The sequence below is a fragment of the Sorghum bicolor genome, chromosome 3 (assembly GCF_000003195.3).
Source record: "Sorghum bicolor cultivar BTx623 chromosome 3, Sorghum_bicolor_NCBIv3, whole genome shotgun sequence".
In the NCBI taxonomy this organism is placed as follows: Eukaryota; Viridiplantae; Streptophyta; class Magnoliopsida; order Poales; family Poaceae; genus Sorghum; species Sorghum bicolor.
Genome location: NC_012872.2, coordinates 67,348,152 through 67,458,065, shown reverse-complemented (window position 1 = coordinate 67,458,065; position 109,914 = coordinate 67,348,152). Strand labels below are relative to the sequence as shown.

Genomic DNA, 109,914 nt, shown 5'->3' with positions numbered 1-109,914 from the left:
ATTTTGAAAATTTTTGGAAACTAACAAGGCATAAGCAAAAGTCCTGGCGGGCGGGCTGCGCCTTGTTTAGATACGAAAAGTTTTTGGATTTCGCTAATGTAGCATTTTTGTTTGTTTGTGATAAAATTGTCCAATCGTAGACTAACTAGGGTTAAAAGATTCGTCTCGGGATATACAGTCAAACTATGTAATTAGTTTTTATTTATATTTAGTGCTTCATGTATGTGTCGTAAGATTCGATGTGATTGAAAATCTTGAAAACTTTTTGGATTTTGGTGGGTAAACAAGGCCCTGGTCTGTGCCGGTTTCAAATCAGGGGGTCACTCTAATGACATGGCCGCTGGAGCAAAGGCGTGATCTCATCACGGGGGACTTGTACTGCACGTCACCTACGTAGGCAATGGCATGCACACACACAGACTGTGCTGCGGCCAAGCAGGGCAATACCGCAGTAGACAGCACACGTTTCAGGCAGACGCCGGACGCGTACGTACGTGTGGCGTCCGATAGGGGATTGGACTCCAGGCTGTACTGTAGCTTGGATGCATGGGAATACGTACATGGACGGGACCGTCATTGGCCAACCACCTGAAAGACAGACAGAGAACCAAACAGTACAGTACATTGTCAGTTTGCTCGAAAATAGACAGGCGGGAAACCGCGGCTGCCGTTACGCTGGTGTGCATTGCATGATCTGCGGGTCGCATAGGTACGGTAGCGACTAGCCAGTGGCATTGGCCAAGCAAGCCGGCACCGGAACCGGTATCGGGTGCGTCGTGTGCCTCGCCGACTTCGGCGACGACGACAGGCTCCATGGTCCGTCCAGCCTTCCACGTCCACTGCCTCAGTGCATTGACGCCTCGCTCCAGTCCCCCCGCCAACTTCCCACACCGCAAGTCCGCAGGGCGGCCGTCTCCGAATCCAACCCGTAAGCCTTGCGCAACCACGGTTCCACACATCGAGGTCTCCACGTCTTGGTCCCGCATGCATGCTCGTTCATGGCTTGCGATGCCTCTGGCTCGCCGCCCGCCACTGCCCAGTCGTGCGGATGTCCTAGGCTAGACGGCTTTAGCAATAAATTCATCAAGAAATATTGGTCTCCCATCAAGCATGATTTTTATAATCTCTATTGGGACTTTCAGTCCTCCAACATCTCTCTCGAGAGTATCCTTCATCACCTTGTTACCTAAATCTTTGAAGCCTTCCACTGTTTCGGATTACAGGCCCATTTTCTTGCTCAATAGTTCCATGAAACTCGTTACTAAGTTGATGGCTAACAGGCTCCAAAAAGGTTATCATCCCCTTTGTTCACAAGAATCAAATATGGGTTTATCAAGCACAGAACTATTCAGGACTGTCTAGCCTGGTCGCTTGAATACCCTCACCTCTGCCACCACTCTAAAAAAGAAATTCTCTTACTCAAGCTTGACTTTGAAAAAGCCTTTGACAAATTTGAGCACAATGCTATTCTCAAAATCTTTGAGGCTAGGAGTTTTGGAACCTTATGGTATCATGGATAGAAATATTTTGTGCATTGGTACTTCTAAGGTGTTTCTCAATAGTAGCCCGAGTAAAACTATCCACTGCAAGAGAGGGGTTAGGTAGGGTGATACCCTCTCCCCTTTACTTTTTGTGTTGGCAGCCGATCTACTCCAATCTATCCTCAACAATGCCAAAGATTGGGGACTGGTCAACCTCCCATCCCGTTGAACTCTTGTACGGATTTCCCTGTAATTTAATATGCCGATGACACTCTGATTTTACTAGAAGGTGAGGCTAGGCGTCTCTTTTTCTTAAAATCCATTCTTCACTTCCCAGATTCAACTGGGCTCGAAGTGAATTTTATGAAATATTTCATAGTTACAATCAATATTGCTGAATCTAAGGTATCCCACCTGGTCAACACCTTTGGCTATGCCATTGAATCTCTACCCTTCACCTACCTATGACTTCCCCTTGGGATTATCGGGCTTAAAGTTGAAAACTATTTGCCACTGGTTAACAAATGTGGAAGCAAGTTGAGCATATTAGAGATCAAATAACCCAAACTTCTTTCATGATGGTGGTAATTTTGATGTGTTGGGTCATCTGGACAACAAGAAATGATCTAATCTTCAAAGGCATCCCTCTAGATCTCACAAGAGCAAAGGCAATTTTTGCTAAAGAGTTAAAGATCCTTTCCATGAGGGCTAAGGCGAACATGTTCATTGGTCAGAAAAGTCATGCCTGAAAATATTATTCGCTGATTTATTGTGAGAGAAAAAAACTATTGTCTGATAAAAAAAGTATGGCTTATAAGTCATGCTGCAACCTTTGATTTATGGATCCAAAATCTATTGTAATTTATCTTTCTTTCTTTCTTCATTTTCTTTTTTTCCCTTTTTTTTGCTGAACTAGTGTTCTTGCTTTTGTTTTGTGTTGTTGTAAGACTTTATTTCTATTCTAATAAGGTCTTGTTTAGTTTCCGAATTTTTTTGGTTTGAGATAATGTAGCATTTCCATTTTTATTTGGTAATTATTGTTTAATCATGGACTAACTATGTTCAAAATATTCATTTTGCAATTTACAGGTAAACCGTACAATTAATTTTTGTTTTTATTTATATTTAATACTCTATATATATGGCGTAAAATTCAATATGATGAAAAATCTTGAAAATTTTTTAGCTGATCTAAGGCCTCGTTTAGTTCCGAAAACTGAAAAGTTTTCGGAACTGTAGCACTTTCGTTTGTTTGTGGTAAATATTGTTCAATCATAGACTAACTAGAGTCAAAAGATTCGTCTCGTGATTTACAATCAAACTGTGTGATTAGTTTTTGTTTTCGTCTATATTTAATGCTTCATGCATGTGCCGCAAGATTCGATGTGACAGGGAATCTTGAAAACTTGATGTGACAGGGAATCTTGAAAACTTTTTGGATTTCGGAGTGAACTAAACAAGGCCTAAGCGCTCTCAAGCACTTTCCGTAAAAAAAAAACTAAAGCATAGTAGTCAACCGATACTACTACCACCTATCTTCAAATCATTGCAGCGTCCGGGCCTACGACTATGAGGTGGAAACATGGAGTAGCTAGCGCGCCCATACCGCGCAATGAAGCTGCCTTTCCGCTTGAGTGCTTGACATGCATGTAGTCATCTGTGTGCATGCACGCTCCATACAGTAGCGGGGGTCCCTTCTTCGCATAGCCCTGTAGCATGACTGTCCACGGTTCCTAGACCCACCCCGGCCCGGCCCCTCGTACGCATGTGCGACCTTGCCGTGCCGTGTGCCTGCATGATTGCAACGCAGGTGAAGGCTGAAGCCTGAAGCACCTGCCCAGCGCGCTTTCATGGCTATCGCACGGCGCCGTGGCGTGGCGGACGTGCGGTGCGGTGCGGTGTGTACTCGCGCCCGGGCGGCAGCTTGCTTTAGCCTTGTTTAGTTCGTAAAAATTTTCAAGATTCTCCGTCATATCGAATCTTTTATCACATGTATGGAGCATTAAATAAAGATAAAAATAAAAACTAATTACACAGTTTACCTGAAATTTGTGAGATGAATCTTTTGAGCCTAGTTACTTCGTGATTGGACAATGTTTGTCAAATAAAAACGAAAATGCTACAGTAGTCAAAAAACCAAAATTTTATCAACTAAACAAGACCATTGCGTACGGAAGCTGTAGGCGGCTAGCACGTGCTGCGAGCTGAACAGGAAACCGCGGCGCCCCGGCCCGCCACCGCCAGGGTTTGCTCGCACAGTGCCTCGCACGCACGGACACGGGCTGCCGGGCAGTGCCGTAGGGCGTGGCGAGGGGACCGCCGGAGCGGCCGCCCGGAGCCGGCGTGGCAAGGCGCGGCAGACGCGAGCACACAGCGTCGCCCATAGAGGAGACGGGAACACCTGATCGCTGGCGTCCGGATAAGACTCCGGCCGCAGGCAGCAATGCATGCTTTCCTCGAAGCTCGCGACGGCTTTGGCTCGCCAACGCTGGGGTGGCCGGCTGCAAGCAGCAAGCGATCCATGCACGACGCCGGGTGCACGACGCGGATGCGCGCTGGGCTGGCCGCCCTTTTCGCTTTCTCTCTCCGTGATCTCGGCCTGCGGCTCTCGGGCTCACGAAGCAAAAGATCACGTCGCAGGTCCGCGCAGGTCGCTAGCGTCCATGGAGATGTATCCCATGCATGCAGTGGGTGGCAGGCGTAAGACACGCATGTGTCCGTGCGAGAGCCTTTGCCCAGCGGTGTCAGGCGGAACAGGGTGGTGCCTGACGCGGCCTGTGCGCGGCCGCTGTGGCTTTCCCTTTCTCCTCCCATGTCCATGGCTCCGTCCGTCCGGTGCATCGCCCTCTGGACTTGTGGTGCTGTGCGGGGCAAGAAAACAAAGGGGAGGCCCGCGGCCCTGGCGCGCATCTGGTCAGCTGGCCGTGAATGACCACTGTGATATCGATCGGTGCGCTCAACAGCGGGGCGCTACAGAAGAGCAGCAGTGCATCCATGCATGCTCGGCGTCCCTCGCTCGCTCGCCCGTGAGCGGTTTCCGATGCACTGCACGCCGTGACGGCAAGCAAAAATACAGCAATGATATGATGGTGGCAACACCTGGCTGCAGGCTCGTGGTCCGGATATTTCTACCGCAGCAGCACCTGAAGACAGCCCGGACGGGTGCGTGCACATACGGATCGGGTGCCTGCACATACGGATGCCGCCACCCTGTACATACGACGCAACCCTCGATAGTTATACACTTTTCATAGTTGTACTGAGATGAGATGTGGAGTGTGCGTCCTATTAACTTTTCATGTATTTCTTCAACTTAGGGGTATTTAGTTTCCTTTTATTCGAAAAAAATAGATTTTATCTTATTTTGTATAATAAAATTAAACACCATACAAATGTTTTTGGTAAAAATGTTATTCTTCATTTAGATTTTAGCCACAAGAGGCAAAAAAGAAAAAAGTTAAAAGAGCCGCAAGAGACTCTCGTTAGGACAATAAATTCCGCATTTTAAATGAAACTAAACATAACTCTTAAAATTTTGGTATTTGTATTTCATAATTCCAAAGCAGTTAGCATTTTGTATTTTACATTTTATGGGGACTAAACACCCTATCAGTGTTACGACTAGCAAATGATCTACAGCAATGATATGATGGTAGCACGGGACCTAGTTTTTCATTACAACCATTAAAATCTTTTACTCCAAAGAAAAATACTTTAATTTGTTTGACTATAGTTGTTCTCTATAGATCTTTAACGATAACGATATTCATTTGCTTGAACTCTATAGAACTATCATCTACTACTTTTTTGTTAGTCTAAACAGTCTTTCTTCCTCCTTTCTATTCCACTCCTATCCCATGGTTATGCAGTTTTTACAGCAGCCTGGTCCGTCCAGGTAACCTTTCAATTTCCTTGATAAGCTCCAAAAAAACACTGTCGAAGTATTGCAAACTTAAAATTTCAATAATCTTACTCACGGATTTTCAATTGCCATTTTTTCATTGAAAGATCTTCGATTCATCACAGTGCTGCTCACGTTTATTGGAGCAACATTTGCCTCGAATTACTGTTGGCCGGCTTCATCGTAATACCATCAATTGGTGCACCAGGAAGTTACTGATTTATGGACAACAACTTATACAACTCTACCGAATTATAGGGAACAATGCAATGACCATAACCATTTCCAACTATGACCAAAGAGGATTGCTTTTCATAATTTTATCATAATATTCGCTAACTAAACTTGTTTTCCTTCTTAGTCATAGTCACCTTCATGAAATACATCGAATTCGAGCCGTGATTGTGTGTAACCGATACATTCTATTTATTGTCCCCTTTGTTAATTTCTATGGTGATAATAAAACCTTCCGAAGACGAGGACTCCGTCCGTATCCAGGTTAATTCAAACCTAAAATTATGGTTTTTTTTGGATGAAGGGAGTTCAGAAAAAGAGTGGGTTAACAATATTAAGGCTACAACAAAGATCAATAAGAGATGTGGATGCTTACAACCTGACTAGAAGGAGCAGCGCGGGACTCGATGTGCTTCAATGGTTTATATAGACAAGCGAAATAATTTAGTGGCTGGCTTGGACAGCTCAATGGTAGATGTTGCATGTAGTTTTCTTATATTCTACTACATCGAAAAAACAAGTTGAAATGCCTTTGAGTTTTATACCATCACCTCTTTTCATACTTGATTGATTATTATATATTGTTTGGTAGATTTAGAGTATTCCAATTTTAACCTATATATGATCAATATGGTATTTTTTAAGAGATGATAGTCGAAAACAACTTTTAACTTTAATTATAGCAATACACTGACTTGTTTTAGTTAAGTATCTTTTCCAACATATGAAAATCAGACTAGTATTTGTCAATTTTCAATAATAAATTCAGATACATCTAATTATTGTTTATATTGGATATTTATTAAGATATTTGTTCTCTCAAATTTATTTTGAAGCCAAACTACTATTGTTTTCATAGTCTTTTATTTCAAATTTCATCTTCACTATAATTGTATTTTACATGGACCCCAAAGTCGAAGAAACCAAATTGCAATTTTGAATTTATTATTCCAAATTTCTTATATACTAATTGTATTAGGTGAAGACTCTTTGATTTAGGGGGTGTTTGGTTGGAGGTGTTAAAGTTTAACATGTACTGTTGCCTTTTCGTTTTTATTGACAATTATTATCTAATCATAGATTAATTAGGCTTAAAAGCTTTGTCTCGTAATTATTCTGTAGCTGTGTTTTTAGTTTCATAAATAATTTATATTTGGTGCTTTATGCATGTGCCTAAACATTTGACGTGATGGAGAGCTAAAGTTTAACTCCCAAACTAAATGGAACGTCAATGTAATATGTTACATGATTATAAAATATAAGTATTTTTTATTACTCTCCTAATTGTATGAATATAGGACATACTTTTACTTTTATATAAATATATTATTTTTAAGTCTTGTTTGGATGTCGGTGGATATACATCAATCCACTCTGAAATATGTGAATATGTAAATCTTGATAAAACTATCCCTGATGTATTATTTTTCTGCGAAACTTTTTTATAATAAAATAATATTTTCTATCATAATAAATCAATATTGGTAATAACAATCCAAAATCAACGAACACGTCGCTAGGACGTGGTTTCACAGCAGATTTTATTGGCGGGGCAAGACGTACATTGTGCCAAAACCAAAAGAGCTCGAGTTTCACCTCGGCATGATGAGCTCGTTTCACCTCGGCATCTGAACTTTCACCTCGGTCGCGCTCGCTCCCCACGTGACAGCAGCGGCAGGCAGCGAAAACGTGCGAGTCTAGTAGTACGTACTGTTGCGGCAGTACGCCTTTACTTTTACCTGTGCATGTGCTCACACGAAAGATTGCACAGTGCCCTAAAGGGACACTGCCTGGCGGGGCCCCCCGCGCCAAAGGGCTCACTGTGCTTCTACTGTGCGCCCGGTGTTCCCACTTTCACCTGTTTATCACGCAGATGCTACAGCTATCCAGTCTAGTCTACCCCTGGCTCTACGAGGCCCCTACAGTAACAACAAAAGCATAATAACCCCCGGCCCGGCCCGGAGGAGTGGTTCCTTCAGTCCGTCATCAGTACCGGTCTTGCCCTCCCATCACCACCACCCTCTGGCCTGTGGGCCTGTGGTTAATGGGCAAGAGGAACAGCCACGTCATCAAATATTCCCACTATCCTAGCATAGCCCTGCCCTGACCCCCTGAGGCCTGCCGCACAGGCACAGCAGCGCATCACGCCCTCGTCACTGCTCCATTACGCAGCGGCGCTCTAATCACGCCGGATATTCCTATCCCGGACGGAGACGCGTCGCAGCCAGCTGACGTCGTCTACACGGTCTACCGCTGTCCGTGGCTGTGCCCTGTGGTGGATCGAGGAGGCCTGGAACGGCAGAGAGACCGTATCCCGGGACCGGTGGGCAGGGCCCCGCCGGTCGGTGTCTCTCGCCCTTTGTAGTTGTAGAAGAATAGGGAGGGGTAGCGGGGCGGGGGACGCGGAGGGAGGGCGACCGGACCGTGGGCCAGGAGGCAGTGCTATGTTCGGTCTTGTCTCGGGCGGGGCCCAGTGAGGGGTTGATTGCTTGTTCGCGGGCCCAATTATGAGTGACCCGTGGGCCCGGGCGCCCTCTGCCCAATGGGCGTGTTTGGTTTGGTTGGGAGGGCAGGCAGCGCATTGAAGCGCGCGTATGATTTGCTGCTTCCGTCCCTCTCCTCTCCTACCGCTGGCAGCAGCGGATGCTACAGTGCCCCCCCGCTCCTGCTGTTGCTCGCGTCAAGGGGGCGGAAGGCAAGGCAAGAACAAGAAAAGCTGGCTACGCACCGCAGCAGTGGCCGCTGGCTGGCTGGGGAAAGCGCACCCCGCCTGTACTACTCCCACGCAAGCAGCCAAAGGGAACAGTTTGGTTGATCCGCGCTTTGGTCTTGGTGAAAACTGATAGTCCTGCAAACCAACCATTCTATTTTTGAGAATTACTGTCCTGTTTACCACTACTGGAGTACTCACGCAAGCGATGTGGCGGGCGCACGGGCGCATTGATTTGAGCATTTAGGAGCACGCAGCAGAAGCGGTCGTGCAGCAGCAGTAGCTGGGGCTGCGAATGCCCACTGTGGAGGCCACTTCGTTCTAGTACATATTACATTTATTAAGCGACTTAATCGCGCTGCACATGGAATGTCTTCTACTCCTGCTCCCCGGAGTGGTCAGTCAAACCGAGTACCATCCCCAGCCAGGCACCGCGCACTAGCGCCCGCCTCCTCCAACCAACCAGGGCCGTCGCGGTAAAAACCGTCTCCCGCCCGCCCCGCAGGCCGCGCCAAGACACGGACCGAACTGGGGAGGACGGAGAGGGCCGCGGGCACGTACTGGCGCTGCCACGGGCGCCCACTTCCTGGACGCGACGCCAAGAGGCGGGCGGGCGCTGTCTATTTTTACCCGTGCCGCTCCACCCCTCCTGCCGTCGCGCTCGCCCTTCACCTGGTCTGGTCTCCCTGCCCTTTCTCCTTTCGCTTTCACGGCGGCTCCTCACCATCGCCCTACCCCTCCAGCGGGCACAGGCCGCAGCTAGCTAGCCAGAGCCTTCTTTTTCACCTCCGCCCGCGTCGTCTGCCTCTTCAGTCTTCACGGTCGATTTCAGTTCCCCGGTCTCGCCTTTGCCGAAAGAAAGGCACCCGGAACCCAACGACAGCGGCAGCGGCAGCAGCCAGCAGTCGATTCCGGGAGGGACGGGCCGGGGCAAAGCTGGGATGAGGGGATGAAAAGGGGGAGGAATAAAAAGGCCGGGGAGGAGGCGAGAAGGCTACAGCGGCGGCAGGGCAGGGGCAGCAGCAGAGCGCAGGCAGGACCGCCGCTCGGAAAGTGCGGAGCCGTTTCCCCTCTAGTAGCTGCTCTACTTGACTCCGTCCACTCACCCCACGTCCACGCTTCCTCGCGCTCTCTCCAGTTCAGGCTGCCAGGTGCTCCCGATCGCGTCGCTGCTAGCGCGCGCGATCCCCGAGGCGGGGGGAGAGGGGGTAGGAGGCCGCGCGCTCGCCATGTCGTCCGCCGCGGGCGGGTACGGCGGCGGTGCGGGGAGCGGCGCCGAGCCCCACTGCCACGGCCACGGCCACGGCGACTTCATGCTGCACCACCATGCACAGCATATCGCCGCCCAGCAGCTCTACCACGTGCCGCAGCACAGCCGTCGCGAGAAGCTACGGTTTCCGCCGGACGACTCGCCCCCACACGCCTCCGCTTCCGCCCCGCAGCAGCAGCACGCCGGGGTGGCCTGGCCGCCTCCGCCGCCGCCGCCGGCGTTCTACTCCTACGCGTCCTCCTCCACGTCGTCCTACTCCCCGCACAGCCCCACGCTGGCGCAGGCGCAGCTCGTCGTGGCGCACGGCCTCGCCCCGCCGCCGCTCTCGTCGCAGATCCCGACGCAGAACTTCGCGCTCTCGCTCTCGTCCTCGTCCTCGAACCCACCGCCCGCGCCGCCCCCGCAGCAGAGGAGGGCGCACGCCGCGCCCTCGGCGCCCTTCGGGCCCTTCACTGGCTACGCGGCCGTGCTCGGGCGCTCCCGTTTCCTCGGCCCTGCGGAGAAGCTGCTCGAGGAGATCTGCGATGTCGGGGGCGCCGCCTCGCACGTGGACCGGAGCGTCTCCGACGAGGGCGTGCTCGACGCTGATCCGATGGAAGCCATCGATCACGACATGGACGGCGCCGACCGCGCCGCCTCGGACGCTGGGCCAATCTCCGGCGCCGAGCAGCAGTGGAAGAAGACTAGGCTTATCTCCATGATGGAAGAGGTGAGCTCTGGCTACCTTGTTTACAGGAGTTTCTCGTGCTATCTATCCTCCATGGTGTATCCATCTTTCCTTCGCTTGTTTCGGAATTGCAATTATCGCTCTCTCTGGGTGGAGAAGAATCTTGCTTATACAGGTCACATCGCCACTGCAGTTGAGGCCTGCTTTTGTTCACTGTAGTTGCATGTGCTTTTGATTTGATGATGATTTCCTCTGCTGTTGATACTCGCGGTACATCTTTTCCCAGTTTTCTTTTCCTCTATGCTCACTTACGTGGTTGTGAGCTTTTACAGTTCGTACTGTTCATAGAACAGTCGTGTTCGTTCTAGAAATATTTTGATCGGTTGTCTAGCAGTAGAAAATGCTTCGGTGGTAATCTACATGAAATTATAGGAGTAAAAAGAGGTTGACTGCTTTCATCTCTCTTTCTAATGTCACGAGGCGAAAAAAATGGCGTCACCTGTTATGTCTTGTGATGATTCGTCGTGGCTTAGCTCTTCGTAGCCCCTGCGACCGCAAGCAGGCAGCAAGCTTCCACGTACAAATGTGTCTAGCTTCCATTTTCGGAACCCTGAATAGGCGATTGGTTTTTTGCAGAGTTCTTTAATGGCATCTCGCTTCCATAATTGGGAAGCAGGCCTGCTTGGTTGATGTCATGTCTTCATGCAAACAAAAGCGCCCGCTACTTTTCCTAACTTGAGTTTCTTCTTTGCTTAAGAGCTGTCTAATGTAGATGATTCCACCTCTCGAGTAAGTTGTGGTTCCAATGAGTAAGAATACTCTCTTTTTTCCCTAGGTTTGCAAGAGGTACCGGCTGTACTACCAGCAGGTCCAGACAGTGATCAACTCGTTCGAGACCGTGGCCGGGTTCAGCAACGCTGCCCCATTCGCGGCGATGGCGCTGAGAGCCATGGCGAAGCACTTCAAGTGCCTGAAGAGCATGATACTGAGCCAGCTGCGCAACACCAAGGTCGCTGCCGGCAAGGAGGGGCTCAGCAAGGACATCGTCATGTTCGGGCTCGCTGGCGGCAGCGCGGCTGCCCTCCAGAGAGCTAGCAGCATGGCCGCCTTCGGCCAGCCGCACAACATCTGGCGGCCACAGAGAGGGCTGCCGGAGCGCGCAGTGTCTGTCCTCCGCGCTTGGCTCTTCGAACACTTCCTGCACCCGTAAGTCGCCTTGCCCGTATTATGAACTGTTTGTTTAATCCAAATGCTATTACGTACTGTATCCTGCGCTTGTTTCAAGACATGATAGCTAAAAGGATGATTAGTGTTCCTTTGGCTAAAAGGGGTCTTCACATTGATGGTTGGGATTCGAGCTCAATATCAATATTAGATGGCTGATGGGGTATTGGAGACCTGTCAACTTGACCGTTCATGATGAGTTGCTGTTTGTTGAACATGGTGCCATGATGCATTCTAAAACGATGATTTGTGATTTGATACATGCATGGAGACTATGAGATTAGATGTTTTGGTGGCACCACAGCAAGCATTCCTGTATGTCCGAATCATTGTGTTGAACATGCGTGATAGAATGCATGGCTTCCAAATCATTACGATGGAGCTTGTAACATGATGGACCGTCAGGCTTTATACCTGTGCGCGAGCTGCATTTTTAGCTGTACACATCATAAATATGTTGGAACTACCAATTTAGTGGATCTAAGGCCACTGCTGCAATCTTTGTTAGATAGTACTCATGACTTCGAAGCATCCTAAGGCGTCCTGATCTTTAGTTTGGTAACAGACCCTATTTCTGATGGGTATGGTAGCACAATCATCCATAACTTGAAAGTGAGGGTTACTTGCAACCAAATTAATAGAGTACCAACCTACGGTAAACACTATGATTAATTAGTTTGATCTGCAGATTAAGGCTTGTTTTCATAGTACAATCGTTTCACATGATGTATGATCTAAAAGTTGAAATTATGTATCAACTGTTACATCAAATTGAATGGTACAACCTCTAGATGTTGAATGGCTGATAATTTGTCACTTTAGAGCCAGTATATCTGTAGTTCAGTCAGTTGTTTAATTATTGCTTCCAGTTTTTCCTGATCTATGGTCGAAAAAGGTTTCCCATCCATCGTTAGTCAATTTTGTCCTTTGTTTAGATACCATATCAATCAGTGGTACCTCTTGTCAGCTTCGACATATCACATTGCTCAATTGTGGAAATAACGTAGCAATGAGAAGCACTTGACCACAACGATTGTCTTAGATGTGCTGATCTAATCTTCGTTTTAGTTTCTTATACATTGTCAAATTGCGTGTTGTTTGTTTTTGTACACCTTTGTTGACTACTGATTTCTACTTTAACTTTTGACGAGCTTCAAAAATACTGTATCCGTCACATTTTGATTGTCCAATTATCCAGATATCCTACTGATGGAGACAAGCAAATGCTTGCTAAACAGACGGGTTTAACACGGAACCAGGTAAATAGCCATGGTACTTGTATTTTGGTATAGACAAGATGGTCATGTTTTATATTTGTTGCATTAATTGTTGTGTACTAGTTTCATCTAGGTTTGGTGGATCTTGTATTTTGTCTTTGAAACTTTCTGATAGCCTGTGGTAACACTCGTCCAGGTATCAAACTGGTTTATTAATGCAAGGGTTCGTCTTTGGAAGCCAATGGTGGAGGAAATCCACAACCTCGAGATGAGGCAGGTGCACAAACACCCTGTTCTCGACAAGGGACAGCACGTGTTGCATCACCAAACCCAGCATTCGTCTGAGAGCAGTGGAAAACCCTCTGATCCTTCCGACTCTCATCTCGGCCAAAGCAGCAGCCTCACTAGGAACCACAACATCCCTGCGTCCCAGGGTTTTGCAGATGAGCTCTCCGAGATGTCCCACTCTATTCAGCAGGGGCAGGTAACCTTTGCATACAATGGGCTGTCGACGGCACACCACAGCCTCGCTTCGTCGCAGCACCACCAGCAGGCAGGGCCAATGAGTGGCATTGGTGGTGCGGGGAACGGTGGCGTCTCCCTCACCCTTGGCCTCCACCAGAACAACAGAGTCTGTATTGCCGAGCCACTCCCGGAGTCCCTCCCTCCCAACCTCGCTCACCGTTTTGGGCTGGAGGAGGTCAGCGACCCCTACATGATGGGCTCTTTCGGAAACCAGGACCGGCATTTCGGCAAGGAGATGGGTGGCCATTTGGTGCATGACTTTGTTGGCTGACATGGCTGCGGCTGCTGCTGCTGCTGCCATTGTTGCTTATGGTCAGCTGAGCTGAGCTCAGCTTGCTAATGGTGCACAAGCATGTATTTGTACCACTACTAGTATGTTAGAATGGTATATAAGTGTATCACTTGGTGGCTTTGGCTTGATCAGTTTGAATCAATTTCTCGGAGAATGGTGAAAAAACATTGCTGAGTCGGCTAGTCCTTATTGGCCAAGGTGTGCTGTTCAAATGCTATTTGACTTCCTAGGCTAAGGCCTTGTTTAGTTCACTCTGAAAACTAAAACTTTTTCCAAGATTTCCTGTCACATCGAATCTTGTGACACATGCATGAAACATTAAATATAGACGAAAACAAAACTAATTTCACAGTTTAGCTGGAAATTACGAGACGAATCTTTTGATCCTAGTTAGTCCATGATTGGATAATATTTGTCACAAACAAACGAAAGTGCTACAGTACCGAAATCTTTTCACTTTTCGGAACTAAACAAGACCTAAAGATGAAGAGTTTACGTTCCCGAACACTTGTTTGGCCTGAATTGAGATTTAGGCCTTGTTTAGTTTGTAAAAATTTTCAAGATTTTTCCGTCACATCGAATCTTTGGGCGCATGCATGGAGCATTAAATATAGACGAAAATAAAAACAAACTGCACAGTTTATCTGTAATTTGTGAGATGAATCTTTTGAGCCTAGTTACTCCGTGATTGGACAGTGTTTGTCAAATAAAAACGAAATGCTACGGTAGCCAAAAACAAAAAATTTTCGAACTAAACAAGGCCTTAACTAAAGATGAATACATTGTCTCCTGAAGCCAAGTGAGCTTAACGTGTTGCTGAATACAGATATTCCCAAGCGGCAGGATTTTTTTAAAAACCTTGTTGCTCCTGTTTATGGTCAAAAGTGGGGATGATGCTACTGTAGTACAACTGTATATGCTTACTTGTCCCCGTACCCCGACGCCCCGTACCCGTAGAACAAGACCAACTGGTCTAGGTGTTTCAGCTTTGATTTGGTAGCCTTTTGTGTATATTAAACTAGTATAAGCATGCAGGCATTTGAGTGCATTTTGTATCCTTGTATGGGGTAGCCTCCTAAAGCTTGGACAAAAGTATGATTTGCCCACTTGTTAACGTTTACTAGCCCGGTTTGTGACGTTAACAAACTATGTTGGGTCTGTCAGCTGATGATTGGCTTGCCTCCTGATCTATGGGTTAAATTATTGCAACTAACAGCACCTCAAATGGCAAGATCTGATGGATCCTGCTTTGTCTTGGTCTTGGACAACGCAACCACGCTGCCTGTCATGTGTCATAGGAAGATTCCTATAAAAACCCTTGAATTTCATAGAAATCCTGTACTCCCTCAATCCCATAAGGCCATAAGGGCGTCCTCAACAGCTGATGAGCGTGCTACCTACCTAACCAATTAGAGAGAGAGAAGACCACAAAACTATTTCAGTCACTGACACATTTACTGCTATCCTACTTTTCATTATTTATTCTTCATTACGCCTTCATGTCAGCTACCAATTTGGACGCCCTAATATTTGATGTTTTATTTGGGCATGAGAATTGAGAAGTGAAAAGTATGATGCATAAAAAATAAGGAGAGAGACAGCAGTGTTTCTCCATTTACACTTTGCTCCCTCCTAGGAATTCAACAAAATCACTCCACTAGAAAAAGGAGCGGAAGAACCAGGAACTGTGCTCTTTCAAACAGAGCAAGATCTACGTGACACTTGTGATTTTGGGCCTTGTTTAGTTCCAAAAAATTTTACAAAATAGAAATAGTACCACTTTCGTTTGTATTTGACAAATATTATTCAATTATGTACTAACTAGACTCAAAAGATTCATCTCGTCAATTTCAACCAAACTGTGCAATTAGTTTTTATTTTTGCCTATATTTAATACTTCATACATGCGTCTAAAGATTTGATGTGTCGGAGAATCTGAAAAATTTTGCAAAATTTTTTGGAACTAAACAAGGCCTTGGCCACTATAGAATTGTCCGTGGAGCTAGACTTGTGTGGCTGGCTCCATGCACACGATGTTTTCTTGCTTGGAAGGAGTCCATGGACGTCAGGGACGGCTGCCAGGAGCCCAGGGCCCTCTCAAAGAAGGCCTTGTTTAGTTACCAAAAAATTTTGTAAAATTTTTTAGATTCTCTATCATATCGTTACCCAAGACATCATAAAGAGTGTTGTTATTGCAGCAACAGTGACGTTCGCTCCTTCCCGTACAAAGATACTCCAGAAAAAGAAAGGTTCACCGCATCAACTAGATTAGCACGAAACTGGAGTTGCGGCATGAGTTGATTGGTGGATTAGTGATTGGGTTATCTTATCTCCCAGCTCTCTCGCTCACCATTTGCTTCCTTGTCCAGGTACATGCCTCTCGAAAGCAGGCTTTGTTCTGTCCCCCAAAACCATAATTACCTTTTTTTTTTCTTTGCACGTAGGAGTATCTCCGACCGGGAGCCTCCAGCCAGACACCATCGGCAGCGTGGGCACGGCCAGCCCACATAAAGCACATGATAAAAAGCGAGAGCTCGCCCAAGTGGGGCTCTCTGTAATCCAATGGCCTGGCTGATTCTCGTTAAGCATATGCTGTTTCCAGTTTCCACGCTAAGATATGGGTGATCCGATCCCCCGTTGCGTTGCTTCTTGGATTTGGAATGGCTTTAAAAATGCCCGCTGGATTTGGTTCACCCAAAAAAAAAGTTTAAGATTCTCTGTTATCTCGAATTTTGTGGCACGTGTATAGAACATTAAATATATATAAAAATAAAAATTAATTATTTGTCTATAAATTATAGGACGAATTTTTTAAATCTAATACTTATGATTGTTAAATAAAATAAAAACTTTTTACATCTAGTTTGTCTGGCATGGCATCCCTCCATCCACCAGTGTCGGTCTCGGCCAATCCGGTCGCAAACAAGCCAGTGGTGGTGGGGCAGTGCAGCTGCCGATGCTCTCTGTGCCGCGGCCGCAGCTGCTACCACTACCCACCACTGGCACTGGCACTGGCACTGGCACATCACCTGCTTTTGTCTCGGAAATGACAGGCTCATACAGTACTGTTTTGCAGAATAATCGCCGCTCCAAATGGTCATGGGATGCGGCACCATCGCTTTCCCATCACGCACGCCCCTCGACTGGACTGCTAGGTGCGGACTGCCGCTGGCTGGGGACATCGGGCTTTTGTTGTGGCGTCGTGCTGCTCTTTTCAGGTGTCGACCAATGATGAGCTAATCCGGCTCTGTCATCGGCACATCGCCGGGTAGCCTCGTAGGAGTACTACCATCCTGCACTCGGCGCTTTCTAGGAGTGGTCGCTTGAATGCTTGATTGAATGTTCGAACGGGAATTTGACGGCCAGAATGAAGTTTTCAACTGGTAGGGACTCATCAACAGAACGAAGGCGCAGAAATTTGGGTCTTCCAAGGTATCAGAACTTGAGAAACGACACTAGTCGTCCTTTTTCCTCATTACTACTTGAGTCTTTTTAGCAACAAATAAGAAGCATCAGCATAAACCAAATTTCACTATTTCAGCGAAGCAAACATATAAAAAGTAGTGGGCAATTATACAAAGTCAATTTCGCTAAAAAATTAATAATGTATGAAGACATTCCACTTCCACCTCATGGGCAATGGACGCAATTTTCCATGCACAACAATGGGATTGCTTGGAGAAAGTTGTTAGCAATTGTTTTACCATATATTTAACACTTGATACTTAGAAGGTTGATAAGATGTTTGAGTTAGTACCGATATACTTAATCTATGTTAGTAAGGTGGTTGAGACGATTTAAGCACATCTTGGCATTGCAGAGACTAATTTCTATACTAATGTTTAGTGACATGACAACATTCTCTCTCCTTAGTCCTTAAGCATATAACCACCTTGCATTATACTGTTTTTTTTTTTGGTCTCAATGTCTCTTTCTTTCTGCTGGTTGGGATGCATTGGTAGTTTCAATCTAAAGAAAAGCAGTATCGTTTTGGGCTGTCCATCTACAACTGCAAAATGGGCAACCTATGTTGGCCCACTCACAAGCCCAACCAAGACGCCAGGCCGCTCCAGAAAACGGGCCTGCAACTCTGCCAAGCCACCCAAAATCCCGCAAAAAATCCGCAATCTTCTCCGTCTCCGCGCGGCGCTGCCCATTCAGTCCCGCCTCGCCGCTGCTTTCCACTTTTCCAACCTTCCAGCTGCCGTCCGAGCTCCGACGTCCGACCCAACCCAACCCAACCCAACCGAAATATCTCCCTCTCCCGCGCCGCCTCACGGCGACGCCCCTCCTCGCCTTCCGCCGCCTCCGCCTCCGCGTTCGCCCCCGCGCCGCCCCCATCCCCATGTCCGCCACTGCCTCCCCGCACACCTCCCTCCTCCACCTCCCCCACCGCCCGTTCGGGCCCAGGCGACCGAGGCTGACCCGCCTAAGGTGCCTCGCGTCGCTCGCGCCGGCGTCGTCGGGCGCTTCGCCGGAGAACGAGGACCACCTCATACAAACGCTCTGCGCCCACGGGCGCCTCGCCCGGGCCGCGGCGCTCTTGCAGGGGCTTCCCGCGCCAACGCAGCGCACCTACGAGTCGCTCCTGCTCGCGGCCGCGCGGGCGGGGGACACCGCGCTCGCCGCGGCCGTGCACCGCAGGCTCGAGGCGGACCCGGTGTTCCGCTCGGACCCCTTCCTGTCGACCCGCCTCATCGACGCCTATGCTGCGCTCAGAGCGCTCCCGGCCGCGCGCCAGGTGTTCGACGAGGCGCCTGTGAAGAACATCTTCGTGTGGAACGCGATGCTCAAGGCGCTCGCGCTCGCCGACCATGGAGAGGAGGCTCTCGCGTGCCTTTCTGACATGGGCCGGGTCGGTGTCCCCGTCGACAGCTACAGCTACGCGCATGGTCTTAAGGCCTGCATTGCAGCGTCAGCATCGCACGTGCCGGCCTCTGCCCGGGTACGGGAGATGCACGCTCATGCCATCCGTCGCGGCTATGGATCACACACGCATGTTGCCACCACTCTTATTGATTGCTACGCGAAGCTTGGGATGGTCAGCTATGCTGAGCGTGTGTTCGCTTCAATGCCTGATAGGAATCTTGTGTCATGGAGTGCCATGATTGGGTGCTATGCCAAGAATGAGCGTCCTGGTGATGCGATTCAGATCTTTCAGGAGATGATGGCTTCTGATGCAGACCTGGTACCAAACTCGATCACAATTGTTAGCGTCTTGCATGCCTGTGCTGGGGTAAATGCACTCGGTCAGGGCAAAGTACTTCATGCATATATCCTTCGGAGGGGTTTTGACTCACTTGTCTCAGTGCTGAATGCACTGATGGCAATGTACATGAAATGTGGGTGCCTTGAGATTGGGCGCTACATCTTCAATTGGATAGGACGCAGAAGGAATGTTGTGTCATGGAATTCACTTATATCTGGATATGGAATGCATGGCTTTGGTTCCGAGTCAATCCAGGTGTTTGAAGAGATGATTCAGGAAGGCATTTCGCCAAGTATCATCACATTTATCAGCGTACTTGGGGCTTGTAGCCATGCTGGACTTGTGGAGCAGGGAAAGAAGCTATTTGAATCAATGGTGGAGTACAATGTCACACCTCGTGCTGAGCACTATGCTTGCATGGTTGACCTTCTTGGTCGTGCTGGGCGTCTGGATGAAGCTGTGGAGCTGATACAGAGCATGCGCATTCAACCAAGCCCTCAAGTTTGGGGCTCACTTCTTGGAGCTTGCAGAATTCATGGCCATGTTGAGTATGCTGAGATGGCATGCTCTCATCTCTTTGATCTTGAGCCCCGAAATGCTGGAAACTATGTTCTCCTGGCAGATATTTATGCCCGAGCTAAGTTGCAGAACCAAGTTGATGTACTAAAGGAGTTACTTGAGGAGCATGCACTGGAGAAGGTGCCAGGCTGTAGCTGGATAGAGGTGAAGAAGAAGCTGTACTCATTTGCTTCAGTTGACAAGAACCCACAGGTGGAGGAGCTGCAAGCATTGATTGGTGAGTTTGTGACACAGATGAAAAACGAGGGCTATGTCCCTGACACAGGATCAGTTCTGTATGATATTGAAGAAGAGGAGAAGGAGAGGATTTTGCTTGGCCACAGTGAGAAGTTGGCTGTTGCTTTCGGGCTTATCAACACGGGCAGTGGAGAGGTTATCAGGATCACAAAGAACCTCAGGCTTTGTGAGGACTGTCATTCAGTCACCAAGTTCATCTCCAAATTCACAAATCGGGAGATTGTTGTGAGGGACGTGAATCGATTTCACCACTTCAGGGATGGAGTTTGCTCGTGCAGGGATTACTGGTGAAGATGCTGCAAACTCGTTTTAGTTACCTTTACTGATTATACTGGATGATAACTGAAGTAGGAGCTGTTGTTCCTTCAAACCATTATGTACAGCCTAACATATTTCATTAGACTAGGCGTGGTTATAGCTTTTCAGGAGGGGCCTCAATCGATTACCGAGTCTGGAGAAAAGTGGGAACTCATACCTGACAAACAATTTTGACACGCTTGTGATGATGCCCCATGTTTAAATGTAAAGAGATCGAACTCGAGACAAGAATGAGAATCAATGATTAATTGCTTTGTTGATTTTGTTTGATATTACATATTTATACATGGGAAGAGACGTGAGTGTAAACGATGACAATTTGGAGGCACCCCTATCGAATGGTCGTGTCTGTTCATGTGATGGTTGTGGCAATGGCAAAGCCCCCGTCATTGATCCGTGGACAAGCTGTAGGGGGTAGGATGAGACCACTGTTGATTTGGATAACACCGTCCATGTCACGCTTGCAAGTAAATCTGCAACAGTGCATGGATATCGCCGTTTTTTTTTTGTATGTGCCCTGTGCCTGTGATATAAAGGTGCAGATAATTTAGACAGTTCTTTTTTTACTGTCCATTGCGTAACCACTGATCCCTGCGTTTTGAAAGGCGCAGATCATTACACTTAGGTAGGGCCGTAGGGCTGATTCTCTGTAATATTTTGTGTTACTGACTGGTGATTTTTTAATGCAATTCTGATGTTTATATATGTCAGTTTTTGCGTCGAAGATCACCCAGGGCAGCAACCTCGTTTTGCAAGACGATTCCTTAGCCAATCCAATTCCCACACGAACCAACACCTCGTAGGCTCGTACTACCAAGCAGCAGATTTTTTTTCAACACGGGAACTACCCATTTCCATTACGAAGAACGGAAATACAAAGGAAGTAGCATAGTTTTACAGATAAGGCAGATAACCAGAAACCGAAGAAAAAAACCAGAACTAGACCGCTAACGAAAGTCACCCAAACAAAGAACATCGCCAGCCGTCTTAGTGGAGCCTACCAAAAGACCCCCCAAAAAAACTATTCCGGTTTTAAACGATCTTCACCAGATCACCTTGCAGCAAGACTAAAACAAGTCCAAAAGGACCCCCCTAGCTCAAAACCTACAAACGGGAAAACACAAGAACATTCCTCAGTCTTCCGTTTTTGCATCTTCACCATGGTCAGATCTTCCATCATCTTGTAACAGCAATTGATTCACCTGTCTTGCGGTTTGTGTAGCTAAGATTTCCTTGGCAACCCTGAGTAAAGTATTGGCTCCTTCCACCAGCTGTTCCTGTTCCAGTTCTGCAAATAATCCTGCCCAAAATTTCATCAAAGCACAAGCATGACATATGATCTCAAGAGGACTTTTGATTAATTTCTTGTCAAAAACAGCTCTATTCCTACACTTCCAAATTGCCCAACAAATGGCAGCTATTCCCCAGGCATGATACTTCTCACCAAAAAAGAACCATTTATCACACCACAACCAGCACTGTTGAAAATTTGTTGGAATATTTGATGCGTTCAAACACTTAGCTATAACTGACCAAATTATTTTAGCAACAGGGCATTGAAAAAACAAGTGAGAAATGGTCTCAACATTATTACAAAAAATACAAATGGGATACCCTGCCATTTTCTCTTCATTAGATTGTCTTTAGTCAGAATAGAATCATTAGCAATTAGCCATAGAAAAATCTTAATTTTCTCAGGTATTTTTCCCTTCCAAATCTTTTTATAGTATATCCCACTAGAAAAAATAGACAGAGCATTGTATATGGATTTAACATTAAAAGTCCCTCTTTTCCCTAAAGTCCAAATAACAGAATCATCAATAGAACTTAACCTGAAATTAGTAGCATCTCTCCAAATATTCTCCCAAGCCACTCTCAACTCCCCAAATAACCATCTTCTGAAAGAAATTTGGCCACCCCCCACAGCTTGTGCTACACTTATATTCTTGTTTTCACACAGCTCGAACAAGACAGGAGCAATCACAGCAATGGGTTCGTTATATAACCAGGGATCAAGCCAAAATCTAGTTAAGCATCCATTCTCAACTGATATACCCCTCCCCTGTAAATAAATGTTCTTTACTTTAAGCAAATCATTCCACATAGGAGAGTCATACAGCCTATGATTCACATCATGAATTGTTTGTTGTTTCATGTATTTTATTTTAACAATCTGCTGCCATAACCCATCTTCTTTTTCTAACTTCCACCACCATTTGCATAATAAACTTATATTCATGTTTCTCAAATCTTTAATTCCCAGCCCTCCATTCTTTTTACTCCTACAAATGATTTCCCATTTAACAAGATGATACTTCTTTTTTGTCCCACCTCCTTGCCAAAAGAACTTTCTTCTTATTTTATCTAGATTCTTCACAGTAGTTTTAGGTAGAAGGTAAACCGACATATGATACATGGGAGAATTATTCAGACTTGCTGTAATAAGCGTTGATCTGCCAGCAATCGACAGTGACCCTCCTTTCCAAACATCCAGCCTTTTACACCCTTTTTCAATTAAAGGTAACCAATCAATAACTTTCAATCTACTCGGGCTAACTGGCACCCCCAAGTATTTAATAGGAAACAGACCCATCTGACAGTTAAAAATCTCAGCATATCTTACTCCCAAATTTGCTTCATCATTGATCATATAAACTTCACTTTTATTAAAATTGATTTTCAAACCAGCCAGCATTTCAAACAGGTACAGCAACAATTTCATATTCATAGCTCCATTCAAGTCATGTTTTAATAACATAATAGTATCATCAGCATATTGCAAAATTGCCACCCCATTTGGAATGATATGATTAATGAGACCACACACTAAACCATTTTCTTGAGCTTGATGCACCATCCTGGTTAAACAGTCAGCGACAAAATTAAAAAGAATCGGTGATAACGGATCTCCTTGCCTGACCCCCTTGAAACTCTTTATATTGGGACCAATTTTATTATTCACTTTCACACTCACAGTCCCACCAGTTACCACCTGACTAATCTAGGAACACCACTTGTTATCAAAACCTCTTTTCTCAAAGCATTCAAGTAAAAGTTTCCAATTAACCTTGTCATAAGCCTTCTCAAAATCTAATTTCAACACAACACCAATCTCCTTTCTTCTTTTTGTTTCATGAATGATTTCATGTAAACACATGATCCCTGAAACAATATTTCTTTTTTTCATGAAGGCCGTCTGATTGCTATGTATTAGTCTATCAGCTACCAGCTCAAGTCTTAAAGTCAAAGTTTTAGTGATCAACTTGTACAAACAATTTAACAAACAAATAGGACGAAATTGCTGAATCTTATTAGCTTCTTTGATTTTTGGTAACAGAGTAATGATACCATAATTTATTCTACTAATATCCACTCTATGATTATAAAAATCATCAAAAAGTTGTATAATATCACCCTTGATAAAATTCCAACAACTTTGGTAGAATTCAATCGGGATTTTGTCTGGTCCAGCAGCTTTATTTTTTTTTCCATTTGATCCAAAGCATTTTTAATTTCTATTTCAGAAAAAGGTTTACATAACATCTCATTTTCATTTACAGAAACACTAGGTGCATTTTGCCAAATAGAAGGGTCCATCTGAACCACATATTCAATGGGTGGGCCAAACAGATCTGAGTAAAATTCAGTTGCATGCTCTAGTAAATTTTCATCCCCCTCTATTAATTGGCCATCTTTTTCTAAGGAAATAATATTGTTTTTCCTTCTTCTTCCATTTGCACATTTATGAAAATACCAAGCAGCAGATAAAATTACAGACCATTACAGATTTTTAGGATCTCATCACACATGCATTATAATTGCACGGGAACAGATTCGAGTTTCATCCAAAACCATCGCATTCAACCAGCTACTACGCCTCTAATACAGATGTCTCGGAAGTTCTAGAGCTTATACGACAATAACAGGACAAACACAGCTTACAAGCCTCGTACCAAAATGGTCTGAATACATCATTGTCTAATAAATAGGCACCGCAGAGAGAGTATCAGTTCCTTCTGCTTGTTACGACACCTGTCTTTGTTGCATGGAAAAAAGGAAAAGGGTACTTAAAGGGGAGTTCAGCCATTCGTTACGAGAGCAATTGTTCTACAACAGAGGTTCTTTGCCTGCAACAAAGACGTGAGAAGTCAGTAACCATGGTAGAGCATTCTTTTCAAACAGTGTGAAGTGTGAACCATTACTTGCCTCATTGCAAAGGAAGATCCTTGTGGGTGTAAACCACTCCCTTGTCACCATTCACCACTTGTCCACTACCGCGTAAAATGCTACATGTGGTGAAAAAGATCATAAGTATGACATGAACATAGCAAAAGTGGGATCTTCCCCACGGACAAATAAAGAATCAGAGCAGAGGGAATCCTTCATGAGGTGACAAAGAGGAAATGAGAAATACCAAACATGGAACACATTTTCAAGTGATAAAAAATGTACCAGCGAGTAGTTAGAAGTCCATCAACTCCAACAGGTCCGCGGGCATGTATGCGCCCTGTACTTATGCCAACCTTCGCAAACCATTCGAAAAGGTTCGATAAGAAGGTATTTAAAGTTAAGTGTCAATACCGAAACTGAAAACATTTTAGTATTGGGCAGCTTAAACTTTTAGATTACACCAATTTGACATCTATCTATTATAATATAAAATGACTATGAAGGCATTGTTGCCTGTAGAACAATGTATACCCAAGTAAATTTACATGCTGTAGTTTCCTGAACAGTCCAAGTAACACCAGTCCAAGGTTCAATTTGACCTCACTATTGTTCTCTCAGCAGTTTCATTTATACCTCACTATTCTTCTAGTAAAAGGTATATTTTGAACATTCAATAGACATAAACTACTAACACTTCACTGGTTTGATTGCTAAGGCTTTAAGCACAAAACATATTAACTTAATAAACGATTCACACCATCATCCGTCAAGACTTCAAGCAAATTAATGGTGGCTAGTGCAAGGAATTCAAATAAATGATCTTCACATCTAAAGCCAAATTGTTCATGATATAAAGTGACAAGAATAAAAAAAATGTACAGAAAACAGATGGCCAAAGGAAGTACCTCTGCACCTAGCCCAAAGCGTGTCCCATCACAAAACCTTGTGCTTGCATTATGAAACACAGCAGCACTGTTGTTCAACAAAAATGTCATGTCATTAGATCCAAAACCATCATAGACCAGTAGTATAATCAAACAAATCAGTAACAAATAACACTTCCATAACAAAGCTCAACCACAAGAATGGTGGAAAGAAGGTTCCAATACCTATCGACTTGCTGCAGAAAAGCCTCCGCAGCACTTTCATCAGTTGTGATGATGCAGTCTGTGTGTGCACTGAAAAGAAACCAAATTTTGGTTAAAAGTAGCCTATTGTAGTCATAATAGGCTTAAAAGAAAACTTCCTTACCTTCCATAACGATTTATGTGATCGATAGCTGACTGCACATCATCAACAAATTCGAGAGTGCATGCCATTGAGCTATACTCATGGCGAAATGAATCTACCTTTGGTACTTTCAATTTGTCATGTGCAACAGGCCCACCATAAATAACTACTCCTGCAATATGAAACTCAAAGTAAAGATGCAGCAATTGTAACTATTCAGTATTCACTAGTGTGCAAAAGTCAGTTTTTATCCACCAGTTACTAAACAAATGAAAGACTAAGAGATTTTGAGTTCTGACCTTCCTTTTCAAGTTCCACTAATAGATCATCAAGGCCCTCACTCTTGTTAAGATCTTTATGAACAAGTAGTGTTTCCTGCACAAAGAAATTACATGACCTGCATTAAATTCTAAAAAAAACTCTTTAAATTAATTATCATGATAATTCAACTTCATCATACATAACTTTAAGAGTTCATTTAGGTGGCTGCATGGTTTGCTGCATTTGAAGATATACAAATAACTTAAAAAAATAAATGTTTCAATAAATCAATAAATAACAATAAAAATGTTCTTTAGTAAATATGTTATAAGAAAAGGCCATAAAAAATCAAATATTATGATATGTTTCAAAGGGGGAAACTGTAAAAAGGAGTAGACCAAAATGTAGACAACTATGTAATAGCAAAGGCAGGGTTTCAACTCAACAAGAAAGATTATATTAGTGAGGCTGTAAACTATTTTCTCAGGAAAGCGACTATTGGAAAATAATAAATTTTTAAGTCTAGAAGGAGCATGGCCTTTGAAGATTTTGTGCTCACCAAAGTGTCCTAAATGAGACATGTATTGTGACATCAATTAGCTACTAAATTAGAGATATACCATTGCATTACATGCTGCTGGATAATCAACCTTGGCGTCCAATACTATCCGTTTTGCCATATCCATGTCGGCTGATTTGTCAATATAAACATGGCAGATACCATCTAAACAGAATTGGAAAACATAATTTAGTACTGCTAAAATCAGAAAGAATCACATGTACTAACTTAAGAATTAACATAACCATATTTTTTACTGAAACGGTTAAAAAAACAGCTTACCAGCATGACCTAAAACTGGAATCTTAGTTGTTGCTTTGATTTGGGAGACTAGATTCTTGCTGCCTCTAGGAATGACAAGATCAATCACATCATCAAGCTGCAAAGTTTTGGAGTTTAGACTTATTTATGCACTTAATTACCATTGAAAGAATAACATTACATACTTACCGCTAGCAAATCAGCAATTTCATCTTTGCTAGTCACATGGCCTATGAGCTTTTTACCAACAATATCTGGAATAACCCCAGTTATGACCTAAAGGGGAAAAACACAGCTCATGTAAGCAAAGAAACATATTGTTACATACTATTAGATCAGGAAAGCTAGTTCCATACTACCTTGTGTAATATTGCGTTTGATCGCATAGCTTCTTTTCCTCCTTTCAAAAGAAGACCATTACCACTTCGGATTGCCAGAGATGCAATCTGTACAATAATATATCAGCCACAAATGATTATTGATCTTGTAGATATTGTATATGTACTTCGCTTCTGAATCAAAGATTACCTGGACCAATGCATCAGGACGAGACTCAAAAATAATGAGCAGAACACCCAATGGGCAATATGCTTTCTCAAAAACCAGATCTTTAGCAACCTGCAAAAAGAATCCTTGATTGGTTAAAACTAGGAACTGCAGGAACTTACTATCTACAAGCTTAGTAAACCACATCACAGCATGTATCTCTTTCCCCTATGAGACATCAAAATAAGATCCATAGCAATCACCTCTGTTCTTTTCAATGTATGGGAAATAGGGTCCTCCATGTCAGCAATGGCACGAATGGATCTTGCAAGGTTTGTTATCTACAGATATATATCAATCAAACATTAATAAAATTAAGAAGACAATGAACAGAAAAAACTAGGTTCTGAGAAACAGAGAACTACCTTTCCTGGCTTTAGGGTCATCCTAGCAACCAACGACTTTTCATAACCAGCACCTTGTGCTGCCTCAACATCGGCTTCATTTTCAGACCTAATTGCACCCTCATTTGCTTCCAGAGCATCAGCAATATCTAGCAAAATCTTTTTGCGTTCATCTGATGACAACTTCTGTTTAGGTAACAACATGATAAATTAGTTATGGTGATTGGGTATTTAAATAGTTGCATGTTTGAAGGAAAAGAAAACCTGTAGACGTCTCGAACAGTCTCTTGCCGCAACTGCCATCTCTCGGGCTGTAGCTTCCTTGGAACATTCCCACAAATTTGCTTCATTGTGGAAAAGTGTACCAATCTTTTCTCCTTTGAGAACTTTAATGATGCTATCCGTTGCAAATCCACTTCATAGAGAGTAACAAAGTTATAAGTGGTTCTAAGTGTTCTATGTAGAAGTAAACATTACTAGATTTTGTGGTATCACAGTAGTATAAATCAGGAGGCTATGTAGGGATTTGAGGCACCAATTAAGCATAAAAAAACATAAGTTATCCTATATATTGAATAAGGGTTTGGTAGATTATCTCTTCAACAAAGCAATCATTATGTTGCGAGGAATACAAGCTCACCAAAGTTGGGGAGCCATTGGATTATGTAATGCAAAGTTGGTAACTATCATGGTGTAGCATGCAGATTTGCATTACATAATCCAACTTTGCAATAAAGTACATTTAAAATACACTGTTAAGTGAGCTTATATCAGATTATAAAGACAGGAACACAGTATCTGCAGTTGGCAGACCATAATTACAATCAGGTACCAAATAGGATTCTTACTGCAATGGGTCTATAGGAAGTAGTGTGGCGTAATTAGTCGCTATGAATATTTCTCCATTTTATTCTAAAATAACATTAAAAAAATGGTTGTCTCACCTTGCAATGACAACAGGTACACCTTTTGATGCAGCATTAGCAGCAGCAGCCACTTTAGCTTGCATGCCACCTCTTCCAACATTAGACTTCTCTCCAAAACTAATTAGCTTCCCATGCTTTTCATTGACATATGTGTGGATAATCTTTGACTGAGGATCGCTTGGTGGACCACTATAGAGTCCCTCCACATCACTAAGCATGATAAGAAGATCAGCATTAAGTTCGGCTGCCAACAGAGCTGCTAGACTGTCATTATCCCAGAATACACCAGATGAATCCTGTAAATTAAATTCATTATTACAATCAGTAGTAAGTAGGAACACGACTAAGGGCCCACGGTTATTAGATTGGAAGGTTGATGTATGGCCGTACAGAAACAATTAATAAAACAGACCTCATCTGATTGTCTCCGGGTACTGATGGCATCATTCTCATTAAATAACGGTATTACTTTAAGATTTAATAGTGCAAAAACAGTCTCGCGGAGCTGGTCCCCAAAACTTGGATCCTTGAAATCACGATCCGTTACAAGAAGTTGAGATGATGTTACATCAAGCTGCAATCATATAAGCATCCTGTTAGAAACAGGTAACGCCAAACTCTTTTTACCACTAGGATACAAATTTGTCAGGCATGACTCACTTGGCTAAATAATGTGTCATAGATAGCCATCAGGCCACTTTGACCCACAGCAGCACAGGCCTTTCCATCAAAGTTCATCTGAGGATTTTGCAGATCTGCAAAGCTGCAAACAAGGTATACTTGAGGCAGAAAACACTTACAAACTGTCATGAGTATGTAAACCAAACTTTGTGTACCTGCTATGGATAAGCTTACGGTATTGGAGCCTCTGCCTCCCAACACCAACAGCTCCTGAGGTTACCAGAATCACCTCATACCCTTGAAAATTCAGTTGCTTCACCTGCATATGGAAGCAAGTTAAGTAATAATGATACTGAAACCAAAAAACTCCATGGGTGAAAACATGCTATTAAGATTAGATTTTAAAACCTACAAGGCATTTGTATAAGAAAAAGGCTACAGCTACTTTGACATACATGGTTTCAAAAATCTGAAGCTCTTGTGACAACATGACAATGAAGCCCCACATGTCAGCCTCATGGAACCATGTTGCATGCCATGAAGCTGACATGTGGGGCCACATTTTTTATGTGGTCACAAAGATGTTTCTGTATAAATATATGTCACAATAGTTGTAGGTTTTTTTTTTGAAATTTCCTCCGTTATGTATTTATTTACCTGTTCACAGAGAGAACCGAGCCTGCCCATTGCCAATCGGCCATTCTGCCCAGTGACAACAGCTGTGCCCACCTGTAACAGGACATAGTAAATAGTAAATGTGAAGCTAGCAAACATAACGACAAAATTCGCTAACTATTTTTTTTATGATGCAAACAAAACTTGCAGTTGCGGCTTATTTTTTATCCCTTCATCTTTGTTTAGTGAGGAATCTAAAAAAAATACAGTACTGCCAATATTCAACTGAAACTGAAACTGAATACACATCCTATTCCAACGAGTGTCCTGCCACTCGGGAAAAAAAACCCGGAACATCTAGAGTTGTTTTCCCATCCCGAGTTTCAACGATCAGATGTCAATCAGCACCACCAAACATAGGGACGCAAAATATATATACTATACTGAAACAATAGCACCTGACAAACACAAAAACGGTCCCCCTTCACAACGAAAATACTTTAAGGTCGCAGATCCCCAAAGCGAACAACGCTCCGAGTTTGGACGGAAAGACATTCAGCACCGATTTTTACTTTCAAAAAGACATTCAGCAGTGATTTTTTACTTTCAAAAAAAAATACAGTTGCAATCAGATCGAAATCAAATTCTATGCCCTCGCAACCCACCTCCTCGCAAAGATCTCACTGAAAACATAGGCCGCACGAAGAGCAACCGGACTGAAAACCATCTCTGCATTCTCGCAGGACGAGACGATAAAAAGAAAAAAAAAACTACTCCTAGAGAACAACGAGACAGATAGACCAATCACCTTGATAATGATTCGCTTGACGTCCTTGACGAATGCGCGGGCGGAATCGGCGTTCTCCATGGCCATGCCCACCGCGCCTCCGATCCCTCCTCTCCCCATTCTCTCGTCGCCGTGGAGGTGGAGGTGGAGGCTGCTCCCTCGCTAAGTGGCTCGGCTCGGTGCGGTGTTGCGTTTGCCTGTGCCGGCGCTGGCTGGTGCGAACACAGAGAATCGCTACGGTGCCGGGGGGGAATACTGGTGGGATCCGGCTTCGTTTTATAGAGCCGCGTCGCGTCGCCCCTTCCCCCCTCACGGGCCACACATATGTGGCGTGGCGAGATCCCCCGTGCGCCGCCTGGCCCCTGGATCGTCTGCGGCGAGAAGGGCCCGTGACGGCCCGTCAGCGTCCGCTAAGCGCGGCCCCGCTAGGTCAGGGACGATAACAACGATACGATACGAGCCGCACCACGTGTGGCGTGGCCTGTGGAAGTGGAATTAGGCAGCGCATTTTGCCCAAAATATCCTCAGTTCCGAGCGGAGGAGATATAGGGCAGGTGGTTGTGTTGCGGCCTCGCAGGAGTTCTGATCCTACCCAGCCAAGCCAAAGTGCCACACGTCCTCTGTGGTGACCTGTTGCGCGCCCATTCGATCAGAGGTCGCGTCTCAAAACACCTAGCTATGGCTAGCACAAACATACAAGAGTGAACGACTGATCTGTGCTCCAACGTGCCACACGACCACAAGTTATTAGAATGGGATGAGATAAAGATGGAAGGTGTTGCTACTTGTATGAATTTTCCCTTTTCTATTAGCTTGTTCGTGAAATTTAGAAATTGGAAGCTTGCATATATGTCGATTTGGTCTTCACACACTAGTGTTTCACGTTTACAACCAAACTACACACGCCGCATTAGATGTGAAGCCATTTTGTGGATAAATGGCATGTGGTTTCAAAGATTAGGCCCACACGATGATCGAAACATCTAAGAGATCCTAAGTTCGTACCAAAATAACGAGTGACAATAGATATGAACTCTTAATAAACAGATGTCATGAGGCTATTCAAGATAGTTTTTTGTGGTGACTAAAATTTGTTAATCAAGATTGATTTGTTGCCATAAAAATAAAACTAGTTGGCTTGTGTGCTTTTCTCTAAATACATGTAAGAAAAACAGAAAACACCATGTGCTAGCTCATCTATGTCATTGTCTCATTCACTTGTTAGAGACGTGGCTCAACCTTTTTATCACACACATGTAAAAAAAGCAATTTTGCCCACATAGGGACATGCTTTTACGCGTCTTCGATAATAGACATCACAAACGTGGCTAGCCAACCCATGTTCCCAATGAGAGACATCATAGTACCGTAAAACATAGTATCAATATCTTACCCAAAAATTATAGATATTTCATCAAACAAAAAACATGTAGATCTAGGAGCGTGCGGGATTTACCTAGGCAAGGCTTGGAGGCGTCCACGTTGATGTGCTTTTGTCTTCTGTGCATGTAGGGCTTGTTTGGTTCCTATCCAGCCAAAGTTGCTTGGTGTAGGGAGCTCCCTTGGTCTCTGATTTGGATGTTTGGCTTGAGACTGAAGTCTAGATGACTACTTGTCTGGCAAGCATTGAACCAAACAATCCATAATATGCCATGGCCTCCACTCAGGAACACCCATCCTCTAGGTCATCCAGCCATGCAAGCACGTGAGCCATATCCATATCCCTGCGTACACCTCCCCTGACTCACTAGTTGCCCATACCCAAGAGCCAAATTTAGTCAAAGATGCAGTCAGTTTGGCGGAAATAAGAAAGGGAAAGGAGAGAGAGAGAGAGAGAGAGAGAGAGAGAGAGTAATATAGAGTCAGGGAGGGGATACCCAACCTAAAGATGGCGATTGACGACGATGGAGAAAATGGGTAGCAAACACTGGTCAGACCCACCAAATCTAGCCTTTGAGGTGGAGACTGGACAATGAGGGTGATGGAGAGATGGGAATATAGAGAGGAGTCCACTGATGAAGCTCCACCATTAGAGTCACGACTATGAGCAATTCTAGACCCATTGTCGAGCTAGGGCCCTCGAGCCCACCAAGAAGGCAAGATGCAGCAAGGGATCAGCAACAGCCCCGCCTGCCCGCCGCTCCTAGGAACGTTGACTAGGAGAATCGTTGGGAGAAGCCCATCGGAGAGTCCACCCCTCCCATTGAAGTGACAAAGCTAGGCAGTAGGAAGCAGATCCGACCAGCTCCCCCACGAAAACCAACCTGAGCAAGGGGGAAGGCATCAGAAGGGGAGAAGAGGGGCGAGATCAGAAGAAACCCCAATCACCCATCCCACCAACGACCCAACCCCTACCAAGTAGCTCTACCATCGACCAACGCCGCTCAAGGCCTCAAACAGCCCTGCAACAAACAGTCAGCCATCTGCACTGGCCAAGCAGTGTGAACCCAGCCATCACATGGGGAGGCAAGTCCGGCCAGCTGCCAGCTACTAGATCCGGCCATCGGCGGACGGTTCTAGTCCACAAGCACGCAGATCTGGCCACCAACATCGCAGAAATGGCCACCGGCCATACTGATGAGAAATGGCACCACCGCAAGAAACTCGCTGAACCCCCGACCGACAACCACGAGAACCGGGCAAATCCAGCCAGCAGTGCAGAGATTTGCCCACCCCCATCTAGATCTGGCCAACCTCATAAGAAAGCTCGCGCCAGACTAGGGAAGAGGACAGAGTTGAGGAGAAGAATGGAGAGGAACGCAGGGAATAGGAAGGAGAAGAGGAAGGGTTGGTGTGACGGCCACTGCAGCCACCTATACTATCGACGGTCAGGGCGGCAGCGGCCGACCAAGCACACGCGGAGGTGGTGGTTGATGGGGTGGCTGCGGGCGCCCCTGTGTTGCCTCTCCTAGACGACGCGAGGGCCAGACCGAGTAGAGAAAATGAATATTTTATTTCCAAGTTTCCAGTCTCTTTTCTACCTGCCCCACAGGCTAGCCCCTCGGGTATCGTTTATGTTGTTCTGATTTGCTTTGCCTTAAGTAATATTTATGTCATGTTTTTGTCAAGGGCATTAGTGCCCAAAGGTAGGAGCACTTTGGCTCCTTAATTCGTAGCTAAGGCCGGTAATATGGCGCCTGGAGGTTTTATGGTTCCCTTATGGTGAGGGGATGAGATTAAGAGAGAAGAGAGAGATTAGGAACATGTTTGTTCATTGCTTCATTTAATCATTCATGAGATGTAACAGGAAAATGTAGCTCTTATTATAAGAAATAATATTGTTTACTTTTACTGCTGAAAGTTATCGTAACTCTTTTACAAGAGAAATAATATATACACCAATAAAGAAAGCTATTTTATACGGTAGATAGAAAAAATATTTACTCGGGTCCCGCGAACAATACTCTCCTGCTTTGTAATATTACTATATTAGTACGCGACGATAGTACATGGCCTTTGTACAACGTGTCAAGGTGTAGCGAAAGAGAAATTCAACTACTACACGGCAAGCGCGTCATATGGTTAATGATTGTGTGTTGAGCCGCGCCGAGTCCCAACAAAAACACGTCATATGAGTTTACTATAGATGACGTTCGTGAGTTTCATGGAAGGTTCGCACTCCCTGCATGAGTTTCAATGTTTCATCAAAGGTTGTTTCTTCTAGGCCTTGTTTAGTTCACCCTGAAAACCAAAAAGTTTTCAAGATTCCCCGTCACATCGAATCTTGTGGCACATGCATGAAACATTAAATATAGACGAAAATAAAAACTAATTACACAGTTTAGCTGTAAATCACGAGACGAATCTTTTGATCCTAGTTAGTCCATAATTGGATAATATTTGTCACAAACAAACGAAAATGCTACAGTATCGAAAACTTTTCACTTTTCGCAACTAAACAAGGCCCTACTTCGTTTGTGGTTATGTGTATCAAACAACCTATTTGTTTGGCTAAAAAATCATGATTGAAAATACTGTTTGTTGATTTGTTATGAGAGAAAAATATTGTTGGATGTTTGATAAACTCGATAAATATAAGTTCAAATGAATAGGCTCAAAACTATGAATTATAGAAAATCAATGCAAAAGGACTATTTGTACCCGAGAACATGGTACCATTAGCAGTATTTATCTTGTTTTGAAGCGCCTAAGTTAGGTAAAGAGTGACAATATTGCAACAACTACACTTTCAATCTTGATATCCTCGATGGACAAACATAACAAAGGAGAGAGTGCTTTGTTTGTCTCTAAATAAATAGATTCCTAGTTCAAGAATTTGTCTACAAACAATCAATTTCTAAGAGGCTGAATGGTCCACTGAGCCATTTATTTTTCTCGACGTCTCGTATTTACTATACCCCCTCCTATCTCACGGTCCAATGTTGACTTTCTGCATTTGGATGTATGTAGTAAATGTTATAACTAGTGCTATTGGAACAATAACTGATCAATATGCAACTACTTCAGTTAATGAAGGGTAGTATGTTATTTTCTCTATCATTTTAATCTATCCTAAACTTGCTAGAAATCTATTTTTGTGTGTATTTGACAAGGATTAAAGATGTCATAATAATCTATGCAAATATATAGGGAGGAAAAGAAAAGGAAAGAAAGACAAGCTATTATGTAAGCAGAGCAACACTCGGCAAACTACTCTCTAGCTCCAATGACAAATAAGTGGTGCTTAATTTTTCTCAAGTCCACCATTTTATAAACCAGTTAATAAAAATACCCCTTAATTTTGAAAAAAATATCAGATATACTAGACAAGAGACGAAATATATGACCATGAATGCCCCTATTTGTTAACTGCAGTGTCATTTCTAAGGACCTTGGTTCCTAATTGTTTCGTCAAAAAATAATTTCATATCTCGTTTTGCGAGAACTCAAAAGATTTTTAAGTTTATAATCAAATATATAACAAAAAATCTTGGGTTAATCATGGCATATATTTTTTCTATTGATAACACATAATAAATATCAGCAGATTAATCATGGCATATATTTTTATATTAAATTTATTTGGGTTATAAATGTTGATATCATTTTTATAAAGTTAGTCAAATATATAAGTTTAAATCCTCAAAAATGAAGATATGTAATTATTTTAAGATGGACGGAGTAGGTAATTGGTAAAATTAATTGCTCCATCACTGCACGCATGTATATAGTTGGTATGCAATTGGGAGGAGCTTAGGGCACTCACAATGCAGGACTCTATCACAGAGTCTAAGACAATTAATTACATATTATTTATGGTATTTTGCTGATGTGGCACCATATTTATTGAAGAAAGAGGTAGAAAAACTAAGACTCCAAGTCTTATTTAGACTCCAAGTCCACATTGTTCGAGACAATAAATAACTTTAGACTCCATGATAGAGTCTGCATTGTGAGTGCTCTTATGACATCTGTGAGATGGGTCACGTTTGAGTGGTCCACAAGCATCTGGACAAAAAGTTGTCTAGATTCATAGTTAGAATGATATTTCTTTTAGGATGGAGTTGTTCAAATTCGTAGCCTAGAATGACACTCTTTTTAAGATGGAGGGTGTAGATGCCTAGATGCCACTCTCTTTCATACGAGGATACTAGATACCACTCTTTTCATATATGTTTTGTCTTTTCTAGTTACATTATATTCACTATGTATCTAGACATAATGTATATATAAGAGCATAATAAACACTACGGATCTACGAAAGCTAAAACTTTATAATTTATAACAAAGGGAGTAGTATTTTGTATATGTTAAGTTTGGATATTAGTAAATAACGTGAAATTATTTTTGTCTATCTATGTATTATAAATAGTCTATCTGTAACGAAATTAGCCAAAACTATGTTTTTTGGAGTTCATGTAAACGTTCAAGGCATCACTAATTCATTAATACCAGGATAAACTACTTCGCAGTCCACTACTAATCATGGAGAGAACATCCTCACCAACCAAGATAAAATAAGGCGGCCTCCTAAACTCACATGGGGGCGATCAGCCTGAAAAAGTCTGGTGCCTCAGCTCAGGTCATCTTCTGTTGTCTTCTACCGTGGAATCCAGGACGTCAGAGGCCCAGAGGCGTTGTGCTTGTGCACATGCCCGCTGCCCCAACAACCATGTTGCCTCGCGCGGGACTCGAAAGGGATCAAGCGCCGCCTGGCAATGCGGGAAACCGGAAAAGGTTCCTCGCGTACCTGGTGACGACAAGTGGATCTTGGGAGGTAGCAGGGACCATTCATACTGACCGACGCATTCACCCGTGATCTGCGCTTTGATATTTTGATTGATGGTAGAGGATACTACGGTAGCAGAAACTAGGGACAAGAGAATCATTTCGTACTGATTGCATTCTTTTAACAACTTTGGGCAAAGATCCAGCACAATGTCTGGGTGGTGTAGTTGGTCATCACGTTAGTCTCACACACTAAAGGTCCCCAGTTCGAACCTGGGCTCAGACATTTTTTTTTCGTTTCCTTTTAATCCGGAACTGAATTAGTTTTTTTTCCTAGTTTTTTTTATCGTTTCCTTTTAACCCTGAAACGGAATTAGTTTTTTTTCCCATTTCCCTGAAACAGGATGTGTATGTGTGTCATTTGTTTTTTTCCCATTTCCCTGAATTTGAATTAGTTTTGTTTTCCTATTGTTTTGAATATAAAAGCACATCGCTTTTTTTGGCAGTTGTTCTCTCTGTTGATATTTTACTGTATCTTGATGCCAAGGCGAATAATATAGATATAAATCGCAGTGTCAGTTACCAAGGCATTTTGTTCTATATGTATGTGTAACTGGGTTGCTTGTTCTGTTTGTCACCATATAAACACTACCTTGTGAATTAATGTGAAACTGCCTTTTGTGGTAGTAAATATCAATTTGGTGGGCAAAAACCAGTTGTTGTTTCAGTCTAGGCATCTAGAAGCACCAGCCTATCGCTTTCACGCTTTCTAGTAGCATCAGTATATAGAAAGCAAATTATTGGAAGACCTTTTTAAACAGTACTTTGTGTGCATAAGGCGTATAACAACAATAGTCTTTTCGGGTTGGCAAGCCTGCTTAAGCAAACATTTCTTTTGCGAGCAAATAAGGGGATGTATTAACTAGACATGATTGTTTATAGACACATGAAAGTGCTTGATTCGGTATTGATGAGATCCTGCACACATGAAGGTGCTTGCTGTCTCCAACAAATCCTAGAGTATTTGTGCCGTCTAAGCTAAAGCAGTTTAAGCATTTGCTATTTAGGCCTTTTAAATGTCGTATTCCCTTCCTGCATAAAAAAATAAAATTATGATATCTGTATCGATTAATTTAGCTCAAGTTTAACCAATTTTACAATAATATACCTTCAAATAAATTTATTATGACAATGTATTCTATAACTAATCTAATGATACTTATTTTGTATCATTAATGTTTATATATTTTTAAAATTTAGTCAAAATTCAGACTTTTTGACTCCTAAAAAATAGCCACAATTGTATTCTTTTGTGGATGGAGAGAATAGTATTTAGAAACCACAGTAAACTATAGTAGTGCAAAACAATGTTTATGAAAAAAAGTTCTAGAGTGGAGTTTATAAAACTCCAAAAAAACTACAATTTTGGCAATACTATGATTTTCAAAATCATAAAGTTGTTGCATCCAAACACTTCATTCCAATTAAAGTATTCCACAAAATCATAGTATTTTTCTAAAACTCTAAAAATACTTTGCATCTAACCATGACTTTAATTATATTCTATCTTTACTTGAAGGCTTCCATTCGCTTAGGAGTTGGGCAAGTTCCTTTGCTTCGGCGATCAAAAATCCAATCTCCGATTTATCCACTACTAAACTTCTCATCCTATTGAAGATACACGAACAAGACCATCTGCCTCCCTGGTCTTGTACTTCCTCCATACCCAAAAAGAAAATCATTTAAGACAATGACACGATCTCCAAAGTCTAACTTTGATTTTTTATTTTTATAAAAATATTTATCAAAATATGGTATATGTATATTTTTATGAAAAAAAATTAAAACAAATCTATTCATATGGTTTTCACATTTTCAAACTCAACAACGTAAAAGTTATTCATCATTTATATTCTCACGCAAACCTTATTCAAAACGAATATGAGGGGAGTACTCCTTGAAGTTCAGTAGAAAACCTAATTGATGTGGGGCCAAAATTGTGGGTCTTTACAAAATGGCCCCAGTCTGATCGCTTTTCTTATCAACCGTACTTTTTCTACAAGCCAGCACTGTTTTTCTCTCATGATCCAACAGTAATTTCAGTCATAACTTTTTAGACCAGCGAACAATCAAGAAGCAGTAGTAGCTAGTTAGCGCATGTGAAGGAGAACTACTTCATCCGACAAGCAAGAACCATTAGTTTCCCATGGCTTGTCGCAGGACTCGTGCAAGCGGCAATTTGTATCACTGCATGGCTTGACTTGTTTTTATCACCACACAGATCACAGCATACAGCTCTTTACATGCCTCTATTTAAACTTGCAGCTCTTTGTCGGCAGTACTCTTTCCTCAACGTCTGCGTGTGTCTGTGTCTAGGCTCACAGCTCACCATAAAGGGTGTGATTGTGTGAGTTCGAAGGCCTCCTCAAGAGCGAGGTTGTAAGCGATATGGACTGCGAAGAGATCGAGCTGACTTTTTCCGGCTGACAAGAGTCAAACGATGAAATCCTCTTTTTCCATTAGGCCTTGTATACTTCCACCTCAAAACTCAATTTTTTTCAAAATTACACATCACATCGAATGTTTAGACGCATACATGGAGTATTAAATATAGACGGAAATAAAAACTAATTGCACAATTTGATCAAAATTTAAGAGACGAATCTTTTGAGCCTAGTTAGTACATGGTTGGACAATAATTATTACCATAAACAAACGAAAGTGCTACAGTATCACGAAATTTTTTCCTTCGGAAACTAAACACGGCCTTAGTCTGGTTCTGGTATGAAAATTGCATCATCCTGCATATCCGCTGGATTGGACATGCATATATAAGTCGATTGTCATCCCAATCTCGCTCCTTGGAGAATGCCCTAAATGGAAGACCCAGTGAAGTCGACGACAGATGTCCTCGAGTGAATGAGAATTCACTTAGGATCCAAAGGTTTCTTCAGTAAGGCCTTGTTTAGTTCACAAAAATTTTTAAGATTCCCTATCACATTGAATCTTGCGACACATGCATGGTGTATTAAATATACATAAAAATAAAAACTAATTGCACAGTTCATCTGTAAATCGCGAGACGAATCTTTTAAGTCTAATTACTCCATGATCGGACAATGTTTGTCAAATAAAAACGAAATTGCTACAGTGTTATTTTTCAACATTTTTTGCGAACTGAACAAGGCCTAACTCTAACCCATGCATGAGACTGTCATGTTAAGGATGGGTCGGAGGCTTAGAGCAATATGTCCTCTTGAAAAATAAGTGTACATCCTATTTTTCAAGGAGTTATTTTTTTGAAGTTTTACTAAATATATAAAAAAGAGTATACTATTCTCAATATCCTAAATAATAAATTTTATTTTATCTTTTTTCTAAATATGTAACTTTGCTATCCACTTACGTATACATTAAAATAAATAATTATATCTAGAAAAATCAAGACATTTTATAATTATGAGAGGATAAAATAATATTTATGGTGTGTCATAATAATAATCATCATCGCTAAATTAACAGCAGAATGTATTATAATAAACATATTACCAGACATTCAGCCTTGTTTATTTTCCAAAAATTTTGCAAAATTTTTAAAAATTCCTCGTCACATCAAAATTTGCGGCACATGTATGAAGTATTAAATATAGATAAAAAATACTGTCTGTAATTTACAAGATCAACTTTTTGAGTCTAGTTCGTCCATGATTGAATAATATTTATCAAATACAAAAAAAAATGCTACGGTGTCCATTTTACAAAAACAATTTGCAACTAAACAAGGGCTTAGGTCTTATTTAGTTCCCAAATTTTTCGCACTTTTGTTTTAATTTTACAATTATTGTCCAATCATATACTAATTAGGCTCAAAAGATTTATCTCGCGATTTACAGACAAACTGTATAATTAGTTTTTATTTTCGACTATATTTAATGTCCCATTTATATGTCGCAAGATTCAATTTGACGAAGAATTTTGAAAAGTTTGGGTTACTACTGTAGCACTTTCGTTTGTTTGTAGTAAATATTGTCCAATCATAGACTAACTAGGGTCAAAAGATTTATCTCGTGATTTACAGACAAAATATATAATTAGTTTTTATTTTCGTTTATATTTAATACTTTATGCATATGTTGCAAGATTCGATGTGACGGAGAATCTTAAAAACTTTTTGGTATTTGTTGAACTAAACAAGACCTTAGATGGGATGGCCTGAAGGCGACTGATGCCGTGATGCACCCTCGTCCGTCGATGTAAACTGACCTTCAATCTGCACCATTTGACACCCGATTGGACGGCCAGAAACGCAAGCCCGCCGTGTATGGCCATGGTTCTCCTCCCTTCGCTTGGAGTTCCCGACCGGGCGAAGCCGAACCGCCGACTGGCTTCCGACTGACCCACCTTCCATCGAGGCATCAACCCATCTAGGAGCGCCGTCTTCTGCTTGCTAGGGTCTTTTGCACTTCGGAATTCGTTGTCGACGGTGAGCTCGTAGGCACTGTCGGCGGCGGCGGCGGCGGCAGCGATGGACTGGAGTTCTGTGACGGCGGAGGACCTCGTGGACGCGCTGCGAGAGGTGGACTGGTCAACACCGCCGCGCCCCGTCTCCGAATTCTTCTCCCGCTTCACCGCTCCCCGATCCTACTCCAAGTGGACCAGCCGTCTCAAGTGCAACCTCTACTAGTACGATCCGCCACTCCAATTTCGCCCTCTTGTATGCTTTGATGCCTATCCCATCACCAATTGAAGAATTGGCGAGGTAGATTGGTTTTTCTCCAGTTATTTTGGGTGATTTGGAGTTGGGTCGCGGACTCACGGTGACTCGGTGAGGTTATCAGGTCAGGGTCGACGATGAGCTTCAAACCCTTGTTAGTTTATACGGAATGATGGCATGACGCTGTAGAGTGTACCTCGTGGAGTTCTGTTTCATGCTCGATTTATGGTTGGCGTCGATCTGCTTTCAGGCGATGCACTATTTGGAGTTCATATGGAATATACACCATTAGTGTGGTATGGCTGCTGGTCAGCTGGAGATTTTAGTTTGATACTTATAATTAGGTGGAACATCAACTACTTGTCATAAGAAGTTTATGCAGATATGTTCATATTTTTATTTACTGCATGCTAAAATGTTTTGTTAGTAAACATGTACTCCAGTGACAGCTTATAATCGAGGGATGTGTGTGATATATTTCAGTTATGTTGATGGACAATTAGAAGTCGTTCTTAACCATACCACGAGATACGTGGAGGCGGCTTGGGAATTTGCCAGTCTAGTTTTAAGTATGAACTGATTTGTAGAGTATATTTCTACCATGCCATTTGTATCTTATCAAGTCTTCTTTCCACCCTTGCCTGTTTGCAGCTATCGGACCAACTACTTCATCTTGATAATATTCCTTCTTGGTAGGTAACAATGCCTATATGTGGCAGAACAGTTCTTCTTCAGTTATTTAGGCTGGATTTTGCTTCTTTTTTTTATACCTCCTGCCTCTTGTATATGCAGGAATGGGCTTTCTTAGAAAGCCAGTTGCCATCCTTGCAGCTCTAGCAACTGGCCTCAGCATTGCGTTTCTGAATGACAGGTGATTTTAACTTGAGTTGAAATGTTCATATTATGCTTACACTATGGTCTGTGGAGCATTCATAATTCTATTCTCACCATGACCTGTCTGAAAGCATATTCATATTCAGAATTTCACTCTCCACTGAGTAGGGTGAGCTGCTATTACAAAATCTCAGTTCATAATTGGCATACATTTAGGTTCTTGTGACTTGATTCCTTTTACTTATGTATTCCTGTGTGTCTTCATATTATGTCAAAAAGGAAAACATCAAATTAACGTTAACCAACCATTTTTTTTTAATATATGAATCTGTAAGCTCCGAATATTAGTCCCTCCCTCCAAAATTGATTATAGCCAGTCATGAAGCATGCTCCTATGTTTCTTTAGTTGTGAAACACAGGACAGAACGGCAAAATTTGGGGCCCTGTACCAAACTATAAAATGAGGCCTTATTCCTTGATAAATAGGACTATAGTAATTATCAAATTCTACATACATATCTTACACATGTGTTAATCTTGGAACACCAGACGTAGTCATATGAAGGATAGTTATAGTTCATATAATGATACAGAGAATAGTAGAATTCAAATTGAAGGGAAAGATTAAAATTACCTTAGGAGTTGTCATTGGCTTCAGGCTTACTGGTCCTGCTCCTGCACTCCTGACTCATGTTTGCCTGCGTTCAGTGCTAATCCATCACAAAATTAACAGCATGGGCTTGAATTGATCCATAGCTACTTCAGCACTACTTCAGTACTTTTCAGCGAACGAACAGTATTTTCCTCTTACAACAAATCAGGATAAGCCAAATTTCAGCGAAACACCGCACACTGCTTGCACTCCCCTTGGCCCGGCCCTGGTGAAACATAGCTTGTAGCCTTGTACACTGCCTCAATTTTTTATTTCAGTAGGCTCAGATGTACTAGAAACTCTGTTTCTGTGATTGAATCGGATGTTAAAGGGCACGATAAATTGTTTGTGCTGATCTTACTACAATTTACTTGAGATACATTATGGTTATTTTCTTATTACTTTCAGAACAGAATTCCTGGTTCAGATTCAAACTTCAGTATAATTTCGTGCTCAAATAACTAGGATGTCACATACACTTGTTGCTAATGGCCATGACTTGTTCATCCATTAAGTGTTTTCTTCTACTTCTATACTTATTGTTTGACTTTAGTAGTTAAAGCCTCTGATGTTTCAGGTTAATGATTACCACATTCTCTTACTTACCAAACTTGTTTAACTGATTGATATGCTGCTGTAACATTCCTGATTCTTCTGTTTGTTTCTGTTAATTCCCTATTTCCCTTTCATTCCAACTAAGAAGAACATTAGTGTTATCTTAGTCTTTCCCTTCTCTTGTGAGTTTCCTTTATTGTTGACACCTGAAATAGGATTACGTTGTCTGCAAGTTTTACTTCCTATAAAGTCTCCATGTTATCAACCAATGGTTCCCAAGTTTTGTTCAACTGTGTTTCTATTGTTAATTATTTGCTTGTCCTCTATATATAATGCTCTTAAACACTCGAAATAATGACAATTACCATCAGGATCATTGTTGTCAGCCACTTCTTATGTCTGAGATTGCAGTTTTGCAGTTACTTTCAATGAGAAAATCACAAGGAGTGTCAGACAATTTTCACCACACTTAGCCGCAAAGATGAGGCCACCCATAACGTGAGGATCTCCCTCCCCTCTAATATCTCTTTGATATCCTTCTTTTGCCATGAACCCACAGAGGACACACTAATGCTTTACATATGACATTTTTCAGGCCTGTCATTCGAGGGCGACCAAGTAAAAGAAGATCAATTCATATATGTGGCCGACCTCGCTGGATCTTTGTCCTGTTGTTTTCTGCAGGTTGGTAGAACACCTTCTCCAGACATACCATTTTGCACTGTGAATATATTCAGTCACGATGGCCCAAAAAAACATTGACTGCTGTTATGTTTCAGTTAGTTGTGTGCTCTGGTTGACCTCCTGCAGCCTCCTCACAGTTCTGTGGGCACTACTTATTGGTCTACTTGGTGAGGCCAACTATGAGCATGGAATTAAATAATTAAATTATGCATCTACAAACACTAGCCTAATAACTGAATTCCTGCCTTGCAGCAACCTTGCTACATGCCAGCTTCAGAACACCTAATCTGAAGGCACGTCTGAACACATTCAGGGAGGAATTTCGAGCAGTATGGCGGAACTACAGTGAGCTGTAAATGTCTGGTTTGCCCATGTGAGTGCCCTCCTACTCTCCTACAATCTTGGCTACTTGATAGTTGCACATATGAAAATGCTGCATGGTGTATGCTGCAGTAACATGTAAATTGAGTCCCCCCCCCCCCCCCCAACTCCCCCAAAAAAAAGAAGTAAATTAAGTGCATCAGTGCATATTGAACACCTGGATTTGTAAATGGTACATGATGTGAGATCTGCATCGGCTTGATTGCTGTTATTTTGATTTTGTTTTTCCCTTTGGCATGCAGGTTTTCGTCACAAGAGAATGATCAGCCAAGTTCCAAAACTTGATTGTTGTTTGTGGGCCTCGAGAGAAATTTCACCAAGGTCACTTTTGGTTTTCCATTGGATTGCCCACATTTATATATAATATCATTAGATGGTGAATTGGTGATATATCTCAGTGCCCACCCCCTAGATAAGCATCTCTATAATTTGATATTCATTTCTAGATTTTGGGGAAAACCTCAGAAACTCCTGCTACGTTACCTCACTTGAGAGTTGGACGACAAATTATGGCATACATTGGGCAAAAGGAAAAGAGAACCCCGAGCTTTGTTACTGGTGTTTGGTTTACCCTTTGGCTCTATGGGTTATGACAATGTTTGCAGACTGGATGTAAGCCGGTTCGTGTTTACCGACGGCATTTGTAAGAAGTTGCTATGTGAATTTGGTTGTAAGAGCCATCATATTTTACCAGCGACCTTTACAGACTTTTATTTATTTTTTTATAATATTTCGAAACATTATCGCCATATCTATTCATCTTAGCCATTGATGCCTTGCAAAGGATCTTGGATGTTGCTACAGAGGATGGAGTTCTAAGCCCTCTGAGAGGAAGGTTTGCTAAACTCAGACTATCTCTTTATGCTGATGATGCGGTGATCTTCCTCAATCCTGTACAAAGCGAGGTTTGTGCACTGTTCAAAATTCTAGAGCAGTTCGGGAAGGCTAGCGGACTGAAACTCAATATTGCCAAGTGCCTGGTTGCTCCTATCAGATGTAGCGGACTAGACCTGGACCATGTTCTTGAGCCATTCTAGGGACAGCGGGTATCCTTTCCAATCAAGTATCTAGGACTATCCTTAACGCTTGGCCGTTTGAAGCTGGTGCATGTTCAAAGCACCCTTGACAAGGTGAAATCGAAGCTAGCAGGTTGGCAGGGGCGGCTTTTGAATCTTGCTGGACGACGAGAACTAGTGCGTACTGTCCTCAGTGCAGTCCCAACTTACCTGCTCACTGCTCTCAAGGTCCCCAAAAAACTAGCTCAAGAAATAGACAAGGCTCGGCGCCGCTTTCTTTGGGCTGGTGACAACGAAATCTCGGGCGGGAAATGCAAAGTAGCCTGGCCTATGGTAACTAGGCCGACCGAATTTGGAGGATTTGGTATCATCGACCTGAAAAAATTCAGTCGTGCTCTGCGGATGAGATGGTTATGGTGCTCCTGGACAGAACCGCAACGGACATGGGCAGGAACTACTATCCCAGTGGACAGCGTCGACATGGCTCTCTTTGCAGCCGCAACAACAGCAACAGTCCACAATGGCCGTCGAGCGTTGTTCTGGCACTCCTCTTGGGTCCATGGCTGCAACCTGTCATCCTTGTTCCCGTTACTCTACAATCACAGTAGGCGAAAGAACAGGACGGTGCAGGAGGCGCTGCACCAGGCGACCTGGGTAAAAGACATCGCCCATGATCTAAGTAATGACCTCATCGCAGAATTCTTTAAGCTCTGGGCACTTTTGCAGCCAATGAATATCTCGCTAGACAGCTCTGAAGAGGACTCTATCACCTGGAACCTGGAAAGCAGTGGCCGATACTCAGCTAAGTCAGCCTATAACATCCAATTTGCCGGCTCCATTCCATCCAATTTCCCGAGGCTAATATGGAGAATCTGGGCTCCTCCAAAATGCAAGTCCTTCCTTTGGCTTTTGCTACAAGACCGTCTGTGGACGGCGTCACGTCTACAAGTGCGCGGTTGGGAAAACAACTATTTTTGTGGCCTATGTATCAGGAACTTGGAAACTGCAGTGCACTTGTTCATTGAGTGCCCCATTGCTAGAAAGGTATGGAATCTGGTGGCCACCTGGAGTAACAGCATCAACCTAAAGCCGTCTCTATAGTCTGAGCAAGGGGAGGTGGAAGATTGGTTCATATCGATGGTGCAAGGAGAGAACAAAATGGCACATACTCTTGCAATCCTAACCACATGGTGCATCTGGAAGCAAAGAAATGCAGCAGTCTTCAGAAAACTCCATATGCTCAGAGATGCAAATCTTCAGCACAATCAAAGATGAATGCTCCATGTGGGCAAATGCGGGCGGCATTGCCCTCAGGCCACTCACAGTTGTTTCTAATTTAGGGAGTAATTAACTTTGAATTCTTATCCACATGTAGCAGTCTCCTATAGGTGGAAGCGCCGCTCGCGCATATGTTGTAAACTCTAGTTCTCCTTATTAATATAATGCCGGGTAACCGGATCTTTCAAAAAAAAAATATTTCGAAAAGAAATATTTGACCAGCGAACCATATTATTGTTTATCTGCTCCAGCTTGGTGACACCTTTGATTTCTTTGTGCGATTGTCCATTGGCCTGAATGTCTCAATCACATAAATGCTTAGTGGTGTAATTTCCCCCCTAGCAACCAGCAACAAAACTACAAAAATAGCTACATAGATTGTGTTTAGTGTTAATCACCAAGTTAAAATGCACTTCATAGGGACTTAAACACCGTAGAGCCAAACTAACAGCCAAGCTGTTGTATTACCTGTCTCTTGTGGCGTCTCAAGATTACGTGTAGACTTGGCTAACACTTCAAGCTTATTAGATTTCTTCTCACGCCTAGGAACATGGCAGGTCCCATATCCCGTCCCTAGTGTTACTTGTGCATACCCGTCACTGATGTATTGTGACGTTTCTGTCTATTTCCAGTGTCAAATCTCCACGTGCATTGTGAGTTTGTGACTTGTGAGCACTGTGACCACTGCACGCTGAATAATTTTGCCCGGCCGAGGCGTCGTTGGCTGATTTCGGAACGTGCATGAATGCAAAATGATCCTCTGCTCGTAGTAATCCTCATAGCTTGTGGGTCTGTGGTGCCAATAAAAAGGGTTGCTTGGATAAGGAATGGTTGGTGGACGAGGATCGTTACAATCAGCTTCCGTCCAATCTGTGAAGTTTTTCGCTCGTGTCGTACGTTTTGTGTCAAATGGTCACATGGGCTCTCTTGTGACCTGTCCGAGGGCACGCGGGGGTCACTGTGTCACACTCACACAGCTGCTGACTGCTGAGCTGCACGGACAGTGACCCAGAGCCTTTCTTCTTCTATATGAAGGCCTCCATTCCCACTCGAAACGCCGCGTGCAGGCAGAGCAGAAAAGAACACCTAGCTAGGAAAAATCCCAAGCAGCTGTTGCAACCGGTTCCTGCGAGGAGAAACAAGCATGAGGCCCCAGGTGGTGCTGCTCGTCTCGCTGGCTGTCTTCGTCGTCCTCGTAGCTCTGCCACTCGGCAAAGGTGAGACTTCGACCTTTTTAATTTCTTGCCAGAAGAATCACTTGAAATGATGGGGGTCGGTCGGTCGGTTCGGTGGTCTGATCTTTGGTTGCCGCAGCGAACGAGGAGAAGGAGGCCGCCGCCGAAGGGGTTGACGCGAGGAGGTGGAGGTGGCCGTGCTGCGACGAGTGCGGCGTTTGCACGAGGTCGCAGCCGCCGATATGCCAGTGCCTGGACACGTCGACGAGCGGCTGCAACCCGGGGTGCAAGGCGTGCGTCAAGTCCATCAGCGACGGCCTCTACGAGTGCAAGGACAGGATCGTCAACTTCTGCAAGCGCCGCTGCACCCGTCCTCCTGCTGCTGCTGCTGCTGCTGATGCGTGATCTGCGCGGTCGTCGTCCGATCCCAGAGCCGGCAAATGAGCTTTGCCAATAAATAATTTCCGTTCGGACTTCGGAGTTCCCTTTTTGCATCTTTCTCAAGATGCAGACAGGGTTTGAATAAGGTGATGCTTGCTGTTTTCTGAAATAAAGAGCATGGATGTGTTATGCTCGGAGTTCTGTAGTCATGGGAGGTAGAGAAAATGTAATAATCGCTTTGTTTATGTGCATCTTTAGATGCCATAGACCGAGGCATGACTAGCTAATAAGCGCATGGCTACTTGCATCTCTTTGATGCAAAGGCCGTGATATGGACATGTCTATTTCATATAATTCCCACAAATATCACAAACATTTTATGAATAGTGTCATATTAAGGTCACTGTGAGTGATGGTATGCATGGTGCAGTGGCAATGAGTGGAACGTTAGGAGCTATTGACAACGAGGAAAGAAGATGCTCCCTCCGTCCATATTTAACTTCACATCTGAGGTTTAAAAAAATCTCCAAATAAAAGGTCTCGATGGCATCTGAAGCTACTAGACTTGGACTGCCGGTGGCTACAATCTGTACTACAGGCGTGCAAATAAAAAATGCGAACTTGCCGGAGTGCTCCTGTCCACACGTTTCAATCCCATCTGAGCAGAGGCAAAAAAAAGAAGAAGAAAGGAAACGAAAAAAATCACATCTGTACGATGCCAGTGATGTGAACCCCAATTTTAGAGGTAGAATTGTAATTTCACATGTACGAGAGTGAAGTAGTGAAGTGATGAAGGTAAAACTGGGCTCCCCCACCTCACCACCGGCCCAGATAATTTCCTATGACCAGCCCAAGAGTCCACTAATGCACAGGCACGCAACAGCCCATGCAGTAGCCCAGTACATTGATTATGCTAGCTACCAGATCACTTGTCTTTGCTCAAAAAAAAAAAAAAGAGGAACGCTTGTCTTTTTTAAAAATCAAAACAACCGCTCCACACCCCACCATTTGGTCCACGCTTCGTTGCAGATGATGGCTTCATCAGTTTATATCTCACCACTCAAAGCACCTCAATTTATATTGGAAAATCAGTCAATGCTATATATCTATGGATAGCGAGTTCAGTAAAAGTTGGATGCTTCGGATGTACTCCCTCCATATAAAATTTAGAAGTCGTTTACGATAAGATTTGAGTCAAATATTGGAAATATAAATCATCAATTACTTTAAAACTATTGAGTTTGCAAATATGAAAATTATATGAATAGATTTATATTAAAAAATATTTTTATAAAAGTATACATATATCATTTTTTTCTAAATACTTATATAAGAATAAGAGGTAAAAAGTTATGTTTTGGAGACCGTGTCGCTGACCTAAACGAATTCTAATTCCTATATGGAGGAAGTACTCCCTTCATCCCAAAATAAATATTGCTCTCGTTTCATGAGGAGTCAAATATTTTTAACTTTGATCAATTATATAAAAAAATATTAATATCTAGATAGATTGTTGAACTTATTTTTATAATAAACTTATTTAGAGATACAAATGTTGCTAATATTTTATATAAATTTAATCAAATTTAAAAAAGTTTAACTGATACGGATACCATAGTACCTCTTTTTTTGAGACGACAGAGTATAAACTTATTACCATGACTCTCACGTTTAGACTCCAAGACAAGAATGATGATGCCGAGCATCCTTCCATACTGCTTACTGTTGCGCGTGCCGATTGTTGACGTGTCATATGTCCCCACCCGATTTCCCTATTTCTGTCACTCACCATTTTGCTCTCTTTTAGCTCGGAAACACGAGTCACACCACAGCTGTGACGGGCATCCCCTGTATACAAGTCTTCCATTACACTGGCCTACGGCAGGAGAGGAAATCCAAGCTACAAACTTGCCGCCGCCGACATGAGACTTCAGGTGTTACTCGTCACACTGGGTGTTCTAGCCGTCCTGGCAGCTCTGCCACTCAGCAAAGGTGATTTTTTTTTGACATGTTAAACTTTCAGAACCACTTAATTATGATGTATATTTTGGCTCAATCGCGTGGGGTGACGGATGACCAATCTTTGGTGGCCGCAGGCGAGGAGGAAGGAGGAGCAGCGCGCGCCAAGGGCTCATGGCCGTGCTGCGACAAGTGCGGCTTCTGCTACAGGTCGTTCCCGCCACGGTGCCAGTGCCTAGACTTCTCGCAGCGCGGGTGCCATCCGGCGTGCAGGAGCTGCCTCAAGTTCACCACCGGCGGCATCGACGAACCACCCATCTTCCGGTGCGCGGACATCCTCGTCAACTTCTGCGATCGAAGCTGCACGCCGCCTGAAGCTCTCTGAAGGCCGGCAAGTGTCGATGCTTTGCTTGCTCATCGTTTCGTAATTTTTTCAGGAATAAAGAGCTCTGCTATGCTCAAAGCTCTGTGATCAGATATGTGCTGAAATAATGAAAATATATTTTGGCTAGGCCAGGAGCCAAGGATATGACTTCTCGGTTATCCAAGAACTACACTTAATGCATACAACAACAGGGGGGGGGGGGGGGGGGGGGGAGAATGCATTGCTGTAAATTTGTTCCTTCTGTGCTTTATTACGGGCCTCTTCACTGGATCTTCTGCAATGCAACAATATGCTGACGTCACTTAGCCCTGCCAAAAAATGCAACACATGCCCGTTGCTACTAGCACTTCACCAGAACGGCATGATGCACGTTTCTTTTTTGCCCACCTTCGATAACAAAAGTGTCCCTGCCTTTTGGCGTAAATTTCAACCGTGGTCAGAGATAGATTTCATACCGAAAATGATCTTCGTTTAGATCTCACCATCCCAGAGTTCGTCAATTGTTTTGTAAATACTCTGAGGGTGCACAAATGCATCATTTCTGATTTGCTTAACCTGTTCACCCACCAAAATGCAGAAGTGCCAATGCGTCAGGTCTATAAGAAACGAGTTCATATGGGCAGAAGACTAGAGACATTATTGCTGAGATAAAATGATACTAGTCAACCTATACTGTGAAATCTGTGTATGCAAACTTATCCACATGTATCAAGAAGAAAAAATGGTAAAAACATCATTTCCTGCACTCACGGATAACTGAAAAAGGGAATCTGTACCTGTTCAATTTCAGAAAATTTGGCACACAGCTCTGCAGGAATGGACCAACCGAAGAGGTCAATGTTCTCCTTCAACCTCGACTCATTGGCACTTTTGGGAAGCACGCTCTGACCCTGCTGGATACCCCATCGCAGAGCAATCTGTGCCGGCGTTTTCTCCAATCTCTCGGCTACCGATGCAACCACCGGATTATTGGCAACGGCTTTCATCCTGCCTAGCGGCGCATACGCCTGCAGAAAGAACATGAGCAAATTGCCCGGAATCGTAGAACATGCCAGGCTTAAAACCATGTTGACTTACAGAGAAATGAACTCCATTGGAGCGGCAGAACGCTCTGAGCTTGGCCTGTTGCCAGCCGGGGTGGCACTCCACCTGATTAACAGCTGGAGGAACACGGGCTACAGCAAGCAAATCGGCCAGCTTCTTGGTCGAAAAATTGCTTACGCCTACTGCGTGAGCTTTGCCTGAACCGTACAGCTTCTCCATTGCCTGCCAGGTCTTGGGCATATCAAGCTGGACAAAGTTTTCTGGACTGAGTTCGCTGCCTTTCTTTATCTGAAAGGGCCAATGAATCTACGAAGATCCCAGAAGTTATCACTTAGCTTAGTTACTAGTAGTAGCAAAGAAAGGGGTCTGTCCACTCTTTACATATTCAGGTTACCAGGTACAGGTCAATATACTCCAGCTGCAGATTATTCAGAGTGCTGTCCATTGCCAACGGAACATCTTCAGGTGCGAGATCGCTGCACCTGCATAGCTTGACTCTCCGGTTGTTACGAGATCGATGGACACGAGAAAATGGCTAAAGTAGTAGCAGTATCCAAGGTAGTACCATATCTTTGAGGTGATGAAAAGGTCTTCTCGCTTGACGACGCCGTCATCGAAGAGCTTGTTCAGAGCAACGCCAATCTAGGATACGCGTTAAGGGCAACTATAACCAAAGTGCCATCGCAAATGTGAATCGAAGATACTAATTGCAGGGACTGGGTTAAGGCTACCTCCTTCTCGTTCTTGTATAGCGGCGCGCAGTCGATGTGCCGGTACCCGGCCTGCCATGACAAGCAAGCAAGAAAGCAGGATTAAGCAGCACGCATGTACAGGTAGTACACGGGCACAGAACATATACGGATGTAAAACTCAGAACAAGAAGTGCTCGAGGGAGGGGCAAACGGCGAAGACCTTGACGGCGGCGGTGACTGCGTCGGCGACGACGCCGGGGCCGGCCTTGTAGGTGCCGAGCCCTACCGAGGGGATGCGAGCCCCGGTGTTGAGCGTGAAATAGGTGGCCATCTTCTTCCTCCTGGTCTCTCGTCTCGCCCGCCGCTCTCCTCTTCCGTCGCTGTCTCGGTCTCGTCGAGAGCGACGATATGGTAGTGGGAGAGTCGTGCTGGATATCCGAGGAAAGGATACGGACACACTCGAGCGCGCGTGCCAAGAAAAAAACGAGCTAAAAGATGGCGAAACCGCGGCCCCATTTCAGTCGCGCCTAGCCTGCAATGCATACACGCCTTTGTCGATTGTGCACGGAATCTAGTGCTCTGCAGGAACGATCGATACTGTTTGCCCAGCAAAAATTAGATCGGGAATCAGGCGACATGTATTTATGCGAAGAGGAAAAAAAATTCATGGGCGGGAGTTGGCAAGGGATGTCATTAGGTCCCTCTACTTTCAAAATGTCAATTCTGAGTCATACGCTAAATGCACATTTGTTTATAGGATAATCAAGTTAGCACGTTCACCAAATTCACAGAGAGAATAAATGGAGCATAAAAAGAAATAGTGTGAGGAGATAAACGATGAAATTCCAATACAGACCAATGATGCCTGGCGAATTAACTTCTTTGGTCACAGTTTACCAGAAAAATCAATTGATACTAGGACTAGGATGGACTGCAGCAGCTCGTGACACAGGATGGCATCAGAGCTTCCGAGCACTGAACCTTCAATTCTAAAGAGCAAATTTGGAGATAAAATGATCTGACAGGCCCTAATGGAACGCTGCTCCCTGCTCAGGATGAACAACGGTGTCCTTCCTAAAGTTCACCATCCCAGAGCTCCTCATGGGTCTTGTAAACGCTCGCTGGGTTAACAGCGAAGTTGCCTCTAAGTAGCCTAGCCTGAAGATCACAAAATAAAATTGTCAGATGCATTCAGTCGTGTTATGTAAGGGTCTTAACTCTTAAAGGAAAAAAGATGGATGCAATAGTAGTTCAATATTATTGATTAATGAACTGGATTGGTGAAAGAAGGTTCAGAAATTTTTACTGATATTCTTCTAGAAAAACAATTGATGACAGAGGTCGAGAACTTTTCTGTGTATACAGACATTAAGTGGTTTACATTGAACAATATAGACAAGGAATACAGCTTTGCCCTACGCAACAAGCAAAAATGATGATTGGACAATGATGGCGTTGATTGGATTCTATTCTACCCAAGGTGAATAATAAGGCATGAACTCTATCTTGCTTTCCCAGAAAAAACACACTCTATCCAGACTGGTCATGTGTCAGCACCAAATAGCACAAAGTTGGACATCCACAAGTATTTTCATGCCAGGTAAGCATCACAATGTTAAAAAAATCCAAAGTTACAAAAATGTGTTTATTAATCTTACAGCAAGTATTCTTGAACTCGCACATCTTTTATGTTTTTTTCTTTTTAATAGAATCTCAGAGGGAAAGGTTCGTACCTTATAAAAATCAAGTCATGAAGATAAGTAAATCTAGTGGCAACATTTCAAGAAAGAATTAGCGAGCCACAAACAGGGGGGCTCGGGGGCTACAAATATAAGATGTGATGCAATATTTGTTTTCATGGAGTTGGTACATATAGCACCATATATCAAGGTTGAGAATGGCTAGGGGCAATCCGGTCATGGGGTTGATGATCTTATTATTCGAAAACATCCTAGGTTGCCAGAGAACTGTGACTACAGCACCAGGACAATTTTTCAGCTAGTGTGCGGGGGTGCATTAAGGGCAGGGGACAGCATCTCGCTGAAACATAATTCGTCTTACATGTATAATGACATGTTTATAGTATATTAGTAACTATTGCAGCTGTGGTTATTTCTTTGCAAGTGCACAATCAAGGGAAAAATAAGTAGGGACCCGCACCCTTACTAGATTCCTGTACAGCACTACTGGCGCTTCGAGATCCAAGAAAGCTAAAAAATTACAGGTGCTACTTAACCCTAGCAATTTAGAATCCTCCAAGTGATTTGTTTATCAGAATAAATCCAAATCATATGAACTTCAAAGGAGCATAACAAGGACACAAGGTAACGTTTTGAAATGTACATTATCCTATAAAGGTGTTTAATTATCATCAAGAAATATCAATGCAATTTTATCCTCATTAAAGTATCGTGAAGGGTACTCGGTACACATACCTGCTTAATCTCAGAGAACTTTGCAAGCAAGTCATCTGGAATTGACCAATCATAAACATCAAGGTTTTGCTTTATCCTTTCTTCATTTGTGCTCTTCGGAAGTACACTGTGACCCATCTGAATGTTCCAGCGCAGAGCCACTTGTGCTGGAGTTTTCCCAAGTTTCTCAGCTATTGAGATGATTATTGGTTCTTTAAGGACATTACTATTCATCCAAGTTGTACCAGGTGAACCTAGTGGTGAGTAAGCCTGCAACATACATACAGATTAAAAAAATAGAAAAATGATGTTCAGCAAAAGCAATCTAGTTTGTTTGGTGATAAAGAAATATGTGCGGTAATCAGACTTACAGTAAGATGAACACCAGTTGACTGACAAAAGTTATGGAGCTTAGTTTGCTGCCAAGCAGGATGACATTCCACCTGATCCACAGCTGGAGGTACACGAGCTACAGCAAGCAAGTCACCCAATTTCTTCGAGGAGAAGTTACTGACACCAATAGCACGAGCTTTGCCAGCATCATATAACTTTTCCATTGCCCCCCAGGTAGCAGGGATGTCAGGTGTAACAAAATTCTCAGGACTGTGGTTTGTTCCCTTCTTGACTCTAACTGGCCAATGGATCTACAAAATACACAGATGATCAGAGATTTTAATTGAATAATTCATAAACATCATGCTTAAATAAACACATTCAACTTTCAAACATAATCATCAAACGATAATCCGAAGGTACCAGTCTACCAGAGAAAAAAATGTGGCACAACATAAAAGACAAAATTCATCAAACATACATAATATTCTCTGCAATGTATTCATGATGCCAAAAACAAACAGCAGAAGTGACCTTGAAACAATAAACAATTTTACACCAGAAATTATCTTCAGATTGACAATTTTACAATAAACAATTTTACACCAGAAATCAAGAACACCATGCCAATCCATACCAAATAAGATGGAGGAACGCCCATGGATGTAATACGGCTAACTTTTTTTTTTTTTGAAAGAAATATGGTAATATGGCTAACTGAACAGACAGAATTCAGGGAATAGGAGCACATATATTCAATACATGGCATAGAAAACCATGTTTCCAGTTTCCACATTAGAAACCATACATAGAAATAGCATGCAATAGACTGGCATGGAAAAATAAATGATCATACTATGATTAACATTTAAGCATAAATTAGTTCAGCTTGCCAAGTAGACCTTTTTTTGATAAAAAATAAATGAAAATATACAGAAGTAGCTATATCAGCACACACAAAGGGAGATGTTAATGGTATAGAGACCAGAATAGAGGAAACCAGGTGAAATATGATTGTAAATAGGAAATGCGTACAAGATAAAGATCCAAGTACTCAAGCTGCAAATCATTCAGACTTTCATTTAGTGCCTCAGGCACATCTTCAGGAGCATGATGATCATTCCTGGAAACATAAGCCATCCCCAAATCAGGTCGACATGAATGACTGAAAACTTCAAATAGGCATACTCAACTTGAGATGCATGAGACATAAATATTGGAATATCACCAGAGATTTGAGCATACCATAGCTTAGAGGTGATAAACAGATCTTCTCGCTTCACTACACCCTCTTCAAATAGCTTCTTCAGCGCCACACCAATCTGGACAATCCAAAAATGGATATGAGGCTTTCATTGCTCCAATTGTTATGCAATATGAATGGAGACAATATTGCAGGCAACATTTGTCTTATCCTAAGAGGGGTAAATGCTGCTTGCGAGCTATGCATGCCATAAAGCCATGTCAATTTGGCCACTGAGTTTCAGAATAGTCCTTAATCAGGCCTTTATTCATACCCTAAGTCAGGTTCACTATAAGCCCATACTGGACAGCGATATTTTGCCCATGTAAATGTTAGAATAAATGGACAGGAGAAATTTCCAGTATTAACGATATGGTTCTCACATGGAGGGATATGATTTGTACTCCTAGATTGCAGTACTTGTATCATTGTTTTTCTTGTTCTCTAGATGCATGTGCAGGAGAATAAATAACAAGTCATACATGCACCCAAAAAACAAGAACCATAAGGAAGTGAATCTATTGGCCGACACGTTTTGAACGCATGAGTACTTGACCAACCAAAGCTATGTACCAGTACCTAAAAAAGGCTACAGTTTGGAACGGTCTACAAAACTAGTTAATTGTTACCTCCTTTTCATTGCCGTAAACTCTGGCACAATCGATGTGTCGGTAACCCGCCTGCACGATCCGAAAGCAATCGTGTGAAATTCCTGGGAGAAGAAGAATCTCCCACAATTCAGGAAACAGGGTTGCACAAAGGGATTGTAATCTGGAAAGTCAAGGGAAGTGGGGGAGAAAACAGGAGGCGGACGCGGGTTTATGCGGACCTTGACGGCGGCGTAGACGGCGTTGCCAACGACGCCGGGGTCAGACTGCCAGGTGCCGAGCCCCACGGAGGGGATCTTGGCGCCGGTGTTGAGCACGAAGTGCCGCGCCATCGCCGCCCCTCTCTGCCACTGGGCGCTCTCTGTCACACGGCAGAAGCACCGGAAATGGGGGAACGTAGAGGGGGCGGGCGCAGCAGAACGGTGGTCGCGAGGAGAGGGAGGGGTGGTCAGTGGTGCCTATCAGCGATATATAGGGCGGCGCGGGCCCGGTCGGCGAGGCCGGCTGGGCGCGGCGCGGGGCGGGGCGGGCGTCGGGAACCGGTGGCCTCGCTCGTTCGGGGTGCTTCGTTCCGACTAGGCTGGTCACTGGTGCGGGTGCGCCAAGTGGCTTGCCGGGGTTTCTGTTTCCTGGCCGTGAAAACGACTGATCACGAGCAACACTGCCGAGTACTGACACAGCATGCATGTTGAGAATGGGCATGGGATCGGATCTTTTGACTTTACCTGAAAGAGCATTCTGCTTTTCGCCTCTCCGGAGACCGGAGCATTCCAATAGTGTGATTTCCTTTTTGGTAGGGCGATTGTATTAGGCCTTCTCCAACGCAATTGCTTGTTGTGCTGTCCCAGTGTCCGTCGGCAATAATACTCACAAAGCCGCTGGTTTTAAAAAGTTAGGACTGAAAGTCTTGTTCGCTAGTTTATCGTAAAAGAAAAATATTGTTGATTGGCAAAATAAATACGGCTTATAAGATAAACAAACGGGCTCCCTCTATGGACCATGAGAGGCTCTTGCAGAGGCGTCGACAACCTCATTTGAAAAGCAAGGGAAGGCTGCAGCTTTTCGGAATCGCATGACATATATATACTAGGACGAAAAAACATTTGCTAAATATTAATTATGACGAATCTCTAATAGCTGTATTTCACTATGTGTCTAAAAAACAGTTGGGATAAACTATATCCCTATCTGTCTCATTCTAGCTAATAGTTTTGTTTTAATAAGTACTCCCTCTATCCTCTATGTGTATCGTTCTAGAAGTAGCAGTTGTTGTCTAGATTCACACAATCTTCAAGGTATCTGTCCGCACTTGTGTCTAGATTTAGCTAATTTTTGTTGTACTTAGGCTCCGTTTAGTTTCCCACCCAAAAATTTTTCATCCATCCCATCGAATCTTTGAACACATGCATGAAACATTAAATGTACATAAAAAAATAAACTAATTACACAGTTTGGTTGAAAATTGCGAGACGAATCTTTTAAGCCTAGTTACTCCATGATTAGCCTTAAGTGCTACAATAACCCATATGTGCTAATGACAGATTAATTATGCTTAATAGATTTGTCTTGCAGTTTCCTGACGAGCTATGTAATTTATTTTTTTATTAGTTTCTAAAAACCCCTCCCGATATCCTTCCGACACATCCGATGTGACACCTAAAAAATTTTCATCTCCAATCTAAACAGGGCCTTAGTGTAGAGCCAAAACGACGAATATATCAGGACAAGAGAAGTATATTTACTAGGAGGATTCCCCGCGCGTTGTTGCGGGTATGAAGAGGAAATATAAATATGGCTTCATTGTAGTCTATTGAGTCATCTAAATATAGTTTTAGTAGTCAGTTTCGAAAGAGGAAGAGAGGAGATCATGTGAGAGAATAATTGCTAGCAGTATGCATGCATGGTCATGTTTCGACAGCTACATCCACTACTGAAATTATTTGTGAGTACGCACTTAATTGCATGCGACAGAAGGAGAAGTGGATGGTGATGTGGCGGAAAGAGATACAAGAGAATTAGTTTAGTGGGGTTTGTCTTTATAGAATATATAGATGTACGTGTGCTAATAACAAATAGAAACCACTAATACATCCAGTTTTAGCTGGTGGACCCAAGATTCCAAATAACACTCAACTAACAGGGAGTAGTTAGCTAGCTATTTTGATATATGAATTTGTTGGTCAGCTAACAAGAGTAGCTGCTAGTATATACTATCAAACAGGCTCTAAAATCATCTTGTCATTTGTGGAACGTGGCTGACATGATCGCACGGGGATGTGAATTATGGTTACCTACTCCTGCTTTTCGTCGATTGGGCCGTGTCCCGCCCCGGTTATTCATTTGGCATCTACACGAGGAGGTGAAGCGGAGGAACCTTTTTGTCCGCAATCGTAGAGGCAACGCAGAGGAACCTCTTTGACCATGTAACATCATCCGCACTATATATTACGAGTCGCATCTGTTTAAAATTAGAGCAAAGAGTGCTCTAATGTAAAGCAGCAAGAGACTCAAGAGACAAATGAGAGTAGAAATTTTAATTCATTGATCATACATATGTGTGTGTATGGTGTGTGTGAAAGAACATTTTTGAAAGGAAGCCTTCTAAAAGAGCTGTTGATCACTAAGGTCAGTCTCAGTGGTCCGTTTCATGCACTATTTTCAAAACAAATCCGCTGACAGAGCATCAATGAAACGAATAATAAAACAAACTTCACAATGCATGTGTTTTACCTTGACGTTTCCTAGGCTGGACAAAGCATTTAATTACTGCAAAATGATTGGATCACATGCAAGATGGTGAAACGATTTAGCCCTCAGTGGGGATTTCATCCCGTTTCACCGCGTGGGAAACAACGTCCGCGGAGTTTCACCATTGTGAAACTACTTCCTTCTCTCTCTTCTTCGTTCCATACAAAAAGTGCAATTTTGCTGACATGACACTATAATAAATGTGCATGACATCCTGGTAAAACCTTCACTGAGACTGGTCTAATAAAGTGAATCATGGAGGGCCAATGACAGAGAGCGAGTCGTCCACGAGTCCAGGGTCCAGCCGAATTGGCAGCCAATGAGGCAACGCAGAGGATGAGCACGGTCTGTCCACTTAGGGCACTCACAATGCATACTCTATCATAGAGTCTAAAGTTATTTATTACCTCGAACAATGTGGACTTAGAGTCTAAATAAGACTCCAAGTTCATATTGTTCGAGGTAATAAATAACTTTAGACTCTATCGTAGAGTCTGCATTGTGAGTGCGATTGGCGAGTCAAATGCGGGATTGGCGAGTCGTCGATATCACGACTCACGAGCGTAAGCAGTGACGGGATCAGTTCGCCCTTTCCTTTTCCCTGAAAACGGCTGTATCGGCCTTTGTGTCTCTGTCGTCTGTGCTGTGCGCACCAGAGTCACGGGGGGTACGTTGGGCCCGGAAGCGGCCACGTAGCCACCGCCACATGTCGATTACCATCCACCACCGTCGAGCGATACCGATGCATGCATGGGGCTTTCAAGTTTCACCCTCTCGGTTCCAAACTTCTGATGCGGGTTTCCTGTTTGTTCAACATCATAGGGAGAAATAGGCAGTTCAGGTCTTGTTTAGTTTCCCTTGAAAACCAAAAAGTTTTCAAAATTCTTCATCACATCAAATCTTTCAACACATGTATGAAGTATTAAATATAGACAAACATAAAAACTAATTGCGTAGTTTACTTGTAAATCGCGAAACGAATTTTTTGATCCTAGTTAGTCTATAATTGGACAATATTTGCCACAAACAAACGAAAGTACTACAGTAGCGAAATCCAAAATCTTTTCGCATCTAAACAAGGCCGAAAACGTGTTTGGCTGAAACTTTGGCATCGCCTGTCTTTGTCTCGTCGCCTCGTCGGTTCTCGGTTGCACGGTCGGTTCTCTTCGGGAATTTTGCTCGGCGAGCCTTTCCTTTTGAGTAGTGTAGAAAGGTCCCCACTACCGCCGGAGCTTCGCGCGTTTCGTCTGAACTTTTTCCGCGTGGAACGGAAGCCCGAAAGGGAAGGATGTTCTAGTTCCGCGTTGAGCGCCTGCCATTGTAGTTGTGCTCCCGCTTGGGCTCCTCGCACCGTTCCCATCAGCTGGGCCGATGTTCTGCTTGTGCGTGGCTTCGGATAGGGCTTGACGGTGGCCTGTGACGAAACAGAGCCCATCATGAGAGCACCCCGTGGCCAGAGACCCGCCACGCCAACGCCAGAATTGTTCAAAACGGGCAATTTGTTTTGTGCAATTGTGCAGTGCTAGATGCTAAGCACAGGCACAATAGTAGTGTTAATGTGCTAATCATATTCACAGGCACAAATAAGTTATCCTTTGTATAAGTAGATAACTGTGTACAGATAGGCGATGCCAATTGTCTGATGCAGATACGTACTGGAAGAACAGGATCGGATAGAATGCAGCCACCTGCCAGGGTGATTAACTGCTTCATTCAGAACAGAAGATCAACATCCACGGTGACACTAGGGATGAAAACCACCGTCATTTCCTATGCGCGAATATGGAGGTGTATGCCAAGTGCCCGGCACTAATATAGGTTTCTCCCTGCTCAGGATTAACTCCAAGATCGATACTAAATTTCCCCATCCCAGAGCTCCTCAAGGGTCTTGTAAACGCTCTTTGGATTAACCGTGAAGTCGCCTCTGACCAGCCGAACCTGAAGGTCAACAAATACGGTAGTCAGATACACTCTGCAGAGTCTGCACTATGGAAAAAAAACTCTTACCTCTACGAGAAAGTAAATAATAACGAGACAAGTTGATTTGAAAAAATATCTAGAAAAAATGCAAATTTATCCTTTGAACTTGCCCCCCACCCACCCAAAGCAAAAAAAGAAAAAAAGAATACCAAATCTTATGAATTTTCACATGGTGAAATTCCAAAGTATAATTTCACCCTATGAAGATGTCCAATCATAATAAAAATACCAATGCAATATCTCCCCTTTTAATAAGTATTAAAAAGAGTATCACAAACCTGTTCAATCTCAGAGAACTTTGCAAGCAAGTCATCTGGAATAGACCAATCATAAACATCAAGATTCTGCTTTATCCTTCCCTCGTTCAGGCTCTTTGGTAGTACGCTGTGACCCATCTGAATGTTCCAGCGCAGCGCCACCTGTGCAGGAGATTTCCCAAGTTTTTCTGCTATCGAGGTGACGACTGGTTCATTCAGGATGTTACTTTTCATCCAAGCCGTACCAGGTGAACCCAGCGGTGAGTACGCCTGCAAAATGCAGATACAAAGTCAGTAAGAATAAGAACATAGCCCTCTAACATAAGCAAGCCAGACCCTTAAGTGTGCTGCAGACTTACAGAGAGATGAATACCAGTTGACTGACAAAAGCTATGGAGCTTAGTTTGCTGCCAACCCGGATGACATTCCACCTGATTAACAGCTGGACGTACACGAGCTATGGCAAGCAGGTCACCCAATTTCTTTGTTGAGAAGTTACTCACACCGATTGCGCGAGCTTTGCCAGTATCATATAATTTTTCCATTGCTCCCCAAGTAGCTGGGATGTCAGGTGGAAGAAAGTTATCAGGGCTACTCCAGTCGGTCCCCTTCTTGAGTCTAAATGGCCAATGTATCTACAAAATTACTCAGTATTATTTTTTTAAAAAATCATTAAACAAAGTTAAATAGCTCCAATAGGTAATTATCTAACACTCCCTCAAAGAAAAATATAATTCAATTTAAATAAAGTGGTAAAATTCACCAAACAGATAATATCTTTTCTAAATTCAAGATGCCAAACATGATGCCCAGAGAAACCTGTAGATAATAAAACAATGTACACCAAAAGTAAAACATAATATAAATCAATAGCAAACCATATGGAGAAACATGTATGGGTGTTAAATAGTGGATAATTGGATATAAATCGTTGAGTTGGATGTGGATGTGTGGCTAGATTACACGAATCAGAACCCACATATCCATGGACAATAGATGATCAGGTTTCCAGATTAAAACTAAGAATTATTACTAAGCAATGGACTGGCATGGATAACACATATGTGTTGATAAACTTCATAAAACCTTAGGATTATTGTAGCCCGATCCAGATCAATACCCCTTGCTTGCTGAGGTGCCTTATTATTAAATATAAAGAAGAAGAAGAAAAGGAGTATCTAAAAGTAGAGTAGAAATCTCAATGTTAAGTACACACAGTGAGATAGTAATAAGACAAAGGCAAGATTACAGCAAATAGATAGTGAAACATGACTCTGAAATGGAAGATGCATACAAGGTATAGATCCAAGTACTCAAGCTGCAGGTCGTTCAGACTCTTGTCCAGTGACTCCGGCACATCTTCTGGAGCATGATGATCATGCCTAAAACATATAGCCAATCACAGATCAATTACATGCAAGGGACTAAAACCTCCAAACAAGCATCTGGATACTCAGTAAACTTAAACTGCAAAGAAATTCCTGCAAGAAAGTGATGAATTAATAAACTTCTGGATACTCAGCCCTGAAGCTTTGAGCTTACCATAGCTTAGAGGTGATAAACAATTCTTCACGCTTCACCACACCCTCTTCGAATAGCCTCTGCAGCGCCAAACCAATCTGGATAAACCCGAACGAAAGTGGATGTTAGCGCTCTCCATACTCAAATAATTGCTACTCTATTTGAATCGGGACAATATTATTGCAGACAAGCATATAGACTATAGAGTAGTAGTTAGCGTTGGAGCTGAAGATGCTACTCGTGAGTTATGTGTGTGATGCTTGGCTGCTTGCAATGCAGAAGTGATACCTCCTTTTCGTTGCGGTACGCCCTGGCGCAATCGATGTGTCGGTACCCCGCCTGCAGGATCCGAAAACAATTCCACATCCGTGATTCTCCCAGAGGCAATGGCACCACCCAAAAAATTCAGAAAAGGAACTAGGGCGCGCGGCGGGGTGGGGATGACCAGAAGAAATCAAAGCGCGTGAGGTAGGGGCGAGTGCAAGGCGCGGCTGTGCGAAACCTTGACGGCGGCGTAGACGGAGTCCCCGACCACGTCCGGCTTGGACTGCCAGGTGCCGTACCCCACCGAGGGGATCTCCGCGCCGGTGTTGAGCACGAAGCGCCTCGCCATCTCCTCCGCCTCACACACACACACGCACTGTCTCAGACTGACTGACGCACAACACGGTGCCAGCTTCGTCGCAACTCGAAAGCACTTATTTGTGCCGTGCTGCGCCCGGTCATGCCATGCCCGCCAGGGGCAATGGCTTTTGCTTCCGGCCGGCCGGCCGGCCGGGGTTCGGTTCTGGGTGGGCCCCGTGACAGAGAGCGGGCGAGCCCGTTCGTTTGTCTTTATCAGTTAATTTCAGCCATCACTATTCAGATCAGTGAACGGTCTGAATTTCCTATACAAAAGGAAACTTGGAACTTTAGAAAAGGCTAATCTAAAACTTCGTGGCGTTTGTGCACAACACAAATACGATTACTTATGGCTAGCCGTCCCCTGGATTTCATCGGCGTCTCCGTCGTACGTGAAGAAGAAGAAAGAAGCAAAGAAAACTCTACGTTGATGACTATGCAAGGCGCCGAACGCATGAGACGGCACCTGAATGCATTTTACTATTGGATTGATCATTGATGAGGCATGCATAGCATACTTTGCAGTGGTGGGCCGTGGCAGTACGAAGAGCGACGCCTCCGCGAACCACGGTTTTGGTGGGCCGTGGCAGTACGATGAGGCATGCATAGCATACTTTGTAAAATATTTTACAAAATAACACGGTAGCACTATCATGGGATTTTGTAATGGATTGGCAACAAAGTGTAAATCGTCATGGGATTTTGCTTGTCATGACACGCTTGGAAAGTCGATACAAGTAAACTTTAGCCCAGTTTTGCTCCGTCCTTGGATTGGCGCCAAGATTAGTGTAGATTAGTGTGATGAGGTTGTCAGGTCAATCTCAGTTGACCGAGAGACGCACCTTTTTTTTAAAAAACGAAAGAGACGCACTCAGATCATTAAACTCAAGCAAGTCAGCAATCTCTCAGCAATCCGCTGCCTGTGCGTGACCGGGCTCCGGGCAGCGGTTAACCGATGCCTCCACACCCAGATTGGTTCACGAATCACGACTTCAGTCCTTCACCCATGGTCGCCGCCGATCCCAAAAAGACGCCATCTTTTTCCAGCGAGATGAGTGATGAGATACGAGCAGGTCACCCATCCGCCATCCTTGAAAGTTGAAAATTCCCAAAATCCTCCTCACCCTGCGAGGCCCCAGCACCGAAAGCACCAGCTTTTTCGCCACTCTTTCGCCCCGTTGCCGCCCACCGAGACCCCCGCCGCCGACCAACAAAGCGGCGTCATTTGAGAGGAAGCGGTTGGGGGACCGGCTGCCGGCTAGATGGCGGAACTGGCCGGACGCCCCGGGACGTCCGGCGGCCTGGCGCTGCGGACGGGCCAGTTCGTCTTCGCCGCCGCGTCCATCTGCGCCATGGCCTCCGCGCCCGGGTTCACCAACTACACGGCCTTCTGGTACCGTCCCAGACTGCTTGCGACCTTTATCCCCTGAATCTCTGATTGCTTTAGCGTAGCGCCTATATGGCGGTGCTCTGCTCGTGAACATTGTGATCTCTCTTCCGTATCTGCGTCTAGGATCATAGTGCGGTCATGGGATTGGGATCTGCTCCGTATCTGCGTGTAGCATGATTATTTTGCCTGATTACTTGCTTTATGTCTGCGTTGAACTACCTGCCGTGTTATTGGATATGGAGGTTCCCTGTAGAGTGTGGGCGTCTTTTATTGTTCAGAACAGTACCACATATATTATTTGTTTGCAAGACAACTTGTTTGTTGATGCAGTTTATGCATTTGAGAAAATTGAAATGAAAACATGTGTATACCTTGGTATCCGACCAGCATTCCTGCAAATTGCTAGCACTGAACCTATGAGTTGATTGACCATCACTAGGAGTTCTGATTTGCAGTATGTACATACATTCACAAGAATTTATTGAGTCTATCCAACCATTTCTCTCTAGTTTCTATACTGATCAACACTTCACCATTTTTTCTTGTAGTGATCAAATTGAAGAGTTGTCATTGTTAACTGTTATATTGTTTTTGTATATCATGGTTTATTCCACTCATTTTGATGAATGGCATTTGTTCATCTCGCTTTGGTGTAGAAATTGGCTATACAATGCATCTGTTCATTTATGGATCTTGGTTTCAACTGCATAACCTTTGCCACTTCTATAAATTTCAGCTACTTGATTGCATCTATGGGACTACAAGCACTATGGAGCTTGGGGCTTGGATGTCTTGATTGCTATGCCTTGATATTGAGAAGAGATCTTCAGCAAGCTTTTCTCATGAGCTTATTTGTTGTTGGCGATTGGGTAAATTATTTAAGGCATCTTTTATCCATGTTATATGTTACTGAACCTTGTTTGTTTCTACTACCATCCAGTCACCAATTAATGTATCATATAATTAAATTAAGTACCATTTTTTCCCGCAGCATGTTCAATCTATAAACCTTATCACCTGGATGTAAAATATTCCTGCAGTACATGGAAACATGTTGAGCATTCCATGCATTCATGCTCTGTTTTGTTCTGCTCATGTTTCACATTATATATTATAAGTGACTGTAAAATTATCCCATTTGTGTTCGATTGTTGCAGGCATGTAAAATATCGGGTACACTATGTTATACCTAGCACTACCTAGCTTTACATATTCGTGATGTTGAAGCATCTTTTCCTAGTTTTGTTAGTATTTTTGGTGTCACCTTGATCAGTACCAATTTGAGCCTGACTAAAACATATGTGAAGCTGTGAACTTCAAGTAATTTCTATGATTTTTTTTAATGGTAGGATCAAAGACACAATCATACTGGCAAGATCTCTGATATTGAACTTTTGGAATGTGGCTTTGTGATGTTCTGACAGATTGCACTATATGATGCAGGTAACGGCAATTCTTTCATTTGCTGCTGCATGCTCAGCTGCAGGCGTAGTGGTACTTTTCAAGAGGGATGCATACTTCTGCAGAAGGGATCCTCAACTCCCTTGTGGAAGATTCGAAGTTGCTGCTGCATTTGCATTTCTTTGCTGTACATTTAGTGCCGCATCTGCTCTGGTAATGTTTTGGCTGCTTGCTTCCTTGTGAATTACTCTTGTGGAGTACGACCTTGTGTAAGCTCAAGCTGTCTGTAATACTCTCTTTGTATATAAGCTCATTTTTGAGCAGACCACACACTAGAAATTCTAAAAATTCTGGGACTTTGAGTTACATGAGCTCTTGTTACAAGAATATATGTTACATTAGCCATTTTGCCGAACCAGAAACATTTGTTCCTAATGCTTTGGACAAATAGCTTCGTTGCTGGGGGGATATACCTGGTCACGGGGGCATCTGCCTGTGGTACCTGAGTGCTGCATCTTCATGGAGTTGGTGATTGCTGCTCTTCTTGTACCATAGATTCCCGATGTCAGTTTCGAACTCATGCGGAGAATGACACATCGAGTCACCTCATATATTTTGGGTCCCCACATTTTCTTGTAGCAAGCATTGCAGAAATCCTTGGATGATTTAATATGAGAGAGACACTGAGATCTAGCAGGTCTTCCAAAGGCACCAGACAAGGATTGCAACGGAAACAGATGTTATTTCAACTTTCTACCGCAGAAATATTGTATGATAGGCATTTATCCCCACAAGAAAACAGGAGAAAAAGATACAAATTTATGTTGTTGCTTTTCGTACTCAGTCCACTGCACGGACGGACGTTTCCAGGCCATATTATTATTTATATGTCTATAACCAATTCTGGATTATATCTGGAAAATAATTGGAGAAGGCCAGTTCCAATCCACACAATTTCTCTGAGGTTCAAAGATGGACAAGTAGCACGATATGAAACCCCTAAGTCTTGTTCCTCATTTTGTTGGCTACAGTTGCACGACTGAGAACCAGTAATCCATCACTCTTTCGGTACAATAACGCCAGACTATATTAGAAATGTTTTAAAGGGAAGATGACGACGATGATAGAAACAGTCGCCAATATAGAGGGGGAAAATACCAAAGGAGTATATGGCTTTCTAAGACATCGTACAACATCCCATGCATATAATGCATTAATGCCATGGTTCCGGCATTTAAAAAAAATGATTCCAACATTTTATTCAAACTGAAAACGCAATTGTTCAGATAGGGTTCAACGTAGAGTAGGGAGACATGGACAAGATAGCATACCGACAGTAATTCATTGGTAAGAGACCGACAGTATATTTATTGGTACAAGATTAAATACGAACCATATTAGGGTTACATTACACATGGTCTTATGTGTGTACATTTCTCCGGAAGAGCATTTGGCACACAAACATTACTACTGAAAGTTACCTTGGACCACATTTTTTTAACTTACTCTTGCTATTGCATTGAACTTCTGCAGATCAAGGGTCCAAAACCTCCAAGCTCAGTATATCACAATCACTTGTGGAATATGGTTGACACTAAAGTACTAAACTTTTCAACAAAGAACAAGGATACATTGTCAATAGTTTAACAAGAGTCAAGAGAACATGTATGAAGCTGTTTGCATTAGGTCGAAGATACCAGGCAATATCGTTTACAAAAGGGGATATCAAATCCTCCCTTTGTCAAAGAACTTAAGAATGTACTGTGGCTAAAACTGGAGAGCTCACATGACGATCTCAGGCTTCAGAATGCTTGACTTGATCTCTTTATGTGGGAGAACAACACCGCCATTGCTGTATACCTCATCACACACATGAACATCCTCCCCCAGGATAGTCATATTCTCTATCCGTGCCCATTTTCCAACAGTTGAGTGCCACCCGATAATGCTGTTTGAGATGCAAGCATGCTTCTTGATGCGCACACCACGCATGACAGTGCAGCGGGAAAGCCTCACGCCATCCTCCACAACACATCCAGGTCCAATGGCGACATCAGGACCAATCAGACAACCTTCTCCAATCTTGGCGCTCTCATGCACCAGCACATTGCCAACAACATGTGTTCCAGTAGCTAGCCTGGCAGCTGATTTCTTCCTAAGTGAGTCTAGATAAAGACGCAAGCCAGTAATGTAGTCCCTTGGCTGACCAACATCCATCCAAAAACCTGGAAGGACCATTGCATAGAGCTTCTGATCAGCTGCAATTTGAGGGAAGACCTCTTTCTCAATTGAAGTTGGCCTCAGTTCAATGCGGTCAAGGACAGATGGGTTCAGTAAGTAAATCCCAGCATTGATCTTGTTGCCCACAAATACTTTTGGCTTCTCAACAAATCTTTCCACCCTGCCAGTTGCCTCCTCCATAACCACAACACCATATTTTGATGGTTCATCCACCTATATGAAAAGAAAAGTCAGTTCAGATATGCGGGCTGATTCCACAAGAAAATGTCCAAAAGGATTTACCTTAGTGACCATAATTGTTGCCTCACCACCATGACATTTGTGAAATTTGATGAGTTCAGCAAATGGGTATTCGCTTATGACATCACTGTTGAGGACAAAGAATGGCTCGCCCGACCCATCCGCAAGCTTGTCCCTTGCTAGAGCAAGAGGACCAGCAGTTCCTAAGGGCTCCGTCTCTTGGGAGCATGTGATTGTGATGCCAAGCTTATCCTCAAAGTCCTTCAAGAAATTAATCATTACCTGGAAGATATATGACACACCAATTAGATCATAGAAGCCAGACCCAAGTGCCACAATAGAAAGGATGATTGGTCTGTTATTTCTACCTCAGGGCGGTAGTTGATGGCCAAAACCACCTCTGTGACCCCAACTTCTTTCAAAGCTTCGATCTGCAGAGAATGAGTAAGTTTTATTTCTTCAAGCCACAGTCACACATAAAAAAGAGCACTTGGTTGATGTTTAAATATGTACTTGGACACAAAGCAAAATTCCTAGATATCTGTTTTGCATTTTTTTTTATGGAAAAAAAATGAAGAGAGGAAGTCACATGATAATTCACAATGATTTCTCCAAGTTGATGATAGATCTTATATATAAGAAAAGCAGTGATTACTAAATAAAGAAAGTAATAGTTGAATGGCTAAAGTGTTTCTAAGCTAACTCCTGGCACAGCAACAATCAAAAGCTACTGATGATGGATGCTGACATGATATCAGCAGTGGAATTGGGTTAAAAAAAAACACCAAAGCAACTATAAATACGTAAACCACATATACTCATATTGAGCCCCGCATTACTTTTAAGGACACTGATAACATACTATACAAAGAAAATTGGTGCTCATGCCAATACAAGTAGTACGTACAGTGATATGGTATCACAATGTTCATTACCTCTCTAGAATGCTCATGCTGTATCAGCTTAATAACGAGTAACTTTACCTGATGCAGAATCATGGGCTTGTTTGCAAAATCCACAAGGGGCTTCGGGAAGCTAAGAGTCAAAGGCCGAAGGCGGGTTCCGAAACCCCCAACAAGAATGAGCGCCTTCATGGTGAAGCACCTCCTTTACTCCCTCCCTCAATCCCTGTAGCCACACATCACAAGAAAGGCAAGGGCGGACCCATTAAAGGACATGGGTGTACACATGTACACCTTTTTTTTTGCAAAGCAATCGAAGTTAGTAGGCATATACATATACACCTGTAATTAGATTCAGATCCGATTACGAACAGTATGTTAGGGTTTGGGCGCACGGTTTTACCCACGAATTACGTTAAGGTTTGGGCGTACGGCTTCGCACAGCAGGAAGGGAGGACCAAGGTGAGGGAATACCTGCTGTCCTGGTGGTGCTCGTCGCCGGACAAGGTGGCGAGTGGCGAAGAAGGACAACAGCGACGGTCGCGGGGGCGAGTGGCTTCAGAGGGCGGACGCCGCGCCGGAACTGGTCGCGAGAACGCTGAGCCCCAGGTGGTGCTCGACCTAGCGTAGTCTCCTCTCCGGATTGCGGCGCGGCGAGCGGATGGAGGAGATCGGTGTTATACCCGTGGCCGCCGGCGATGCCCGGGACGTTCTCGAGCGGAACACGGCGAGCACCGAGGACGACGACGAGCAGAGGACTCCTCTGTAGGGGCACCCACCAGAGACCAGACTCCCTCCCGCTGCCGCTTCTGGCGATTGGATTGGCTTCTCTTCCTCAATGGTTGGGCTCGGAGGCCCATCTCCAGCGAGAGGGTCCGCTATATAGGGCCCACGGTTGCCCCCACCCTTTTGACCTCACTCAGGGCCAGGGGCCGGGGCGGCCACGTCAGCGCGGTGTAGCGCTGGCATTACCCTCTCCGCTCGTCGCACGTTGGATCGATGCCATCACCGCCTGCAACGCTGTCATTTTTCTTTCCCCACTGGCTCACATCCATGCTGCTGATCTTCCGTGGCTGCCATTCGCAGCTGACCTGGGCCGTCGAGGAGACATCGCCGGCTTTGCGCCGAAGCAAAGGCACGCATGTCCATCAGAAATACTCTACTGTACTGTACAGTACTAGCGTGTTTCTCCGGACTCCGGCCGGTCAGCCGGAGGCATCACACATATTCCTTCATCGATGGGAAAGCAGGCGCTTGCCATGGCCACTTTCCCGAGCCCAAGGCACCGAGTCGCCTGTCTGTCTGTGCATGTGTAAAAGCTAGCTAGAGTGAAGCCGAGCTGAAGTGCTGAACAAAGCGCCGCGGCCCTTTTCCGTTTTTTTTTTTCTTTTTCTGATGACAACGAAGTACTACGAGTCCACCAATGGTTTGCGCCGCAGCATATTCTAACAGCTGATTCCTCGACGACGCCACTGACAGCGACCACCTGTTTGGGGTTGTGATTATCTTATCCCGTGCAGCTCGCAGTAGCGCCATGCACGCACTGACGCACCTTGCGATGCGTCGCGAAACCCGGCAGATCTCGGGCCTTTTGAGGTCAACCTTGCTGCAGTGTCGGTGAATCCAAGGAACCGCCCGGGTTCCTTGCAGATTGCAAGCACGATCTGCGACCGACGATTTCATGCCTGAGCTCTGAATCGGGCCATAGGCCGAGCCCTGAGCTCTGAACTACTTAGCTGAATCCTGTAGTTTCAGTGTTCCTTCTTCTCTTCTACTAGCTCTGTCAGACGAACCTGAATGTGCTGGGATCACGAGTGAATATGCAGAAGTATGGCATGTCTTGGTGTAAATGGAAGAAGGATATCGGATATGGTTAGCTACTAGTTTGACCGGCTCTTACAGTTTCAATTTAATTTTGTTACTTTGCTGCTGTACAAATAAATTAGGTGTGCCGCCGCGGTTTTTGTTTCACTCGGCTAGGTCTCATGTGGTGAAATTTTGAGGGTTTGAAAAACGCTCTTAGACAGTTAATAAAGCAGTGGTGTAAAAATATATTGTCAGAAAACAAAGTTAGTTATATGAAAGAAAGATTTTGCAACAATGAGTTTTTTTTTTCACACGTCTTGATGTGCAGAGACTGCATCTTCTTCTTCTTTTTTCTCGCTGTATCATGGACTCAGAAACAGCTCCGTTTAATCTCTGATGACTCATGGCCCATTGGGCTTAGTTTTGTTACGCGTTAGGACGTACTCCGAAACATGCTTTCAATTGGGCCAGCAAATATGTGTCGTGGGACAGAAAGATAAAATGACAGATTTTTTTTATTAATGTCAAAATAACAGAATTTCCACCCAAACAGAAGAAGATGACAGAAGTAACATCCTGTACAGGTACAGTAGAAATCGTATGGAATGGAAGTAGCACAACGGTTCTTGCAACCATGTTACATGCCTCGTGCTGTTGCGCACTTACGAAGCCTCCTTTGAGACTCGTGCCTAGGCATACAAAGCTCCTTTCACATCACAGCGTAAGAAAAAAAGGCACAAAAGCTAAAAAGATGCATACAGAACTTGAAACTAGTATGTTTGTTCTCAAATCTCAACGCGTACTGTTTCTCACCATTTGCACATAATCACACCCACCAAAACTTATATCTTGCGAGGCATCGCTCGGTGTTACCGAACCTGCAGAATCCACCATCCTAGGCTCGCCGGCGCAGCGTCGAGCATCGAAGTGGAGAGGGTCTCGCGGTGCAGGTGGTGACGGCCTCGGAGTCCACGGACGTCGGGCGGAGCTGCCGGCCGTCGTCCCTCTCGTCGCGGTGGCGCTCGTCGGAGTCACCAGGCAGGAGCACGTACGATGGCGACACCGGGGAGGAGGGTTCGACAGAATCGTCAGAGGCCATGCCAGCGAAGGAGGCGGCATGCCCTTCTTCTTTGTACTGCGCTATGACCTTGAAGATGAACGGGATGATGCCTTCCATGGCTAGTTGAGCTTGAAAGAGGCTAGAGAAATCACAGAAGCTAGCTAGCTGTTGTCTCTGTTACTTTTGAATTGAGAGAGGTGCAGTGGCTAGGATGATGAGTAGTAGTGTGGCCAAGAACACGCTTGAGAGATGAGGGGGTTTAAAAAGGGCAGGCAATGCAAAGTCGTCGCCATGGAAAGGGACATGCAACAACTAATCCAATAGCCAAGCAAAAAAGACTTTGGAAAACTGTACTGTTTGAGCTGAGACCGACTGGAACCCAAACAATGTATATCCAATACCGCTCTGAACCTAACAAGACTTTGGCCCTGATGTGCAGCTCATTGGTTTTGTGCTTTCCATAGCCGCGGAATGGACAGCCAATGGGTTTTATTTGGAGCAGTTCATCCCTGGATCAATCGCTTGGAATAAAATGGCTGCGTTGCGTAGTCTTGCGCGACGAGCTTGCGATTGGACGGTGATCATATCGGTTGTGCACTTTTTTCAGCTCACGGAAATCTAAAGCTTACCTGCTCCGCTGGAGAAGAAGACCGTTTCAGAATCATTATTTTTTGGATGACGATCGATGGATGGATGTATATATCCAGGTGATGCCCCTGCAGTGGAAAGTTTCTACTGCCGGGTGGTGTAATCCACTGAAATCCAGCGAATTATTAACAGGAGACGGCAAACCGGTTGAAAGTCCTATTCTCCCCTCTGAATAGGAGGGTGAAGCTTATCAGCACGGTGTCTCAGCGCTTCCAGCAGGATCGATGAGCGTGACCAAGTGCTGTCGGAGGTTCACTTGTCTGAGCCAACTTTGATTGTCTTGGTTGAGTACTAGTTGGCAGGTTCTGTTGTAAATAAGGTGGTAAAAACATTTCTTGCCAAAAATGAGAAGGCTCACAAGCTACAGTAGTTGGGAAATGCTACCTCCATATTTAAGAGCAGATACAATAATAGACTTATAGTCAAACTAATGCTGATGTGGAGAAGAAAAAAGATGAGAACTTGGCTCCCATGTAAAAACACCAAACTGTGCACGGAAGCATATGCATTTGTGGGCTCAAGTGACAAGTATTGTGAGGATAAATAGGTTAGAGAGACTTTTTCAAGATAAATTGGAGACACTTATTAATTATATAACTTGGCACTTATAACTTGTTTTATATCCAAGTAACTTGGATCTATTATTGATCTTGCTCTAAACAACTATCGTCGTTGGTCTATATGCTATAAATTTGACTCGATTTGTAAACATTTATATCTCTAAATAAATTTATTTTAAAAACTAAATTTAAAGATCTTTCCAATTATAATAATTATATACCATAAAGATTAATATTTGTAATATATATTCGGTTAGTTATTTTTTAGGAAGCGCAAACGTCACATATTACATCTTATGAAGCTGCAGCTGGAGTTTTTTATTTTTTATGATATGATATGTGAAGGCCAAATGAATCTTATCTAGGTTTAGTTGTTAATTTGTCATTTTGATTCAACTTGTCAAACTAGGTTCAAAATATTCGTCTCACAAATTACAAATAAATTGTGTAATTAGTTGTTTTTCAAATCTAAGCATGTGCCACAAGATTTGATGCAACGGAGATTCTTGAAAAATTCTTAAAAATTTTTAGAACTAAACCAAGTCTTAAAAAACGGCATTCGCGTTGTTTTTAGACGGAGGAGTATTAACAGAAATTTTGGAACTGATCATCCTATAGAGCGGAACTATGTCAAAAAAAATCCTAAGGCCTTATTTGGATGTTGTTGGATTTACTTTAATCTATGTGTATTGGTGTGGTGCATTCGCTTAAGGCCTGTTTAGTTCACCCAAAAACCAATTTTTTTTTTAAGATTCTCCGTCACATCGAATCTTACGGTACATGCATGAATCACTAAATATAGTAAAAAAAACAAAAACTAATTACAAAATTTATTTGTAAATTGAGAGATAAATCTTTTAACCCTAGTTAGTATATAATTAGATAATATTTACTATAAACAAACAAACCAAAAAAAATTGGGAGCACCGAGACCTGAGGCAGAGGCTGTCCGACAAAGGCAAAAACCAGGGAGCGGCCGCGGGTTTCGGTTGGCGCAGGCGTATATACGCGCGGCGACGAATTCGATCGCTGACGACGCGCCGGGACGGGGTAGGAAAAGAGGCCCTTCACTTTGCTGACTTCTTTGGATGGGAGAGTATGGGACCAGCCGCCAGCGTGACAGTGCAGCAGAGTCGTGGTCGTGGTCTCGATGCCACCGGCTCGAAGCCGAGGCCTTGGCCCAGGTGCACTGGCGCCATGCACCGCGTGACGGCGTGACGCGTCGACCTTTTCGCGGTTTTCTTGACGCAGGTTTACCCGGTCCTGCCGGCGCCGGTCTTTGGCCGGGGCCAGCACCTGATGGCTGATGTGGACGGCGGCGGTGAATTGGTCCTGACGCGACGTGCCGTGCTTCGCTCATCGGCAGTGCGAGGGGCAGTCGGCAGCGAGGACCGGGAGGGGAAGGCATCAAAGCTGTGCCCCCCAGCGCACGACCGAGTGATGTTTCCATCTGCCGATGATGTTCGATTCGGTCCATTGATCAGTCGGTTTCTCACATGTGCGCTCGAAAACACTCCTTGACGAGAAGCGCTGCCGTGCTAAACAGTACGGCCTCTCGGATCACAAAGATACTTTAGTGGATGCGCTGTATTCACCTGCAGAACACACATAGGAGTACATGCCTTTGCCCTTGCACTTTGCACGAATGTTATTTAGCAGTGTTTGATCCGGTGATCCCGATCAAGGTGAGTGCAAAGACGTAAAGCCCTTGTTTAGATAAAAAAAAAATTTAGATTTCGATAACTTTCGTTTGTATTGGTAATTAATGTCTAATCATAAACTAACTAGGTTAAAAAATTTCTCTCGTGATTTATAGATAAACTATATAATTAGTCATTTTTATCTATATTTAATGCTCTATGTATGTGCATTAAGATATAATGTGACGGAAAATTTTAATTTTTTTTTTGAATTTTAGGGTGAACTAAACAAGCCTTAAAGCAGAACGTCTTTTTTTACAAGATCAGGAGAGGTGCCGTTGCTGCCATGCTGATGCTGTGCTAGAGCTAGAGGCCTACTAGACTGCTAGTGATCACTCGGTAGTCGGGGCTCTTATCCGCTAAATGATCCCGTGGGACCTATCCTTCAGTGACCCAAACAGCGTCTAACTCTCCCTTCTGACTCAACCGCGAAAAGACTACGCGCACACGTCAAACTGCCCCACACGACCCGTACCTGCCCCGCCCCCCGACGCAACCGCGTCCGACCACCGCCGCCGAAACCCTACACGCCACGCCCCGCGCCTCGCCGCGCCATGGCGGATCCGCCGCCCGTGGCCGCCTCCGCCTCGCCGGCGCAGCCCGACCAGCTCGCGGCCACGGCGGCCTCCGTGTCCACCCCGCAGAACCCCAACCCTAACCCCCTCCTCTCCCCGCAAATCCCCCCGTCCCCGACCGTCTCCGACCTCTCCGCGCACATCTCGTCCCCGCAGCAGCTCGACCAGGCGGCCGCTGCCGCTTCGGGCGGCGGAGGATCCATGGATTACCCCCCGCGCCCGCCGCAGCTGCAGGCGCCTTCGCCCACGCAGGCCGGGGCCGGCGCCGCCGGGTTTGGCCAGATCCCCCGCTCGGGGTCGGCCTCACGCCTCTCCACGGCTAGCCAGCTCCAGCAGTACGCGGCGGCTAGGATGTACGGCGGGCAGATGAGCTTCTCGGGTGGCGGAGGGCTCGTGGGCCAGCAGCAACAGCAGCAGCTGGCGGGGCGCGCCCCCATGCTTGGGCAGGGCCAGCTGGGGATGCTGCAAGGCCAGGGTAACGCGGCATCTGCGGCACATTTTGGGCTTCAGTCGCAGATGATGGCGCAGGTGAATTACTCAATTTGGAGGCTCGGGACCTCCCCAAGTAAACACAGTTTTGCATCTCCTCGTGCATAGTGTCCACCATAACCGCCAAGGATAAAATGTCGTGGGTTTTAGACTTATGCTTTACATTTCTCGTGCTATTGAAGCAATCTCAACAATTTTAGATAGAATTTGCTGGTTAGAAATTCCTTACCTTTTACTCTCTTCGATCAGGTTGGTTTTGATGGGTACAAACAACTTCGTATTTTTATTGCAAGCCACTGAGCCAAACAAATGGAATGATGAAAGAATACACATCGGTTGTCAAAGCTTATTAAGCAAAGTTGAATTGATTTCCTTTACCCATCTGTGCTCAGTTAATAGGAAATGAGTAGCGAATCCACATGGTATTTAATTGTTGTTTAGGTCATTCTTTCAATGTTATTTATTCTGTGAGATCATGACATTGACAAAGAATACAGATGGTTGTTACTCTTGAATGTGAAGGTGGACTGTGAAAGAATGTAAATTATCTAAACTTGGCTATGATATCTCTTAGCAATAATGTTCATTAGTACAGTTCTACTTGTGGTAGTAAATACTTAATTTGCTGATAAAAATGGCACAATGAATAAATGGCCTGTTAAAAGGAATGATAATGTCCCCAGTTTACCTTTGCAATTTTTTATCGCGAGAGGAAAGTGTTTCATTTCAAGGTAGCTACATCCAGCTCGGTCTTCAATTAATATAGGAAGAGTATTTTGTTTCTTACTTGTAGAGTAATTGACTTTTCCTTTTACTGCAGGCCAGGCAGAAGGGCATGGCACAAGGCACACAATTGAATAATGCTAATACAGCTCAAGCGCTGCAAGGGATGCAGCCCATGGGTGTCATGGGTACCATGGGGATGAACCAGATGAGACCGAATGGAACTATTCCCTATGGTGCTCAACAAAGGTTTGCTCATGCGCAAATGAGGCCACAAGCGTCTCAACAACCTGCACTGTCTCCACAGGTACTCTGACAACCTAGCGACAAGAGATAAGGTTCCACAAAAAATTCGTATGCACGGACTTTTGCCCGGTCTAGTAATAAGGAATGATGCAGTGTGTTAAGATTCTAGTTGTAAGCACATTTATTTATGTCCCAATTCTGAAAGAAGTACTCCCTCCGTCCCGAAAAGCATGTAAATCTCGGTTTTCGAGGAGTCAAAGATTCTTAACTTTGACTAAATACAAATAAAAATATATTGATGTTTTATGACATGTAATGAGTGTAGTTAGATTAATTATCAAATATAGTTTTATGATACACTTGATTATAGATTTAAATGTAAAAAATATGATTTATAAATTTGGTCCAACTTAAAGATTCTTTGACTCTTTGGAAATCGAGATTTACATGTTTTTGGGGACGGAGGGAGTAATAAGCAGTATGTTGGTAACATTTGTCTTTCGTTAATCCACTGCGTTACTTAAACTGTTTTGACTTTTGAGATCAGTGTGCGTATATTCCTATTTCCCATTTATCTTTTGACAAACCTGAGTTGCACATAGTACATGGTTGCTACATGTGTCTTCTTGTTTATTTTTTTCCCATTTACCACATATCTTGTTTATATGTAGTATTTGCTATTCTCCAGGGAAAATACCATAACTTTTTACATATGATTGGTTTACAGAAGGTACCTGGTCAAGGTCTGTCGAGGACCGCGTCTATTACAGCATTAAATTCACAACTGTCTGGATCATCACAAAATGGACAGATGGTGGCAATGTCTGTGCCTCAGCAACAGCAGCAGCAGTGGTTGAAGCAAATGCAATCATCCATGGGCTCACCAGTTTCCCCACAGCAACAATATCAGCACCAGCAGAGGCTCCTGTTGATGCAGCAACTTCAGCAGAAGACAGGATTGAGCCAACAGCAACTTCTCCAAGTCCAACAACAGCATCCACATCTCAGTGCCCAACAGCTGATTCAGCAGCAACATTTTCTGCAGCAGTTGCAGCAGCAGCAACCGCTACAATCTCCACGTGTTTCAGCATCTGGTTCGCAGAAGTCTGCGAACCTTACAGGCTCACAACCGGGTACACCTTTGTCAGTTGGAACTATGACTGGTGGAAGTGCAAGTCAGGGAGCTGAAGGAACTAGCCAACTTCTTGGGAAAAGAAAAATACAAGATCTTGTTGCGCAGGTTACAACCTGGCTCTTTTCTTTTCTTTTCTGTGCTCCTCAACTTCACTGTCACTGGTGTAATTAATGTTACTGGTCATAATCACATTTTGATTGGAAACAGGTTTCTTATTTTTATAGTTGAATATAATACTTTGGTCTGTTCTTAAACAATAGTCTTATTACAGGTAGATCCCCTAGGTAAAGTTGACCCTGAAGTGGAGGATTTACTTCTAGAAATCGCTGATGACTTCATTGACTCGGTAATGTTGTTGCTTTGCTATTTGTTTAGAGAGTATAACTTCCTCTTCTAATGTTTGACCATATGTTATCTGTGGAGATATCTTGTGATTCAGCTGACATGGGTTTGTGGTAGGTGACTGCATTTGCTTGTACCTTGGCAAAGCACAGGAAATCATCAGTTGTTGAAGCCAAGGATGTGTTGCTGCACTTAGGTCAGTAGGTTCACCATGCTCTCATGCACACATGTGCTACTACCTCTTATTTTACTCATTAATTTTCAATTTGTTATCTTGCAGAAAGAAATTGGCATTTATCTGTTCCTGGTTTCTCAAGGGAGGATAAGAATCCTCAAAGAAATTCTGTAAGATCACATCACTTTGCAATTACTATTGTTCTTCATTAACCTATCTTGCACAATGTTCAGCTAGGCGGCGATTAGGCGGCGACTAGGCGCGACTAGTCGCGAATTGGAGGCTCCCCGCCTCGCCTATGGGGGTAGGCGGAACCTAGGCGGCGGCGGCGGCGCCGGTGGGGCTGGAGAGCATCCGGGCGGAGCTTCGGCGGGGCGGAGCATCCGTGCGCAGACGGCGGCGAGCGCCGCAGGCGCGGGCGCGGGCGCGAGGAGGAGACAGTCGCCGGCGGGGAGGAGCAGCGCGGGCGACGGCGTGCGCAGAGAGAGGGAGCAGCGGGAGAGGGCGGCGGCGGCGGCAGCGGGCAGAGTCGCGACTCGGGGACTCGCGACGCGGCTTGCAGGGACTGGGAGACGGGGTCACGGGAGGGATGAGAGAGTTGGGGCTAAAGTGGGCTGTTAAATGGGCCTTCTATTCTTTCCCCTTCCATTACTACTACTTATCTATTGTTTTTTCTTTTCTTTTAAGTGTTTATACATGTATTAGGTCACCGCCTAGCAAAACGCCTAGGAACGCCTAGGCGCGATTACTCCCGACTAGGCGCTAGGCGGGAGGGTCAGCGCCTAGATTCCGCCTAGCGCCTAGCTGATCTTTGATCTTGCACAGAGGCACAATTTTCTCTTTAGTCCCTTTGTCTTTGCATTTGTGCTATACAAGTATACAATAAGCCCCACTGGACTCTGCTCACATCAATGTCCTCACTATGGTTGTGAATTTTGCTTGAGTTTATTTCGTAGGCTTTACAAGTTATTTTGTAAGGTTGAAATCTATCATGAATGCTCAAATAGAAGGTTGATTGAATTGTAATTTGCAACAGGTAAAGCCATTGGTAGATCCCCAACAATCAGAAAGTGATGCTACTGGTATCAGAGGCACAAGCAATAAACTTGGTGCTAATAATTCGGTTGGCAACCATCAAATACGACCTCCGATGGCAGAACCTTCAGCAATGCCAACAGTGGGCCCTCTATCGAAAGCCCCCCGCTTCTAAGGGTTATGCTGCTCTTCCCTATTGAAGGGAAATTTCCTGTAAGTTCACCGAGTGACTAAATGCTGTTCTTTCTAGTTTTTAATGCCAATATTTACCTGCCCAAGATTATTAGCTTCATACCCTTGTTTACTAGTATCATTATCTCAGTAGCTGCTTCCATTTTATACTTTCAAGTTTTCGGATATTTATGCATGGTACTTCAAGATTGATTAACCCTGTAGCAAAAAGTTCAAAACAAGCCTTATCCTCGTTTGAGACTGAAGCAACTTGTGCATCCAAGCTATCTAGCCTATGCTAAAATATTTGTGGAGTGTGTCAGGGTACTGAATGTTCTGATTATTCTTACAATTAGCCTTCTGCAGGTTTCGGGACATTCTACATCGAAAACAGCCCGTAGGCTCTAACTCAAGGATTGCTAGCAAGTGGAAGCACAATAAATCCACTAGCATCTGTGGCAAACTGCAGATGCTTGTGTCTTACAGGAAAGCAGTTGCTGACTTACCAATCGTCTCCGGCAGATCCTCAACCTGGGGTCGTATGTAACTTTATTTCTTTTTGTGCCTGTAAATGCCCCCATCCGTTGTACATAAATGTTTTTGCAATGGGGCATTATTGTCTCTAGTTTTGATGTTGCTGTGTAGCTGAACAACTACCAAAGTGCATGATACTTATATAAGTTAATGACGTGTAGGATTGGTGTCATTTGTCTCCAGTTTTGATGTTGCTATGTAGGTGAACAAATACTAAAGTGCTTGAAACTTATATATAAGTTAATGACATGTAAGATTTGGTGTCATTTTTCGTTACTGAGCAATTGTACCTTGTCAAACACGCTGGCAAGGTTCGGACAGCAAAATTATTTGCGCAAATAGGAAAAAAAAAACTTGGTCCCTCTTTTATAGAGAAGCCAGGAAAAGCGACGCATTCTTTTTATTTTGTTGGCTGATAAGTATGGTTGAAAGTACTATTTTCTGATTTTTTTGAGAAACTGAATAGTTGGTAGATAAGCTCTTTTCGGTTGAGTTGAGTTTTTTTTTCCCCGCTCAGCTTCACGGTTTATGGCTTGGATGCTTCTAGGCTGAGTTTTTGTTAGAGCTTTTCCACGGGCTTTTAATTAGAAGCCCTATCAAATGGATACATATAAGAATGGCTTTTGAAGTAAACAAATTTTGGTGAAACCAAAGCTGTTATTAAAGCTGAATCCACTAAAAGCTTTTCTTGGCCCCGTTTAGCTCTGCCAAAGAGATTCTTAGTTTTTATTTATTTATTTATTTATTTTGTGGGCAAGAGATCCTTAGTCTTTTACAGCTGCTACCGGCTGTTTAACAGTTTTAATCCATTTATTTGTCTTATAAGCCCTCTTTTTTTTTTGCCAGCCAACAACTTTTTTCTCATAATAAATTAACGAACTGTATTTTATCATAAGTTTTCATACAAATGAACAGCCTCTAAGACGGCATCGTTTGGTACGGACTTTTAATTAAATCGATGAAGTCACAACAAATGCCCTGGACGAGACCCATAGTTGAATCGCACTCGCGACCAGCACGATATCGCAGATCAGTGTTCTATAACGAGAAACGCATGCGTTCGGAGTCAGCGGTCTCATAAACCGGCTGTCTTGCCTGTGGAAATAAGATTCCACTGGGCAGGGTAACTTCTTGACAGGAGTTATAGAGCCCAGTTTCAAGCACAATTCGTCGTGGCAATCCTACTCAAACTGTGTATACGCAATGCGATACAAGCTTTGTCTACGTTGCACAGGTTGAAGAGCGCACCGCAAAGAATGAATACACATATCTGTATGCACTGCCATGTATGTACACGATGAAATGCAGCATCACCGCACCTGCACGAGCCTACAAGTTCCTAACAAAATTGTCAATCTAAGGTAATTTCTTTGTCAGGTTTCAAGTAGGCGACTCCGCGAGCACCAAGGTGTGCCACCAACCACAGGACACGTTTAGTGGGTGGTAAGCGTCCACAGGAACACTGCAAGGCACGTTCCTGTCCATTGAGTCGCCAAGACCAAGCTGCATAAGCGAACACAAATTCGATAAACCACAACTAATTTTACATTTCAATATGTACAAGGCATGTTAAGGGGCACCCACCTGTCCATACTTGTTCCATCCCCAGCAGAATACTTCGCCTTCATCTGCAATAGTTGTGTGTAACCCATGTCAGATGGAAACAATTCCTGATAATATAGCAACCCCTTTCCATTTCTCTAGATACTTTTTTTTTCACAGCCTTAGTTCTGCCCCTAGTCTACTTCCAGTAGACATGAGGGATCAACATGTATGTGTAAGTGACTGCAGACACCTTGTGAAACTTCTACCAAGAACAACATAATGAAATAACCAAAAGAAAAAAAATCTATTCCTGGGTTGCCCAATGATAAATCAGTTCAGTCACTGATTAGCACAGAACCTTTTGTTCTTGTTTCAAATGAGAGCATCCAAGGATGATGTGGCATTCAAAAAAAATGAGGTAACATTAGGTCCATTTGCAACAAGGCACTTGTATATATAGTAAAGCTAATAGCAAGATACCAGTAAACAAAAATTAGAGCTCATATACCCTACATGAGTAGTGTAGTCATGTAAGAAACGCAAAGGTGTTTACAAGATGACACAACTGAGATACATATAAGCAAACATTAGATCAACAAAAAATTACCTGTTATGATAGCACTATGGCGAGCTCCACAAGAAACAGATCTGGCATTCTTATTCTCCAGGCTTGTAGCATCTACCAATTTTGGAACAGTCTGCATTGAAATAAAAAGATGTCAAATGTCATCAGGTTGGTGGACATCATCCACAACTAAGGGTATCTCTATGGACCAAAAGTGTGTTGACTGTAGTGCCGTCTATTAACATAGAAAACTTTATACCTCAGCTTGATCAGAACCAGTGCCAAGCTGCCCAAACTGGTTTCCTCCAAACGAATACACATCACCATCTACAGATGTACATACAGTGTGCCACAAACCTGCGGCAACATCTTGCATCTTGATTCCCAGGATAGATGATACACACGTCGGACTTAGAACATCATCTGTATTCCCTTGTCCACACTGAAGAAGAAAGAGCATGGTTGTGACAAATGAAGCACATTGGTACGGAACAAAGACATGGTTGTGACAAATGAAGCACATTGGTAAATAATAATCCTATGTAACATATAAAGCAAATGAAATAGATGCACACAGTAAAACATGCCATTAAAAAGGAAAGCTGTGAAAATATGGTACCCATCGTTTTTAATGATACAAATTTCAACATATACATACAGATTACAAATAATGAACTAAGGAATTAATACATGGGTTTGTTATGAAGTATGCGAAAATTCATCCTAAAAAAAAGAAGTATGTGTAAATTCTAAAGTTTTTGTTAGCCACTTCAATGCGTGTGTTTGGTTCCAAGGAAAAAGGATCAAAATTCTGCTTGACCAAATAACTGGCTAGATAGAAAAACTAACCTGTCCATACAGCCCCCATCCAAATGTAAGAAGAGCTCCTGAATCTGCAAGCAGGACTTGAACGTTAAAAACTAGGGCAAATTTTGACTACAATTGCATATCTATTGGAAAAAGTTGGTACAATCTGATAACTAAAAAGCTGCAGTTGCAGGTGGTTTAGTATTGTGGTTTGAGCTTAGGAGAGAGAAAGAGAGAGAGAGAGAGAGAGAGAGAGAGAGAGAGAGAGAGAACCATGTTTACTAGCCTGGAAAGTCAAAAGTGTTTGTCCAAAGACTAGGGTTATACTGTTACATCAGACATAACATGTTGATTTGAAATCTCTTGTTTTCCATAGAGCTAACTTTTCAAGCTACCTTGAGATCCAGGATGACAGAGATGTCTCTACACGAACATGGTAATTACTAGCAGTAACAAACTAAAAAAAAACTGACCTGTTACTACAGCACTGTGACGACCTCCACAAGCAATGGCCCTCACGCAATTTCCCAAGACTTTACTGACATGTCCTTCAGCAGCCTTGTTACCTTTCATAGCTGATGGCCGATCCTTGCTGTATAGTGCTGATTCAATGCACGGTACAGGATGGGGAGAAGAAACTGTTCGGATTCTAGAACCCAGACCTAGTTGCCCTTCTCCTCCATATCCCCAACCCCACACCTGACCTAAATCTGAAGCTTCGGAGAAAAATATTTTAGTCAGTAAATATCCTTACAGGGCAACTGTCAGTGTCATAATGACAAATGCAGGTTACCTGATAGTGCTAATGTATGACGACCACCAGCAGCTACAGACACTATTTTCACTCCTGTATTAAATGTCACAACACAAGGGGGTGCTGAAAGACTTTCATCACTGGATGTCGAGCTCTCAGGTCCATGTTTTGCTGATGACAACCTTCGGCGCTTTGTACTATCATCAGTGCCTCTGCTTTCAGGGGGACCAGATGCTGCTCCGCTGCTTGTCCTAGACACCTGTGACCTGGGGCTCACTGTAATGGAGTTGCCTTTGTTATATCTGTAAACAATTGGTGTAGAGAAGCTTATATTTTTTAGGCAGGAAGCAGACGATGTAGGAAATAAGCATTACCACCTTGGTCCGTGGCCATTGCCATTTGTCTTTCATCCTTTTCCATGGTTCCAACTGAAGATTGGTCTCCAATAACCCTTCCAGTTGGAACACATTCTTTCCAACCCCATGTATAAACATCACCTTCATCTGTTCCAGCAAAACAATTATAAGAACAATACACAATTATGATTGTTTAGATCGAAACGCTAAATACCTGTTATTGCAACACAGTGAGCCCATCCAGCATCTGCTCGCACTATTGCGACGCCGCTAGGAAGAGGAAAAGCCTCTGGAGTCTCCTGAAAGGTATAATATTCTATCTTTAGTAAATAGGTCCTGAGCTTTCTCACATGGGGCAGGAAAGCATAAAAGCATCAATGCTATATCACCTCGTGCTTCCCAGCAGTCACATAACTTTGGCCCATGTCATCAGCAGAACCCCAAGTAAGGAGTTTTCCAGACTCTGAAGAAAATTATAAAAAAGAAAAGAAATAGGTTCAGATTTTGGTCGAACTGCATGACAACAGATTAGCAACTACTTTTTCGTTCCAAATTGCAAGTTGTTTTAGTTTGTTCCAAGTCAGACTACTCTGTCGTTGACAAAGTTTATAGCAAAATGCACAAACATCTACAACATCAAACTAGATACACTGTGACATATATTTTGATAGGGTATATTTAATCAATATTGTAGATGCTAATATATTTCTCTATAAACATGATCAATGTTAGTCAAGTTTGACTTAGGACAAAGCTAAAAACGACTTATAATTTGAAACAGAGGGAGTATAGCAAAGGAAATGTGACATATGAGACGACAAATGGACTAATGGAGTCTTCTAGTCGTAGCTAAAAGCCTAGAGCTAGTAATTTGTTGAACTTTGCATGAACTTTGTGGAAGATGATAAGCAGCAAGGCACACGCAAACAAGGATGATTGTCATCATGTTTAAGAAAGAAGCAATGACATTCCAAGACCATTGTTTACCCTACTTTGTAGGCACCGCCAGTTACTGTTTGATCCTCAGAACAGGAATCAGGTTTTCAAAAAACTAAGAAAGGGAACTTTACTCAACAATGTTGCTTTCCCTCCTGTACGCTCACCTTCAGCATTGAACCGACTTTCCACTCGTAATCGAATCCCTACTTCATTCCTAACAGATTCTTATACCTAAAGAAAAATCACACTAAGGAAACCTCTCCGGTCTGAGCTCAGCCTTTAAGCACCGATTCAATTCAAGAGGAGCAACCGCCCTCTCCCCACAAAAACGAAAACACGAATAATCGAGGGTTAACACCATCCAGTTGGCAAAATTTCGGCAGAATCCTTCATCCAAAATCGTCCCCCAACGATTCCTACGCAATCCGGTGCGAATACCGCACAGGCGGACACCCCAACAGATCTACCACTTCCCACGCGAAGAACCGACCAACTGAAAGGCAGCAGAGAATAAGCACGGGAACAATGAGAAAGAGAACAGGCTACGTCACCAGAGATGGCCATGGCGAAGCCGCACCCGCCGCCGCACACGTCCCTCCACCCATCACCGGCGGCCGCCGCCGCCGCCGGGGGCAGCCTCACTGGGACCGGCCCGAGCAGCGGCGAGCGCTGCGGCGACACGCCGGGCAGGTACCCCCACATCAGCACCACCCGCTCCTTATTCCCCGCGCCCTGCGCGCAGCCGGGGCCGCCGCCGTCCTCCTCCATCTCCTCCTCCCCTCCTCCTCCTCCGCCGCCGCCGCGGCCGTTCATCTCCTCCGGCGGCCCTGGCCTCTCCGAATCCACTGCTGATTTCGATCGCTGGGAACCGGGGCGCGGACAGCGGAGCAAGCAAGCAAGGCGTTGGTGTTGGTTGCGGCGGGATGGGCAGGCAGCGGCGGCCACTTGCTTTTCCGAGCGTGAGGCTGAGAGCCGCGAGGTTTGGGGCCGTATCAGTTTCTTCGGGGCGGGGGCGCCACATCGGACGCCGACGTGGCTGGTCCCTGACACGTGGCACGTGCTGGGCCGCTGGATCGGGACGGGCATTCGTGGCCAGGAAGCGGCAGGAAGGTTCTGGAAGTCAGAGACCCAGCGCGTCTGCGGGCGGACGTGTCGGCCCTGAGAAGCGGCCAGATCGCAAGGATCGGGGCCAGGAGAGAGAGGGTGGGAGGGCCGGTGGAGGAGAGACGTGGCCGGCCGCGATTTGACCACCGGCGCTCGCCGCATCCACCAATTAAAGTATAGTATACGCCGGAGAACGGTGGTGAGGTACCGATGGCTAGCTTTCGCGCTAGAATTAGAACCCCAAGCGACCAGAGGCTACCTACACGCTCACATGATACGATTATTACTCTGCGGTAGTAGTGCTTTCAACATCACAAGTTCTTAGCGTAACATGGAGAGGATGAAAAATCAGTGACCATATATTTTAGTAGGGTTTAAGATTGAGATGCAGCTAACGCACGGCCGACCAACCGTTCAATTAGCTTTCTAGCATGCACCTTTGCCTTTTTTTTTTCTTCGCCCTCTCTTTTCCTTGTATCTTCATGTTGCATGCTCCCTCTTCATGTGCCTTCCCATGACCCCATTTGCCCTAATGGCGCTCACGCTGCATACATCGCCATTGTTGAGATGTGTAATAGGAACAGTAGAAAGTAAAAGTGAATCAGATACCTTTATTGATGAACAGTGAAATATATTTATACATGCCCTCGATGGGGCAGTTTCCAGGGGCGAGCGGAAGACCCCGCTCCCACGATGTCCCCTTCCACGATCGGGAGAGTGGAAGGAAAACCGTCATTAGCAGTTGCTAATTATCTACTAATTGATCACTTAGAATATTAGAAATATTCTTAACACTCCCCCTGATCAATTATCTTCTTCAATTGTTCATCATAATTGTCGCCATCATTTATCCTTCGAAAAACCCTATAGGAAAAAACTTAGAAAACTTTGATATATCAGGATAAAAACTCCTTAAAAACCCGATGGGAAAATAAAGGAGAAACACCGTGATAATCATTATAACAATGTCTTAAAATATCATCTCCAAAAATACCCTTTAATGGGAAAAACTGGATGATATGACATATATATAATGTTGATATTGCCTCGTTAAAAACTTTATATGAGAAAAAACTTTAAAGTAAAACTCATACAAAGAAAAGAGTGCAATATAATACAAATGAATCATTTATCAAGAGATACTCCCCCTGATTTCTGCAAGTCCCTAAGTCTTTTCATACCAATTCCTTCAACATATTTGTGAAACATAGAATATGGTAGAGACTTGGTGAACAAATCTGCTAGATTATCACATGACTTAGTCTGCAGAATCTCAATTTCCCCATTCTTTTGTAACTCATGGGGATAAAATAATTTTGGAGTAATATGCTTTGTTATGTTGCTCTTGATATATCCTGATTCCATTTGTACAACACAAGCAGCATTATCCTCAAAAATAATTGTTGGTGCATCAAGTGCACCAATTCCATATGATTTTAATATGTGGTCTACCATTCTGCGAAGCCATACACACTCACGTGATGCTTCATATAATGCTATAATTTCAGAATGGTTGGTGGAAGTAGACACTAATGTCTGCTTGGATGATTTCCAAGAAATTATTGTTCCACCATTTAAAAATACAAAACCAGTTTGGGATTTACCATTATGGGGATCTGATAAATATCCAGCATCTGTATAACCCAATAAATTTTGATCTTGATTTCTTTTGTAAAATAATCTAAGATCCCTTTTACCATTGAGATACCTAAATATGGTCTTAACTCCAACCCAATGACGCTTGTTAGGAGTTGCACTGTGTCTTGCTAATAAGTTAACTTCAAAAGCAATATCCGGCCGGGTACTATTAGCAAGATACATAAGTGCTCTGATAGCACTTAGATATGGGACTTCAGGTCTCAAAATCTTTTCACCTTCCTCCCTAGGTCTGAAAGGATCTTTCTGTATGTCTAAAGATCTTACAACCATGGGGGTTTTACATGGGTATGCTTTATCCATATTGAATTTCTCCAACATTTTCTGGATATATGCAGCTTGGTAAATAAAAATCCCAGATGAAAAATGCTCAAATTGTAAACCTAAGCAAAATTTGGTCTGACCCAAATCTTTCATTTCGAACTCCGCTTTCAAATGATGACGTGCTTCATTAATATCATGCTCATTGCCAATGATATTTATATCATCAACATATACAGATATAATGCAAAAACCCTTTTGGGATTTCTTAATGAAGACACATGGACAATCATCATTATTTGTGTATCCTTTATGTGTAAGGAATTCACTTAACCGATTGTACCACATTCGGCCTGATTGCTTTAAGCCATATAATGACTTCTGTAATTTAACACAAAACATGTTGTGATTTGCCTCAGAATTTGGTATACTGATTTCATGAGGAACTTTCATGTATATCTCAGAATCCAATGACCCATATAAATATGCGGTCACTACGTCCATCAACTGCATAGATAGACGATTTTGCACTGCCAAAGATATTAAATATCGAAATGTTATGCCACTCATAACTGGAGAATATGTTTCGTTGAAATCAACACTAGGTCTTTGCGTAAAACCTTGTGCTACAAGCCTTGCTTTGTATGTCACCACTTCGTTGTTTTCATTCTGTTTTCGGACAAAAACCCATTTATATCCAACAGGATGGATACCAGGAGGTGTTGGTAATACAGCCGAAAACACTTCCCTTTTTGAAAGCGAGGCTATCTCTGTTTCTATTGCATCCTTCCACTTGTTCCAGTCCGAGCGTTTCTTACACTCTACCATGGATTTTGAATCTGGATCATTTTGAAGGATTTCAGCAATTTGTTCAGAGAAATAAATGTCGACAATTGTAGCTTTACGATCATAGGACTCTCCAGTCTCTATATAATTAATGGCAATTTCATCTACCCTTGATGGATCATCATTATTTCCTAAAATGACTGATCTTGGGTTTCTTGATGTCCCAACTGTAGTGTTTATACACATAAGTGGGTCAGGTAACATATCAAATCTTTCCAAAAGATATTGATTGGTCACTAGGCGTACATCAACAGAAAGTTTATCTTCGTTTACTACTTTCTTTTGTTTCTTATCTTGCACCTAGGAATTGCCTCTCCCCCTCTTGTTTCCAAGAGGGATTACATGAGTGGTTTTATTTGGTACCTCCACTCTTTCTGGCACATTCCTTGCAGGATAGAAAGATTTAACAATACCTTTATAGTTAGTAAATGCATCAGGCAGATTATTTGCAATATTTTGCAAATCAATAAGTCTCTGAACCTGAAGTTTAGTTTCCATAGTACGTGGATCAGAGAATGAAATGCCTTCTGCATTCCAATTAATTTCTCGGCATTCATTTTGGTACATTTCTCCCCCTAATGCCGGAAAATGATCCTCATTAAAAATACAATCAGCGAACCGGGCCGTAAGTAGATCCCCTGTGAGGGGTTCTAAATACTTAATGATCGACGGAGATTTAAATCCCACATAGATCCCCAATTTTCTATGTGGTCCCATAGCTGTTCGCTGAGGTGGTGAGATGGGTACATATACTGCGCACCCAAATTTACGCAAATGGAAAATATTTGGAGGATCACCACGTACTAATTGTAAAGGGGAATTATCATGATATGCAGTTGGTCGTAGTTGGATTAATTCAGCAGCATGCAGTACTGCGTGACCCCAACACGAAGTAGGCAACTTGCAATTCATCAACATTGGCCTTGCAATGAGTTTAATTCTCTTTATTAAAGATTCAGCCAAACCATTTTGAGTGTGGACATAGGGTACGGAATGCTGAACCTGAATTCCCATTGCCATACAATAATCTTAAAAGCATGAGATGAAAATTCAGCAGCATTGTCCATTCGAATTGTTTGAATTCGATGTTCAGGATAATGTGACTTCAACTGTATTAGTTGAGACATTATTTTAGCAAAGGCATGGTTTCGTGTCGATAAAAGACACACATGAGACCATCTTGTAGATGCATCTATTAATACCATGAAATACCTGAACGGTCCACATACAGGTTGAATCGGCCCACAAATATCCCCTTGAATTCTTTCAAGGAATTTTAGTGGTTCAGTTTTGATTTTAAGAGTTGATGGTCTTAAAATCATTTTCCCTGTAGCACATGCAGTGCATACAAAATCCGAAGATTGTGGGAATTTTGCTTTATGCAAATTGTGACCAAATGAATTGCCTATAATTTTTCTCATCATTCCAATTCCTGGATGACCAAGTCTATCATGCCATGTTTGGAATAAATCAACATTTTGAAAAATTATCTTGTATGCAACATGAGATATTGGTTTTATGTATGTATAGTACAATCCAGATTGGAGGGATGGAATTTTCTCACAAACTTTTTTGCCAAATCCAGTAAGTTTAGTAAAAATAATAAATTCTTCTTTGTTATCTACATGTGGTTCCACATGGAGATCTTTCTTACGGATATCTCTATAGCTTAAAAGGGTACGAGTTGATTCAGGAAACAATAATGCATCCTCTATCATTAATTGTGTACCCATTGGGAGAATAATAGTGGCTCTACCTGAACCAACTATTAGAGCGTCACTTCCAGCGATGGTCATAACATTTTCTTCTCTTTTCTTAAGAGTCTGGAAATATTTCATCTCCCTAAGAATAGTGTTTGTGGTTCCACTATCTACAAGACATAATTCCTCCATTGGATTGACATCAGAAGACATCTATAGTGAAATAAAAATATAATTAAAAATTCTTATAAAACATATAGAAATACATACACAACTTAATTTATTACAATACCAACATAAGAGTATGACATTACAATACATATAGTTCACAATACTCATCTCACAAACAAGTTTGCACAACTCAAGTCACATAGAGTTTGTACAACTTAATTTATTACAACACACTTGCATCTCTAATAGAATAATTAGATAGATATCAACTATGGATCGAGACTTTAATTGAAATATCCAAACATGTCATTTGAAGTGAACTCCATGATCATGTCATCCCTTCCTGGAAGGTTCTCAACTTGGTGAGCATTGTTGTTCTTTGCTTCCACAATAGCCTTGCTTGAACAACCCACTTCCTTTGCGGCCTCAGAAGCAAGATTGAAGTGTGCTTCAATTCCTGTTTCTTTTGCTTTGCCTTGCTTTGCTTCCTTTAGGGACTTTTGGTAAAGTGCAACCAAGTGCTTAGGAGTACGGCAATCCTTAGCAAAATGAGAGTAAGCCCCACATTATGACATTTATTGTCATTCTTGGACTTACCCTCATCTTTTTGCTTATTTTTAGCATTTGGCTTTTGCTTTTTGTTGAATTTTCGCTTCTCAGGCTTGTTCTTAGGACCTCTAGAAGTAGATCCTTTGAACTTTTTATTCTTAACATTATTCTGAACATTATGGACCTCAGGCAGAGGTGTTGCCCCAACTCGGCGCTTATGGTGATTCTTCATAAGAAGCTCATTATGTTTCTCAGCCTGGGTTAATGTATGAATAAGTTGAGAATAAACAGTGTAGTTACTAGCCCGATAGTGCTGTTGTAAGACTCGGTCAGCGGGTAGCATGGTAGATAGAGTTTTTTCTATCTTATCAGCATCCATTAGCTCTTTCTCACAAAATTTCAACTTAGAGCAAATCTTATGAACAACATGATTGTAATCAGCAACGGACTTAAAGTCCTGCAGACGTAAATGATTCCACTCATGATTAGCCTCAGGCCATATGAGTTCCTTTTGCTGATCATAACGCTCTTTAAGAGCAAGCCATAATGTGCGAGGATTTTCCTCCATAAGGTACTCTTATTTGAGATCCTTATGAATATAGAACCTTAATAACATTAAGGCCTCGTACTTCTTTTGCTCATCTAGCACTACCCCTTCAATAGGTTCATTTATGTGTGCCAAAAGTCCACGGGATGCAAAGTTAATTTTAATATCCGATGCCCAAGTAGGATACTTGTGACCATCTAAAGCAAGTTCATCGAACTCCTTAGCCATGGCCATAGCCTACAAAGTAATACCATTTGATTTAATAAATTTACTCGTAGTAAATTATAATCATAATGGTGAGCAAAATGTTGTAATAAAATGCAAATTAATTTAACTAGCATAGCTCATCTTGATTTAAGATAACACTAGGTAGACAAAAGATCATATAATATTCAGGACAACTCTCAAGAATTTGTATATATATGGTTAGATAATCTCAAATTCCATAAGACATAGAGTAGATCTTAATAGTAGGCAAATAATTTGCTGTCTTAGCATGGTCTCTAGGCTGAATAATCCAAATATTGAATTAAACGCAGCCAATGCTAAGAACTCTACTACGCCATATATAAGTCAAATTAATGATTAAAATATGGTAATCACTGTAATAGTGTAAGCCGTAAATGATCTTAGTCTAATCCTTTATTTTGGGGTATATATTTAGTAGGTAATCATCTAGTCCAAAAGACTTTATGTAGACCTTTGAAAATGTGTGAATAAATTCACTGTCTTAGGCACTGTCTTTAGATTAAATGATCGCCAGAAAATTTCAATCATAGCCAATGCCTTGAATATTTAAAGATATTCTTCCCAAAATAAATAATTAAGCTATGTATAAATTAATTGATGTAATTCATCAGTAATAAACTAATGATTAAGATAACAGGGAGATAGAATATGTGATATAATTATTGTAATGACACAACAAGTATGAGAGTGATCATGGAATAACACAAACATACTAGCATTCTATATTAGAATCCGAATTGGCATAAGTACAATGTAAACAAACACATTTGTACAAATATATAAAACATCAGAGGTCTAATTAAACTGAAATATAGACACTAATACTGATGATCAGCAGCAACTAAACATAATCTAACACAAGGATTAAGTACTAGACTGCTGGGAATTTAAAAACAATTAAAAGAAAACTTGGCTTCAAGCCCAACCACACAGCACATCAGCAGCAGCCAGCGGTGAGGAGGCCCAGCCCACGGCGGTTTCCTGGCCCATCCCCAGCCGGCGGTGGGGAGCAGGCCGCAACCTGGGCCTGGGCTGCCGAAGTGGCCCAGGTGCACCACTCCCCCTGCGCGCCCCCTGGCCCGTATAAGTAGTGGGCGGTTAGGGTTTCAACCCTAACCGCCACCACTCAGCCAGCCGCCGCCGCCAGGGGCTCCCGCCGCCGCCGCCAGGTGTTCCCGCCACCGCCGCCAGTTCCTGCCGTCGCCCACCCGCTGCCGCGAGCGCCCGATGCCGCGAGTGCCCGCTGCCAAGTGCGGCCCGCCCGTTGGCTCCACCGCCCGTGCTCCATCCGCCGTCGATCCTTGCGCGCCCAGTGACTAGCATTGGCGCGGATCGGGAAGGGCGCAACCTCCAGCCCAAAGACCCGGCCGCCATGGACCAGGCCGGTGGCCAGGGGCTCCCCTTCCCCTTCGGCTACGGCTTCAGGCAGAAGGAGGGGCGCGCCCCTCCGGAGAGGAAGAGGCGCCACCACCTCCGTTCATGCCCGGGCTTGCGTGCCCGTTCTCCAGTGCCCAGACGCGACCGTTCGCGCGGGGGCTTGCCACGCGCGCGCGGACGGGCCGTGCGACACCGAGATCCAGGTACGGCGGATGGTGGGACTCCCGGCCACGTCGGCGATGTTGACGGCCGGGGGGTTGGACGGCGGAGGTGGAGGCGGTGTAGCGAGGGCGGGGGCGTGGATTTCGACGGCGTCCCTGGAGAAGAGGCGGAGCGGTGGTGCGGCCCGGCGCGCTGCGATGGTCGCGAGCGGCCGAGGAGTCGCCGATCCATTCGGCAACGGGGTCGCGGCTGCATTAGCTGACCCTGTTGTCGGTGGAGTTGATGAAGCCGGAGCCGCCCTCGGTGGCGGCGTGGACGGAGATGAAGGTCCGACCACTGGGGGCATGGCGGCCAAGGCCACCGGCATCCAGTTGGATGCCCCTGCCATGTCCGGCCATGGGGGCTGGTAGGGCGCCGCCCCCTGCACCGGACTCCAGGCCGCCGGGACACCAACTGCCAGTCCTGGAGGAGCCACCAGGGGGTCCGACGCACGACGACCGCGTCGACGGCGACGGCGAGGACCCAGCGCGGCTCCACCAGCACCACGGGTTTCTCCAAGGAGATTCCACAGTGCGTTCAGCAGGGACTCGCGGATGGTGTTGTCGTCGAACGGAACACCGATCCGGCGGGCTCGATAGAAGATCATGAAGACGAGACGAAGAACAAGCTGCGCCGAAGGAACATACTGCATCGGAGGCATTGTACCTTGATCTCGCTTTCCAACTCCGGCGATCGCCGGACTTTCTTTCTGGAACTGCTCCTGGCCTTGCCTTCTCAGTGTAGAGCGCTGATAACGTGTTGAGATGTGTAATAGGAACAGTAGAAAGTAAAAGTGAACCAGAGAGCTTTATTGATGAACAGTGAAATATATTTATACATGCCCTCGATGGGGCAGTTTCCAGGGGCGAGCGGAAGACCCCGCTCCCACGATGTCCCCTTCCACGATCGGGAGAGTGGAAGGAAAACCGTCATTAGCAGTTGCTAATTATCTACTAATTGATCACTTAGAATATTAGGAATATTCTTAACGGCCATAACCTCTTCTGCATCCAGTGGCGGAGCCAGGGGGCTGGCAGGGGCCATGGCCCCCTAACATGTGTCAACAAATATTTTTATTAATATAAATTTATGATTTTTATTTATATCAAGAGAGAAATATAATAATTTTTGTTATATATACTTATTAGTATCCTCTAGATAACGAAATCGTACTCCGTCCTGTCTAAATTATAAGTCACTCTAAGAAATTTAGAGAGTCCAAGCATTCTAAATATACCAAATTTATATGATAAGATAATAATATTTATGATATCAACTAAGTACCAATAGATTCTTCATTAATTATATTTTTGCAGTATACCTATTTGATGACATAATCTTTGTGATTTTTTCTACTTTGATTCTTCAAAATTTTTAGAATGATTTATAATTTGAGATGGAGGGAATACAAAACATAACTAGATAATACTATGAAGCACCTTAGAAGAATTGAGACGCGTCTCTCAAGCTGATTTACGAAATCATCTCAAACATCTTTCTGTTAAGGGTTTGTTGTTTACCACTGGAAGAATAACACATTTGATCCTAAAATACATATAGAAATTGTGAGCACCTATGTCAAGTTATGAATTAAGCTAGACGGTCACCGGTTATGCTTAGTTTTGACAAGTTTAATTTTTTGGTTGCCCCTCTATATATATAATTCCTGGCTTGTCTGCATCCATTACATTCCATCGGTATGCATTACATTCCATCGGTATGGATGATGCACAATCACGCTGCATAGTCATCTTCTCTTCACCAGTTGATATCTCCATCACTGTCCAACCGACTTCTTCCACTGTAGGACGCAAACACCCTCGCGGCTATCTCGACCGCCACTACCACCCAGTTCACTGACCTCTCTAAAAAGCTTTTTACAGCTAGAGAACACCGTACCAATTTGAAACCCTAAACACTAACCCTGTTTGAGGTTATCAGATTTGTGCATGAGGCCCTTGAAGGAAGAGAGCAGCAACCATAGATCTAAGAGAGATGAGACATGATGGAGGTGGAGGGAACAAGGAACAAGAAGCTAGCACACCTATAAGCGTCTACAAGATTAATTGTTTATAAACACATGTTATTGGAGTAGCTTGTTGCGGGCTTAGCGTAATTCTTCGGAGGTTATTTCTCTGATGCATAATTTTTTAAAATGGACGAGTTATATTATTCACTCATATGAAGATAAAAAATCAATTAGTACTATCTCCAATCACTAAACAAAACATGACGCTTGTGGTAAGATTTATTCTAATTTTAAAGTTTATGAATTAGAAAAATGTTAGGTGCAAACCATCTTTTCAGTAAAATCATGAAACTCACTTATTAGGAGTTTTCAAAAAAATTCTAAAATGATGCAGATCCATTGTACATCTATAGATGTATACTGTCACCAGATTTGAGGCTCAAACTGTTTTATAAAAAAAAAATCATATGAAAAGACAAATTTTGGGTATATATGCACTATAATCTATTTTAGGTGGGCAGCATATGCTAAAATTCTATTTTTATGATATATCTATTGGTTCAAAGAAACACGAGGTATAAAAGTCTCAAATATCTATTTCCATTGCATATGCTTCCGGGATCTTGAATCGAGCGACCCCAAAATCACACGCTTAATTACTCTACTTGCTATCCAGTACTCTAGTTGTTTGTCTAAAATCGGGCGACCGCAAATCACATGCACAAGCACGGCTGGTGGTTTTATAGTAGTACGGGCTGTTTAGTTCACCCTGAAAACCAAAAACCTTTTAAAATTTCTCGTCACATCAAATTTTAGAGCACATGCATGAAGCATTATATATGGACGAAAATAAAAATTAATTGCACGGTTTATCTATAAATTACGAGATAAATCTTTTGAGCCTAGTTAGTCCATAATTGGATAATATTTGTCAAATAAAAACGAAAATACTACAGTGCCGAAATCCGAAATTTTCGGAACTAAAAAGGCCCAAGCATCACGAAGGGACCGAAAGAATTTCAGAAAGAATTTCAGGCGCTTCACCACGTCGGCCGGCGGTCGGCGGGAAGACTCACGACTGACGAGCCGCGAGCACTACCAACCCCACGTTCAGTCTGTGGCGGGCCCGGCCGCGGCGGTAGTTGCGTGCGTAGCGATTGGCCAAACTCTAGAACCTTCCTGATGCCGCGCGTGCGCGTGGTGCGTCGGGTTTCCTCACGCGGGCACGCCGCACGCGGCACAAGCCAGGAGCAGCCCTGTTTCTAAAAAAAATTTGCAAATTTTTTTAATTCTCGATCATATTAAATTTTACGGTAAACAGGCGCCAAGAAATGCCCTCTAATCCCGCCTCTGCTCGGCTACGATGCCCGATCCTGCGGCGCAGCCAGCTCCAAGACCAATGTCCCGGCACAGCGCTGCAAGTGGGAACGTCGTGCTCCGACCCACCTGTTTTTGTACCGCAAACCGTAGCCGAGCCCTGGATTTGGCGCGGCCGATGGCGACGCGCGGCGGATGCGCCGCGAGCAGCCGAGCCGCGGGGGCCGCGGCGCGCGGGCGACGGAGACAGCGACAGCGACGCGCCTATGATGTTTGTTGTTGCCCACGCTGGCACGCCGCGCACCTGGCCGTCCTCGTACCGTCCACGCCCGAGGGGAGAGAGGTAAGGGCGTAAGGCCTTGTTTAGTTTAAAAAAAATTGTTAAAATTTTTAGATTTTTTATCATATCGAATCTTTCGGCACATGCATAAAGTATTAAATATAGACAAAAATAAAAATTAATTATACAGTTTATCTATAATTTATAAGATAGATTTTTAAATCTAATTAGTCTATAATTAGACAATATTTATCAAATACAAACGAAAATACTACTGTACCGAAATTCCAAAATTTTAACAACTGAACAACACACGCGATGGACTTTTTGCAGCGCCGGCCTCTGGAGTCTGGACTGGGTGTCTGTGTGGGCGGCTCTGGCCTCAAGCCTCCTGCCTGTCCGTCTTCGTTTTTTTGTTATTTTGTCAAAAGATTCTCCTAATTATGTTTTTGGTAATCTGATTTTAGGGCTTGGCACCATCGTCACTAGCGTCAAATTTATACCGCTTGGCGCTAATAGTAACAGTGTTTGGCGCCATCATCGATAGCACCAAAGGTGCATAGCTATGCACGTGGTTTGTGGGCTTAGTCCTAGGTTCATATTCTGAAATCAAACTATCAAAAATGTAATTGTGAGAATCTTTTAAAAAAAGAGCTAGAAAATGAAAAGGCTAGGCTACCTATGCTGGTGTTGTGCTTGCTGGCCATGGCCAGTGTGCATCCACGTGTGACTTGTGAGATGTGGCCTTCTCCCTTTTCTCGACCTGAGCCTGTTCGCTAGTCTGAAAAGTCATGACTGTAAATATTGTTCACTGATTTATTGGGAAAGATAAATATTGTTGGTTGACAAAAAAATACGTCTGATAAAAAAAGCGAACGGACTAGTTACATCTAAAATACAAAAAAAAAATCAAGATTTTCTATCGCATCGAATTTTACGACAGATGTATGAAGTATTAAATATAGATAAAAAAATAACTTATAGCACAACTTGTCTGTAATTTGCGAGACAAATCTTATAAATTTAGTTAGTTCATGATTAGATAATAATTACTAAATACGGACGAAAGTGTTACAATAAAAAAAAACTTTTTAGGCCTTGTTTAGTTTCCAAAAAATTTTGTAAAATTTTTCAGATTTCTCGTCACATCGAATCTTTAGATGCATGCATGAAGTATTAAATATAGACGAAAATAAAAATTAATTGCACAGTTTGGTCGGAATTGACGAAACGAATCTTTTAAGCCTAGTTAGTCCATGATTGAACAATATTTTTCAAATACAAACAAAAGTACTATGGTGTCCATTTCCTAAAAATTTTGGAACTAAACAAGGCCTTACTCGTTTGACCTAAACAAGGCCTAGTCACCGTGTGTGATGGCGAGACGCGGAATGCAGGGCAGCGGGACCTGTGTGCCAGTGTGCCTACACGACTGTGGGATGCCAGCTAGTACGAAAGTTGTTCACGAGACAGTTGGCGAAATTGAGACGATCGATCATTTGTCGTTTCTTTTTTTTTTTGGTCTGATCATTTGTCGTTAGTACTAGTACTAGTACTAGTTTGTTAAGCTGCGCGGTTGGTGACTGATCATACGCATGGATTCTTATTCTTTTGAGAGATAGAAGAAATTTATCAGATCAAGCTAGGTCTTGTTTAGTTGTAATTTTTTTTTACAAAATGAATATTGTAACACTTTCGTTTGTATTTGATAAATATTATCTAATCATGTATTAAGTAGGCTCAAAATAAATTACAAAACTGTTTTTTAATCTATATTTAATGCTTTATGCATGTGTCGTAAAATTCGATGCATGTGTCGTAAGATTTGATGTGACAGAAAATCTGAAAATTTTTGCAAAATTTATAAGGAACTAAACAAGGCCCTAAGCTTGCTTTGGAGTAGGATGTCAGTCGGAACAGCATGAACGCATCTCGAAAGGTGTATTTGTCCTACAGAGTTTTATGTTCGTCACGGACAAACGTGCCTATAACAAACTAGTGTTTCTGTTGGGGATGTATGCTTCAGTGGAAGGCGAGGACCGTAAATTGTTACGGAGCGGCAAATGAAGCTTAGGAAGGAGTTTTCTCACAGCTGACACAGCTTGATGCTTCAATACCCCATAGGACACTCAAAGTTCACTTTTCTTAAGTCAATGTTCGTAAATTAGTTTGTAGATAGAAGATGACTCGGTGAGATGTTTCGTAGAGGAAACAGAGGCGGGCACTCACAATGCAAGACTTTATCACAAAGTCCAAAACACTTAATTACATATTATTTATGGTATTTTATTGATGTGGCAGCATATTTATTGAAGAAAGAGGTAGAAAAAATAAGACTCCAAGTCTTATTTAGACTCCAAGTCCACATTATTCGAGGTAATAAATAACTTTAGACTCTATGATAGAGTCTGCATTATAAGTGCCCTTAGGATCAGTATCAGAATTCATGAGCGCGTGTTTGGCTGTGTTGACAACTCTGGCCTTAGTTTAGCCAATTTTGATCTGTTTGGTTGTCTAGAAGTGGGCTCCTGGGCTAGGGCCTAGTTAGGGGTGACTATTCGTACTCTATTAGCCTGGTTCGAGAACGACCGAAACAGAACCGAGCTAGACCCATTGTTCGTTCTCGTCACCACCCCGCACCTCACCGCGTGCTCTGCATGTCCTCCTCCCGGTCGCCCCTTCCCTACCTCTGGTGGCAGCAACGACAACAGTCCACACCCCCTTTCCTCCCTGCAACTAGCCCGGCAGCGGCACCTCTTCATTCCGTGGCGGATCGGGATGGTCGTGACGCCCCTTCCCTGCATTCGGCCCCACGGCGACAAACACTTTCCTCCCTGCATCTGGCTTGCGGCGGCAACCCCTGCATCTAGTCGTGGCGTCAAGCCATCCGTTCCTGGCAATGGTGATGGATCCATGGAGGAGGTCGGCGGATCTACAAACAAAACGGTATTCTACATCCTGGTGTTGCAGCCTCATCGTAGTGGCAGTGGCAACGTCGGTGCGGGTGTTGGCTATGGCGGCGGCCTGTCATCCTCTCGGTGAATGGTGGCGACACGCCCCTTCCTTCACCGGCGTTGGTGGTGTCCTGCTCCCGTGACGAACTGACGATAGCACCAGTGTTGGTGGGCCCAAGTGGGGATGATGCGGATCTTGGTGGAGGAGCAGAGCTGCTCAGTCCTTCTTCACCGGTTGTCGTCAAGATGAACAAGAACAAAAGTAAAGGGGTAAGGTCACCATTATAGAGAAAATATAGCAATAACAATTAATCCTAGCAATCAAACAAAATCTAACTTAGCCAGTTTAGCTAGCACATGATAATCAACACACTAGTAGGATAGTTTGACTTGGACAGACTAATTTATGTCTGGCTTATTTTTCTACGAAACTACCAAGAGCCACACGATCAAACACACCCATATCATAGACGAGACTAGAAACACTGCACGTACACCTCAGCAAATAGGCCTGAAACTTAGCAAAGTCTAAAGGAAATAGACTCTGCTCTAGGCCTAATAACCATTGGGCCCGTGGCCTGTTCACAATTTCCTCACGAGATAGAAGCCCAGATTCAAGCGCCGCAACTCCAATGACGCGAACGGCCGTCGTATCAGTCGTTACTCGTTAGCCGTGGCGATGGACCATCGCTGACCAACTCTGCCCTGCAATGGTCACCCACCGGGCACCGCCACCGCTTGACCGCTTCTTCCATGATCCGTCTAGCCTATGCTCGCTGTTTCCTTCGATTCCTTAGCAAGTGTCCGCGATAATCCCTGTTCCACGCTTGTGGATGACCAAACAAAAGAGCTGGATGCGACGATGAGACTTTTCACAACACCACCCATGAAGTCTAACATTCTTAGTTATTATAGTAAAAAAAAAGTGATCCATGTAGATTAGTAAATATTAAGACTATTGTTTATATAATGGAAACTCTTATTACTTGTGGTTTGCAAAGAAACTTTTTTTTCATCGTGCCTCATATTTATTTACTCTCCATATTCTTTTTTAGCATGGACCACCTTTTTTCTCCCCAAGTATATATATAGCTTCTGCAAACCACTATAACAAGTTTAAAGCATCTATTTTTTTAATCTAATCCTACATGGCACTTAGCGCTACAAGAAAAAGCATAGCGTTGGTGAAGCCCCGATAAACGAAAGATGGCCAGCCAAATGACGGGAGCGCGCGGGAGAGGCAGGAGCATGATGCCATGGAGCGCGGCTGCGCGGTGGCATCGATCAACATGGGCTGAGAGCTTGAGACAGTGAGACCTGACTGAGATCGTGGGAGTATAGTGGACTTGTTTGGAGCGAGATAGTAACCGGAGAAGCATGGAAAGGTTCAAGCAATGAAAGGTTCAGATTGCCGCGGTGATGTAGTGGCCTCAAACCACGTGTAAGCGATGATTCTGTGAGAGGTAGAGGGGCTATACTTCAACAGTCAGAGCTTTGTTTGAATATACATGTATTTCTCTCAATCCATATGTGTTGAAATGGATTAGAATGAATTTAAACTAAGTTCTACTCTAATCCATTCTACACACTTTGTCGTTTGATGTAGATGTACATCCAAATAAGGCCTTTAGAATATATTTATTATGTTTCTTAGAAGGAGAACTTTTTTTGTTTTTTCTTTTGATTGAAGTGCCACAGGATTGGAGCACCGAGACTTTTTTTCTCCTCTGCCTCCTTCCGAGACATAGGAACTAACGAAAAAAAGATAAAGATAAAAAGGTCCTTTAAACCCTCCCCAACTTTCTGGATCATTCAATTTTTGTCCGTTTATCTACAATGTTGAATTTTTGTTTGTTTTGGCACAATGAACTGTTTACACGATTTTTTTTTTGTTTGGCAAGGCACTACGTTAGCCGTTTACGTTGTGCCACCAGATTGTTTTGTCTAACAAGGCACCATGTTAACCATCTATACATTGTGCCATGAGGACGTAAATCGATCTACGCTGATAGTTCAGGTTGTAAATCAGAATACAAATATATTTTTTGTAAAAAAAACATCAAAACATTTTTCCTGAAAAAAGTTATGTAGTAATCGAGGAAATTGAACCATGGTTTAATTTTTAAAAAAATCATTGAAATTTCATTTTAGCTTAGTAAAATGTGAAACCAGATATATATATATTTTTTTCTAACATCCTAATGGTGGGTACTTGGATTATTTGAATCTTCTAAGGCTCTTTTGATGTTTGCTAGCAAATGCTCTTATTACCTCTTACAATTAGTCTCTGTTAACACAAATTTTGTAAAAGTCAAGTTCAGATGACCTTTACGTGTTGCACTATGGCCCATAATTTATTTGTCGGCGACAAAACAAAAGAAAAAGAAAAAAAACTGACACGAAGTCACTGGACTTCTACATAGTTTAGAGAATCAACATCTATTCATTAAGCATGCATTAGCAAAAAAACATAAAAAATAGGCCACAAAGATTCAAATAATTTTAATTTTAATTTTAATTCAGGCACTATATGATAAATCATGATTTTAGGAAAAAAAGAAACAAGTTTCATGATTTTCTAAGCGGAAACAAATTTGATATTGATTTTTTATTAGATTAAGGAGGTGTTTGAGATTGCTCCACAAACTTCACTGTGGAGCAGCTCCACAAAAAACTGGAGCTTGTGGAGTATCTCTTTAGATATTCTCACAACTCTACTTTTTTTTCTCGAACTGAGTGCGTGGAGTTGAAACCGTTTGGCTAAAAAATATAGAGCGGAGCTAGAAAACATGGAGCAGAGCGGTTCCAAACACCCCCTAAACCAGATTTTAAAATTTCTAGTTGCATAAATTTTCTATGTAAAATATTTAGATTTTTTTAACCAATTAGTCCGATATCTCTATGACCTATTTCGATTTACCCTCTGATGGATCCACCGTCCAAATTGCTCTAGGTGCGAAAAAAATAAATGGTTTTAAAAGTTAACAAGTTTAAGGGAGATAGGAGGTTTAAATTTGTTATTGGGTTCTACATATGAGCGGCGTAAATCGGAGCATTGTCAAAAGTTGAGGGAAATAAAAGATTTCAGTAAATGAAACAGACTGCCATGGGGTTAAATTAGAGCTTGTTTGACACAACTCACTATAGAATTTTTTTTTGGTAAAACTCATTTTCAAAACAATTTTATGGGTAGAGTCATTTTTTCCCTCCTCTCACAAAAATATTAGTTGTGATGAAGCTAAAAAATAGCTTATCCCATCTTCATCTCTCATACTATAGTCATTTTATTTATTTTTACATCCTATTTTGTCAAATACTTATTCCAAAATAACCTAGCTTTAACAAAAAAAACTGCTCGTGAAGCTATTTTACAAAAAAAAACAACAACTTATAAATAAAGCAAGCTGTGCTAAACGGGATGTTAGTCTTCTTCCCTCGCTCTTGCTTCTCCTTCCTTCCTTCCGAGACCGACGAGCTTCTCTTTCTCTTATACATTTTTTTATTTTTATTTATCTTACAGTTATTTATATAAAAAAAAAACATCCAGCTCTCGTCCACGTAGAAAACCCCCTCCAAATTTTAAATTTCGTCGGCCGATTTCCCTCCCTCCCCGATACGTGGCCCACCCGGAGGCTTACGCACACGCGCCAGAAGAACGAAGCCCGGCCGCGCCCGTCCTCGACACACCGCCATCGCCCTCGCCGTCTGCCGGAAGCTGCCTCGACGCAGCCGCCGGACGCCGCCTCGACGCCGCCCCGACTTCCTCCGCGTCCTTCCCGCCCTCCCACTCACGCTACGCGCCGCCGCCTCGACGCCACCGGACGTGCCGCCGCTTCCACGACCTGCCCCGCTGACGCCGCTGGACTCGCCGCCGCCGGACGCGCCACCACCTCCACGCCGCCGGAAACACCGCTGCCTCCACGACCTTCCCTGCTGACGCCGCCGGACCGACTCTTCCACGTCAACCTAGGCGATCAGGTCTCTGTCGTGCCTGCATTCCTGTGTGCTTTGATCTGCTTTGCTGGCTATTTTTATTCGGATCTGATCCAGTTACAACTTTACAAGTGTATACATGTATGTTTACTAACTTTGATCCCTTCCAAATATCATTATCAGTACTACAGGTGCACAACCAATGCCCTTCATTGCCTGCGGTTCTGTGTGCTTTGATTTGCTCTGCTCTGAAATTTATAGCTCTTGCTCCTCATCATCCCCACCTTGGTGGCATTTGGATAGGCAGTGTGAATGGAACCATTTTGGACATGAAAATGGGCCCGAATCTGTGAATGGAGTGTTGATAGAAGGGCGATGATCTTCAACCTTTTCTGAATTGCATCCCTCTCCCCTCCCGAAACCTAATTACCGGAGGTGTGGGGCTGTGGCCAGTGGGCAGGGCTCTCTCCGTTGACGGCTACGTACCACGACGGGGCAACACGCAAAGGGCCGTAGAGACTTTTTTCTGTTAATTTGGCATCCTAATCAGCGATCATCAATACATAACAATTAATATATGTGCTGATGACAATTTTGATAGTTAAATATTGAGACTAATCTTTACTTTGTGCTATGTACATATCATTCTGGTTTTAATTGAGCTGGAATTTCTTCTGTTGATTTGTAGCGTGGCATTAGTTAATGGGATTGTACTGCTAGCTTAGTTCTGTTCGGCTGAAGAGGGGATACTAAATGTTCTTCCCAATCCAGTCAGTCCTGAAATCCAAGAAGGGGCGTGTACTGACTTTTTTCGAGAACATGCGCGACATGTATTTCATTAAGTAGGGGGTGCGTACTGACTAATTTACGAGGGGAATTTAAACCTGCATGTCATTGTTTTTTTTGTAAGTTTATGTTGGTCCATTGGCATTTGGTTAGCCAGGATGAAAAAAAAGCTTATACTAACGAGCCTAATTTTGTCAAAGTAGGAGGGATAATCACAACACTGCCAAATTCAGACCAGAATTGGACGGGCCTGTCTTCCTGAAATCTGCAGGGATTCCAGCTAATAATTTAGAAGTATTTTCTAGAGGGGAGCTGGGGTTAAAAACCGCAAGTACTAACAATGACATGCTTATTTCTATGGACTGTAAGTTTGTAACTGCATGTTGCAAGTACGGGTGCTCCTTTGCACATTGCTGTGAATAGAAAATAGCTCATACTCCTATTCTACAAGAAGAAAACAATTTTTTGCTTCTGTCAATCAGATATTTTAAGTTAATAGCTGCATCCCTACTATTTAATATTTGTAGTACAGATGGATGAATACTTGATGATGTCACCACAAAATATGATTAGAATGTGCTCCTTTGTATACCTGTGGTAAAATTGCATGATACTCTGGAATATGATAAGTTCAGAGGCACACATTTGTTACATGGTATTGTCAAGGACAACATATGAGATCTGATAAAAGCACTCTGACAGTTTGAAGAGAAGCATCTTTTTTGCTCGTAGTTGCCTCTAAAAGATAAGAATTTCCATCCATTAGTTAACACCAAGCTTCCGTTTCATTGCACAGGTTCATATTATTTTCTCAAACATTGCACAGGTTCATATTCCAGTGGTGATGATACTAGTTGCATGCAGCGTCAAACTGCAGTGAGGTATTTCTTTCCCCCTTGCTCCAACTCGTTGCTTGGGTATGAGAATTTGAGAATAAGTCACTTGAGAAAAATAGTTCCTGAATGCATCAGTGACTGAGTTTTTGTTTGATGGCAGAGATAGAATAGAACACGTGTGTTGGTCCTGAATTGGCATTAAGCTCATATGGGTGTGGTCTGTTGTTCTCTATGTCAGCTGGTCTAATAACAGAAATGCCTAATAAATCGTAGGTACCAGAAACAGCCAAATACCTTACTGAATAAATAAGATGCCAGCATGCAGCTGTCAGCTGGCCGCACAGTAGGAACGAGGCCTCCGGCCTCTATCTGTACACTTTCAAGGCCGATCAATTTCATTGCTTCTGTTATTTTAGTTTGCCCATGCATCTTCGTTTTGTTCAGGCTTCCCATCTAAATATTGAGTTTAAACTTTCAACAATGGCATCATTGGACATGAACTGGAGGATCAGTTATGCATGTGCTGCATATTAACAAAATATATTATGTAATTTAAACAATGACATTGGTACTGAATTAACACTTCGACTGCTTGGTGCTCATATCGTATTAAACACAACCAAAATTTCAACTTCTCCTAGTAATGTGGGCTTCTCCTAATGTTAGTAAATGTCGCCTAGTGAGGATTCCCTAGTGCTATGACTAGTGGTAGTGTTTTATTACTAATTAAAATACTAGGAGAACTCTACCAATTTGGTAGTGAAAGTCCAAATCAGAGAGATATTAATCCAATCGAGAAAATATCCATTCAGAAAAGTAACTGTGTAAACGCTCATTTGTTCGCTTTATTTTTTTTAGTTTGGTGTCAAATCATTTGATTTCGCTGCTATCATGTTATTGGTGTATCTGCAGTAAGTCAACAACAATACACAAATAAATGCATGGAGACTTGAGAGAGAGCTTAACTTATGTGGGTAGCTGGTGCTACTTGAGAAAATAAAATAATGCTCTGTCATGATAATACAAACATTTTACCAATCTAACTGATAAGTGATAATTGCCTGAATTGTTTCTGCAAATTGAAATTAATACCAGTCATTCAAAAGTACAATTGTTATTCCAGTCTACATTCTATTACATAGTTTTAAATCTATTTTTATTGATAAAATCAGAGTAGCGATAATCGTACAGATCTATAAAACCAGGAAGAACTATTTATAAAACCAGGGAGAACTATTGATAAAACCAGGGAGCAGTTGTATTTGGTTAACCTGATTATAGCCAGCAAACACACCACTAATCCTCCATTTGATGGTTTAATTAATTCTTCCATACTTGCATTTACTAAGAAAAAATCATAGTTCTGGGTGTACCTTTCTGCAGTGATTTCCACTTTTCTTAATGAAATGACACGCATCTCTCCTGCGTCGTTGGAGAAAAAAAGTGATTTCCACTTTTAGTTGAGGGAAACCGCCTTGTGCTGGAGTTGTGGTAGTTTGTTTTGGACGGTAGCACTATGCACACTACGCTGGAGTTGTGGTAGTTTGTCTTGGACGGTAGCACTATGCACTCTATGCTGGAGTTGTGGTAGTTTGTCTTGGACGGTAGCACCGTAGCACTATGCACCATAACCTATTTTTTTTCCTTAGTTGAGTACAAATCTATAGGAAGCTTAATTTTCATCATTGCATCTTGGGTGGTCAGTTGAGTATGATGAAGGCCTCCGTAACTTTATAGAATAGAATTTGCCTCCGTAAACATATGTGCCTTTGTGGTGGAAAACAGGAAAACTAAAACATTGTTCTTCTTGGTGTCTGTTTAGTGGATAGTGTAAACAATGTTCTCTTGATGCTCTGTGATGCTCACATTTAACAGATAAGGGTTATGTGGGGATGAACTCTTATCCTAATGTTCTATGAAGTGTGCTTATTACATAGTATATTCAAATGTGTTTATTACCTGTAGATCTTAGCTCTCAGTTATACTTCTAAAGCTCTCCTATACTAAGTACTAATACTCTGGGACATGTTTATTTGGTTTCATATGTGTTTCTTCACTAATAGACCCATGGAAATTGTCCTCAGTTCTGCAGGGGCATGATCAGTTCCCACATCCAGTGTTGAAATTGTTCGACACCTACCCAAGCTTCCATTGATCCAGGTGAGTCCTGCTGCCATAACCCTTTGGTTGATAGTCAATCACATTTATGTCTGGACATAAAATTGCTTACTCTTTACAGAAAACAGTTCAGAAATTTGTTCTTCACCGTTTGCAAACTTACAGTCATCTAATGACTGAGCACATAGCAATGCACTTCGGAAAAGTGTTCTTAAACATGATTAAGTTACGTTGTCAAAATTAAATCAAGTATCAATCATCCAATTAATTCTTGTCAATTGGGACTTACGAATTATGATAGCTTTAGTCTTTTAGACCATAAGCTAAGGCCTATTCGTATTTCTAGGACTGGTCTGTGTTTGTCAGACATAAGTTTAGTCACATTCGATATTTCGTGAACACGTAGATTTGTTTTGGTACATCCATTTTCTGAAGTTTGTCATTTTCAGAAATTGTGTTCCGACCTATATATAAGTTTTCACAACAGTCATAGTACCGTGGAACTTTTTGGGCTTATGTAACTCTTGTTTAATATGTACTCCCTCCATCCCAAATTGTAAGTCATTCCAAGAATTTTGGAGTGTCAAACTTTTCTAAGTTTGACCAAATTTATATGATAAAATAATAATTATTATGATACCAACTAAATATAATTAGATTCTTCTTTAATTATATTTTCATAGTATACTCACTTTACATTATAGATCTTAGTATTTCTCTCTATAATTTTGGTCAAACTTGAAAATGCTTTGACTCTCCAAGATTCTTGGAATGACTTATAATTTAGGATGGAGGGAGTATGTATCTGCATCTACTATTCTAAAACATGACGACTTCATTTGTGTATAAAATCCATTTTGTTTTTAAGCAGAACAGATGTTCAGATTGATAAAT

At 43.1% G+C, this 109,914-nt stretch overlaps 14 protein-coding genes and 1 non-coding gene across 22 annotated transcripts; 8 read left to right on the top strand and 7 right to left on the bottom strand.

Moving 5' to 3' along the window:
- Positions 8,983–13,787, top strand: LOC8058906 (BEL1-like homeodomain protein 9). Its single transcript, XM_002458717.2, has 4 exons — positions 8,983–10,305; positions 11,099–11,469; positions 12,686–12,746; positions 12,901–13,787. Exons 1-4 carry the CDS (start codon positions 9,556–9,558, stop codon positions 13,498–13,500), a joined length of 1,782 nt encoding a protein of 593 aa, XP_002458762.1. The 5' UTR covers positions 8,983–9,555; the 3' UTR covers positions 13,501–13,787.
- Positions 17,276–20,134, top strand: LOC8058905 (pentatricopeptide repeat-containing protein At3g46790, chloroplastic). The gene has a single exon (XM_002458716.2). It carries the CDS (start codon positions 17,549–17,551, stop codon positions 19,835–19,837), a length of 2,289 nt encoding a protein of 762 aa, XP_002458761.2. The 5' UTR covers positions 17,276–17,548; the 3' UTR covers positions 19,838–20,134.
- On the bottom strand, positions 23,627–30,658 carry LOC110433516 (delta-1-pyrroline-5-carboxylate synthase 2). Its single transcript, XM_021455806.1, has 21 exons — positions 30,206–30,658; positions 29,440–29,511; positions 28,998–29,101; positions 28,822–28,924; positions 28,574–28,735; positions 28,180–28,457; positions 27,500–27,650; positions 27,257–27,421; positions 27,095–27,172; positions 26,874–26,963; positions 26,705–26,791; positions 26,535–26,621; positions 26,367–26,463; positions 26,146–26,249; positions 25,564–25,639; positions 25,286–25,436; positions 25,144–25,212; positions 24,940–25,006; positions 24,317–24,387; positions 24,071–24,150; positions 23,627–23,991 (listed from the first exon to the last, which is right to left on the bottom strand). The coding sequence occupies exons 1-20, from the start codon at positions 30,302–30,304 to the stop codon at positions 24,072–24,074; spliced, it is 2,190 nt and encodes a 729-aa protein (XP_021311481.1). The 5' UTR covers positions 30,305–30,658; the 3' UTR covers positions 23,627–23,991; position 24,071.
- On the top strand, positions 36,565–36,638 carry TRNAV-CAC. The gene has a single exon. It is a non-coding gene; the product is annotated as a tRNA-Val (tRNA).
- On the top strand, positions 40,629–44,923 carry LOC8058904 (PRA1 family protein A1). 3 transcript variants are annotated; one of them, XM_021456368.1, is made up of 9 exons: positions 40,629–41,035; positions 41,550–41,635; positions 41,690–41,758; positions 41,859–41,937; positions 43,519–43,605; positions 43,703–43,791; positions 43,887–43,958; positions 44,044–44,164; positions 44,415–44,923. In XM_021456368.1, the coding sequence occupies exons 1-8, from the start codon at positions 40,878–40,880 to the stop codon at positions 44,145–44,147; spliced, it is 744 nt and encodes a 247-aa protein (XP_021312043.1). In that variant the 5' UTR covers positions 40,629–40,877; the 3' UTR covers positions 44,148–44,164; positions 44,415–44,923. The 3 variants fall into 3 exon arrangements, 2 of the variants coding, with proteins under 2 accessions (XP_021312043.1, XP_002458760.1); XR_002451102.1 differs by lacking the exon at positions 40,629–41,035 and adding an exon at positions 41,175–41,190 and having other exon boundaries at positions 41,718–41,758; XM_002458715.2 differs by lacking the exon at positions 41,550–41,635 and having other exon boundaries at positions 40,633–41,035; positions 41,718–41,758.
- On the top strand, positions 47,475–48,414 carry LOC8058903 (Bowman-Birk type trypsin inhibitor). Its single transcript, XM_002458714.2, has 2 exons — positions 47,475–47,683; positions 47,781–48,414. Exons 1-2 carry the CDS (start codon positions 47,611–47,613, stop codon positions 48,044–48,046), a joined length of 339 nt encoding a protein of 112 aa, XP_002458759.1. The 5' UTR covers positions 47,475–47,610; the 3' UTR covers positions 48,047–48,414.
- On the top strand, positions 49,570–50,510 carry LOC8060094 (Bowman-Birk type trypsin inhibitor). Its single transcript, XM_002458713.2, has 2 exons — positions 49,570–50,014; positions 50,119–50,510. Exons 1-2 carry the CDS (start codon positions 49,945–49,947, stop codon positions 50,364–50,366), a joined length of 318 nt encoding a protein of 105 aa, XP_002458758.1. The 5' UTR covers positions 49,570–49,944; the 3' UTR covers positions 50,367–50,510.
- LOC8060093 (NADPH-dependent aldo-keto reductase, chloroplastic) lies at positions 50,587–52,690 on the bottom strand. Its single transcript, XM_002456589.2, has 7 exons — positions 52,323–52,690; positions 52,142–52,192; positions 51,976–52,052; positions 51,805–51,892; positions 51,444–51,716; positions 51,143–51,373; positions 50,587–50,921 (listed from the first exon to the last, which is right to left on the bottom strand). The coding sequence occupies exons 1-7, from the start codon at positions 52,431–52,433 to the stop codon at positions 50,838–50,840; spliced, it is 915 nt and encodes a 304-aa protein (XP_002456634.1). The 5' UTR covers positions 52,434–52,690; the 3' UTR covers positions 50,587–50,837.
- Positions 52,834–57,271, bottom strand: LOC8060092 (aldo-keto reductase family 4 member C10). Its single transcript, XM_002456588.2, has 7 exons — positions 56,922–57,271; positions 56,722–56,772; positions 56,095–56,171; positions 55,885–55,972; positions 54,888–55,160; positions 54,538–54,786; positions 52,834–53,260 (listed from the first exon to the last, which is right to left on the bottom strand). Exons 1-7 carry the CDS (start codon positions 57,030–57,032, stop codon positions 53,177–53,179), a joined length of 933 nt encoding a protein of 310 aa, XP_002456633.1. The 5' UTR covers positions 57,033–57,271; the 3' UTR covers positions 52,834–53,176.
- On the bottom strand, positions 60,997–64,016 carry LOC8058902 (NADPH-dependent aldo-keto reductase, chloroplastic). The gene is made up of 7 exons (XM_002456587.2): positions 63,709–64,016; positions 63,495–63,545; positions 63,228–63,304; positions 62,980–63,067; positions 62,045–62,320; positions 61,707–61,955; positions 60,997–61,386 (listed from the first exon to the last, which is right to left on the bottom strand). Exons 1-7 carry the CDS (start codon positions 63,817–63,819, stop codon positions 61,303–61,305), a joined length of 936 nt encoding a protein of 311 aa, XP_002456632.1. The 5' UTR covers positions 63,820–64,016; the 3' UTR covers positions 60,997–61,302.
- On the top strand, positions 64,732–67,023 carry LOC8060091 (CASP-like protein 5B1). The gene is made up of 3 exons (XM_021456870.1): positions 64,732–65,220; positions 65,954–66,086; positions 66,661–67,023. The coding sequence occupies exons 1-3, from the start codon at positions 65,090–65,092 to the stop codon at positions 66,859–66,861; spliced, it is 465 nt and encodes a 154-aa protein (XP_021312545.1). The 5' UTR covers positions 64,732–65,089; the 3' UTR covers positions 66,862–67,023.
- LOC8060090 (probable mannose-1-phosphate guanylyltransferase 3) lies at positions 67,959–70,869 on the bottom strand. Its single transcript, XM_002456586.2, has 5 exons — positions 70,476–70,869; positions 70,083–70,227; positions 69,468–69,530; positions 69,142–69,381; positions 67,959–69,072 (listed from the first exon to the last, which is right to left on the bottom strand). Exons 2-5 carry the CDS (start codon positions 70,191–70,193, stop codon positions 68,401–68,403), a joined length of 1,086 nt encoding a protein of 361 aa, XP_002456631.1. The 5' UTR covers positions 70,194–70,227; positions 70,476–70,869; the 3' UTR covers positions 67,959–68,400.
- On the bottom strand, positions 72,303–73,134 carry LOC8058901. The gene has a single exon (XM_021457561.1). The coding sequence runs from the start codon at positions 72,982–72,984 to the stop codon at positions 72,703–72,705; it is 282 nt and encodes a 93-aa protein (XP_021313236.1). The 5' UTR covers positions 72,985–73,134; the 3' UTR covers positions 72,303–72,702.
- LOC8060089 (transcription initiation factor TFIID subunit 12b) lies at positions 76,238–81,466 on the top strand. Of its 3 annotated transcripts, none has more exons than XM_021456367.1 (8): positions 76,238–76,878; positions 77,660–77,869; positions 78,539–79,048; positions 79,215–79,289; positions 79,403–79,481; positions 79,566–79,630; positions 80,497–80,708; positions 81,023–81,466. In XM_021456367.1, the coding sequence occupies exons 1-7, from the start codon at positions 76,330–76,332 to the stop codon at positions 80,668–80,670; spliced, it is 1,662 nt and encodes a 553-aa protein (XP_021312042.1). In that variant the 5' UTR covers positions 76,238–76,329; the 3' UTR covers positions 80,671–80,708; positions 81,023–81,466. The 3 variants fall into 3 exon arrangements, with proteins under 3 accessions (XP_021312042.1, XP_002458756.1, XP_021312041.1); XM_002458711.2 differs by having other exon boundaries at positions 76,239–76,878; positions 78,536–79,048; XM_021456366.1 differs by having other exon boundaries at positions 76,330–76,878; positions 78,536–79,048; positions 81,033–81,466.
- Positions 82,263–87,445, bottom strand: LOC8060088 (ultraviolet-B receptor UVR8). Of its 4 annotated transcripts, none has more exons than XM_021456362.1 (11): positions 86,718–87,445; positions 85,617–85,690; positions 85,442–85,526; positions 85,246–85,374; positions 84,911–85,147; positions 84,591–84,833; positions 84,160–84,203; positions 83,570–83,752; positions 83,353–83,443; positions 82,785–82,828; positions 82,263–82,703 (listed from the first exon to the last, which is right to left on the bottom strand). In XM_021456362.1, exons 1-11 carry the CDS (start codon positions 87,430–87,432, stop codon positions 82,581–82,583), a joined length of 1,968 nt encoding a protein of 655 aa, XP_021312037.1. In that variant the 5' UTR covers positions 87,433–87,445; the 3' UTR covers positions 82,263–82,580. The 4 variants fall into 4 exon arrangements, with proteins under 4 accessions (XP_021312037.1, XP_021312038.1, XP_002456629.2 ...); XM_021456363.1 differs by having other exon boundaries at positions 84,591–84,827; XM_002456584.2 differs by having other exon boundaries at positions 85,249–85,374.

What these genes read in the sequence shown, in the direction of transcription:
- LOC8058902 (XM_002456587.2), bottom strand. Translation starts at nt 63,819, where the DNA reads ATGGCGAGGCGCTTCGTGCTCAACACCGGCGCGGAGATCCCCTCGGTG. An exon ending in AGTACTTGGATCTATACCTT is followed by an intron (nt 62,321 to 62,979) that starts GTATGCATCTTC and finishes GTAATTTTGTAG; the next exon opens with ATACATTGGCCATTTAGACT. An exon ending in CAACTGGTATTCATCTCTCT is followed by an intron (nt 61,956 to 62,044) that starts GTAAGTCTGCAG and finishes TGCATTTTGCAG; the next exon opens with GCGTACTCACCGCTGGGTTC.
- LOC8060088 (XM_021456362.1), bottom strand. Translation starts at nt 87,432, where the DNA reads ATGCGGCGAGCGCCGGTGGTCAAATCGCGGCCGGCCACGTCTCTCCTC. An exon ending in TCACAGTGCTGTAGTAACAG is followed by an intron (nt 84,204 to 84,590) that starts GTCAGTTTTTTT and finishes TCCTGCTTGCAG; the next exon opens with ATTCAGGAGCTCTTCTTACA. An exon ending in CTGGTTCTGATCAAGCTGAG is followed by an intron (nt 83,444 to 83,569) that starts GTATAAAGTTTT and finishes ATTTCAATGCAG; the next exon opens with ACTGTTCCAAAATTGGTAGA.
- LOC8058905 (XM_002458716.2), top strand. Translation starts at nt 17,549, where the DNA reads ATGTTGGCCCACTCACAAGCCCAACCAAGACGCCAGGCCGCTCCAGAA.
- LOC110433516 (XM_021455806.1), bottom strand. Translation starts at nt 30,304, where the DNA reads ATGGGGAGAGGAGGGATCGGAGGCGCGGTGGGCATGGCCATGGAGAAC. An exon ending in CCCGGAGACAATCAGATGAG is followed by an intron (nt 28,458 to 28,573) that starts GTCTGTTTTATT and finishes TTTAATTTACAG; the next exon opens with GATTCATCTGGTGTATTCTG. An exon ending in TGACCCTAAAGCCAGGAAAG is followed by an intron (nt 27,173 to 27,256) that starts GTAGTTCTCTGT and finishes ATATATCTGTAG; the next exon opens with ATAACAAACCTTGCAAGATC.
- LOC8060090 (XM_002456586.2), bottom strand. Translation starts at nt 70,193, where the DNA reads ATGAAGGCGCTCATTCTTGTTGGGGGTTTCGGAACCCGCCTTCGGCCT. An exon ending in AGCCCATGATTCTGCATCAG is followed by an intron (nt 69,531 to 70,082) that starts GTAAAGTTACTC and finishes CATTCTCTGCAG; the next exon opens with ATCGAAGCTTTGAAAGAAGT. An exon ending in CAACAATTATGGTCACTAAG is followed by an intron (nt 69,073 to 69,141) that starts GTAAATCCTTTT and finishes CTTTTCATATAG; the next exon opens with GTGGATGAACCATCAAAATA.
- LOC8060092 (XM_002456588.2), bottom strand. Translation starts at nt 57,032, where the DNA reads ATGGCGCGGCACTTCGTGCTCAACACCGGCGCCAAGATCCCCTCCGTG. An exon ending in TTTACGGCAATGAAAAGGAG is followed by an intron (nt 56,172 to 56,721) that starts GTAACAATTAAC and finishes TGGATTGTCCAG; the next exon opens with ATTGGTGTGGCGCTGAAGAA. An exon ending in AGTACTTGGATCTTTATCTT is followed by an intron (nt 55,161 to 55,884) that starts GTACGCATTTCC and finishes TGTATTTTGTAG; the next exon opens with ATCCATTGGCCAGTTAGAGT.
- LOC8060094 (XM_002458713.2), top strand. Translation starts at nt 49,945, where the DNA reads ATGAGACTTCAGGTGTTACTCGTCACACTGGGTGTTCTAGCCGTCCTG. An exon ending in AGCTCTGCCACTCAGCAAAG is followed by an intron (nt 50,015 to 50,118) that starts GTGATTTTTTTT and finishes TGGTGGCCGCAG; the next exon opens with GCGAGGAGGAAGGAGGAGCA.
- LOC8058906 (XM_002458717.2), top strand. Translation starts at nt 9,556, where the DNA reads ATGTCGTCCGCCGCGGGCGGGTACGGCGGCGGTGCGGGGAGCGGCGCC. An exon ending in TTATCTCCATGATGGAAGAG is followed by an intron (nt 10,306 to 11,098) that starts GTGAGCTCTGGC and finishes TTTTTTCCCTAG; the next exon opens with GTTTGCAAGAGGTACCGGCT. An exon ending in CGGGTTTAACACGGAACCAG is followed by an intron (nt 12,747 to 12,900) that starts GTAAATAGCCAT and finishes ACACTCGTCCAG; the next exon opens with GTATCAAACTGGTTTATTAA.
- LOC8058901 (XM_021457561.1), bottom strand. Translation starts at nt 72,984, where the DNA reads ATGGAAGGCATCATCCCGTTCATCTTCAAGGTCATAGCGCAGTACAAA.
- LOC8058904 (XM_021456368.1), top strand. Translation starts at nt 40,878, where the DNA reads ATGGACTGGAGTTCTGTGACGGCGGAGGACCTCGTGGACGCGCTGCGA. An exon ending in ATTGCGTTTCTGAATGACAG is followed by an intron (nt 41,938 to 43,518) that starts GTGATTTTAACT and finishes CTGAGATTGCAG; the next exon opens with TTTTGCAGTTACTTTCAATG. An exon ending in TGTCCTGTTGTTTTCTGCAG is followed by an intron (nt 43,792 to 43,886) that starts GTTGGTAGAACA and finishes GTTATGTTTCAG; the next exon opens with TTAGTTGTGTGCTCTGGTTG.
- LOC8060091 (XM_021456870.1), top strand. Translation starts at nt 65,090, where the DNA reads ATGGCGGAACTGGCCGGACGCCCCGGGACGTCCGGCGGCCTGGCGCTG. An exon ending in ACCAACTACACGGCCTTCTG is followed by an intron (nt 65,221 to 65,953) that starts GTACCGTCCCAG and finishes TATAAATTTCAG; the next exon opens with CTACTTGATTGCATCTATGG. An exon ending in TATTTGTTGTTGGCGATTGG is followed by an intron (nt 66,087 to 66,660) that starts GTAAATTATTTA and finishes TATATGATGCAG; the next exon opens with GTAACGGCAATTCTTTCATT.
- LOC8060093 (XM_002456589.2), bottom strand. Translation starts at nt 52,433, where the DNA reads ATGGCCACCTATTTCACGCTCAACACCGGGGCTCGCATCCCCTCGGTA. An exon ending in TTCATCACCTCAAAGATATG is followed by an intron (nt 51,893 to 51,975) that starts GTACTACCTTGG and finishes CAAGCTATGCAG; the next exon opens with GTGCAGCGATCTCGCACCTG. An exon ending in AGTATATTGACCTGTACCTG is followed by an intron (nt 51,717 to 51,804) that starts GTAACCTGAATA and finishes GGATCTTCGTAG; the next exon opens with ATTCATTGGCCCTTTCAGAT.
- LOC8058903 (XM_002458714.2), top strand. Translation starts at nt 47,611, where the DNA reads ATGAGGCCCCAGGTGGTGCTGCTCGTCTCGCTGGCTGTCTTCGTCGTC. An exon ending in AGCTCTGCCACTCGGCAAAG is followed by an intron (nt 47,684 to 47,780) that starts GTGAGACTTCGA and finishes TGGTTGCCGCAG; the next exon opens with CGAACGAGGAGAAGGAGGCC.
- LOC8060089 (XM_002458711.2), top strand. Translation starts at nt 76,330, where the DNA reads ATGGCGGATCCGCCGCCCGTGGCCGCCTCCGCCTCGCCGGCGCAGCCC. An exon ending in TACAAGATCTTGTTGCGCAG is followed by an intron (nt 79,049 to 79,214) that starts GTTACAACCTGG and finishes GTCTTATTACAG; the next exon opens with GTAGATCCCCTAGGTAAAGT. An exon ending in AGAATCCTCAAAGAAATTCT is followed by an intron (nt 79,631 to 80,496) that starts GTAAGATCACAT and finishes AATTTGCAACAG; the next exon opens with GTAAAGCCATTGGTAGATCC.